This window comes from Arctopsyche grandis, chromosome 2 (genome assembly GCF_051622035.1).
Source record: "Arctopsyche grandis isolate Sample6627 chromosome 2, ASM5162203v2, whole genome shotgun sequence".
Classification (NCBI taxonomy): domain Eukaryota; kingdom Metazoa; phylum Arthropoda; class Insecta; order Trichoptera; family Hydropsychidae; genus Arctopsyche; species Arctopsyche grandis.
This window is the reverse complement of record NC_135356.1, coordinates 25,240,519-25,384,697: the sequence shown is the minus strand read 5'-3', so window position 1 is coordinate 25,384,697 and position 144,179 is coordinate 25,240,519. Positions and strand designations below refer to the sequence as shown.

Here is a 144,179-nt window from a genome sequence, read left to right as displayed (position 1 = left end):
AATCTGCTATGGTTATAAATTCAGAAATTCCGGTGTAAACGAGTCTTTATAAATGTTGACAAATGAATGACATGGATTACACGACCCATGTTCAATGCATTTTATTTCAATGCTCCCTTTAAAGGCTTAGCAGGTTTTTGTACATGATCAAACAACTTTGTACATTACAAAATACAACACCTGTCAGCGTTTTTCAGGCTCGTGGACTTATTGCCAAAACGCCGATCGGCGTTGGTCAGCATTCAAAGGGTTAAAAAAATATTATAATAACAATGAAATTAAACTGACGTTTCAGTGGATTCAATATCGATTACGGAATTCACAAGGCATAATTATATTTTTTCTACAGAAATTACATAATTACGGAATCTGTTTCTGGAAATTAAATTTCACAGACAGCAATAATTTTACTGTAACATGTACATGTAAGTACATACATACATATAACGTATTAGTAGCGTCATATTTCTCGGTTACTTTTTTAATTTCACATTTTTTCTCGCATAATTTTAATCAATCTCGAATCATTTTTAAAAAGAATAAATAAGCTTGTAAAAATATCGTTATATCGTTGTTAAAAATCTCATTTCTCGTATTACTAGTTGTTATTTAGCATATTATTTAAAAAAAGCTTAAACTGCTTGCGTATTTTATTTCTCGAGAAATAAAAATATGTAGGCGTGCATTTTTGCTCAATTACATAGTCAGTAAGAGCTTTTAGCAGTCATATCCCATTCCAACGCTTGTCGTTAAGGTACTAATAATAGATGTGTATATAGACGATATCTATTATTAAATCAAGATATGTACATATGTACTCTATTAATTAATATGTTATTCCAGTTTGAAACAGACCAATATGATAACTAAGCCTTCGGCGCGGCTGTGCTATTTTCCAGGAAATAGGGCAAACTATAAAGCTAGAGAGCACAAAAAAAAGGTTCACAATAAAAATGGACAATGGCGAGCACGCTGGCGCTGAATCTTAGCGCGAAAACACACAGCACGGAACGTGGCATATGGAACGTCGACAAGTTCTCCTACATTTCTTCAAATATGGGATCTTATGTACATACATACATACATATGTAGTTATAAAGTCTCTTTCGAAATTTTATAATAGATTAAAACTGTTAGTTCTATCACTGAAAATTTCTATTCAAACGGAAGTGGGACCTCCCTTTATATGTAGTAAGTGTTCTATTTTAATTTTTGGATTTTTTTAATCTCTGAAACCGCTCAATTTTTAAATAATGGCTATGATAAATTTTAGTTAATGGTATTTTTTTCTTTTGAAAATACAAGAAAATTAACAAAAATCTTATTTGAATGGACGTAATTATTTATTTATTTAAAAAAAAAATTGACCTCTTTTATATATTTTTACACAAACTTGCAAACTGTATAAATTTAAAATACATTTTCTTACAGGAGAATAAATATTGTTTTATCGGCCTTTATATTGTAACATTTTTATGGTGTTTTGATCTTATTTTTCCATTAAGGTTGGATTTGAAATACACAGTTTCAAACTTAACGATCCGTACAAGTTACTGTAACGATAAAGTCAAACAATGATTGTTGATTCGCAAATTATTGATATGAACATTGCGTCAGTTGGAAGTATCCTCCGGAGTGAACGAAAATCTAGACCACCATTTGGTTTTTCATTAACAGTTCAATATTTTTTGTTATTATTAGCCTCAGACGGATAAGAAAACTACATATGTACATACATATATAGGTAAAAACAAAATGGCGATCTGACATTCGTTTTTATCTGTTTTCATAGTTCCAGTTGTATCCTATATTAAACACAACCGTAAGTCATGTGCAGGGGTGGGGGTGAAAAGCGCACCCTTGACGTCTCGGGGGTGACGCCTCCAGGATCGGGTCGCCCCCAATCACCATTTGGATAGCTAGGTAATAAATCAATCTTGTCAGCTCGAAAGTCCCCTAAGAGGACCTATTTTCTGTGATGTGGAAGTGGGAAGGGATACTTGGTGTCATATATTCAAACTTTAAAGCTTTCTATTTAGGAACCGTTTTTATTGCGGGTAGGTTACATAAAAAGGCAGCCATGTTTGTATCTAGTTTTCCGGCTTTCGGATACCAAGTATTTTTGTAGTCCAGAAGTTTGCACCAGTTCTTTGGCTTTAATCATCATCTTGACATGTCAAATTTGAAGGCTTTCTCTTAGAATAATAATAAAGTCGAATTAGTACCAAGTCGACTTTTACCTGATGAAATACTCCGATATATACTGCCTGGTTTGCATATACATAATTTCGAACGGTTGGGCAGAGTACGGAAATATTCCACAAATTGCGAATGAAATATACACGCATTCGTTTGTGGATCAATACAAATTCATCTAAATATGAATCAAAACGGGCACGCGTTGTGCCAAATTGACGCCTCATCTTTCTTTTCACACGCATCCACATATTTTCCAACGAATTATCCTGGTGAACCACTTTTACCGGAATTCGGAATATTTCCGTACGCTGCCCAACCGTCCGAAATTATATGCGAACCAGGCAGTATATATCGGAGTATTTCATCAGGTAAAAGTCGAGTTAATTCAGGGCACGGCAATACTATTGAAATCGCAAGGAGTAATACTATTGAAATCGCAATACTAGCCAATCATAGGAAGGAGCGGGTCGAACGAGCCTCACTTCCGAGCCTAGCGGGTCCGCCTCGTCGAGAATTCCGACCTTTACCATCGCTTGCATGGCCAGTTCGCCATTGTCTATATCTATGGTTGCAGCCATAGATGTATAATACATAGATCCGCCCTCACGCTTTATACTGGTCTCCCTTTTGGCGCATGCAAAATAGATGGCGCATGCACACTTTCTCTCAGTAGATAGTTAGCTTCTTAGTAGGAAAGGTCGATTGCGGAGATCTTGTCGATAGATATGCGGAGATCTTGTCGTCACTAACTGAATGGTGCGGGGGGTTTAACTAGCGGGGAAGTGAAAAAAACTAAAAAAAAAACCTTTTTTTTTCTTAACTTCCCCGCTAGTTAAACCCCCCGCACCCCTCAGTTAGTGACGACAATATCTCCGACCAAAATCAAGCGTCAGGGCCCATCTATGTGTATTATATATCTATGGGTTGCAGCCTATAAAACCATAGCAAAATTTTCGTGGAACACCTATTCATGTTCCGTGGAACATACATAGCTTGGGACACCCTGATCTAATGAAATGCAGTACATATGAACATACATAATAAATACATATAATAACACAATAATATATTTCACTGTATCTATTGGCAACACTCCGGGTTCGTCAAATTATAACGATACTCATCACAATGACTTTCAAAGGGTTCATTTAATGTGCAGTTTTGGGTATTTGAGTCCAACCGTCGAGTAACAGACTAACCACCTTGTTAGTTGCTAAAGGGCGATGAGCACGTACGCTTTGTCTCGTACATAGTACTTCAACACATGCATGAGTGTTCGCATAGCACTCGTTATAGTGGCGTCGGCATGCAATATGTTCCGTTGAATCACAAGGAGCTTTCAAGTTTGAAATTTTCTACCAAGACGGTAGAGATATGCACGTACCTATGTAGGCACTTATTGTGTTCGAGCTGGTGCAAGTGGGTCACAGCGGCCCTCCAGCTAGCCGACCCATTTATGCGACATGATGCGGCAGACGTTTATTCAATATCCTGCTCTGCTGCAGTGCCGCAATTACAACACAACCACATGTAAGTATCGTGTCTGCAGCTAAAACCATTCGAAAACCGTTGCAGTTCATTTCAGTACTGCATTCTGAGTGTGTTCGCTCGTTCATGAAATAGGTAAAAAATTACCCAATTCATGAAAGATACAATCCCGTGGCTTAATTCATGAATTTTCGAGTCTTTAGTTTACAGAATTCTTAAAACCTTTGAGTGCTGACGTCTTTTCTGTTGAAAGCCCGCCACGCTAAATGTTTCGCCAACATGTTTCGCCCGCCAGGCTTTGGTGGCCTGCTTCTTCTTGGGAGCTTGCAATGCAATAAAAATTTCAATTTAATTATGAGTGTATTTGAAAAGCATTCGCTGGAGACAAAACATTTTGAAGCTGGAGCAAAATTACATTGCGATATTTTCACTACAAAAAAATTAAGACGATATATAAAAAACCTAATTAAGAAATCACCAATTCTCTCCGTAAACTTTGATCATGAGTATGGCAAAGTGTTTAATCTGCCATAGCGAGAGGGGGGCGAAAAGGGAAAAAAAACGATGAGAACAGTGTAGATTAGTAGGACAGTGTGGACGACAGATGTCACCGTCAACGATAGACGTCACCGTGAAGGAAGATGCAGTATTTTCAAACGTGTCTAATACAATTTTTCAAATACTGACTGAAAGCGTCTTGCCCGCCGAGGGAAAGAAGTCTGTAATGAATTTCTGGCTACGAAATTTGACGTAGCGAAAGACACTGCGAGAGACGGTTCGGTGATTATTGCCCACAAAGCGCTAAAATCTCTATAACGGGACATCTGGCAGCCGAAAAGTCCATCATACTAACGATAATTATCATACTAACGAGAACTCGATTGCCAAATATTCCGTATTCGCGATTTTTATGACAAAAATTGTCTTCTGGGCGATCGCAGTGTGCGTAATAATCTGCGAGTGACATATCAAGGGAAACTTTAACTAATGCTAAAATATTCGGTAATATTTTGAGTTTTTGAAAGAGTGCTCTTTTGTGAATATTTTATCCCGATCACTCGACTGATTAAACAAAAATCTTATCTGTTGGCAAAATTCTTATCAGTTACTTGTTGCTTAAAAAATGCTGTACCAAAAAAGAAACACTACAAGTCTTTCGCAATCAGAGATTTATCTCAATGAGATTCGATATACATATGTATGTAGTATGTTTGTAGTTACATTATTGTATCTGCTAGAATTTTCATTTTTGGGATAAAATGTGTTAAAGTTAGTATTAAAGGTAGTCGTGGCTAGAAGAATGGACGAAAGGTGGACCAAATAAGTGTTAGAATGGTACCCGAGTGAATGCAAAAGGTTAAAAAGAAGAACGTAAGGATAATGGCTATACGAAATTAGGAAAATGTGTTGGGCGAGATGGGTGAGAGTTGCGCAAAACAGAGACGCGTGGAAGCCTGTTGGAGAGGCTTTCATCCAGTAGTGGTTACGTATATTTATAGCTACAAGTTTGCATTAATTTAAGATGACTTCCCAACTATTTTTAATTTCTTTAAAATCTATCAGAAGACTAAAAATATTTGCTAATTCTATATCGATGGTGGTATTTTGAGCTTGTAAAATGTTATTTCGGCAATCAATAGCTGCCCAAGAATTTGAACCAAACTGTTGCCATCACAAAACATTCGAATGACTCTATGTATGAATACGTACATATATACAATGTATGAATGTGTACATGTACTCGTATGTATTCCGATTACATATACATACATATCTGTTCGGGTGTCTGCAGTAAGATTTAAATCTAGCACCATGTTGATCGACTTCTTTATTGAAGGAAAATTTTGGGCGATTGGTCTCACACTTTCAATTCTAGACGACCTAAGTGTGTTGGATATACAGTAGAACCTCGATTATCCGTACTCATTGGGGATGAAGGTAGTCCGGATACTGAAAAATCCGGATAATCGAAAAAATCACAATTGATAGGGAAAGACGTGTACATACATTCAGTATGAATAATTTTTATCTGTCTATATTTACATGCATGTATAATAAAATGAAGATCAATATCAAATTATTCTTTATTAAGAAACTCAATTATGGATTTTTGCTTAAAGTTAGCTGTTATTTTTGAAGCTGCCAAATCGCGAATACTTTTCATACAATAATGGACCAGATATTGGCTGTCCAGACGATCGTCTTTGAATGAACCACATAAAAATACACTCTTCGACTTCTTCATTTCCCGATTTTTTCATAACCTTACGCTCTGAGATTCCATCTTCCGACATTAAAGAATCAGTAAAGTTAATAATGTTTTCACTTGGTTTCCTTTATAACCGAGATCGTTTAAGTTCCAACACCATATTTATTTGACAAAAAAAATCCAAAGACACCGCTTTTTATGGCATTGATTATGTTAATCTAATGTCTTTTAATGATAATACAAAACGTTTTCTTTTTCATATTGGTAATATAAAAAATAAATATTTAAATCGCGATCAAATTTTCAAGAAACAGATGTCCTTTGAGAATTGAACTGACTCATTTCTCCGTCTTATTTTCGAATTTTTGCGTTATGCATTTCAAAGCCGCAATTCGTAAAATTAGTGTTTGTTTTTAACAATCCGGATAATCGATGTTCTACTGAAGTATAAAGTGTACATTTAGTATTTTCTTTTATGATTTCCCATCTTTGGGGACTACCACTATATATACATATATTATACATTTTTTGCACGACACCAAAAAATCTTATTACATCGAGACAACATTCTGCAGCATGCACACCCCAAAGATTTAAACCAGAGGTTCCCAAAGTGGTCCGTAGGGACCCCCGGGGGTCCGTGAGGACTGCCAGGGGGTCCCTGACAGGAAGAAAAAAAATGGGGGTCCACGAGATGTAAATGGGGGTCCACGGACCGGAATCAATGGAATCAAATTTAATCAAAATAATGCGGGTTTAAATACACAGTACAAGAAGAATTGATTGGATTAAGCACAAACGAAGAACTTGAGGTACGGTTTAGAAAGGGTTACCAGCAGTTCTGGCTGCAGAAAGATATCCCTGTTGCTTATCCTGTATTGTGGGCTATCGCAAGAAAGTTTTTGATAGCATTTCCTTCTTCGTACTACGTGGAAAAAGGTTTTAGCGCAGTTACCAATTTTCTTACGAATAAAAGAAATCGGTTGCAAATCACTGAACGTGGAGATTTACGACTGTACCTTACGAATTTGAACCCAAATATTGACCAATTGATATCGGAGCATCAGGTTCATCCCTCTCATTAACAGAATTTATTATTTTATGTAAGAATTTTATTGTGTTTTGATTTGTTCATTTTCATTAAAAAAAATTTAATAAAGATAAGAATAAAAAATATATATTTTTTTTTTTACAATTGTCTTCTATACAAAAAAAACTATCACAGTGTGTTCATATTTCTATTTTAAAAAATTAGAAAATTTCACTATTAGGCATCCTGGGGGAGGGGGTCCCCGGGGAAAATAAGTTTGGGAACCTATGATTTAAACTATGGCAATCACAAGGAGAATGACCGATTAGCGAAGTAAACCTAAAATAAACCGTGTGTTACGGGGACGAGTAGGAGATGTTATAATTTACAAACAATTTTGATGTTTATATTTTATTTCCCAAAAGAAGCCGTTTGTGTTAGCGAGATATATGCAGACATGTTTTGAGATGCATGATGCACGTCTCGAACACAAATTACTATTTACAGATACAACCTACCAGTTCGGCAGTTTAATTACGTCTTTAATACATAATACTAGTTTACAGTTCAATCACAAGTTACTAGTTACTTATTTAACAGTTCAATAAGTTGCAAGTTACTAGTAAGGCAGTTAAATCGCAAGTGATCTATAATATATTTAACATGAGCATATACTATACAATAAGGTTAAAACTTATGGGTAAAAAAAACAGGGGATTAATTGCCAAAATTCGAGCTTGAACGCCCTTGTATGCTTCACTCATATTGGAGCCATTATCGTTTCTTTGGGCGCGGCAATCACTTATCGGAATGTTATGTCTTTGAAGAGTTTCGAGACTTAAATTTGTGATGTTATTTCCCGTTTTCTTATTGCAATCGACAATTTCAATAAATCTTTCGAAGTTTTCATATTCGTCTGTTTCTTTGTTTGCGATAACATAATGCAAAATTAATGTTGTTTGCTTCACATGGGCGGAATCTGGGGTTGCATCTACATACATACATACAATTATGGAAAAGTATTACCTGAAGATAAATAATGCATCTGCAATATTTTTTTTTCAATTTGTGATTCCTTCACTTTTTTCAAATGCTCGTTAAGAATAGGATCATAATGACATAATCTCTAGCATTCCTAAGAAATTTCCATTTCTTGGATCACCAATAAAGTTGCTACTTCTCCTAAAGCTAACCCACATTTCGAAAGAAACAAAACTACACCGAATAATCGTCGCAATAGGTCTTTCCACACTTGCACTTCAGATTTGCTTCCTTCTGCATCTGTTAAGCTTGATCTAATATGCTTCAACTGATCAGCAGTCAGCGATGTTATTTCTGATAGACAAGAAGTAGAACATAATTAATATAACTTCATCAAATTTGCTTCTTTTACTAAACTCTTATACATTTCACATGGTTTTCGTTTAAGAAGTCATTTTTTATATCTCTTATTGCAATTGTTGAACTTGGTATTGTTGGTATTTGGTATTGCAATTGTTGAGCTTGGATGTAATTTATATTTCCTCTTCGATCGAGATATTCCCAGATTTTTGTTTTGGCAAACGGGGAGAAACGGCAACTCCTAGACTTTGCAGAATTTTTCGTCCTTTAACAGCTTCTTTTTCTTTTGCGATTCGCTCTTTTTTTGTGATCCGGATTTATAGTGATAATTCATTGTTAAAAGTTGAAGAACAATAAGAAGTTAAATGAGTGAGAAGTATCTATGTATATGTGATCAGTGTATGTAGAAATTTCTGTATTATTAGAAATTTCCAATTCAATATATCGGGAAAGAGTAAAAATTTTACATTTCAAAATCGAAAAGTACAATATATGTACATATGTACATACATACATATAACTATGTATATTTAAAACCCATAAAGATAATATGGCACATACACATGACTTTTTCGTTGGCTACGTACTGTCCGAACTTCAAATGGTTTTCACAATCCGAACAAAAGGTACATATTTCATTTTTATTATTTTTAACCGAGGCGGCAGAAAATGTTAGCCGCTACGGGCCCATGGATTTTTAGTACTGTCTTTATTATTCAGGAAAAATGCAGTCCGATAAAACGTGACGAAAGTCGCATTTTTGATCTGCAGCTGCAAAATTTGTTCGGAGAGTTTGTTTTGATACTCGAAAATATACATATATTTATATGCGTCAAACGAATTCTCCGACGTTTGCTCATGACACTTTTTTTGCAGGCTTTTTATTATTTTAAATGTATTATTGTTATGATTTTCAGCCGGACGTCTAGACACGGGGCCCCTCGAGTAACTTGAATCTTGAAACTCTAACCGAACTGGGCGGAACAGCAATGCAACTTTGTAGTGCAAAACTGCACTGGTACAAATGGCAACTCTGACGCGCAGTTTCGCGCCACTCGTAGTGCGTTCTATCTCATAGAATTTCATACAAACTATGTATATTTGGCGGCGCAGTTCACGCCTTTACCCCGGATACCCCCCCCCCTCTCGTTTGCCCTGGCTGTAGATGATGATGATGATGACATACATAAATATATATCTATATATCTGGAAGATCGACATAGCTCGAAAAAGGCGTCAAAAGTCGTACAAAATTTTATAACAATCAATTTATTTGTAAATACATATTCATTCATTTATTTCCAAATTCCTCTCATTAATTTATTTTCAGATTCATATTCATTCATTGATTGTCTAATTCATATTCGTTAATTGATGTTCAGATTCATATTCATTCATATATGTATTTTCCGCATGACAATTCTCTCTGCGAAATCGTGACAAATGAAGACAGGGTTACGTATTGAGTTTAATTTATTTCTGCTTGATAAACAGTTTTGTATTTTATTTTTTATTCAAGTAGTCTTTATCTTTTTATCTAAATTTTATTTTTATTTTAAACTCGTTCTCTCTGTAATAACATATATGAATATTCATATACATATATACATACATATGTATGTATGAACATACTCATATATACAGAACATAATTGCACGATGGATAATTAAACATTTAAAAAAAAACTTATAAAAAAAAAATAGATTTTTTCTGTTGAAAATCCTGTTGAAGTTGGAAAGTCATATTCAATATATGTACATACATATGTATAATAATTTTATAGATATGCATCACTTAATTCAAATATGACTTTCGTTGTCTTCTCGTTTATGAGTTACAAGCGTTTAAAAAATTCACAATTTTTGGCTTTTGCAGTCTTTAACTCGAAATTTGGTATTGCTGTGTCAAAATTGATTATTGGAATTAATAGTTTGATGTTTTTCTATTGATTGTGATTTGTTCTTACTTTAAAGTATGTACATATAATTAATTATCTAGCGAATTCAAAAGGCAAAAATACCCTTTTTTTCTTATATGTACATTTGAAACGAGGTTTTTTATGTTTTTTTTTCGAAATTCTTAGGCGTATTGAACTAAAATTTCATATTTTTTATACTGGTGATCTGACAAAGCCGTGCTGACATTGCCGCGCCGACAAACCCGCGTAAAACAACCTCGCAAATGCCGCGCCGACAATGTCGAGCGTCGTCAATATAATATTTACGATACTTACTGTTATTTTACATAATTGTTTTTAAGAATTTTTATATGTTGGAATTTGGATTTTGCCAACCCTATTGACCAGCTATATCTGGACCGTTGTTATTACAGGTGTATTAGATCACAAGTAGGTAAATACATAAATAGGGCGACAATTTTCTATTTATAGTTACGTTGTTCTATTTTATCCTGCGTAAAGTTGTACACTACTATCACCTTCCATTTCATTATTAGTCAAGGTCCGCTTACACACATATTATATTATACGTATACTATTCTATGTACATATATGTATGTATATGTATGTGGTATTTACATGATGCTATTCAGAGTTGCTCAGAAAATGGGTATGTATTTACATATGTACATATGTATGAATGTATCAATCAGATGTCGACTTAGGTAGAGGTTGAATCACGAAACAGAATTGCATTAAATTGTATTAAATCACACCTCAATAAATTTACATTTTTATAGGTGCGTTGTTCTATTTTATCCTGCGTAAAATTGTACACCACTATCACTTTCCATTTCATTATTAGTCAAGTGAAAGTGCTATGAGTCCACTTACACACATATTCTATTATATGTACATATACTATTCTATATGTATTTATGTATATGTATGTAAGTGGTATTTACATGATGCTATTCAGAGTTGCTCATTTCAGCGGAAACAAAAAACCTAATTAAGCATAAAAGGAATTTAGATAGGGATAATAATAAGCAAGAATACAATCTAGTAAATAAGGAAATTAAGAAGAGAATAGTCAGGGATGTCAGGGATTTTAACAGCAAGCTAATAGAAAATACCATTAAGAATAACCGTAGCCTGAAAAAGTGCAAACAGGATCTTTTCTTAGGCAAAAACCAAATGATCGCAATCAGATCAGAGAGCGGAGTAATAATTAGGAATAGAGAAGAAATCATAGACAGAGTTTACACGTTCTATGCAAAACTATACGAGAACGACAACGGCCAATTCCCCACTCTGGAATCGACACACGGCCAAAGGGTTCCTGCAGTATTGCCTAGCGAAGTAGAGGCCGCGCTAAAAACTGCAAAGAATGGTAAAACCCCAGGGGAAGATAATATTCCCATCGACTTACTAAAATGTGGCGGCCCCCCCCTAATTAATATCTTAGCTAGGCTTTTCAGCAAATGCATCCAGAACCAAGCTATACCAGAAGGATGGAATAACGCAACTATCATTTTAATACACAAAAAAGGCGACAAAAGCGATATCAAGAACTACCGACCCATTAGTCTACTTTCAGCGGTCTACAAGCTCTTCACGAAGGTTATTACAGAAAGGCTGAAGAATATCCTCGACGAGAACCAACCTATAGAGCAGGCAGGGTTTAGGGCAAATTTCAGCACAATGGACCACCTCCAAGTAGTTGGCGAACTAATCGAGCGCGCCAACGAATATCAACGGCCACTGTGCCTAGGTTTCGTCGATTATGAGAAAGCCTTCGATACAGTTAGTCATAATGCAGTACTTAACGCTCTAAAAACACAGGGAGTGCCGGAACCCTATGTGGGACTGTTAGCTACAATATATAAGAATGCCACAGCTTCAGTTAAAATTTTTTCAGGTACAGATAGATTTAGCATAGGAAAAGGAGTAAGACAAGGAGATACAATCTCGCCCAAGTTATTCAATGCGGTGCTTGAGGGAGTTTTCAGGAAATTGGATTGGGATACAGCCGGAGTAAGCATCAATGGTCGCTTTTTGAGTCACCTTCGGTTCGCAGACGATATAGTTTTAGTAGCTCGTGATTCAGCTGACCTACTTATCAGACTAACACAGCTGGACAGGGAAAGTAGAAAAGTAGGATTAAAAATTAACGTAGATAAGACTAAACTAATGTTCAATAGTTATTGCATGCCTGATAGCATCCCCTTAGATGATAAACCAGTAGAAGTAGTAAATAATTATTTATATTTAGGTCAAATAATTGACATGTCTGGTAGTAAAAATGAAGAGATAAAGAGACGTATGAAATTGGGGTGGAGTGCATTTGGACGGATGAATGCTGTTTTTAAATCAAAAATGCCACTCTGCCTGAAGAAAAGGATCTTTGATCAATGCGTTTTGCCAGTGATGACGTATGGATGTGAAACTTGGACACTGAACGCCAAGATGCAAAATAAAATCCAATGCACTCAAAGAAGTATGGAACGCTGTATGCTTGGCATAACGAGGAAAGACAGGAAGCGGAACACGTGGGTGAGAAATATGACAAGGGTAGTGGACATAGTGGATAGAGTGAAGAGATTGAAATGGCAATGGGCGGGTCACGTAGCTAGGAGGATGGACGAAAGGTGGACAAAAGAAGTGCTTGAATGGTACCCGAGAGAAGGCAAAAGAGTAAAAGGAAGACCGCAAGGAAGATGGGTGAACGAAATTAGGAAAATGTGCGGAATGAGATGGATGAGTGTTGCGCAAAACAGAGACGAGTGGAAGCGTGTTGGAGAGGCCTTCATCCAGCAGTGGATGGCGAATGGCTGTAAATGATGATGATGATGATGATGATGATGATGATGATTCAGAGTTGCTCAGGAAATGGGTATGTATTTACATATGTATTTATGTATCTATCAGAAGTCGGGCTAGGTAAAGGTTGAATCACGGAATAGAATTTGGTTTATTCAACACTTACTTGGGATGCAATTCAGATATTCTGCAGTGAAGATATGTATTATGCAGCACTTCCAATTCAAAATCAGCTTGCATTTTTTATGCAAATGTCAACTGTTTCCTAGACAAGCATTTGGTTAATACATATCGACTTGTACATGTTTATTGAGTAGATGCACTTCAGACCGGTCTCCGTGACGAGACAGAATGCTAAATTACAGAAAACGCAAATATCGGAAGGCAAAGACCTTAAGTCGAGAGATACTGTTGTACCCTGCTCGCGTAAATTAAGTGAGTATGTACCGTTTACCATGCACCCTTTTTTTTATCTTTCGACTTAAGATCTTTCGATTTTCGATCTTTGCCTTCCGATATTTGTGTTTTTTGTAATTTAACATTCTGTCTCGCAACGTAGAACCACTTCAGACATACAGTTGTTGGTTCATTATGTACTTTTACGTTTAATATGGAAAGGGCCGCTTACAAAATATGTAATATGTAACTTGGCATGCCTGCAATTCTGATATAAAGCATCTTAGAACTTATTAAACTTGTGGAGGGGTTCCCCCGGGATGACCGATGCAGGTTGGTATGGTGCAATCGAGCTGCATTCCTCAACGTTGATTGCATCACGCGCTCGTTTGCCCCACTTACTATCTGACGTGAACCAGTGCTATACCGCAGCTCGGACAACGGATCATTGTTCCATTCTATACTTGCTCTATTTAGGACTTTCACAAATCAATGTCAATTTAAAAAAAAATCCTCAAAATTCGGCGGATATCCTGGTACATTTACATTCACATTTGGTATGTAATCACCGAACCCTTTTAACCAGCAGCATGGACTAGTGACTAGCATATAGTGCTTTCGAACAAAGTGGTCACGGTTTCGAATCCCACTGGTTGCTGCTGGCTAGACCTTGGATATGTGACTCCAGGTCAATCGGTTCCTATCAGAGTTTGCCAATTTATCTGATTTTCATTGAAACGGTTCCTACAAATTGTAGGTATATTTTTATTTTTTTACATAGATATATGTATACCAGGAAGGCTTGACAGGAAGACCCCAATGTGCCTTCCTGGATAATTAATTACAAACAATGCAGCATTTTTATTACATAAATCACTGTATTTCGAGAAACTTGAGAACACGAAATTAACAATTAATTAATCCATTGAGACATCTATGGATTTTTAGACTTGTACATAATTTTTTACAAATTGTACACACAGAATATAGAAGATTTGTGACAGCAAGTAGGATGATTTTTTTTTTCCAATTTTAAGGAACCGTTTCAACAATGATCAGATAAAATTGGCAAACTCTGATAAGAAACGATCGACTTGGACTCACAAACATCCAAGTATAACCAGCAGTATATTAAAGACTAGCCCGGGAAAGAACCCAATAATCTCTTGGCGTTAAACATAAACGCAGCCACTGAGCTGCATATACTGCTGGCTATGTAAAACGAGTGTGCTTGATTGAATAAAAATAAATTAAAAATATTTTCCATGATACCATTGCGGGCTTTACCCCCGAGCGACATCTATGGTATTAAACTTGTACATATATAAATATTTTTGATTTTTTCTTTCAATTCGTTTATTTTTGCAAGAATACATATACTTGCAGTTTTAAATTCACGATACGTTGTATCATTTGTTTGGTTATGTTAAGTAAACCATTGTCTTTTTCGGGTGACCTGTTATGGCAAATATGAAAAACAATATACATATTTCATTTTACACTAGCTTTCGTCTCATTGAACGAGAGACCGCATTGAATCGAACCATTATTTACTCAACACGTTGTAATAAAATATTTCATATTCGTATATTGCATATCTTTTCCAAAACATCTATTGGAATATCAACGGATACAACACAATTTTTGTATAAAAGTCTTGAATATTACTAATTTTATACAACTCGGAAGATTCACTTTGGCATATTATGTACATACATATGTATATTGAACAACAACGAAGTTCTGTTTTTTTGTCATTCCGAAATTGAATTTTGAGAAAAAAATATCTGTTCAACAAAGCATTCTCAGAAAGTTGAAACATTTGTTTTTCGATGACTTTGTATGAATTTTCGTAACGTCTTAAGTCACGACAAATAACGTAACCATAGATCCGCATGTAATTTGTGTGTGTATTTTTTCGGGTTAACTTTTTGAGAAACCAATATGCAAAGATAATGTGCTAAAGTATAAGCTTTCATCATCGACAAGTATATCGATGAATCATCTACAAGTGTCATTTAGCGATAAAGATTCAAGTATGCAATGAATACCCTATTGACATTGCCAACTCTTAAAATTAATCTTTAACAGACAGTGACCAACTGGATATGAATTGATCCATTTAAACACTATCAATCAGTTCATCATATTTATATTTAAGTGACTTAGATAAGATAATGTTAGTATAAATATAGTGTGATACACGCAGCGCACATGTAATCCAATACTAACATTTACTTAATTCATCATCAGATCTTGTAAGGAATGGTTTAAATGAATCTTTTTCTTTATATTGAAACTGGTCGTTTTATTGGATTCGAAGTTGCAAAAATGGAAAATTGTTTTTATAAAATGGATATACAAATCTTGCTGTACTCGCACTATTATTAAATCTATTCTAAAATCATAATTATGTGTGTAAATCGGTTTAGATCATTAAAGTTTGTCGTAGTATATTAGATTCAGCCCTTATCAGTACCGAGACACGCCCAAATGGTAATATACATATGTATGTATATATTTTGTAGAGAGCTCGTGTTTTTTGAGAAACGTTTGTTTGCCTTTGTGTTTTGTATTGTCTGTTTTTTAAAATTTTGCTTTATTGATACTTATATTCCACCTAACCTGGTACCAACTACCGTTACGGTTGAAGTGTATTTTCAGTTGTAATATATTTAGACTAGTTGGAATATATTCCGTCTAACCCACGTAAATTGATTCATATGGCGAATTACATTCCAAATGGTCAAAATATATTACAACCAGGTTTGATGGAGGGGTTAGGTTTTCGCGAAAACGTCACTCGACTAGTAAATTGATTTGGATAGTCAGATTTTTGCTTTGAGCACATTCTTAGAGTTATTGTAATACGATACTCATTACTTTTATTCGTAAAACCTATTAATAAATATTAACGTATTATTGAATTCTAAAACATTCGTAAAAATATCAAAACTGAACTATTATATTACAACTGGAGTACATTGTTGAAAGTGTTTTTGCGTTTGTACATACATACATATGTATATAATTTACTAGTTGAATTATATTCGATAATGAACTACCTAAAACGTCAGTTTGAATATATTAATTACACTACGACTTTTAACATATATAAATTAAACTTGATATTTTGTGTTTCGTAATTTCAAAAATGTGTGAAAATATAATAAAATTAAACTTTTATCATACTATTCTTATATTTATTATATAAAAAATAAAAAAATGTTGTATGAAGTGAACTCGAGAAACTGAAGAGTGAGTAAGCGAGAAACTGAAGAGTGGGTGTAAAATTGTAAACGGCGTCCGCAGTATTTTTATTTATGCTTACTTAATACCTCTCGAAATGTTTCCTTTTAGATGTTTATTTTACGTATATATTTACATATGTATAAACAAAATCCGTGAAAATCAGAGTCCTTTCAAAGAAAAAAGCCATCGATTGATGTTAAGCTGAGATTTGCCAGTAAACACTCGTTTCAATTTTCATTTGATGTCAAAATTTGAAAAGTCGAGTACTCAAGAAGTCGAGCTGCTATGTATGCGATCCTTCACCGGATGCTTTTGTGTGTGTGTTTGTCGGTTTTTGGATTAGGGAATGATACTCGTGTACCATTTGCACGAGTGGAAATGTGTCGGAGTAGATAGTGCAAGCTGACGATAGGAAATTGTGCAACGAGTCGAGGTGGACGAATCCCTGGATTAGTGGATTCAAATTGGGGCGCGGTGCACTCAGGCTAATTCGTTTACAGGTTGGAGTCCATACTCTTTGTTCCGGGTGCGGCGAGCCCACGTCAGGAGGATGGGGGCTCCGGAGGGCGCAGGCGCGACTTTGGGGCCCCCGGTCGATACTCCGTGACCCAGTTACGGGGTGTCCCCTCCTCTCGAGCCAACTCTATGGGGGTGGGTGGGCAGGCCGAGGGGTGGAAGCTCACCCTCCTCCTTCCAAATGCACAAAGCCTGTGCGTATTAACACTTTCGGCCCGTTGTAGGAGTGAAACCTGCGTAGGGCCCGACCCAGGCCCAATATTGACCCAAAGGCCGGGTCACGCTCCTTGGTGGAATACCACCAGAACAACACAATTGTGCTTATGTATGTATATGAATCAACCCCGTCGCGAGGCTTCATTGAATTCGTCAAAGGAAAAAGCAAATTATATCACGTGGCTGGAAATTCATTTCGGAATATCTGAAGTTCTTCAAAGCGGTGTTGATTCACAATTTTCCATGTGGGCGTGCAATAAGTCGAAAAACATATTATATAAGAATAAAACTTGCATGGGCGAAAAATGGCCGATTTACAACGTGACCCAATTGAGGGAATGGATGGAGAGGATTTTAGGGCACTTTATCGCCGAAACTACGTATATGCATGTATGTACTCACAAAATCGCTCACTTTTAAATGCAGTTTATTCGTTAATTGTATTTTAATTGTAAAAAATAACGAATCTCAAGTATGGTTTCGTTATGTGTATATATGTACATACATCTGAATACAGATTGTTTTGTACGAAAAATTGTTATTGTAGAATATTATGAAAGTATGCTTGTATTAAAAAGGTCAAAAAATAAATGAAATGTTTTTCGACAGAATAAATACTATTTATATAAGAATACTAAATATATCAGCAGGCAAATTACATACACATAACCGACTATTATACCTTTTAGTTTGATATATTTAGTAGTTTCAGGGTGAACAATTTCGATGAAAAAAATGTCCCATTTTCAGTTTACGGAATTTCTTTTTATAGTTGGTATACGGATTATATTATATGTATATATGTAGATACTGATATACGGATTATCATTTAATTTTATCGTTAAGTTATAATATGAATATTTATCTAGATACATACCAATTTTATTTTGTTCTTAAATTTTAATTTTGGAAAAACTTCATGAGTCTGGGTGTGAGAGATTCAAAAGACCGATTCACAATTTTGGGTGACGGAGTATTGATTCCGGAGTGCCCGTAGGCCGTACATGACCGGAACAGAAATACCATTTGTGATGATTTATCACAAATTGATAAGATGGCACTAGAAGAAAGAAGAGAAAAAAAAATGATCGAAACATTCAATTCGACGAGCTGCCACATTTTTTTCAATTACTATTTTCAGTCGGAACATTAATATATGTACATATATTTTAATTTGTTATTGAGCATTTTTGACATGGTTATGAATTATGTACATATAAGGTTTGATCCATATAATGATGTAATTGATTTCCCCGAAATTGATATAAGTAGCCAATTTCAATTAGGTTGTTAGTCAGAGCAGACAGACAGCACAATTTCGACAACGTTTTACGGACAAATTTTCTGATTCACCGAATCTCGAGATCGTATTTCGCAATAGAGGCAGCTAAAATAAAGACAAGAAAAAAATAGATTCGCATACCAACACAATATTGTATGACCTTATTGATAATAAGGTCAGTTTATCTTATTATATAGAAAAACAGGATATAAAACACTCAGTGGCGTAGCTAGGAATTGTGGGCCCTCATGCAAAATTTATTTAAGGCCCTCTCAACCCCCCCCCCCCCTTCACCCTTAATCTTATTTTCAAAAATATGATATGAAATTATTAAAATGGTTTGTTAATACATATTTAAATAGGAATATTAGTATAATAATTCAACAAAAAATAAATTTAACCTGGCTCATCAATTTTAAAAATTCATCTTTCTCGATTTTAGGGTTGTAAAATTTTCTCGAGTCTTATGGATATATGTATTTCCAATTAAGACATTTTAATAATGATATTACGTGATTAATTATACCACTTGAACCCAAATGGCTTTTTATGGTCTGCAACGATACAAGCCCAAATAGATTCCCGGACAATTTACCGTATCCGATTTACCGTGAACAATTAACCGTGCGACCTTTTTACCATGTGGACAATTTACCGTGTGGACGGTTTACTAGTCTGCACCGATAAACCGAGACGATGGCACGACTTGGAAGCCTTCGCCACGTTATTGCCGATATACGGCCCCAGCTGATTGAAAACATGTTTGAAAATTGGACTTCAAGATTGCTTTTTCTTGTTATTGGAACCAGCCGCGGTACCTCTATGCCCGATATCATGTTTAACACTAATGGCATAACATTATTTTTCAATAAAACCAATACCATGACTACTACCACGATTTTTATGTGTTTTATTTTATTTTAAAGTTCTATATCTCTAAAAAAACAACCTTTACGAGTTTTTTAAGTAGGGACAAACTTTATCTCAAAATCTGTGATAAACTTTATCTCAAAATCTTTAAACTATAATAGTTTTCGTTGACATTAAGACAGTATATTGTGAGATCTTTTCACCTTGCGGGCTATTATATTTGCGAAAAAAATTCACTCTTTCATCCACGCTCACTAATTATTGACTTCAATAATACAATAAAGGTGAAGCAAAATAATAAAAAGCATAAAATACATAGCTCTATGCGGACCGAAACTACATATACACATGCTATCCCGTTATTTCCCCGAATTACAGTTCGGGTGTGTTACAAGCTTGCAACAGCAATCCCCAAGTATACAACACAATACAATCTAAATGAATTTTTAAATATAATTTTAGTGAATTATAATGAATTCTTAACCCTTTGACTGCTACAACAACGATAAATCGTTGTTTTGAAATCGGCGAAGATTGCTACGACGATCGTTGTTGACGTCATTAATTGTCGTATTTCAATACTTTCTTTGAGCCACCAGCGCATCAGTGGCACGAAACATTTTTTTTATATACGTATTTATATTTATTTTTCAACCAAGCTTTAAAAATATTAATCAATTTTTTAAATAAAAGCTCTTCAATTTCGGGTTCATCATCAAAATAAATTTCGGGTTTATCATCAAAGTAAAATTCGGGTTCGTTGTCAATGTCATATAAGGAGTTATTACTTGGGAATTGATTATTGTCGATAAATTCATTTTCAGAATCAGTAGAGCTGCTGATTTGTCGAGTTCCTCGGCGAGGAGCTATTATTTCGCTTTCATCACTTTCACTGTCCGATATCATTTTGCAGAGTTAAAATAAATGGCAAAAAACAATAGAAATCCGCTTTCAATTATATAGGTCACGAGACGTCACGAATTCATGCAATCAATCAAATGCAACTGAAATGCATACAAAATGTTTATGATACATGTTGAAAAATTATTTGATTATTAGAAACTTCGCATCCTTGTGTGTCTCGCTCACACGTACACAATTAAAACCAAGAAAGAAAGAGAGAAAGACCGCTACCTGTTTCGAATATATCGCATGTTGTAAGGATACATCGATATCTAAAAATAGATTATTGAAAAGAATAAAGCGTCGGAAAAAAATCGTCAAAACTTATTTAGTGTATATATGTAGGTATCTCTTTCGCACGCACGCATGTAAAAGCAAGACAGAAAGAGAGAGCACGAGTCCACGACTGCTTCTTAAAAACGTATATAAAGTATTATAAAAATTACGAGTGTTCGGCGAAGTAAGTATGTAAAAAAAAATATTATATTTATTTTTTTTCAAAATAATTACAAATGTTAGCATTTTTCGCTTGGACATTGAAAAACCTCGTAGCAGCCAAAGGGTTAAATATAATTATAATATAATGTTTTCGACTCTCATTTCTTTCGTCCGCCTATATATTTCGGCCGCCTGTGTGCGTTGCACACGTTTGTACATATGATAGGCACGGCCCTGCATGCCCGTGCCGTACGATTCTGTGTATCTGCGAGTCATTCCATCCTCTTATACTGATGTGATGTCACATATTTGTAAACACTCATCTAAAGAAGTATCGACGACGAATGAATTTGAGTGTGTACTCCGGTTTTATAGATTCATTTAATTAAATGTGTGTTTAGTCTGTGAGGGCTTTGTTTTTGCAAAGTAATATGTAGAATATGAACGTGTGTTAACTCTATATTGAATAACTGAATTGCGATGAAAACTTCGATTTACGTGTCGAATAATAAATTTTACATTTATACTTGTTCATGGACTAGACATTGTGAATCACTTTGGGACAGCGTAATATATGTACATACATACATACATTGAATTTAAATTTTAGATATATTTAAAAAATGTTCTGCATAAATATGCATCCATACATACATACATATATATACATATATAAATCGTAATATTTGAAATTTCCCATTTTCAGTTCCAAAAACACTATTTCTGTTTGACTTAATTCAGTTATCATTTATTTTAATGTGATATGTCTAGAATTCTGAAATAGCAGAATAAACGTATTACAGGCCACCAGTATTTTTGAATACTGTTAAGCGCAAAACATTTAATGTTTTGCGGGATATTTCGTGAAATGAACAAAAGTGGATTTATGCCACTTTCAATTATAACGGCTCATATATTTATACGCGTGTTTAAGGAATTCTTATGCTATTTTTAAGACAGGTCATTCTGAAAATTGATCGTTAGTGAAAATGTTTGAGAGGTAGTCTTTACTACGAGAGTTACTTTTACCAGATGTGCGGTAATGAGGCTGTGAAATAATGAGCTCATTATGGATTGAGTTTGTACTGAGTATATATGTATGTATGTGTGTATATACATACATACATACATATAAATTTAAAATAAATTTTCATGGATGTATTGATTGATCCGATTACACTTTTAATAAAAATCAATATAAAGTGTGTTTTCATTGTTACAGCTTTCTTTTGGTAAACGGATTATTCCGCAAAAAGCGATCTCGCGCAAGCCGCTAAAATCTCGATCACGGAACATCTGACATTCGAGTTCTCGTTAGTAGAATATTTCGAATGTATAGCTTTCGATTGATGGAGTTTTTGGGTGCCAGATGTTCCATGATCGAGATTTTAACGACTTGCGCAAGATCGATTTTTGCGGAATAATCACCGAACCCTCTCTTTTGTTAAATTTGAGTTCATTTTTTTATTATGTTATTCATTTTTAAATAATGACGAAGATTTTGTTTAACTACATACTAATGAGATTTCAATATATAACGCAAATATTGTTATACTTACATTGTTTAAGTTTCTAATTAACCAAATGTTCTAATGGAAGAGGGTGCGAACCTCGATTATCCGGACTAATTAGAGATGAAGGTAGTCTGGATAATCGAAAAAATCACAATTGACAGAGAAAGACGAGTACATTCAGTATGAATAATTTTTATTTGTCTACATTTACATATAATAACACTATTGGTTTAACCCGGCTTCGCTCGGTATTTTTAAAATAAACCGCTTAAACATCTAATAGTAAAAATTCATTTGTTTTTTATTAAATTTATTTGAATTGAAAAAAAAATAGTATTTAACGACAATCAGAAACGATTTTATTTATATATTAGGAAATCGCAACTGAAATTGGAATCGGGAATCATAACTGAACTCGGAATTGGGACTGGAAACAGAAATCGATATCGTTGTCATCGAAAATTTGATTACAATAACGTCACGGATTCTACGAACCAAAACTTATGTACATATATACAAAGTCTCTTTTGAAATTATATATTAGATTAGATAAAAATCAATATTAAATTATTCTTTATTAAGAAATTTAATTATAGATTTTTGCTTAAAGTTAGTTTAAAAAAATCTTTAAAAATAAAATCGCGATCAAATTTTCAAGAAACAAACCTCCTTGAGTATTGAATTTTGAAGACAACTGACTCATTTTTCTGTCTTATTTTTGAATTTTTATGTTATGCATTTACGACTCGCGCTCTGTTTTATGTTATGCCATAACAGAAAACGGAGCTATGCCATAACATAAAAATTTGGAAATGATTTCAATTTATCACATGCAAAGCAGCAAAATCAAAAATTCGGATAATCGAGGTTCTACTGTAATTGGACGTGTTTCGATATTAAATTGAAATTTTGTATTATTATTTTATGATATAAAGAAGTCAAATCGCTTATCGTTTGATAAAGGAAAGAGAAATTATAGAGTTAAAACTCATTGTTCATTTTTCATTGTTCAAAGGAAATAATAAATAAAGTGCGATGATAGTTTTTGATAGCGATAGACTTTTCTATGGATGGTAGTTTCTATATCATAAAAGCAATCATCTAATATAACAAAACCAAATTGATTATATATGTAATATAAACACGGAGTGCTATAGAAAAAACTTTTTCTATTATTTAAAAGTAACGATCCTAAAAATTTTAATCCTATGAAAAATATATTATATATTTAGAATTAGGCATTAAATTAATTCGAAAAAATCATTAATTTCGCCTCGATAATTTCTTAGCATAACTTATGTTGTCATTTCATTTTATTTCTATATTCATATGCACATGTATTTAAATTTAACTGCATTTAATATTTATTTAATTCTATCAAATACCATATGAATTTTTTTTGGAAAATCAAACTTCATTTCGTATGAGTAACAAAAGAACGAAACAATTTATTGAAAAATAAATACATAAAACAAAAGAATAAAGGAATTAAATTTTTCTATCATTCGTACAAAATAATCATAACGTACCGAAAACATTGCCGAGTAACTTTTGTGGTGAGGTTTTTTCAAATAATTAACATTTAAAAAGATAATCAATGTTTCGGGTTTTCCACACATGTAGTGAAAAATTCGCCTATGTATGTATTTATGCACATGTATTTATTTTCTCGAATGTTAAATATAAGCAAAAAATCTGCTCAATGAACATATATGCACATGTATTATTCAGTTGCAATTGAATACTTTTTAGCGAGTGGGAATCTGACAGTAACACTTTGTTTGCATTCGTCAAAAGTGACGGCAGAACTGGGTATTTTCTTTAGTATCGTTGTTTTTCAAATGAAGTCAATAAAAATATTGTTTTCGCGTAGAAATCATTCCCAATGTCAGCACAATGTCTAGGGGTCACGAATCTGCAAGAAGTTTCCAGTCCTATTGTTTGATTTTAATTCTGAAGTTATTTTAAAGTCATTGTATGCAATGTGTTTCGCATTGGTAACGATTTCAGTATATATATATATATATATATATATATATATATATATATATATATATATATATATATATATATATATATATATGTATATGTACTTACGTATACAGTCCGGTCTTCGGTCGATTTTCCCTTTGTGAGTTTCATCCCGTTGCAAAAATTAGGCCAACCCCTAGGAAAATTTCCGTGACCCAGTTAGCTCGTTACGTACTGATCAGTCTTCTGGGAATCGGCACGGTTATAGTCAATACATTTTTATTCCATGTAATTTGAAAAAAAAAATCTGCCAGGGTGCAAGCCTTGTACTTAGCTTGGACTAAACTTTTCGTACTAGGAGGTTTTGTTGAAAAAAATCAATAATTGAGTTTCTATATTCAAAATTTAGTAAATTGGCGTAGATAGAAATGGTGAATATTAAAATGTTGCAGAAAAACTGATGCATCGAAAAATATTTAAACGAAAGGGTAGATCTAAAAAGGGATATTTTGGATTAAAAATACATGTAATTAAATTAGTGTATATTGTGTGGGGGAGCGAATATGCCGGTGTGACAATGGAAGGGATGTGGTTTAAAGATAATTTGATTGAATCGTATTCGATGGGCTTTTTTGATTTAATTTTTTAGTATAGTTGTATGTATGTACATATGTAATAATAAATAAGTCAGTAAGTGACATCTATTGTTGAAAAAATAGCATAACTATTGTAGAAAATTTATTAATTCTTCATAGATGTCTCAACTTTAAAAAATCTTGAGATCCCAACGAAATTAAGATTAGAACCATAACGTTTTTTTTTTGTAATTTTCGGTTAAATGAAACAATAGATAATTTCATTTCATTTATTTAAAAATAGGTGAACAAAATTTTTAGTAAAAAATATATAAGTAATTTATTTTAGTTGAAATTAACAACTTATTACTTATGCATGCATCTTTTATGCTATACATTTGTTAACCAAATATATATTAATGTAATATTAAACATTCAGATCAGTGAGAAATAATTTTTTTCTCATTATCAAATAGTATTTAGAATTTGGAAATTTTTCAAGAACTGAAAAGACATTTGTTTTGTCATTTCAATAATGAAAAAGTTCAATATCACATATATAGTCTAACATTAATAAATGCACAATCTTGTATATTACAAGAAATAATATACACATACATATATTGGTGTTATTATGAACTTAGTATTAAGTGATGCGATTACAAAGCACAATTATTGTTATAACATGATAAAAATACCTAGAAACGTCAATAAAAAATATTGTTACTAAATATATTTTTGTAGTAAAAAATCATCATTTGAATTAGAGTCCTTAAGAATATGTACACACGTAGAAATATTTTTCTAAGTCTTTGATGTCTTATGATTAAATATTTAATAGATTTTTGTAACGATAAAGGTAAATAAATTTCTCATAAAACAGATTTAATGTAGACATTTAATAGAGCATTCATCATTGCTAAATTTTCTTTAAATTAATTTGTATATGTATGTAATAGAATCAGTGTTACTGAAAAAGTACTTACATATATTAGTAAGTAGTATACACTTCTATGTTTTGTTTATGACACATAAGAGCAACAAAGGAATGATAAAATATAAAATTTTCTAAATAACAATTGTACATTTGTTGAAAATTATGGATTTTTTAATTAAAAAAATGTCTTTTAATATGGTTAAAATCTATCAAGTACTGATATCAAAACAATACCATATTACTGATTGCTTCTAACCACTTGGCCGACACTTAAAAATGCACCCATATGAAGAATATGGTTGCACTTATAATTCATTTTTAGCTTTCAGAGTAGCTGCATTCTTCATATAAGCTACCATCTCTTCTTCGTTTCTGCCTTTGTTGTATTTTTCAATCACGACTCCGCCATCGAACAGAATTATTGTTGGATACGATTCGATTTTATAAATATTTGCCACCGTTTTTTGAACTGTGCAGTCAACGGAGCCCAACATTGCAGGAATATTACTATTCTTGAGTTTTCCAGCAGCCGCTTCGAATGCCGGCTTCATCATTTTACAATGTCCACACCCTGGAATTGAAATTTTCACGAAAATAAATATCATGCAGTAATTGATATAATGATAATAAATAAACAAATTGTTGGATACGCACAAGGTGCATAGAACATTACGAGTATAGGTTTCGAGACTTTTATCTCCTTATCGAAATTGGCATCAGTCAATTGGAGAATGTTGGGATTCATTTCAAAACCATCCTTTTGTGCGGGCGGAGGAGCACTTGGAGTCGCCGATGGATTCTTCAAATATGCTATCATTTCTTTTTCCTGGTTAATGTTAGAATTCATCATTTATTAATCATTTTATTACAAGCTTAAAGTTGGCAAGTTAGTTAGTCGACTTACGAACCTTTGAATGTAAGACAATGATGACTAATATCCATACAAAATATTGAAATATTGGGTAAATTAGATTTATAAAGTAAATATCGATCGAATTGCTAATTTACATGACGTTTCGGTAATAAAATATTTAAACTTAAACTTCTAGATATGAAGTTTCAGTTCAATACACTGAATGGTTTTTGAGAAAAACATAATAAACCTCGAATCTCTAGAGTAAATACTACTTCCAGTAGAGATCAAAATACTTAAAAAATATTAATGAATAAAATTTATCATTTTTATTATATGTATGTAAAAAAGTTTCAGTCTGATCCATTAAACAGGGGGATAACTGAATCAAAAAACTTATAAAATGAGGATACATATAAGGAGAGGTACCACTTCTGGTCAACTGATAAATTTAAAAAATTAACGCCGTAACGATAAGTATTTGAGATAATAAGTTTCAGTTCGATGGAACAAACGGTGTTCAAAAAATCCTCAAAATACACACCGACATTTTTTTTGAATAATGCAAACGTGATTAGTGATCGATTCTGAGCTTTGAACCAGTCACAATCTCAAGTTTGAATTTTCGCATGATTACAAAATTTAATCTATTGTTACTACGTACGTAGATAAAGTAAAAATCTGGAATATTTGACCAATTAATAAGAAGCTTACTGGGATTAGCCAGGATTCTAAAGTTCATCATTTGGCTATTCTAAGAAATTAACAATTTTTTCTAAATATCAACTATTGAACTTGACTTTTAGTTTGATGGAATGAATGCTTATTTACCGTTCTGCCTCCGCTGTATATTAAAGTTACTTTATCATAAAAACTTAAGTATTTAATAGTCGGATAGCCGCTGACTTCTTGTTCTTGACATAAGGCATTTTCTTTAGTGCAGTCTACAGCTCCTATGATTGTCCTAGAATCGTCTTTCAATGCTTCTGCCATACTAACAAATTCCGGCTTGGCTTTTTTGCAGTGGCCACACCCTTGAACAAAATAATTTCATGTTGTTTAGATTTTAAAAACTTCACATTTTCGATGGTATCAATTTGTGCAATTTGTACTAACAAGGTGCATAAAACATGACTAGAGCGTGTTTCTTTTTTTTCAACACACTACGGAAGTTGTTTTGCTGCAGATGAACGACATTTGTAACCTCATCAGTCCATTGTGGCTCAGGCGGCGGTGGAGCTTGAGGATTCTGTCAAATGAACATAGCTTCTAAGATATAGTTTTCAATTATGACAAGGAATTGAATAAATTTGGTATGCCATTTTTGATAGCTTTTATTTCAGTGCTTTTAAAAAATTGTTATTATCGCAGCTAATTTATCATGACGCAATTTTTCATGTAATGTCTTAGGTAGAGACAAGTGGTTTTTCATTACATATTTGTTCAGGTTAAAAAGAAACTGAAGGAAAGGAACAATGATGATGATTTATAGTGTATGGAATCACATTGTATTCATCATGTATGCGATCATACCAATAACACAATCAGCATGCCACATTTTTGTAGGGAATCTGACTAGGGAATCCAATCGTTTTTCGGTACCGTTGAATCCCAGGATTAGTAAATGTAATCCCGAAAAACTCAGGATTGTTAGAAAAGAGCACGGAAAAGAACATTTACTAATATTAGACTGTAAAACTACGTGGAATAGTCTTTATAAAATGCTGGAACGATTTTATTTTTAAAATCAAGTAAAAGAAGAAAAATGCTAATAGAAAAATAGCTGAAATTATATGTTTTGAAATTAGCCGTCGAATTACTCTGCCGACCTGATACCAACTTGTACTCAGCCGACGTAATTTCATTATTGAGTTTCAAGCATTTGACTGAACTTAAATATGCATTGAACAATGATAGGCTAATTTTCTAAAAAAAAAAGTAGAATAAAAACGAAGACAAGCAAATTTCATAAATACACCTCAATATCGATTGAATTCTATTTATCAATGTAAATTCTTGCACTGTTGAAAATAATCACAATCCAGGGATTTAATCCTAGGTTCAAAATTTTGACTCAGGATTGGATTCCCTAATTCTGGCTTATTTTACCTTTTAGACATTGAAAAGGATGATGATTTTGTTGTCAAATTTAATTAAAAAGTTAGTTTCTCAGCCTTTGTGCATATTACTGCGATACGGTACGATTAATTTTAATCGAATACATCAATAAGCTTGATGACAGTTTATTGTTTGGAATGATTGGAAATCGTGGCATTTTCATTCAGGCAAGTATAAATAAAAACTGGTCAAAACATTAAAAATTGAGCTATGCTGTAATGCAATTGTAATAAATTGGTTAAACTATTTCTTGAGGGACAACCTATTAAAAAAGAGGTAAAAAATGCATGTGTAAAAAACAAAATATAATAAAATAGTTATAAATGATATACTTATAAACAAAATTATATCAGCATTTAATTACTGCAGTATTCTCCCCAGGCTATTTAAGTTGAGCGGATCATCTTTTAAATTCGATTTAATGAATATATAGAAAAATGCACGCCAAAATATATTATTCTTATTGGTTAATATACACCAGCATTTTTTTAATAGAACTGGGAAGAACTCTGATTTTTTACACTTAAAGGCTTATTTATGTAAATGAACAATATATAATAAGAAAAAAAAGCAGCAAACCAATAAATTAAACATTAAATCGCTCGCAATGTACAAAATAAATATTTATTCGCCGTTAGAAACACGTTATGTTGATATAAATTTTCGTGAATACGAAATATCAACTTATTACAATATTTGCAATGTCACAAAAATTATTTAATTACATTACACAACTGTTATTCAGCAGCAATTGGATTTACCTTCATGAAGTCAATAATCTTTGACTCGTCCCTGGCGGTAACGTCATACTTGTATTCACCGTTTACAAAGTACTTTAGGGTAGGATAACCCTTAACTCCAAACCTGGACGCAAGGTTGGGTTCTTTCGTAGCGTCGACGGCTGCCAAAATGCTATTCTGCTATATGGAAATTGAAAATTAATTAATTTCAATACACAATATTGAATATAAACAACACGGAGTACACAGTTGCCAAAATGTGTTGCGATCATTTGAACAAGTGCTTTCACAACATGCGACTGTATATGATAATAAAAATAGTGAAAGATGGCACACGTTTTGGTCTTTGAGGGTGGCCGCGGCCCGTTCGTATTCCGGTTTGATACGTTTGCAATGACCGCACCACGGCGCGTAGAACATAACCAGAGCCGATTCCTTATCCGATAAAGTGGTAGCGAAAGTCTCGGCTGAAATGAAATATAAGGGGATATTAAGGAAAACTCTTTATAATGATAAATGTAATGTGAATATGTTTTTTGAATTTACTCGTAAGGTGAGCGATATCACTTTCTGTATCCGACCAACTCTTCTCTTCCGGTGTGTCCTTCAGTTCAGATTTGTGTTGAAGACGAGGGAATCGCATGAATTCAACGATGGCTGGACGTTTAGTGTCGCCTTCATATCTATACTTCATTTGGCCGTTCCTGAAAGTATATTTCATACATTGTAGTTTAGTTTTTATTGGTATTTTATTTATTTTTACATACATCATATGTGCCCAAAGGTGACACATACGGCTAGATTAATTTTTGTACATAAGTAATAACATTTTTTCAAACACAACATTCTACATATGTAGAATACGAATGGACCGAATGAACAGTCAAATTTTTTTGTCATTTTAGTAAATAAAGCATTCCAAAATGACACGTCATATAAATGAATATTCATTCAATACACTTCCAATGTAAACTAATTCAAAATGCAAAGGGTAAATTTTCAAGCATTACTCGAAGAAGAGAAGTGTTGGGAATCCTGTAATGTTATATTGACGTCTGATCCCTGAATTTTCTGGTCTCGCTACGTCGATGGCCGCCAAATACGCCTCGCCCTGAAATTGGTAAACGTTTATAATTTGCACAAAAGGAGTGTAAGCATTTCGTTCTTCTATTGTATGTATGTATGTATGTACTTTCAAATCGGCAGCAGCATTGGAATATTCCGGTTTCATCACTTTACAATATCCACACCAGGGTGCGTAAAACATAATCATAGATGGTTTCATCAAAGTGGGACCCTTTTTAAGAAATCTGTTGATTGACTGAAAAGGTAGGAAAAAAATTACATTAAAATTAGGGTACGATTTAACAGTGCATTTAGTAAAAATAACTTTACTCCTTATAACGAATTATTTGCGCATTAGAATAAGAGAGATTACGCATTAAATAAATATATTTCTATTAAATAAAAACAATGTTTCGATCATTTAACAATTCATAAGTGCGCAGTTAAAAAACATGAAATGATAAATGAAAAAATATGGAGCTTGTTCATTATAACCAGAGATAGGCGGCTAAGTTGTCACCATATAATAACAATAGACCTCTCCATTGTCTGAGAAAGTGGGAGCAAAAAAAAATTGTTGATGGATGCTTTTCGCCCAAAAAATTATTCACTACTGTCGATTTCTTAGAAAAACCATTATTTTTTGTTCTCTTGCATTGAACACGAATGGAGTGGTCTATTGTTATCTGAAAAGCATCTAACGAACACCTATTTTTTTTAAAATTATAATGCTCTAGAGATGTGACAATGTCGCGAGAGTGAATATATGCAAGATGCGCATATAGGATGCGTTAATACGCATTTCCTTCATTTTAGGTTGCTTTATATTTATGCGTTGTAAAAGTAACTTAACAAATGCCCACATTTGATATTAACAGATTTGTAATTTTTCTTTTCTTTTTTTATTTTTTATTTATTAAAGAGTTTTAGTTTTATGGGTCTGGTTCACGGCATCGAAAGTCGAAAGATCGAAAAGTAAATATCGGAAAACAAAGATCGAAAAGAATGTATGCATGGTAAACGGTACTATGTATATATAATATGTATGTATATCAGTGGCGTGTGGTGAAATTCTCTCTTTTTGTCGTATGGCCATGCTTAATGTGCGCGGGTAGGATACGGGAGGAAAAGCCTGTTCCTCTTATATTTTCGATTTTTCGACCGTAATCAATAACCAAAAAATTAAAAACCAAAAATAAAATAACAGCATTGCCAAGTTAAGTAAATCCGGTTTGTATAAAAAAACTACAGAGAACGTATATCGATTGATTTAGCAATTCATTATATGTATATGTCACCGCAGTTTTATTTTTTTAAGTGTACAAATATTATATTAAAGAAACAATTTTTACTTTATCTATGTACGTAGTAACAATAGATGAAGCTTTGTGACCATGCGAAAATTCGAACTCGAGGTTTTAACTGATTTGATCTACAAAAAATGTGTGTATTTTGGGGATTTTTTTAATGTTTTATAATCTAATCATATTTTTCCTTTAATTTATTTGAAAATATTTTTAAACTCACACAAACTTTATGAAATGCTTACGACAAATGCGCATTTAAATTGTCACCTTAAAAAAACAATTCAACAGTCAAACATGTCATAAAGCAGACATGTCAAATATGCAGAATTTTATGGCATCGAGTATTAGATAAACAGGCTAGTGCCCAGGTCTGCTTGGGTTAAAATGTAAGTTTAACATGCACGTATAAATTTATGTGCATGTAAAATGTTCATATGTAAATAGGTATGCCTCATTTCAGTAAGCTGTGACAGTGAGATATTTAAACAAATGGAAATTGAATATTTAGTGTTTCATAGCAAGTTTGTCGATCAATCTAAATCAAGACCCAGACGTTGTTTACTGCCAAGAAAATTTATTTTAAATATGACCCATTCAATTTGAATTCATTTCAACAGTATGCATAATACATATGTACATATGAAGGGCAGATATTTTTTTTCCTATTCAGTATGGAGAACAATGATAAAAAAACTTACATCTGCATTTGCCAAGTGTATTATATCGGTAGCGGTAGGATCTTCGTCCCATGGAAGACTTCCAGTCGGATCTCTCATGAAGTTCACAATCGACGGCGTCGTTTCTCGTCTGTCGTAGTCCTTGTGAAATTCACCGTCTTTATAATGCTTCATCGTAATTGGTTTACTAAGATCGACTTTCAACTTTCGGCACATCTTTTTGGTCGAACTGAAAGTAATAAAAAATCATCAGCAGTGAAGATCGGTGAATTTTATCGACAGTAAGCAAGCAAAAAATGAAATGTACCCGTTGCAATCGACCAGAAGCATTGTTCCGTGGCCTTTGATGACCGCCGCAGCCTCTTTGAACGATTTGATGACGTTTGCATTGTCCGGGCTCGGACTAGATATGAAACACACCATCACGTTCGTTTTCGTCCTCAGTAATTGTTTGAAGTCTTTTATTTCTACGACATCGTCGATAACAGTCGACTTTTGTTTGTTCGAGCTCAGTACGCCGTGCGAATGTATAATGTAAAACAGTAGTAAAATATGCTGAAATTAAATTGACAAGGGTTCATTATCGTTATAATAATAAAAGTTCATATTTACACACATGCTTACGAGATAAAACTTTGAACCAATTCATTATCTTTTGTTTAGGCGTAAATAATAAAAAAAATATTTCATCGTAAAGCGTTATATTATAATTTTAATCACGACTGAAGAGTGAAGGATCTTTCAAATTTCGATTTTATTAAGAAAATAAATATTTTGGCAAATAAAATCAATTTAATTCAGTCTTAGATACATATGTTTGATCAGGCATGTGGTTACGTGTGTAATTATCTTCAGACGTTTTATATTATTGACATAAATACTTAATTTACTTGTATCTCTGGTTGATACGTTTAACTACACTGAGCAACAAAAAAAATTACCAGAGCGGAGACTAACCAATCTTTACTAAATTTGACCCACTGAATTCGAATATGATATTGATTTTTGTTGGTTAGTGATCGTTTACGAGATATGAGCGTTTAAAAAAATGTGCGATGTTTACAGTTTTTTGGCTTTTGCAGTCTTTAACTTAAAATCTAGTATTGCTGTGCTCAAAGTGAGTATTGGAATCAATAGTCAGATGTTTTTCCTATTGATTGTGATATTTCATTGCTTGAAAATACTTCTAATTAATTGTCTAGCTAATTTTAAAAGTCAAAAATATATTTTTTTTACGGATTTTTAATCCGTGCTATTTTGCATTTATTTGGAAAAATATTTATTTCTCCTCGTTTATAAGGATTGTTTTTCTATCTCAATATTTTTTGTTTTTATGTAAACGTACTAACTCGAGCGGTAATTGCAATTTAAATGCTTTCGTCGTGTATACGTTTGAAACGCGGATTGCAAGGTGCAAGCGAGATGGCATGTAATCCATCTCACAGAGTACAGCGGTCGGCCTACATGTCATCTCGTTCAGTTGTGATATTGTTTAAAATGAATTAATTGCAATAGAAATGTGCATTAAAATGTCAGTTCATCTGTCATTTTAATGCACATTTCATCCACTTTTTAAGTAGCAAATATTTTTTTCAATGATCAAAGCAAACTTTCTAATGCAATGTGTATCCGTCATTTAAAAATGCACACAAATTTTTTGTAATGTACAGAAACTTTTTGTAATGTACAATTTTTTTTATAAATTCACATTTATTTTATAAAATGTACGTTTAAATTGTTCTTTAAAAGAAATAGCTAAAATTGAATAGTACATCGCTAAAATGAAACTTGAAAAAATTGATATCTAAGCATTAGTATGTATATATATAAAAAAAATGTATATACAATACACCTCAATTCTAAATTACTTTAATTATTAATTCTAAATTAACTGTTTTCTTCAAATAAATAACGAAGTAGTTTTTATGTAAATTAATTAATTCCAAATTTGGTTATTATATGAATGTGCATACAATAATGTATACTCGAGTAAAGTCAGGTATATTTGGTATGTGCTAATATAAGATTGTTATTGCAACGCTACTGGATATTGCGATTATGCTGTTGGCTTCTTTTTATAACCGACGCACGAATGAAAATAAAATTACCGATAATGAATAAACCATTGTCTACGTTAAGAAAATGTATACTTTGGAGAGCTAAAAAAAGGTAATCGTTTTTTCAATGCTTGGATTGTGTGTAATATATGGAAATGAAATACTATATTTGAACAGTAGGAATTAAATTTAAAAAAAAATAGTCAAACATGTACTCGATTAAATGGAACTCAAGATTACTAAGCCGGATGATGGGTTATCATAATAATACGGACAGTTGAATTGGTCAACAAATTACTGAGTACATACTTATCTAACTTTCAGTGAACATCGGGATGAAATGCTATGTGGAAAATAATATATTTCAGTATAAGGTAAGCCATGCTGAGGAATAATAAAAAGAGTTTAAGCTAAAGCAGAATCAGTTAGTTTTGAAATATTATTGGAGGAAGTTCTTGTATTTTGCACATGAGGTTTTTAAATATTGTTCTACTTTTATATGTATTTGCAGGAATATTATTTACGAAAATCTAGGATTCACGGTACATATACATATATTGTCAGTCATTGAAATGATTTATGATCAAAAGCACACCGTCAAATTCCATCTATAGTAAAATAACAAGCAAAGAAAACTATCATTCAATTAAAATATAAATTTTTGCAACTACCACTACTCAGGGCTGGCTCAAAGGTGCAGCAGACTAGGCACGTGCCCTGGGCGCCATAGACAAGGGGCGCTGCAAGGCATTTTTGCATTTTGCATTTTTCTTTTTTTGATTATTAAATTGAAAAATAAAAAAAAATAATTTGCTTTTCTTTGAAGTTATAAAACATTTTATATTCAATTTAATTTTTCTACTCGAAGTAACGATATTATTGTAAAATATTATAATTTACGAGGAACGCAGGAAGTTGACTGTCGAATATTAACGACTCACGAATAAATCTTGTAAAACAGCAAACTGTCGACGGTACAAATGGTAATTTGGAATTGTGTTTTATGTAAAATACCGCTGAAACTTATGTATGTATATATACATATATATCAGGGATGGATTTGCGTCTGTCACGAATTGCGTAATTAAATATTTTAACCAATCATATTTGAAAATGTCACTCTATAAAATTCTTCAATTCAATGTTTAATATAAATTAATGTCTTCATTTCCGAATTTATACACAGTTATCCGTATTTTACTCATTTTTTATACATAAAATGTGCCAGTTTTGAATAAAAATTTTAAATTTATTTTTCTTCAACATAAAATTTCGAGAACTTTAGTGAAATTTATTGTTTAAAAATTTTAGGGGGCTGGGGCCTGCTACTATTACTACTTGTTTTTTGTGTCTTTTTGAGTATCCCAGTTTTTATTGATTGGATGTGATTTTACCTAAAAATCATCATACATAAGTAATTTTTTAATATTTACAATTTGATGATCTTTTTTGCAGTCTAAAATTAAATGTATAAAACTTAAAACTACAGAAAACAATACCATTCATGTAACTATTATCAAATTTTATGATAAAAAAAAGCATTTAGTGCCCCCCTTTGAGTGCTGACATCTTTTCTGTTTTGCCAACATTATTTAGAAATAATTCTATAATAGAAAGCAGGTATAAAAATTGTGGCTAATCTAAACAAACCCTAGATAACTACCGCCGGGGATTTTGAGTTTTGCAAAGGTGTGTTTAGACTCCCTAATATATCTTGCAACAATATAAAATAAACAAAAGAAATCTATTAATGAATGTGTTTTTCCAAAACTAGTTCCATCTTATTCATTGTTGTTAAAACGTAATGCTCACAATCTGAATGCCAAGCCACAATCTAAAATACTCAGCAGTTAGGGATTTCCATGGGGGAAATTCTGCTATGGTTATAAATTCAGAAATTCCGGTGTAAACCAGTCTTTATAAACATTGGCACGGATTACACGATCCATGTTCAATGCATTTTTTTTTCAATGCTACCTGGAAAGGCTTAGCGGGTAGTATTCTTGTTAACTATGTACATGCTCAAAATACAATGCCTATCAGCGTTTTTCAGGCCCATGGACTTGTTGGCAAAACGTCGATCGACGTTAGTCAACATTCAAAATGTTAAGCGTAAAAATACCATAGTTTTTTTCCAATCGAGAAAGAATTATTTATTTCATCATCGTCACCTGATATTATAATTAGCTTTGTGAAAATCATTGAAATTAATAATAGTAGACTTCATAGATTTTTGGCATAACTTCGATGCAACACATGGATTGACTGCATTTCACCAGGCCGACTAATTATCATTGTAACAAAGGGTCATCCTTGTTCTATTCAACGATATAAGTATTGTCACTATGCTACATATAACCTCGGATTTAATGCAATTTAAAGATATGTTAATATTATATATGGTTCGGATTAGGGGTTCCAAAAAACCGCCCGAAATAAAAAGCCGGTTTTCGGTTTTTTTACAAATAAAAAGTCGGTTGGCCGGCTTTCACCGGTTTTAGAAAAATACGATTTTTTTAAGTTTAAAATTTTTATATCGAAAAAAAAAATGTAAATATGTATATATTTGCATAATATATATTTATATTATGCAAAAAAAATAGTTTTTTATAAATTAAATTAAGTTATAAACATTATGAACTTTCATAAGAGCATTACTTTATATTATTATTACAAATAATAAAATTTGTATTATATGTACATATATCACAGTTGTAAAATGGCAGATCCTAAATACGCACACATAATTAAATGATTTAAATAAGCTAGATATATTATAGATAAAGATATTTCAAAGTTGTTTTTACGCATCTGTTTTAGCTTAAAAAATCCAAAAGCAACCGTTGCAAATTTCGGAAACAAATTCATTTGATCACGAACATTTTAAATCCACAATAAAAGTAGGTATGTGGCCTCAATATTTAAAGGGCAATTCCTTCGAAGAAAAATCAATTATATTTCGGAAATTCCTATGCATTTTGCCATAAATCATTTGACTACTTTTTTTGATGTTTTCAAGTACAAGGATTTGCGATAGATAAGGATGCTTTCTATACCTGAAGTTGGGTAGGCCATTGAAACTACATACTTCCAATAATATTTTATTGGTTTATGACCTGGTCCATTACTAAATCTCAAAGAAACCGCTCAAGAAAGAAAGTAGTGTAGCTTTTTTTTTGTTCAAAGAAATATACGCCTATCACCTAAGATCGTTAATACACATTTATTTTGATCTTTCATAGAAATTTAAAATTCATAATTGTTAATTTTGAGGAAAAAAACATTAATTAAAGAAAACCTTAAAAAGCCGGTTGATCGAGCCAAAAAGCCGGTTTTCGGTATTTTGAAAAATGGTCAAAAAGCCGGCTTTTCGGTTTCGGTTTAAACCGGTTTGGAAGCCCTAGGTTCGGATTGACAAGATTACGTTCAATTATTCATGCCAATGAGAAAATATGTATATAGTGGGCATATATGTATTTTTTTCAGGTTAGGTTAAATTTGACTAGTTGTTTCGAAAAGGAAATATTATACAGTAAAGGGTCAATGGAAGCGGTGCCATTAATAGTAAATTATGCAAGTCGAAGGAGCAGGATATGGTTTCGGTGAAATAAAGAGTTCATTAACCTCCCACGAGTGACTATTTTTGTTGTTGAAAAAACACGGAATGATATTAAAAACCGGCTCCAGTCGGCGAGTCGATTAGAACCGGTGAGGGCGGTTTGAGGGGCGGCTTTATGGGACTTGGAGATTTCGGGCGAGTTTATAGGATTCGGAAATGTGACGTTACTGACCGTGAAGAATAATTTAGGGGGTTCCATGGCGATAGGCCGACGAAAACGTCGAAGGCGCGAGGAAGCGGTGAGATGACTGACGCTGGCCAGACGTCAACCGGCACACGTGAAAACTGACTCGTGTTCAAACGCCTCGTATCACGACCATTAGACCACTTCATAATAACTTGGGTTTCAACATAAGATTCCTCTTTAAATCAACAGCCGCTAATCTTTCAGACACCACGAACCATTCAATTCATTTTTTTTTCAAAAGGTATAAATACAAATTAATAAAGTTATGATCAGGGAGCTTCCATTTTAGGGTCTACCTCCCGGCACCGAAAGTGAAAAGGTCGAAAAAGCAAATATCGGAAGGCAAAGATTGAAAATCGAAAGATCAAAAAAAAGGGTGCATGGTTGTAGAGATATAGCACGACTTGTGATATCACCCATTTCCCTCATCGAACTTAATCTGTACAAATGACATCATCGCGTCCTCTTCTCGTACACGAAAGTTAGCCGTGGCCGAAATACTTCGTCCAGCTTACTACCCATAAAGGTGATTCGACTCGCTCCAGATACGCAATCACGAGTACACGGGAAATCCCAAGGAGCTACGCAACTACGCATCAAACATAGAACACAAAGGAAGACCTTGACCCCGTCGGAATCTTTCAGAACGTGATCTCACCAGCCCAGCTACGCGTTGCTCAAACAACACCTTTATTTATTTATTTATTTAATAGTTTTGGACCATTGTGGCATTACAGGAAGAACCTAATGCGCCACAATGGCCTACATTTGAAAAAGATATAAAAACATGATATAAAAACAAGTAAACTGTAAATAAAGGAAAAAAGCAAAAGCAGAAAACATGGTAAAATAAAATAATAAAAGAAAAAGTAACAAAAGGAAAATAATACATCATTCAGAGAGAAAAAAAAAAATAACAAAAGTGTAAAAATTAAAAATAAAATCCATAAATCCCATTCTTTGTTTACACTGAACAAAATTAAAATAGTATATAAAAATGTACAAAGGAGAAAGAAAAAGTAAAATAAAATAAAACAAAATATGAATAAAAAATAAAATCACAGCGAGGCCCAAATGGAAGAGAGTAGATTAAGATTCCACTCATTCATCACATTCAAATTAAGAAAGTAATGATGAGCGCAGGTTACCAGATAAATATGTTAAGATAATATCCGATAATCTACGCTCCCCAAGGTGGAAAATATCACATTCAGGGACAGCAGCAACGATTTCATTGAGAAGTCGAATAGCTCTTGGAATAGGAGCCATTCGAAAAAGAACTGTACGAGCAACAGGTACAACCATCAAATGACGATGTCTACCACGCACATACATAATTATTAGGGACATAAAGTCCCAACTGTTCCAGCAACAACGGGCATGACGTATTACCACGCAATAGCTGGAGAACGGAACGAATTAACGAGAAGTTTCTCCGAAGTTCAAGGGAATTATACCCAAGCATGCCCAAAAGGAAAGGAGTAGGATAGAGATATGGGTAGTACCCATACTCTTTCTTTATAAACCAGTGCATCGTCTCCATATGCGTGAGCTTCAGGAACTCGACCTAGCTCGTTCCAGTGAATCCTCTACCTACTTCGCTGTACATACAAATACACCTGTATTAATTGAGTAATAAAGATCCCCTTCAAAATTCAACTGAATTTCCATAGGCCGGGAAACGGTCCAAAACCTTCAACCCCCCTATGTGGTAAACGGTACTATGTATATATAATATATATCAGTGGCTTGCGGTGAAATTATCTCTGTTTTTGTCATACAGCCTTGTTTAATGTGCGCGCGCAGGATACTGGAGGAAAAGCCTGTTCCTATTGTTCCTGTTGTATCCTGCTCGCGCAAATTAAGTGAGGGTGTAAGACGGGGGAAGAGTCTTTTACTGCACGCCACTGTATATGCATATGTATATATACTGTTACGTACACTGCGGATTAAGCGAATAGAATCCCAGAGACTGTGTGACCGTTCAAGGATTATCTATTAACGGATTTACTAACTGCTTGCACTTAGAGGCGATAGCGATTATATCTAGACTCTAAGTGCATATAGGCTAAACAATGACCGTTATTAATCCCTTCGCAGAACTGACCCATACCGTGGGAAGACATATCCGAATACGTGAATATACAATAGGTAAACAGATTAGACGTCCTGAGAGATCTACCCTTTATTAGATATCATGTCATTCTGGACTGAGCACTGCCAGTGCGTGTATCTCCTTAATCATCAATAAATGCTGTGAAACGACTAAGGCCTTTTACTTGGATCCTCCACCCACCCCTACGCAACAATACTAACCGTTTTTCATATGTATGCATGGTAAACGAACATTTTCGACTTTTTCACTGTCGACTCTTTTACGGTTACCGGCCCCTTATACTCGTAGGTGTTCTCTTTTCTTTTAAGTTTTTGAATTAAATTATCTCCCAAACCGCTAACTGAATCGGACTGAATTTTTTTTACATGTAATAGAAATTATAAATTTTATAACTTAATATTTTTACCTGAACCCGTGTAGTACTTTAACTCTAGAGAATTGAGGTTTTTTATATTTTTCTCAAAAACCTTTTGGTTTATTGAACTGAAATTTCATATCTAGAAGTTAAAGTTCAATACCCAGTTATGTACAAAATTTAGTAAGCATCCGTGAACCAAAAGTGGCAGTTTATTCTTGTTTGATTTTTCTTCCACTATTTTTTTCGACGCCTTTAACATATGTGCTCTTCACAAAAAAAATCAAGTGATATTCTAGTATCAATGTGATGAAAATAAAAAAAAATTCACTAAATTTAATAAACCGGAAGTGATTTTTTCCTCTTAGAAAGGTCAATAATGTTGTGACCACGATTCTGTCCACATCCCTGAACGTATCAAGCTGAAAATTTTATGTTTGAATTCTTTATGTATTAACTTAGAGCTGATAAGATTATGGTCAAAGTTCATAAACCGGAAGTAGTATTTATAGGACAGGAGGTTATTGTCAATACAGAAAATTCACGGGGAAGTGAGTTGGTTGCCTGCTTCAGGGGAAAGCCTGACTGAACTGCTGTCTGTGGCTGCTGTACTGGTTTATATATGGGCACGGTGATGTCATCTTGTTCTCGGGGATTCCTCCGGGTTCAAGGTTTTCCTTTGTGTGGGTGTGCCACGAGGTTGCTTGATGGGTATTCATCTGGAGCGAGTCGAATCGCCTTTATCGGTGGTCTGGATATGGGTGAGGTGATTTTGAGGTGCCGGTACGCTTGATTTTGCAAAATTTTTTTGTACAATTTTTTTCAATTGAATTCTATAATTTTTCATATTTTGACTGACATGATCAATTATATTTGTTGCACTATAACGCGAATGCAAACTATGGCTAATTTCCAATCCATTTAATTCTTGTAAAAGTAATAGATCAAAACAATCAGAATATGGTCTATCATGTTTAGCTGTAAAATATGCAGTTCTAAAAACTTTACTGGTTGATTCAATTTCCGAGTAATCCATAATATCTAAAATCTTTTCAAAAGGCTGCTCTTTCGAACTTACTATAATTTACATTACAACAAATATAACATCCGATATTATTAAACTTACATATTAACCAGGGATATTTGCGTTTTTTTTCCTTCCCACATCTCCGTCCTCCAATATCGCATCACTATCAATACTATCATTTATTATATTTATACTACTAGATTCTAAATTCATGTTATTTTCTTCATTTGATTTTACAGATGCAACACTGTTTTCAGATTCATTTAATTTATTTCGTTTAGCAAAAAAATTTTGTGTCGAACATTGCTTTCGTTTTAAGCCATTTTTATTTAAGAAAAACTATTTTATAATTTTAAATAAAAATTAAATACGTACATTGTAAATGTAAAATGCAGTAAAAAATCACTATTCAACATATGTTTAAACTACTTGACTAAACATGAATTTTAATTACGACATGAAACTATTTAACACTGTCTCTAAAATATTATTATTATTAACTAGAATTAAATTAACTAATTTAAAACTAGGAATTAACAACTATATTAATTATTTAAAATAAAAAGAAAAATATTATCGCACGTTTATCTTAAAGGATGAGAACGAAATAAAGAAAATACAGTACATTACTAGTCACCGGAGCCTGAGGGGGCCGAGTATTGTTCAAAGGTTGTAAATGCATTGTTAAAGGTTTGCCGAACAATGGATAGCACTGTGACTATCCTACCTCTATACATTACTGCTTAATTTATTGCGTAACTACTCGTGACCATACAAAAAAAATCAGACCCTTTTTTGCATTCTGCAAGAAATGCATCAATGTATCCTCAAAGCAATCTTCGAGCGATGAATGTATCCTTCAGTTCATGACTCAAAGCCGTTTGTTCCGTCGCCGCTTCTGAGAACACTGCCTACTAAAGCTTCCAATCCCGGGATCCCGGTATTTTCTGGTACCGTGAATCCCGGTGCTGAAACTAGTCTGAATACCGGGATTACGGTGCTGGCAGAAATTTCTTAAAAAATATTATTTTTAGAAAAATAATATGGAAAAAAACATAAAACAGCAATATATAATGAACAATGGTGGGATGAGCAATTACAGTCATAGTCCATTTGTTTGCCACCCGTTTCGACGCCGGCTTGCCGTTTCCACGAAATGGTATGAACAGCCTGTATTGTGTCGCAGATATTGTGCTCAACCGCAATGATATTTGAAGCATATTTTAACTGATTCGAACTCAGAATCGACCACTGATCACGTTTTAGTGATATAGAAAAAATGTGTGTGTGACTGTGTTTCTGTGTGAGTGTTTGTATGTTTATTGTGTGTCAGTGTATTTTGGGGAATTTTTGAACACTGGTCGTCCTATCGAACTGAAACTTAGTATTGGTTACCGAAATTTGTATCGATACACCGTAATTTTTTTTTCAAATTTTAAGGTTGACCGGAAATGGTACCTCCCTTTATAGGTATCCTCTTTTTTAACTTTTGAATTAAATTATCTCCCAAACCACTCATCAAATCAAAAGTAAATGTAATTGGAGTTTTTTTATAGTAGGTGGATTGTTTCGACGAATAATTACTGGACGGTCCAAAGTATTTGTAAAAAACGAATCAATGAATCAAAGCGATGTTTTTTACTTTATTTAATTACATTTTCGGATGTGTTTTATTTAATCTTAGAAATTTACGGATGCGAACCGAAAATTTAAAGAATGTTGCCAAACAAAACAAAAAAAAAAAACGCCAATTTATACTATTTTGATTTTTGAAATTTTTATGCCGGGTCGCGACTTGGTGCCGATAAAAGGTAGCGGGACGCCTATTCTACAACCCTGGTGATGTCATCTCGTTCTCGAAGATTCTTCCAGGATCAAGGGTATCCTTTGTGTGGTCGCGTGTATTGTGTTTTATGTGGTAATAGGATTTATGCTATTTCGGTTGTTCCCTTGAACTCGAGGTTTGTTTATCTGGAGCGAACCGAATCGCCTTTATCGGTAAGCTGGACGAAGTATTTCGTTTGTTCCCTTGAACTCAAAGTTTGTTTATCTGGAGCGAGATTGCTTTGGCTTTGCTGAAAGCTCGTACAAACTGTATTGTATTCTTACATATATTTTTTTAAAACATTATTTCATTATTTTATTTTGTTGTGTTCTGTGTTCTGAATGATGTTCTGCATTTGTAAAATTATATTTATTGATATTTTATATTTTGTCTGTCTACCCCTTACTTTGGATGATGCAGTGTTCAAGACAAGGGATGTAACATATTTACGTCTAAATAATTATAGTGACATAAAAACTAAAATGATTCAGTATGTTCATATAAAATTAAATTATACTTAAAATTAAAAAATAAAATAATGACATCGAAGCAATAAATTTCACGGTTGTTTCTTACCCTATTAAAACATTTACCATGTAGTTTTAGGTAATGTACGATGTTTCTTATAGAACATTATTTGGATTTTTAATAGATGTCTCTATAAATGTTTTAGTTTTATATCTTTTCAATGCCAACATGTGTGGATGCATGCATGTGCATACTAGTATTATTATGTATTTGAAAATTTTAATTAAAGCACTGTTGATACAATGTTTTTCTATTCGAACTTTTTATTTTCAATTTTCTATAATGATAACACTGTTCGACACGAAAAATGTTTCAGAGACGAGATATGACTTTTCTTATAGATCTATGCCCAGTGAACACGAATCTGGTAATAAAAAGTGTTGATTGGCTCGAGAATCGGAGATATATGTGTTTTTTAAATCGCGCGATTTTTCTATATCTTGGTGTTGTTCGGTCGATTTCTCAAAATCTGTTAATTTTCTGTTCAAAATGAATATTGGAATCTACAGTCGGGTATTTTATCTTTCATTTGTAGTACTTTTCAGTTTTCAAATCTCTCTAAGTAGTCGTCCAGTTTAAATCAAAAGTCAAAATTACGTATTTTCACTTGGGATTTTTTCCCACTGTTAATGCCATATTATATTGAGTATTTTCTATTGAAACATGTTTATTAAGATAGTGTTCTGGCCACACTATTTTTTGATTTCGTTTAAAAGGGTTAATTGGATGTGTGGTGAACTTTAAATCGGTAAAATTTCGAGCAAAAAGCTCTTACTAGTGTTTACTCGTATTTACACGAATCCGAATTGAATTAATAGGGATAATATATTAAATTATCTTTATATGAGAATTAAATAAAATTCCACTTAGAAAAATCATATTTCGACTATTCTTGTGGATTAATAACAAAAATTCGTTTATTTTATCGAGGTAAGCCAGTTATCAATAGAATTTTTGTTATTTATCCACCAGATTCGTGTTCACTGGGCATATATCTATAAGAAAAGTCATATCTCATCTCTGAAACATTTTAAAAGTCGTCATTTGTCGAACAGTGTAATCAACACGTGATATTTAAAAAAAAAATAACATAAAACATTTTTCATTTGCATACGATGATTCTAAGGAGTCATCTTCCTTTTGAGTATATATACATCAGTGTAAAAATTTCTGTGCTTTACACCTGAAGTACAGTAAAAAGCTTTTAGACACAGACACCGTTTGGAAATAATTGAAAATTATAAATCTGTTATAGATTATTAAGTTTCAAAATAAATTTCCAAGAATTTTAAAAATTCACGTAGTTTTCTAATGCTCAAAAGAATCATAATGTATTACAAATATTTTATTACTTTATCTATGTACTAAATAGTAACAATAGATGAAGTTTTGTGATTATGCGAAAATTCGAATTCGAGATTTTGATTGATTGATCGAACTCAGAATCGATCACTGATCACGTTATCATGATCTAGAAAAAATGTGTGTGTCTGTGTATTTTCCGGATTTTTTGAACACCGTTAGTCCTATCGAACTGAAACTTAGTATCGGTAACTGAAATTCTTATCGATACGATGTACATATTTTTCAAATTTTTAATTTGACCGGAAACGGTACCTCCCCTCATAGGTGTATCTCCCAAACCGCTAACTGAATCAGACGCTTTTGTGAATCAGACAATATGTTTTCGGAAACTTTTCGGCGTATTGAACTGAGATTACATATCTATTATAGAAGTTTAAGCTTAATGCCAAGTTATATATAAAACTTCCTGAACACCCGTCAATCGGAAGTGGCAGTTTACTTTCGTTCGATTTTTCTTCCACTATTTTTTTCGAATTATAAATATTTGTGTTCTTCACGAGAAAATTCAAGTATAATCTTTGTATCAATGTGATGAAAATTTAATAAACCGGAAGTGGGATTTTTTCATCTTAGAAAAGTCAAAAATGTTGTGATCACACCATTTTTTCCCACGTTTGTGTGAACGTGTACATACATATGTATGTTTTATTACACTGAGCAACAAAAAAAATTACCAGAGCGGAAACTAACCAATCTTTACTAAGTTAAACCCACTGAATTTGAATATGATAATGATTTTTGTTAGTTCACGATCGTTTACGAGATATGAGCGTTTAAAAAAATGCGCAATTTTCTGGCTTTTGCGGTCTTTAACTCAAAGTCTAGTATTGCTGTGCTCAAACTGAGTATTATAATCAATAGTCAGATGTTTTTTCTATTGATTGTGATTTTTTATTGTTTTAAAATACTTATAATTATTTGTCTAGAGAATTTTAAAAGTCAAAAAAATATTTTTTTTACGGATTTTTCCTCCGTGCTATTTTGCGTTTATTTGACCAGTTTTTTATTTCACCACGTTTATAAGGATTGATTTTCTATCTTAATATTTTTTTTTATCTAAACGTACTAACTTTTTTTTATTTAATTCTGTTTGGTGGAGGGGAGGGGTCGGGAGTGTTTAAATGTTTATAATACATAATACATAATACAATAGAGTGAATTATAAATTAAACAAGCAAAATGCTTTTAAAATTGTACAATTTGTACAATTTACTATAGAACTTGCCGAAATATTATAAAGTTTTCATATTTGTATGTATGTATGTATATATTTTTGAATAGTGAAAATAAGAACGAGTACCTACTAACTTATGTATGTATGATATTATATGATAGATATGCCGATATGTGTGTACGTGTGTAATAATAATTGTTAAGAGATTTTTTTGTTGTGAACGTTTAGGCCACATTTGAAAAGAGAGGTCTGTTTATTTGTATGGAGAGTGGGTCGGGAGCCAACAAAGATTTGCGCTCGGAAAAATTCACGGGCAAATAACTTAATCCCAACTTTTAGCTCTAAAACCTTTTGTCGACTCCATATACTGCAAATGCACTCTATTAAAAGGGCAGCACAAAAGCGGCCCGAATGATAATAAAATCACAAATAATACACTAGGGAAGCTCATGTTAACCATTGAATACCTCCACCAGATAGTAATTTTGACGTTAATGCAAAGTTAAGCTGATGGAATGCTCCGATGCCGGTCCATAGGCGACGCGTGCTATTCGTTTTATTTTTTATTTACATACCTAAATTGTACATATATTATTTGGAAATTAATTAAGTGTAATATTATTTATATTCAATATTACAAGCAATTTAAATAAAAAAGAGTAAATAAGAAGTGGGGTTGGCTTCATTAAAATTTTATTTATTTTTAATTTAATTATATACAGTATGTCAATGTACTTTTTATTTATTTATTTGTTAATTATTTTATGTATTATACATTGCAATAAATTGTACATAGATATGTAGATAGTGGAAGTCATCGGCGTTATACATATAGTATATCCAAAAATGATAAATGATTTTCACACAGAAGATAAAACTTTGATGTTTGAAATCATTTTAAATACAATTTAAAAATAAAAAAACCTTTAAGGTCTATTCATATTGACATAAGACCATAAGAATGTACTAACGAATACATTTCGTCCTGCTGGTTGCATGCAGTTGCCGGTCTATGCTTTGCCAATATGAACACATAGAACTTAATGCGTATTTTAGCGAAAAAAAACTGAAATACCACTATCTTATCAGGAAACAAAATACTATTGTAACTACTTTCTACAAATTTAAAAAATAATATTTATAGTGAGCTTTTATTCATATTTACCATGGTTTCCCCAATACAACATCTATACCAAAGTTGAACATATGTACATATGTACAATAGAGGAGACAAATAGAAGGTAGAAAAATAAAAATATATGCATATATACACAGAGAAAAATATATTTATAAATAATCATAAAGTACAATAGTATTATAATAAAAGCAGATAAAGTAAAAATATCAAATAATAAAATACAAAGTAGGGAATGTCTTGCATCTACAGCCACCGCCAATATATAAGAACTAGCCGCAAATACAAAACATCCCTGTGAGCCCCAAATGGAAGAGAGAAGTTCGAAATTCCACTCATACATCACATTCAATTATGAAAATAATGATGAGCGCAGGCTACTAGACAAATAAAGTATTTTTTTTATTTCAACAATAATGTGTGTTTCATCCAGTTTGGGGTGAATGTAAAAGCATCATTCGGCTAGTCGTAATCAGAAATTTTATTTTCATATATTAATCGTAAAGCATTCTATAATATAACCTTAAGTTGGTATCTCACTATCATTCAACTATCAAAATTTATAATTTCACTAACAGGGGCCAGTGAATATGTAATTTCCGTATTGGAAATACAACAGTGAATGTGTAATTAGATATGAATTCACCGAATAGGCAGTGTTATTATAATTTCACTGCTGTTATAATTTTACTGTAACATATAATATATGTATGTATGTATAGTATATCATCTTTTAGAAAATTTTCAGTCATGGGACGTCACTGGAATCATCGTGCACCTGGTGACAATAATCCGGGTGTGCGTACATACCCTGCAGATTATCAAGAGTTATTATTCGTCGAAGCCCCATCTCCGACACCGGCCCTGTCATTGTTAACTTTCGACAAATATATCCACTCTCCGGCCCTGCGCTATTGTTCGCTTTCGACTTTTGTGACAAATTGCTGTCCGCAAAATTTCCTTCAAACAGCCCTCCCCCCCGCTGACATTTGTCACTCTAGCATAAGCAGACAAATATTTATCCCCTGGGCAGGAAATCATCAATTGGCGATAAATCAAACTGTCGTCGCCACGCGTCAAAAATGTTTCATTTCAAGTGTATTAAGATTATATAAAACGCTACTAGTGTTGCACCCGATGAAACATCATTAAATTATCATTAATCTATTAACCTATGTTTTACCTGTATGGAATAACGCCTCGAACACTAACCTTTCCAAGCTCCAAGTAATACAAAATAAATCCCTAAAAATGATTTATAATACACCCATATATACTAACTTGAAAAAACTGCATGCCATATATAATATTCCGTTTGTTACAGACATTACTAACAAACTAACTAGTAGATTCTATGACAGAATCACTAATAACCATACTAACACACTTGTGAAGAGTCTCGGTGATTACAACAAAATGTCTATACCCTTCAGGTATAACACACAGATTACCTAAACACAATCTGCTTTAGGTCATCGACCTTAGAGAGTCTTTAATTAATATTATGTATTAGATGTATTATGAGCATTTATAAGAATTGTAAATAGGTTTTTGAGTTCTTTTTCCTATTACGCTGTACATATTAACATTATAATAATATAATACTATGATTAGTAGAGGTAGGATAGTCACAGTGCTATCCATTGTTCGGCAAACCTTTAACAATGCATTTACAACCTTTGAACAATACACGGCCCCCTCAGGCTCCGGTGACTAATGATTAGTAATCATTGATTACTAACAAAATTAATTTAAAATTGTAAAATAGAAAATGATCAGTATATCAGTAGCTATTAAAATAGATATAAGATTTATTGTGAACATAATTTAGTAATAATAAAAAGCATTTAAAAATCAAAATCAAATTATCATTAAATCGTTGGCATATTAAGTTATTAAATTAAAATAAATGTGTCGGTTCTGTGTTCGATCCGCACGCGGTCGATTTTTTTTCAAATACATTTTAAATATATTTAATTTAATCGACTCGTTCCGATAAGTAATTTTCCTAAATTTACTCATTTGTTCTTTTTTTTAATAATAAATTTAAAATTAAATTACCGTAATGATAATTTGTCGGAAAACATTTGAAATTATTCAACTGTTTTGATTTTTATTTTTAATAAATAACTCTTTGTACTGGTATTCTTTTTTATCTTAAGATAGCGGCAGATCATTATATATATATCAGTGGCGTGCGGTCCATGGATGCGGTGGATGCGGCGCATCCCCTATAACTTTAAAAAGCCAAGAGTATTTTTAATAAATATTTGAATTTCGCTTCGATGTATTCTTAGTGATGTACGTGATTATGATGTAGTATATGATATATATTTCACATATCACGTGTTTTTTGTTACATGATGCATTATATAGGATCTTTTGATAATTTTTATTAAGGATTCGCATAGGCCGCATTCGCATAGGCCGGCCACAGGCGAGTGACGCTGGCGAGTAGACGCTGAGTGAAGTGCGCGCGCGTCATGGATTCGGAGTCGCGACCGATCCCATTTGCGCATGCGCACTATGAGGCTGTCATATTCGCGCGGACGCGTTGACACTTGTTTAACCTCTACGGTGGATTCGGTTTCTCTGTTTGCTTATCTATTGAGTTTCACTTGGAAGCCGCTGTTGATCGATATTTCCGCACGCTACGCCCCAAGTTATTTATCAAAAAGCTAGCCGATTCATTTCTTTAGACGAAGTTAATCATTTATACTGTAAGTTGGTTATTTTTTACTTTTGAATTAAGTTTTCATTTAAATTAGTTTCGTCTAACTTTATTTTTAGTTTACTGTTCCACTACTTACGAGTTTTCATTATTGCCTTTAATATGGATATCGAAAATAACAATGAGAGTGGACTTGTCGTCGAGATCAATAATAATTGCAATTGTTTAATTGAAAATGTGCTGAAAAGAAGATTTGCTTCTCTCCCATTTAATGAAAAGGAGATTATTGTTAAGAGCCCCAAACCCACACCAATATTAAATATTCAGTCTAAAACAAAAACATTTAAAAGGTATTTTAACACAGAAACATACGAAAAAATTTCATGGATTTGTGGATGTGCTCACTTAACGAAATTATTCTGTTGGCCATGTATTTTATTTTCTCAAGAAGTGAATGTCTGGAGTAAATTTGGATTTTCTGACCTAAACAATTTAAGTAAATCGCGCAAGAGACATGAATGTTCTCAAGCTCACATATGTTCTTCTGCTCAATTTAAAAAATTTGGAAAGGGACCTCGTATAGAAAATTTTTTAAGTGCTCAATTTAAAGCAAATATTGAAATGCACAACAAAGAAGTTACTGCAAATAGATACATTTTGTCGAAATTAATAAGCGCGATCTGTTTTTTAGCAAAACAAGAACAACCTTTACGAGGACATTTTGAGCACCAGGAATCGGAAAATAGAGGGAATTATATTGAATTGCTGTATCTGTTGAGTGAATCAGACATAAAATTGAAAACTCATTTAGATAACTCTACGGTGTTTACTGGACTATCGAACCATATACAAAATGACTTGGTATCCGCAATATCAAAAGTCTTGCTAGATGAGATTAAAACTGAAATACGTGCATCAAAATTTGTTTCCATAATTGTGGACGAATCTACAGATATCAGTCGCAAAGCTCAGCTATCTACTATTTTTAGATATGTAGATGAAAATAATGAAATTCAGGAGAGATTTGTTGGATTTGTCGATGTTAGTCCCAATAGAACAGCTAATGCTCTTTTTCAGCACATACGTGAGACCTTGGAAGAATTTGGTTGTTTGGACAAATTAATTGCACAAACGTACGATGGAGCGGCTGTAATGTCCGGGGAGCATAATGGAGTGCAACGAAAAATTCGAGATATTTGTCCTAATTCTTTATTTGTCCATTGTTACGCTCACAGATTGAATTTAGTTTTGTCGCAATCTGTTAAACATATATCCGGATGCAAACGTTTTTTCAGCCGTATGTTGTCATTTTCAACTTTTTTTTGTAAGTCTTCAAGAAGAATTTCCCTTCTCGATTGTCAAATAAAAAAACGATTTCCCACTGCTGCCCCTACACGATGGAACTACAATAGCAAAATTTTAAATATGATATTAGAATATCAAACAGAATTAATGGAAATATTTAATCAAATAATTAATGACGAAGACGAATGGGATACTGATGCTGTCATAAATGCTGAAGTCCTTCATCGTTATTTAAAAGAGTTTGAATTCAATTTCAATTTGCATTTATTTTCTGCAATATTTAATTCGGCAGATTTTTTATTTGAAATTTTACAAAAAAAAACCTTTGACATATCGTATTGCGTAAGTGAAATTAAAAAATTTGTAAAATATTTAGATAACAAAAAAGACGATTTTGATTCATTGTGGAACAAAGTAATAACTAAAAATTTTAATAGAAAAAGAAAATATGCTGAATGTGAAGAAGATGTGAAAACAACGTATAAACTTCACTATTCTGAAATTTTAGAAACTCTTTCAGTAAATACAACCAATCGATTTCGAGATATCGAAAATTTAAAATTTCTCGAATTTTTTAACGTCAAAAAATTTAAAGAATATGAAAATAATTTTCCAGATTTCCTATTTAAATCACTCCACCTAACTTATGGAAAATACTTTGATTTTATGAAATTAAAAAGCGAATTAATTTACATGTACTCAACGCAAGATTTTCATTTGAAATCTATAAATGACGTAAAGGAATTAATTGTGAAAGATGATCTAATAGACGTTTTGGAACAAGTATTTAGTTTAATACAATTAATTTGTACGATACCTTCCACGAGCGCATCGGCTGAACGATCATTTTCGACTATGAAAAGAATTAAAACGTTCACCAGAAGTAGTCAAAGTGAAGAAAGACTCTCTGGTCTTGCTTTAATTGCAATCGAAATGAAAATAATGTCAAATTTAAAAAACAATAAAAAATTCTATGATGCGGTTATCGATGAATTTTGTAAAAAGGAACGAAGAATAAAATTAAATTTTAAAAAATAAATTGGTCGGTTTTTTTTTTCAAACAAGGGACAGCATCCCTTGTTTGAAAAGTCACCGCCCGCCACTGATATATATGTATATATATATATATATATATATATATATATATATATATATATATATATATATATATATATATATATATATTTTTTTTAGACAGGTTTTTTGTTATTGCATTTTAATTTTCATTTATTACTTTTTTTTTGTATGTATGTTCAGATCAAAGATCAGATGAAGGTTTAAAAATATCTTTTAACTGCAGACTTTCTTCATCGTAGTTAGTCAGTTGCTTATTTTATTTCGTTATAAAATATTCAGCATGGTTTTTTTTTATTGTACTTACATAATGGAATTGATGTGAAATGAAAGAAAATATTTGTAAAATAATATCACTTTATTATTTCGGTACAGAACAAAACTTATATTTATTACTATGATACAAATTTATTTTATATATGAATGTAAAAAAAAGGTGTTAATTCTTAAAAAAATTAAAGCACATTAAAATTAAGTATGTATTTATAATCTAACTAAGCGGGCATTTCTTTCGGTTTATATTCAAGAAGCATTATATATGTAATATAATAATATATCGTTAGTCTAACTTGTAATCTTCGTAAATAAATTTGTCGTTTAAAATAATATTTTCATTTTATCTTTAAAAATTTTTATAAATTTACCGCTGCGTAAAATTTTAACCCCACAGCTGTAAAAATAAGGTCAAAGTGATAAAGGTTGTATTTACTCTGAATAAAACGTAACTTTGGTTTTACGACGATTAAAAATTAATGTAACGATATGAAGATTTAAATTAATTTAAATATGCAATGATTGAAGATTAATTATACACATTTGCTCTTTGAGCCACATAGGTATATTCAATTTTGTTTTATTGAATTAAATTATATCTTGCAAATGGAATTTGTACAATTTTAGTTAAATTGACATATTGTTATATAAGTTTAAGCTTAACGATTAGAATTTTCTACTTAATTTCGAACGATATTTTAAATTTGTGCATATATGGGGAGATATAATATCATATATTCCAACAGTGCTCTTAAATTAATCTTATAATCTTTTAATCTTATAATCTTTAAATTAATCTTATAATCTTCATTCTTTTCCTTTTCATTTGTTTATTTTGTATTTACCTTTTTCATTTGTTTTATATTTGTAAATTTCAATTTCTTCTTATATTCTATTTTATAACCTTTTCCAAATATTTTAATACTATAGTTTAATTATGCAATGTTCTACATATTTTGTCATGCCTTTATTTTTTACTTTTTAATTTGTTTTCCTTATATTTATCTTTTTCATTTTTGTAAAAATCTATTATTGGACTCGGATGTTACATATATTATTTATTTACTATTTATTTTTTTATACATATCTATGTATGTACATCCTGTCTGTTGATTTTTCAATTAATAAAATAAAATAAAATAATATATAAAAAAAATACCAAAATATGAAAAGAATATCTGTATGTATACTTATTCTAATTGGATATATTTTATGATGATCTAATTTAATGAGGTTAATTATTGATTTAAGCATTAAAATTAAAATTAAGATTCTTTCTCCTCTTTGCGATACATATCGCTGATGATTCTTTCGATGGGAATATCGCCGATTGTTTTCCTGAAAAATAGTTCTTCGATTGATGAGGCAGGAACCAATTTCAACAAAGGCAAAAGCATCATTAGATTTCTCAAACGAAATGGTTTGTCCGGGTATACCATTGTTACGTACTGTGAAAAAGAAAAATTTTATTTACTTACTACTTTTTGACATTATTTAAATTTCTATTGGAACGATATTGGAATTCGAATAAAGTATGATGATAAAAAATAGCATAATAAAATTATATTCTTCAAATTAAATAAAAAAAAAGCTGGATTTACTATTGACTTTTAAATCTTTCCCCATTAATAAAGCAATATTGTTATCAATCACTAAAAATATAATCTTTTCATTAAATTCACGTTAAAATTAGGCACGTCTGTTAAAAAGATATTTTATTTTAGTTGGCTAAAATTATGTCTTTCATAGTTGGGTTGGTTTAAAAAAATCCAGAAGCCATTTTTTTTTTTGATAAAAATAATAATGAATCAACAAGGGTACATACACTGAATATATGTACATATGTATTACTCACTTTGCTGAGCACCGTTTGTGCGTTTTCCTGGAGAGCAGCAACAGCACGAGGATCAGACAGACGATTCCTGGGCTGGAAGAGCACAATGGCACGTAGACAGGCCAGCTCGTGCTCATCAGGAGTGATCATGGCAACACCTTCCACGGCACTCCTGAACCCTCTTGTACCGGGAGCGTTGGTAAGCGAAGTCAGCGGTGGTAGCATTACTGATGCTCCCAGGACGAAGAGTTCTCTCCAAGACTCGACCAGCAGGATCAATCGGTCATAGAGTGACAGGGCGGAGAAGGCACCCACTTGTCGAGCCCACCTCACGTTCATGAAAAGCAATTGGGCAGCTACCTCGCAAGTGACTTCTTCGCTGAGTGGAGGCAGGGGTGCCAGCGAAAGGGGCACAGGCACCTGGTGGGATGACAGTTGGGACGGTGCCCCCATCGATGGGGACTCCTTTAGCATTTGGGCTAATTGACGACGCAGAGTTGAATTACGAGGACCTCGTTCGTGTTGCACGGCTGCAAAATGAAATATTTTTGTACCCATATTTTATCCAGTCTTATCTTGTTGGGTGACTCGACAAAGTCGCGCACGACAATGCCGCGAAAACATTGCATTGCAATAAGAAGTGAATTGAGGAAGTAATTGCATTTGAAGTTGTGAAAATTGTTTTTGTAACTTCAAATGCCGATTATTTCCACTACTAACTATTTATTGTAATTTAATTAGTTTAGAAACATGGGCAATTGACAGGGCGCATTTGACCAGTAAGAAATGACTTTTGGGGGGGGGGGGGGGTGTATAATATCATATATAAAAAATGTATATGAATTTTAATTATTTCTTTTAATCATTTTTTTTATTTCAATATTTTTATCAACAAAATTAATAGTGAAATAATTTTAAAAAATCTATTAAGTGATTTGGGTATAAATGCATATTTATAAAGTACAAAATAATCTCCTGAAAATACATTGAAGGTTTTTTGTAAACTAAAAAATATAGAATTAGCATTAAATAAATGTTGAAAACTATAATGTTATTATTATATACAATATATGATGATGTTGTTTACAATAATGGATATTACAATAATGACATTACAATAATGGATACTGTCTTAATTTTATTGATGCAAATAAATTAATAATACTTTGTCAATGTCGATTTTTTTTTATTCTTCCTCTTGCCATCCTATTACTAGCAAATAGTATTTAATTCATATTAATATTAATATATTAAACAACGTGGATAGACCCGTTCAAATCTAGTCCCTCCCCCAAATGATGCCACTGTTTAGAAATGAGATTAAAACAAATAGTTCTGTTCACAACTGCAGATTGTTTAAGTTTGATTTTACCATATATTTACTGTATTATTACCATATACTATTGAACGATCAAAGTCTTTCAGAACAAATTGACACATCCAAGTACTAACCATCTTTATTCATTCCAGCGCCGAGGCACTTAGCCAAGCGGCACGCTCTGCACTGGTTCCTGTGGGTTTTGTCTACGATGCAAGTGCCACCTCGTTTGCTCTTGCAGGCGTATTGGCGACTTCGTCTCACCGATCTCTTGAAGAATCCTGCGCATCCGTCGCAGGCGAAGATGCCGTAGTGTTTGCCGGAGGAGTGGTCCTGGCACACCTTGCAAGGGATGTCGTACAGGATGCGACCTGGAACAAGGACTTGCTAGAAAAACCGCCCACGCTAGAACACAAATGTACAATTTAATGAGCTGGACTCATGTTCGACATTGTCGCAACGGCAATTTTTGGTAATCCGATATCGCGCAACGAAACAGACTTGTCAATCATCGCCATTCACACGCCGAGATCAGGATTCGGCAGAAGATAACGCCCGTCGTCGCAACAAAAACGCAAACTATATAAAAGCGCACATACGCGGTCATTGTTTGAGAGGCGCATAAAAGCGATGAACGGTCTACATACTAGAAAAAAATGCGTCAATAAAAAGAAGAGAAAGAAAAAAAGTGAACAAGACACCGCACTTCCTGCCCTCTTCATGAGGGAACTTTATTCGTGAACGAAAACATGAGTTTTTATACGTATGTGCACCAGATAAAACGGGCAAAGAATCTGCCTTTGTGCCTTTTTGAGCTGAAGACAAGTGGGCCGTGAAAGAATCATCGACAATGTGGGCTTGAATAAAGGGTCTTGGGAAATGTTGTTAGGCGTCTATCGTCCGTTGCTGTCGACCAAAAATACACAATTATATGAAAGACGAAATCAAAGTATGTACATACATACGTAGTTCATCTTACATCAATATAATATTCCGTTTGTTACAGACTAACTAACTAACAAACTAACCTGTAGATTCTATAACAGAATCACTAATAACCATACTAACACACTTGTGAAGAGTCTCGGTGATTACAACAAAATGTCTATACCCTTCGGGTATAAACACAGATTACCTAAACACAATCTGCTTTAGAGAATCTTTAATTAATATTATGTATTAGATGTATTATGAACATTTATAAGGATTGTAAATAGGTTTTTGAGCTCTTTTTCCTATTATGCTGTAGATTAACATTAGAATAATATATGTAATACTATGATTACTAACCAAATTAAATTAAATTGTAAAATAGAAAATGATCAGTAGATCGGTAGCTAATAAAATAGATATAAGATGTATTGTGAACATAATTTCGTAATAATAAAAAGCATTTAAAAATCAAAAAATAAAAAAAATTTAAATCAATTAAATTAACATAAACCTAAAATCAACGGTCAAGCAAGATTTAATATCGGAAGAGAATTTTTTATGATTTCCGTTATTCTATATGTTGAAAATACATACATACATACATACGAGCCGTTATATTTGAAGTCCAATTTTCAGTTCCAAAAACACTATTTCTGTTTGACTTTATCCACAAATTGTTATCACTTCTTTTAATTCGATATGTCCAGAATATTCAACATTCTAATATAGTCGTCCCCTTTTTAATATTTAAAAAAACAAAAGAATATTTACTATTAGATTCGCCATGTTTAAGCTGTTTACATTACAAATACTGAGCGAAGCCGGGTAAAACAACTAGTATTATATAGGTAAGTATGTATATATTATTACAATACAATATGTAAGTATACATAATATGTATATTCGAATATTTTACCAATATCATATTCCATATTCGAATAATTGATTTTACGAATATTTGGGACCCCCCCTAATTACAGGTAATTTTTCATTTGAGATATTTCTCGAAATGAAAAAAAGTGGACTTATATTCAAATATAATGACTCATATATTGATATGCATTAATATTTAATTTTATCAATAGTGGTACGAGTGTCGTCACAAGGTATGTGGACTATTCATCAAGAACCATTCAACGATAGGACTGTTCATCAGGAGACCATTCATAAAACGGACGACCAATCAACCGTGACGTAGTTAAATCAATTTTTATCATATTCACTTAGCATTTAAAATTTTCTTAATCATTTTATCATCATGATTCAGCTCAGTATAAAAGACACATATCTATATATTTGATAAGAGTATCCATTAGCTAAAAAATATTGTACTTTTTAATACAAATATTGGTTTTTGTAATGTAAACTTACCGTTGCATCAATTGCAAGACAAAAGCACGAAAAACTTCAATGAGATTTTAAACCTCTTTCACGTGTGCCCCTTTTGAGAACCTCTGACTTTAGCATGCACACTTAAGATGCAATTAGTACGTTGATGATGCTGATGTTTGGCACCCCCCCCCCTACCTTTAAACGTACACTACTCACCCTTCTACGTCTCTGTACTGTGCCATTCATACACCCGTCTTAATACACCTGTGAGTAAGTAAGTTTCACCGTCATTGAATCTTCTCGTGTTTCATTGATTTCAATGACTTCCACGCCCATGCATGAAGTTTACCCTCCTCTTTAGGCGAAACAGGGGTGGAGAAATAACATTTCAATTTATAAATGTGCGATTCAATTTTTTTTGTTCGTCCGTCTCTCTTCGCATTCTTTCTGTGGCTTTATCGCCATCATCATCACTACCATTGTTCATTTCCATGCCTTTTGTAGATCACACGAGAGAGAGACAGGCGGAGAGAGGGAGAGATTCCGTGAATGGGGATAGGGAGTAGCCCTTGAAAAAGTCGTTATAAACGAGGATATGAATTATATGTAAGTTATATACATACATATATATATATCGATGTGTTTTTTATTTAATGCCATGTGAGACCGTTTATGGGTAACTATGGGGGTGGTGGTTGTATATTAGCACGATGTCAGCGATCCCATTGTTTCACGGTCGACACAATTGGGGAGATGGCGTGTCATCTCTGATCCGGGGAAACTGCATGGGAATTCATGGGAATACCATCACGTGGATGCAATATCGATCATCGAAATGCAGGGGGTTGTATCGTGGGAATTTTTTAACTCGTTCATTAATTAATGGAGGTGATGAGCATGTAATATTCGATAATGCCAATTTTGCACGGTATCATCTCAAATGAAATTGGAGGAGAGTTCTTTGTGGGATAATTAATTGCATCGATTTTTTTTTAAATTGCGTTCCAATTTTAATCATATAAATAAAAGAGACTTGTTTTTTTTTGACGACTTATGGGAACAAAAAAATATTATGAAATATATTTTTTTAAAACATTATATTTATGCGTACAATATTAGTACTTTGATATATTTTTGAAATAAGAATATAAAAAATAAAATATTATCTTAAGTTAAATGTACATGCTATCGCATTCACGCCCACACAACCCGCGATAGCCAATTACATTTATTATTTCAGTTTTGCATTGAGTTTTGGTCAAGAAATACAACATTGTTCGTGTCTATTTTTTATTAGTTTTGAGTTCGTGTTTTGATTTTTTAAAATATTTACATTAATAAAATTTTAATATAAAATACGTACATAAGTTGTTGATATTATTAATTTATTTATGGAATACGTATGTATATATTTTATATTAATGGAAATTTATTTTTTTTAGACGACAAAAGCAATTGTCTACAGCAAAACTTACAGTAATATTATTAAAGACCTTGTATTGAATTATATTATATAGTTGAATTAGAAATAATTACAAAATATAAAGAAATTATTTTATGTCGGTTCTCGTAATCGACTATAATAATAAAAACTTGAGCTTTAAGTGAAAAAAATTCGAATATACCTAACTACAAATATATCTACAGACGAGATTTGAATTATAACTTTTTTCAAAATATGCATTTTCGTCTTTTGCAGAACACTTTCACATTTTACGAGGAACACAGTTTGGGAAAGCGTAGATATTTGTATGTACATATATGTAGATATGTAAATCGGCAGAAAAGTGGTATCTCAGTAACTTTTTACCATTAGATAAGCTAAGGATTGTAAATAGGTTTTTGAGCTCTTTTTCCTATTATGCTGTAGGTTAACATTGGAATAATATAATACTATGATTAATAACCAAATTAAATTAAATTGCAAAATAGAAAATGATCAGTAGATCAGTAGCTATTAAAATAGATATAAGATGTATTGTGAACATAATTTCGTAATAATAAAAAGCATTTAAAAATAAAAAAAAAACCATTAGATAAGCCAAAACAGAACAAGATACAAATACAAGATTCAAAATATCATTAAACTAATGATTGAAACTTTAAGATTTTTTATACTGCTAATAATTTGTAACGACGAAACAAAAGATTTTTAAAAATCAAATTGAGAGAAAGCTTTTTGCATGTCCGTTGTAGGGTTTGTCCTAGTGCCTCTAGCTATGTATATGTTTAACACAAATTGATTATTAAAATGAGTCCAATTGAATAGATTAGATAACATCAAGTTGCTTAGTCTAAGTCTTATGTATAGGTATGTACTTAAAATGTACAAGTACATTACATATTTCGATTTAATGACGGGCAACTAATATATTAGGAGAACTAAAGATTGGATTCAATTTTTCCAGAACTGAGTGGGCTTTGTGATAAAACTATCTAATATACAAATCAACTGTTGTGAATTATTCATTGGTACATATATATGTATCTGGTAAATAAAAGCAAGACAAGAAGACGAAAAAAACGAAACGATCCTAAGTTCTGATATGATTCTATGAATTATATGATTTAAAAATCAATTGTTCATCTCAACAAAAGACGCATTAACAATATGGTGGTGAAGGGGTCGTACGTAACTGAGGGGCGTTTATGCGTCATTGTGCGCGAATCAATTATTATATTTTTAAATTAAATAAACGTATTGTAAACAATCTGAAACATTTTGAAGCATCGTTGGCGAATATTTTTAGCACCGTTCATATAATATTAAATTAATATTTATATAAGGTAACGGCCTCGCAATTTTTTTGGATCCAATTAAAAATAACGAATTACGGAGTGGGAAGTTGTCCTAATATAACTTTTCACATTATGAAATCATCTCAGCCACCAGAAGAAAATAGCGAAAACAATTAATGTTTACGAAAATCTTGAACGTTTGTTTTTTTTTTTTAATTTTAGCTCAACCGAGAATGTTGTATAATATGTACATGGGGGTTATTTTAGATCTACATTTGTATTATGAAATAAAACTGAACAATATTTACTGCTGGATAAACGATGTTTCTGTCGGTATACAATTTACACGCATTTGTTTTCAGTACATACATTAGATATTTATAGATAACAGTGTGTGAACTAAAAAATGTATAAGTGCATATGTTTTATTATTAACTCATTATGGCCCACTCGAATTATCTGAAAACTCTTATATGTATGAAAGTCAGGGTATTTTTTGCAAAGTAACCGTAAAAGTATTTATTAAACATTACTTCTAAACCGTTACATCTATTAAAATAAAAATTGGAATAAAGCTTCTTTATAGATTTCTTCAAGCGTATGAATTATTATATTAGTATTTCTCAGTAATAGTAATACTGATATAATAACTGTAACTGTAATATCAGTAACTGTGGTGATTGTTGTATTCAATTTTGTATAAAATTATATACATACATTTTAATATACAATGTACACATAATAAACACCTAGTAATATATTACAATGTGTGAATATACATATAGTATTGATATTGATCTTAATTTAGGAAAATCGATAGTAGGAATACGTAAAGAAAGTTATTATGTAAAAAGCTATCGTGATTTTGAATAATGCGAAATAGAAAGGGACATTTTTCGAGATGCGAACGCGACAAAAACGAGTGTGTTTGAAGTTTTCACGGTTCGTGGGACAGGCAGGGGTTGCGTGTTGTCCAATTGGGCTAATAAAACACAACTGATTAGTCGTTTAGGGTGTGCGACCGCTAATGGTATACACCTGTCCGACACCAGGTGTCCATTGCCAATTACGCATCCTCATCGTGATCATCACCAGCTCTGATGTTCGTCATCATCAGCGTGGGAAGCTGAGAGCGGCGATATATGTACATATGTCATTTTACGTATACTAAATTTAATTTATACTAAAATTGCATATGTAATAGTAACATATGTTCGAAGTACGAAGAAAAATCGACTTTTGAATACAATTGGAAAATAGAATGTATTTTTTTTATCTTATATTACATCATATGATGATTTTCGTCTCCGTGACGGGCCCGAATGTGAAACGCCCGAAAACGCAAATATCGGAAGGCAAAGATCGAAAATTGAAAGATCAAAAAAAAAGGTTGCATGGTATACGGTACACATACTTACGTACATACTCACTTAATTTGCGCGAGCAGGATACAACAGGAACAAGAGGAACAGGCTTTTCCTCCTGTATTCCTCCGCGCGCAGAATACGGGAGGAAAAGCCTGTTCCTCTTGTTCCTGTTGTATCCTGTTCGCGCAAATTAAATGAGTATGTACGTGAGTATGTACCGTATACCATGCACCCTTTTTTTTGAACATGAAAAAAATGACGGACTTTCTGAAGAGACCGCTTCGGCCAGACAAATGACCGGCTAGAGCGTGGCGCCCTTTGTAAGGGAGTTTCTGTCCTAACGGTGACTTTTTTTTAAATTTTTGCCAAGGAATTGATTGCAATTGATTGCAAGAAGTTAAAGGCACAGAAAATTGTTTAAAACCGTTGAAATTTTTCATTTAACATTCCCTTGATATGACGAATGATAAGTTTTCCACTAGGTCCATCGTTAGAAATCCAAAATTCGCATTTTTCCCTTTGGTCTAATGTACAAATTAATATGTTATGCGTAAATGTAAATAAATATCAAACGAAATATCTTTTTATAATAATATGTAATATATTTTGAATGTAATACGCTACATGCGAGGTTTCTTCCAAATAACTAAACGTTCAATATTGTATTTTATTAAGACAAAATTTTTTAAACGTATATGAAAAATAAAATAATGTTTACCAATAGTTACGCAGAAATTTTTAAAACAGGCGCAAGTAAATTCATTGTTCGCACGCAATGTGAAAATTCGCTAATATGTGTCGAGTACTCACTTGAGGACGGTGCTGAAGAGGTTGACGATTGAGACATAGTTGATGATATATCACCTGCCATTCTTGTGTCGTAGTTGTATGGGTATAGGACACTCTTCATTCTAATCACAGCTCTATAAAAATAATAACAACACATACATAAGTACACATGATAAGGTAATAATCTGCACTACATAGTACGAATGTGTGAAAAAATAATTGGAAAGTCACGAAGATTCAATGATTTTCATTTGAAAATTGATCGAGAAATGACAATATTTTATTATAAAATAAGGATTTGATAGAAATCATCTAACTGAAATAATTTTTAAGTGTTTAATATTTCGATGGGTTGTAAATATATAGGGAGTATTTTAAATCTGAGAACAGTCGCTAAAGTCAAGGTTCACTTATTATTTCATGTTTAATTAGAATTAGTCACTTCTTTAATTAACGTCTAATTTGAAAATAATTACCTAAGTTACGTTTTATGATAATTCCAAAATGTCATACTTGACCGAATTAACGAGAGTAGAATTAACGAGAATATATTATATATAAATAATTAATCGAAGTTAGTAATTTATTAGATAGACTCATGGATACTTTAACCACTCTATTTGAAAAGTGGGATTTTCTAATTATTTTGTAGTAAATATATTTTTGGAGTTTGATAGTATGACCGCTCAGATGAGTGTTATTTTCAAACGTTAGGAGGTTTATCATAGGACAGTTTTAATGGTTATTTATAATTTTAAATACTTTAATTATATCACCTCTCATTCTTCTCGTCCTCAAAGTGTCATATCATATGAAAGTGATTTGAGTTTGGAAGGCATTTTTGTAATTCTAAACAAAAATGTCTTTTTTATTTTTAATAAGGGTTCCAAATGGAATAAGCAAATTCAAATTTTGCCTAATATATGTTTTATAAATTTTGGCTAAAAGTTTGGCATTGAGACAATTAAATAAACGTTTAATCTAATATATAATTTCGAAAGAGACTTTGTATGTATGTATGTATATATGTATGTATGTAACCTTCGTTCGTAGACGACACATTTGATTTTTTTTTTTCGATTCATAGGAGCCGATTCGATTTTTTTCGATTCAAAGAATTCGAAGTCCCCGGGGGCAAAGGCACCAAGGGTGAAGCCGCCTTCGCGCCGGGGGCGAAGCCCTAGGGGGCGTAGTCGCGGGGGCGCAGGCACCGATTCTGGTATACATATATTTTTTTATAAGAGACTTACTATATATGTTTGAGTATTCAAATAAATTTATATAAAATAAAATTATTCAAATAAATTTATATAAAAAAAAACTATTCAAATAAATTAAAAAAAATGTTTACTTTTAGTTTAGTCATGTTTAAGCGGTTTATATTACAAATCCCGAGCGAAGCCGAGTAATACAGGTAGTAGTATATATAGAAAAGAATAACAATTTTTAATGAGTTGACTATTTTAAATCACAAATGGTAATAATTCAATGAGCAAACTGAACTTTAACTGGAGTAACTAAATTAGAGTCTACGTTTTAAATTATTAATGAAGAATATACATATATGTATGTATGTATATTGGTTCTGGCAATTATGACTTTCCCCGTTTAGAATGCATTTTAGTTACAAAGAAGAAAGCTCAGTTGGTGACATTGTGTCCCATAATGGCGGTGTTTAGACTACCACTCGTTACCCGTTCTCACACTTGAAAACGTTACATTGCTTTGTTGGCCGCGACCACTGTTTCAAGTGACTCTCAAAATTAACAAATTGCAATGGTCGACCAATGGATTTGTAAAACAATGCAATCCTTATTGAAAAATTCACATACGCCATTCATGCAAAATTTCTAACCATTGACGAGAGCCACGGCGAGAACAATATAAACAAGCGTTTTGAAACAACAACCGTTTGCACATTGCAAACGATCAGCCCATTGTTGTCGTTCAAATTCGATAATAACGTTGTTTCGATTTTATTCGATCGAATAGCATTCTGATACACACCGAGTCTGAAGGATCCGAAGCTTTTCAGCGAATGGTGGGAACGATGGGGAAATATTCGCAACGATTGTATCGTATTCCAATACAAACTTTGCATTGGAATTTAATATTGATCGAGTATTTCCAAGTGAACTTTTCGTTCATTTGAAGCATGCAGACGTATTGGATTGGTAAGACGATGATCTTAAAGTTTGATGGTTGGAAGTTTTAAAGATGAAGATCTTAAAGTTTGTTGACGTATTGAATAAGACGATGAAAAAAAAGTCGGCTAATGCTAAGCTAGAAAGGAAAACTCAGACGGAAAATGCAGGTAGACGATTGCAATGCTTTGTCTGTAATAATAACGACATCAAACGACAACGACGAAACCGAAACTTCAATGTTCATATGTGACCAAATGAAAAAAAATTGATAAAAGAAAACGGTCTGCCGTTGTTATTACGGTTAATTTGTTCTGCGAATGCGATGTGTTGCCGTTGCCGGGCAAAAAAAGAGATGAACAAAGATAGCGGCAAATACAGAAGTCGAATTCTGGACTTAATATCCGGATTAGGGCTACCGTAAGAACGAGAAAAGGGACCGAATGGACCTCGTCAACAATGGGTTCTGAAATCATCAACAGACCAAATGGAAAAAAAGTAAGCAAAATGTAGGTAAGACGGATTGACGTGTATGCTTACTGTTTTGCGTATGAGTGAACTCGCTCTTATCTTTTCTTTTTTTTTTGTCTTATAGGTCCTATACATATGTACATAGGTATACGAATGCATACATATTTATCTTTTGTGTACTTAGGTATTAGCTTTTATTGTACGATCTTTAAAAACTTATGAGAAATTGAAATCATTAGCTATAATATACAACCGTTTTTACTTTATCTATGTATGTATGTACGTAGTAATAATGGACGAAGTTTTGTGATCATGCAAAAATTCGAACTCGAGAATATGACAGATTCGAAATCCAGATTTTGACTGATTCGAACTTAATCGATCATTGATAACGTTTTCATGATCTAGAAAAAAATGTGTGTGTTTGTCGGTGTGTCTGTGTGTGTGTGTGTGTATTTTGGGAATTTTTTGAACACCGTTAGTCTTAAACTAAGAACTAAAACTTAGTATCGGTCACTGAAATTCTTATCGATACGACGTAATTTTTTTTCAAATTATTAAGTTGACTGGAAATGGTACCTCCCCTTATAGATGTTCTCTTTTTTTTTTTTAAGTTTTTGAATTCAATTATCTCCCAAACTTATAATCGAATCGGATTGAATGTTTTTTGACGTGTAATAGAAATTATAAATATTAAACGCAATATTTTTCAAATATTTTAATAAACCGAAAGTGGGATTTTTTCCTCTTAGAAAGGTCAAAAATGTTGTGACCACTATTCTGTCCACACCCTTTAACGTATCAAACTGTAAATTTATATTTATATTGTTTATGTATAACTTAGAGCTAATAAGGTTTTGGTCAGAATTCGTAAGCCGGAATATATCATTATTTTATTTTGACTTTTTCATTTATTTTTATTTTCTTGATGTTCAATGTGTATAATACTGATAGTGATTTTAAGTAATAAATCCGCAAACGGAAGTAGAACTTTTGTTTTATGCAAGTTTCCATACATTTGCGCTCAATTTGTATCGAAAGTGGTCATAGCTATTAGTATTTCATAATGCTGTCGGTATGTGTGAATGTGTCTGTACGGTTTAATATCGAATTTTGTTTTGTAACCTTTTTATATTCCTCAAATACATAGATAAAGTCATGGGTTGGTCACATCCAAATTAGTCGTCATTAACCATTAACTGTTGGAATGACAACATAGCGACGTCAGTTTTTTAATTAAAATTGATAGAAGATCTTAGTAAAATCATTGTTGAAAATATTTTAAATTTAATATTAATTAAATAAATTCCTCGTGTAATTGGAATGTATTATTATGAATGAATGTATTATCGAGGTCTAAATATCTCATAAAAATCATTGATACTTGGGTATCCGTAGTATGTATGTACATACATATTTAAAAATAATTTGTAATATACTTAAATAATGTTGTGCGCACCTACATATAATATAAGTGATGTACATATATACCAGAATCATAAATGTGTACAGAATATATTGTGTAATGTATGTACATTGTTGGTGAGCCTTTTTAAATAAAATAAAAATAAATATATAAACACACATAAAATATTCGAATGCCGTCGGGTAGATTAAAATTTGTTATCGTTGATGAATGAATAAATGTGCATACATATATGTATGTACCTATATGTAGATAATAAAAATGAATTATTGTAAATATTCAACAATGATAATTCTTTATTGGTTAGTTATATAAAATATATAATGCTTGATTGACTCATATGAATATATGAGCCGTTGTATATGAAAGTGGCGAGTTCAGTTCAAAAACGTTATTTCTGTTTGACTTAATTTACAAATTGTTATCACTTATTTTAATGCTATATGTCCAGAATCTCGAAATAGAAGAATAAACGTATTGAAGGCCACCAGTAGTTTTAAACGCAAAACATTAAATTTAATGTTTTGCGAAATATATCTCTCGAAATGAAGAAGAGTCCACTTATGTTACTTTCAAATATGTATAACGGCTCATATACTGAAATATATTATATATCATTCTGATACTGAAACACTGAATATATTTCACAAAAATTGCAAAAGTCGACAAGTCTTTTTAAATTCAGTAGTTTTATTGAAAATCGTGAAAAGCTATTTTTTTTATTAAAGTAAATTTATGTGTTTTACTAAATTATTTTTCGCATTTTAATTAGTTGTTTTTTTATTATTTAAATTAATAAAAAGCATTTAGATTTTTTATAATTAAAATTAATTTTTATACACCATTTTTTTCATTGAATATTTAGTGTTAGTCTTTATAAAAAAATAATAAAACAACGAAAGCGAATAAATACAAAAACGAAACAAAATAATAGAAAAAATTACCTTTGATTAAATGAGAAACCATTGTTTGAGAAGAATCACTTGAATTTATTTTATTTAAATTTAAAATAATATGCAAAACAAGCAACACAAAACAATCGCTATGATTGAAATAAAAGTACGAATAAAAATAAGAATAGCGATTGCAAGAGACGGTTGTAGAAAGTACTACCGTCGTATCGTTAACTGTTGGAATGACAACACACCCCGCTGTGAGGGTTGTAACACTTCTACCCACCCATTTAACAACCCAATCAGAAAACCCCCAGCTCCCCACCCCACTGCACATTCCCCCACCACAGCAGATACAGCATCATCTCTCAGTCCCTGTCTTATCTGATCTGATCATGGGGCCCAGATTCGGATGGGGTTATAGTATAATAGGTGCTCACCTGGTGACCATTTCAGTCGAGGACATTTTCTTTTTGGTTATATCCGGTCGACGGAACGTTTCGTTTGTTTTATCGTTAATGTTTCGTTTGTTTTTCGCTTAAAGTTTGCCCAGAGAATGAACTCAAAATTTGATTCAATTTGATTATTTTAAAATAAGGTGACAGTACCATTTGTCGACACGATACTATTTTTTTTAAATTTTATTTAAAGTCGTTTTTAAGCATCAATGGCGACATTTTTATATATAAATTTGAATTTATATATAAAAGTCTGAATTCTCGACAGGGCGGATCCTCTAGGCTTGGAAGCGAGGCTCGGTCGACCCGCTTCTTCCTGTGATTGGCTACTCTTTGCGATGCCAATAGTATTGCCGTGCCCTGAATTAACTCGACTTTTACCTGTTGAAATACTCCGACATATACTGCCTGGTTCGCATATAATTTCGGACGATTGGGCAGCGTATGGAAATATTCCACATATTGCGAATGGAATATACACGCATTCGTTCGTGGTTCAATACAAATTCATCTAAATATAAATCAAAACGGGAACGCGTTCTGCCAAATTGACGCTTCATCTTTATTTTCACACGCATCCACATTTTGCGTATGTATTTTACTATCATTTGGATCCACGAAATTATAACCACTTTTACCGGGATTCGGAATATTTCCGTACGCTGTCCAACCGTCCGAAATTATATGCGAACCAGGCATACTGCCGGAGTAGTAGTATTTCATCTAATGTAGGAGTATTTCATCGGGTAAAGTCGAATTAATTCAGGGCACGGCAATACTATTGGCATCGCAAAGAGTAGCCAATCACAGGAAGAAGCGGGTCGATCGAGCCTCGCTTCCAAGCCTAGAGAATCCGCCCTGTCGAGAATTCAGACTTTTATCTAAATACAACCATACATATGTACAAATATACACACATATTTATATGAAAATTTCAATGGGTGAATTATTAATGGGAAATATAATAGTAAAAAACTCAGAAAGTCATCAAAACATTTAATGAATATATTTTTTTCAAACATCAAAAATGTGTTCCATATAAAAATTGTAATAGTAGTGCTTATTTTTTCAAAATCAATAACATGCTTTGTAAAAAAGACAATGCTCATGGTTTTTTTTCTATTAAAAATAGTTTTATTAATAATTCTTATGTTGATTGTTGTTTTAATTTTAATGAAACAAATCTTATACATCTTATAAATCTCATAAATCTTAGAAATTAATTATACATATGTAATATTTTAGTCTCATGGAAGGGAGCATGTAAAGGAATGAAACGGTCCTGCAGTTTCTTCATAAAAAAAAGAGACTTGAGTTTCTTGACACGGTGAAGCGCCGTAAGATGGAATACTTTGGCCACATTATTCGCGGCCCCAAATATCGCCTTCTACAAACAATCATAAAGGGGAAAATAGAAGGCAAACGGTGGCTTGGGAGAAAGAAGCTCTCTTGGCTCCGGAACATCAGGTCATGGATGGGACTCGGACTCGAAAAGTTATTCGATCATAAACGATGTCTGCCCATGGTAGTTGCCTACGTCCGAATACGGATTCGGCATTAGAATAAGAAGAATATCTTACGAATTACGTTATATACACATTGACTAGTAAAAATAAATTTTAATTTGTATTTTTTATACCTACACACTCCATGTTAATTTATCATGAAGTACATAATATCTAAGAAAATAAAAATTTATATAGAATACGCATCGATTTCAGATGAAACACTTTATATCATAAAGTGCTATTTCATTTAACATTCTTTACATTTGCTATCTATGTGTGTGTATTATAAAAATATGTCAAATGTTGCTCTAAGCATCATTAAAACATACTTTACAAATAAATAAGAAATAATCACAGGATTTGTTTGTCTTAAATTAATTTGTGTTTAAATAAAAAAAATATTAATGTTTTAATTTGCAATCGGTGATGGAAGTGGAGCGTCTTCTTCATACATCATCGCCACATCTACGAACTCTTTCTTTTCGCTTGCTGGCTGATAAGAAAAGAATGAATATGAAATTAAAAAAAAAATACAATACAAATCATTTATAAATATCTTGAGTCTGTTATCTTGCAACTAACCTTAGAACATTCGTCATCTGAATTACTGCTAGTCATCGCTTCATCTAATTTTAGTTCTAATGGTAAATCTTCCATTTCCAATTCTTTGTATAGTTGATCCAACTGCTCGTTAATTAATGACGGCTATAAAAGATAAATATAAAATATGACGTAACAGCGAACAAAATGCTAAATTAACATATTCTTAATTATAATAACCTGATGGATTGAATTTAAAGCATTCTGATCAGCTTTCAATATTTCATCCAAGTTTTTTGCTGTCATTTGATACCGGTACATCAATTCAGGGTCGACACGAACCTGAAATATATATAAAAAAACACTTATTTTCAACAATTTTAGGCTTAGAAGTTTATGATGAACCGTCACTATACCGAATCAAGCCAAGGTGGCTGTGAATTTCTTAAAAGTCGCGATTTTTTATCTGTTGTATCAGATGATAGATTATTGTCCGAAGTAGATGGAGTGTCGTCCTTCTTATCCGTTAGACCTGAGGAAAATGAGGAGTCTTCGTTTTGCTGCGATGATTTATCCCAAGTCTGAAATAAATAAGAGGTGTTAATATTTAAAGTAATAAAATTATACAAAATCATGATTTCAAGCTAGATGAGGGTGGGGGATTTCAGAACTGATAAATGGGTAAAAATAAAAATTTTGGACTCAAATCTATCATATGTGTTCGTTTTATTTTTGTACTGGTTTCTCCATACAAATATGCTAAATTGTGTGGCTGAATTCTCCATACTTTATTTTCAAAATAATAATAAGAACACGAAGAAAATGACGACTTTTTGAAAATAACGCTGCCCCTATACGTATAAACACCCATTACGGGGTGTTTAAATTCTCGTTAATTAGTCAAAACTTACCACAATCGACCCAAATAAACTACAATAGGTGAATATTGAGTGTTTATTTTTTTTTTAATAATAAAAAAAAAATCTAAACTTAAATTACCCTCGAAAAAAACCTACTTTTTCGAAATTTTTAAAGGAGGTAAAGGCCATTGTTTAAAATCAATATTTTTTTTTATTTAACGTTCCCTTGATACGTCGAAAGTTTTCTACTAGGTCTGTCGATGAATATCTAAAATTGGCGTTTTTAATTCTGGCCATTACACATGTGTATAGTAAAAAGTGATTTTTGAAAAAATTTTCGTCTATTTTCGACAATTTTTCTTAAGTCTTAAATAATTAAAAATTTTCTGGGATCTAATCTTTATCAGTATCTTTTTAGATAATTGTTTTAAAATTTATTTTTAATATCAAATTTCCTGATTTATTAAACTATCAATATACTTACATACATACATTGCAATAAGTATTGGGTAATTAAACTATGAATTTGCGAAAATTATGTTCAAAAATCCCAGAAATGTCACGGGAAAAGGATTGAGTCCGCACTAGGGTGTCTGACCCGGGAATTGGATTTAAAAAAATCTTGAAAATATACAACATTTTCACGTCTGATATAATAAATCAAATACACAAAGAATTGTAAAATAATCTCAAAAGGTTTGTTGTTTAGCACTAAGTACAGCGCATTCCCCGAACGTGGAAGTTTTATGAGCATGATGGCCAAAATCGATTCTTATAATTCTATTTTTGGAAAATATCAATACCGAAGGACTTGACCTTACCGATTAATTATTCCGAGAATTGAAAATTAAAATCGAAGAAAGAGTAAGCCTGAAACTGATTATTCTCAAAAGGTTTGTTGTCTAGCACTAAGTACACCGCATTCCCGAACGTGGGAGTTTTATGAGCATGGCCACAATCGTTTCTTATAATTCTATTTTTGGAAAATCTCAATACCGAAGGACTTAACCTTACCGATAAATTATTCCGAGAAAGAGAAAGCCTGAAACTTATTTTTTTAACACAAATTTTAAATAATTCTAGTTTTATACCGAACAAAACATTCTTGAGTGTTGTAATAAAAGCAAATGTGTATCCTAGGGTGAAACTATTATGAAGCGAGTATATCCTTCTTGTATTGACGATTCCACAATGGTAGAAACTCTTTTAGATTCGGATGAAGATGAAACAATTGTGTGTTTGACGATGAATGAAGAATTAAATAAGGAGTTATCAAAGACAAATATACAAAATAACGTAAATAAAAATAACCTCGACTTTAAAAAAGAAATTAAAATATACATACTGATTTTCCCAGAACTATTATATCTTTATTTTATTGTTATAATATAGTATGTAATATGTGTATATATGTATAATATCATACCCTAGAACTGTTGGTAGATTCGCTAGCAGGACCCTTATTGTCAACTGTATCAGATTTGCTGCCAAATTTGTCATTTTCGATCGAAGTTTCACCACCGCGATTTGCGTTCATGCTGTTTGATGATTCCGTTTTGATTATAGACGAATAATACGTGGAGTAACTGGATAAATCTCTGAAGCAGACTTCTTTGGCCGATTCGCTGATGCTATGTGGGCCTGTGATTCTGCTTATATTATCTGCCTTTGTCGCCTTCTAACATTGTAAGATATTATAAATGAATGCATTAAAAATACTACAATTGGACCATTTTAACGGAAAACTTACAGGCTTTTTATGGTTCATAGAATCATGCATGGCAGCCCCAGGCTCTGCTACCAATAAGGTTTTGTGAGAATTACGTGGGGTTCCGCGAGTCAATTTGGTAGATCGACTTTTTGATACTCCACAATTCACTGGGTAACTATTTGTTTTAACTATTGGATTATTGATGCTTCGCAAGCAGGCCTATTAGGAGAGATAAACAATTAAAAAAAAATTGGTTGTATTTTCCGCACGATTTTGTCTATACATATGTATATTTTAGGAATATGAATAATTCAAAAACAAAATTTTATTTAATACACACATGCAAATACCAGTTTGAGAGCGAACACTTACATATATTTACAAAACGTTCATTCCGGTTCGTTCATGAACATACTATTTTGTATATACACAAATTATTGTTTTTAGTTCAAGTGCTTACAGTCAAAAGCTATCTTCAAAAAGTCTAAACTAGGTGGCGCATGAAACATTTAGCTGTCAAAACTTTTCACCTGTCAAAACCTTCGAGATGTCGAAGCGCCAAGGGATTCCTATGGAACCACGTTACAACGTTGCTTTAATTCCCGTTTCCACTACTTAAAATTGCAACATAGAGTAAGCACTAGGGTTTCTGATTTCCCGGACTTTTTAGATTCCCGGGCCATGGGACGGAGCTCGGGATTGGTCCCGGGATTTCAGGGATCCCGGGACATATTATGTCAATTTTTATTGTTTTCAATTTAATTAATTTTTATTAATATTAAATTTATTCAATAGAAAAATTCACAGAAAAAGTAAACACTATACCTATTAACGGGAAAAAATGTAATTATAAAAGTAAATGTATTTGAAATAGCTTCTTAAGAATACTAAAATTTAAATGAGAATCCGAAAGCCTATTTCTAGAATTTGCACAAATATTTCCAGCAATGGATATTATTTTTTTCATTTTCGGTCGAACTTGGTTTTAAAGTTAAAAGGGACGAAAACATTTTTTTTTAATTATTTTAATTTTATCTTAATTATTTTAATTTATTTTTCATACTCAAGGCTATTACGTTATTTTGTAGTTTTGTTTTTGATAACTCTTTATTTAACACTTCATTCATCGTCGAACATACAAATGTATTTTGATTGTAATGACTGGTTTATTATTTAATACAATTTTGAGTCAGCGACGAGCATACCTAGGATCAATCAACCAATTGTATTGTTTTGTGAACAAAAACCTCATGTGCTGGCTGACAAGATGCTAATCTTTAAGAAACCGCTATGACAGACAATTTTTCTGGAGAAAATTTTATTTATGAATGGCCACATTTTTACATTATCTATGTAACAATAGATGAAGTTTTGTGATCATGCGAAAATTCGAACTCGAGATTTTGACTGATTCGAACTCAGAATCGATCACTGATCACGTTTTCATGATCTAGAAAAAATGTGTGTGTGTGTGTGTCTATGTATTTTGGGAATACTTTGAACACCGTTAGTCCTATCGAACTGAAACTATCGGTTACTGAAATTCTTATCGACACGATGTAAACTTTTTTCAAATTTTTAAGTTGACTGGAAATGGTACCTCCCCTTTTAGGTGTCCTCTTCTTTTTAAGTTTTTGAATTCAATTGTCTCCCAAGCCGCTAACTAAATCGAACTGAAATTTTTTTACATGTAATTGAAATAATAATTTTTATAACTTTATATTTTTTAAATATTTTTATCTGAACCGGAAGTAGTACTTTTACTCTAGAGAATCGAGGTTTTTCATGCTTTTCTCAGAAACCTTTTGGTTAATTGAACAGAAATTTCATATCTAGAAGTTTAAGCGCAATACTAAGTTATGTATAAAATTTGGTTGTTGTTCGATTTTTTTTCCACTATTTTTTCCTCTTGTTCGATTTTTCTTCCACTATTTTTTTCGACCCCTTAAACATGTGTGTTTTTCACGAAAAAATTGAAGTATAATTCATGTATCAATGTGATGAAAATAAAAAAAAATCACTAAATTTAATGAACCGCAAGTGGGATTCTTTCCTTTTAGAAAGGTCAAAAATGTTCTCCCCTGGATTCTGTCCACACCTCTGAACCTATTAAGCTGAAATTTTATATTTGTATTCTTTATGTACTTACTTAGTAACCGCAAGTAGTATTTTTTTTTAAAACAATATTTCATTATTTTATTTTGACCTTTTAAATTAGAAGTAGAACTTTTGTCTTGTGCAAGTTTCCATACATTTACGCTCAATTTGTATCGAAAATGCTGTCTTAGCTATTAGTATTTCATAATGCTGCCGGTATATGTGGATGTGTTTGTACAGTTCAATATATTATAGAATTTTGTTTTGTGACTTTCTTATAGGTATATTCCTCAAATATATAGATAATGTCATGGGTTGGTCACATCCGATTATTTTAATTTACCTGCTTGTAATTGTCGAACGGTAAGCCCAGTGGTTTCATTTGAGGTGGAACAGTTGTCGGTAATAAGTGGTTCAAAGCTATTGTTTGACTGAGGGGTTGATAGGCCATGGCCACGTGTGAGTATATGAAGGGTTGTGTTTCGAATACTGTCGGTGGATACATCATGTATCGGACTGTAAACAAAGAACACAATTTTCAATACAGATTTCAATCTTATTAATAGTAACATCCATATGTATGTAAATATTCTACAAAGTAACCGAACGACACCAAATAACAACCCTCTGAAGTTAAACGGCAACACTTTCAGGTAGGTGAGTTATAAATGATTCAATGTAGAATAGCGGTACCGGTTATCTTTACAGTACATAAGTTTAATACATATGTAATTTTTATTATCAGTAAACTCACACAGGCAATCTGTTGGATTTGTAGGTGGAGCACTTTCTTGAGGTACTTCTCTTTGTTGAGTGGGGATTAAATACACAGCGGGATACATGGTCGGATAAGTATTGATGTTGTTTTGATCTGAAATATAATATCATATCATACACGTGTATATAGCGTTTTTTTTTAATATATTTTTGTGTTTGAGAAGATAGCACTCATATGTATGTACATATATATGTATAAACAATAAAACCGAATTTCGAATACAATTGTCGGCGGCAGGGCTCAACCCACACCTCACAAATATATATACATATGTACATAATAATATAAGTATTTGAATGCAGACGCCTACTCGGCTAAGTTATAAGCAGACAGGTTGCATTAACCTTTTATCAAAGGTCATAAGTAGTTTTATCAGTAGCGGTCGATGTATGAAAAAACCACACAGGAGCGGTCTATAGTTATTTGATAAGCATCCTTCCAACGCAGACCTTTGGTCATCAGACATTGTTCAATGTGTGACCTGATTGTCAATATAAACTATTGAAAATCGAGATTGTTTACGTCACCCACTCTTTTATCTAAATATGTACATATGTACATACATATATGTTACAGTCGAAATGTATTTTCAGTTGTGATATATTCTAATTGGCGTCTTAGGTCATTTATATTCGAATAGAATTAATTCAACTTGTAATATATTCCAATTGGCGTTTTAAAACTATTCAACTTGTGAATTATATCTCTACAAGCTCAAATACACTTTCATCAATGTGCCCCAGTTGAAATGTAACAGTTGAGTTTTGACAGCCTGATGTTTGTACGAATGCTTTAGAATTGAATAACGCATTAATATTTGCTAGGTATTACGAATAAAAGCAACGAGTACCGTATTACGATAACTCTAAGAATGTGTAAGAATTAACTAGTCGAGTCACGTTTTCACGAAAGCCTAATAATCTCTTTATCTAAACTGGTACCAACTTATAGTTGAACTGTATTTTCAGTTCTAATATATTTTGACCAGTTGGAATCTAATTCGCCATATAAATCAACTTACGTGGGGTTAGATGGAATATATTCCAACTAGTCAAAATATATTACAACTGGAAAATACACTTCAACTGTAACATACATATATAATAAATATAAATAGCGTAGCGGCAATTTGATTACAAAATTAAGCGGGGATTAAAACCGTTTGACTGATTTTGTGTGATAGATTTTTTTCATATTATTTACTTGATTATGTCTCGAATTTATTATATCGACTGCTATTCAATTAAATATGTACATATATATGTATGTACATATTGAAAATTAAAAAAAAAAAGAAATTTAAACAATACGTGTAAAGGTTCATTTATACTAGCACAATACAGAACGGCAACTGTACGTAAGCTGCAGTACGAAAAATATTCTTTATCATATTCTGTATGTACACGATCTACATATTTACATATATGTATTGTTCAACAGTACATGTCACCGTAGCACATCAAGCAAAATCGGTTTTCTTTGGCTACGGTGCCAATATTCACGCAGGACATGACGTTATAGTGACGAGTGCATCCGACTTAACGAAATGCTGCATATGAATAATTTCAGAAACGTTATATTGCGACAATATTGACTCGACGGTACAATATGCAAGCAATATTGCGCCGTATTGTCGCGCTCTTTGATATACATACATATGTACATATACATATTTGTATGCATATATACATAAGTCGATTTTGCCTTATAACGTGCCGAAGACGGGCGTTTGTAAACAGTATGAATAGAAAGTCTTTTCCGTGCATTGCTGGATAATATAAATATACCTTAATACACTTATGTACATATGTATTTACAAATGTTCATTGATTGATTTTTGCAATACTAACTGGTTGTAGATGCTGTCACTGTTGTTTGAGTTTGTTGAATTGGAGCTATCGTCATAGAAAACGGAAGCCATTGTTTCACATGTTCACCAATACCTATAATATGTATACATTTATGAATTTGGAATGAAGTGATATTATGTATATATATATGTATGTGTGTATATAAAGAAGAAAGTTTATCTTTTGTTTTTTTGTTTATCTTGTAAATCTCTATTGTTTTGCGTACTGTTATATTCAGGTGTGGCTGACTATACGGAGCGCTAAAGCGGTGAACACCCACTCAAATTTAACAAATGTATAAAGGAAAATCACAACACATTATTGAATGAACAAAAATATGTATATCGGTCATTTGTAAGTAGCGTCACGTTTGTTGTGTGTGAAATCATTTATCGACAGTAAAATAGTATATTTAGTTAATTTATTTAGATTGTATTGCTAGCATATTTTTGTAGGTTGTTTGTTATTAAAATGACTGATTCTAAAATCGACAATTGGATGAAATTGAAAGTTAAAAATTTGCAACATTGTTAAAAATCGGACAAAAACTATACACACATACATACATACATTCAGTGGCGGGCTAACAATGCATAGGGTCTCCAAAATAAATAATAATGAATAAATTTTATATTTATATATAATACATTTTTGGATTCTCGTCATTTGGTTCAGTTTTTTTTTTATAATTTTCTTCTAAGATATACATACATATGTATAGGAGCGTCATTTCGGGGCGGGCTGGGGTTGTCAGCCGCCCCCTTAGATTTAAACGGGACTATTTACGTTGTTTAATGTATTATTATTATGAATTTGAATTAAAATACTAAACCAACAAAAATAGAAAATTGAAATTCTTTAGAATACTGCCAGGTATAAAACACGTCGATTTTTTTCTAGAAAAAAATGTTAACTCCCAAATGTATTTTGTTTAGTTGTTTGTCTTGCTTTGAAAGATATTTGTGAAACTCGTTTATCCTTTAAAATTATTTTACTATTAATTTTATTGATAAAAGTATATACATAAATAAAAAAATGATTAAAAGAAATAGCTAAAATTCACACTCATTTTTTTAATATAATATACCCCTCCCTAGTAAGTCATTCCTTACTGGTTAAAATTTTTGCCGATCCCTGAGAAAAGCAGAAATGACGCCCCTGCATATGTAGGTTAAATGGATAAATGGGGTTGCATTGTTTTGTTCTCCTACACGGAAGGGGGGGGGGGGAGCTAGCCATTGTTCTAGTAAAGATATATATATATATATATATATATATATATATATATATATATATATATATATATATATATATATATATATATGTATGTACATACATATATGCATACATAGTTGTATATGTATAAAGATATATATTAAGTATATTTGTACATATTTAAGGATTAAAAAAAAATCACGAATTTTTGTTGTCGGGTAAGAGAAATATTTTTGATAAAATACATGAACTCTAGATTTGTAATTTGAAAAGTTCCTTGGAAAGAGCACAGAAAATGGAAATACTCAAGGATCTCATGAACTCAATAATAAAATTTTTGCCATACTGATAATAATGTATGTATATTCTCGAATAAAAATTTCCCCTGCGGTGCTAATCTCTAAACGTTCGAAAATAACCCAATGAAGTTTATGAATTTTCAATATAAACTTTTGAATTATGTGGTCAAAAGGGTGCTAAAATTCTTGGCCTGAAAATACGCTATAGCATGTACATATATCATGTACATACATATAATATATACAATGAATACCTAACTTCGAAAATAATATTCAATTCTTAAACTATTTACAAGTTCAGTTTAAATTTACTAAAAACAGGAGCTCCAAATATTATGGCGCTTCATCATCATCAGCTACAACCATTCACCATCCACTGCTGGATGAAGCCATGAAGGCCTCTCCAACACGCTTCCACTCGTCTTTGTTTTGCGCAACTCTCATCCAGTTTACCCCATACATTTTCCTAATTTCGTCTACCCATCTACTTTTGCATTCTCTCGGGTACCATTCAAGCACTTATTTTGTTAACCTTTAGTCCAATCTTCTAACCAGGTGGCCCGCCCATTGCCATTTTAATATTTTCACTCTATCCACTATGTCCACTCTTGTCATACTTCTCACCCACGTGTTGCGCTTCCTGTCTTTCCTCGTTATGCCAAGCATACAGCGTTTCATACTTCTTTGAGTGCACACTGCATAATTTGTATGTTATTGAATCAAAGTGCATTGTTGCATGCTAGATGATTCTTCGTCACTAGAAGTTCTTAAACATTTTTTTTAAATATTGAAAAAGTAATTTTAAAGAAGGTTTACTTTAAATTGATTGACAATAATGATTGATTGACGTATTTTAGTAAAGGGGACGTATTTTTTTCCCTCGAAAAAAGTATATATGTAAATCCATTATAGTCTATAAATTTATTTAGAAAAATTGGCTATTATACAGTTTCAATGTACAAGCTTTATTTTCCTATTTATTAAAAACGCGTTCAAATAGAAATTTTAAAATACTTCTTCGTGAAAAATGTGTACATTATTTTGATTAGTGAATTCTCTTTGTCGCTATTCACCAGCACCATTGGTTATATGTACATATATTTCTTCTTATTTTTTTATTAATGGTGGGGGATATTGTTTTTAATTTTAATTTAATCATCATCGATTCTGAGTGTAGCTGCCTTCAATATTCAAAATTACCTTAAGAAAGGTTTTCCAGTGATTTTTCGTTTGCCTTCTGGAGCAAAAGGATTGAAACCGAAAATTGATAATGATTTTGGCTGGGGTGGGTTAAATTTATTGTAGTGCTAATTTTATAGAACCACCCCAACAATTATTGTCACATAAAAACTTGAATATTCTGACAGGAGACGGTCGATCTTAAGTTTTAAATCGCTTTTAGCCCGTTTTCATGTAAAGGCATTGAATCAATCATCATGAATCGATCGATCTTGGCAGCTTTCATTTTATAGCGGTAGTTTTTGTAGTCTGTCTATCATAATATCACGAATTTTTTTCCTAATTCATATCACGAGGACCTCATACCTATAACTGTACATATAATATGTATACATAAATAAGATAAAATTATTTTTATTATGATATAAAATCATTACAGTAACTTTTACAAATTCAATGAATTAATGAATAAATATAAAATTAATTAAAAATAGTATAAATCGATAAAAATACTGCATATGTATACATATACAATATGTAAAAAATGAAATATTATTATTTTTCAATTGATATACATATTGTTTCAATCAAAAAAACAAAAAACAACATGATCAAAAAATTAAAAATGAAGTTTTTTCATAAAAGAGGCAGGTACACACATATGTATGTATATTTAAGAAAAACCTTCATTTTAATGTTTTTTAAGAGGTATTGTATTATATACAGGGCTTCTTTTGTCATGTAATGCGGTGGAACGGCGTTCCGGCACCATTTTTCATGGTATTTTTAATGTTTCAAAAGCAGTTAGACGAAAAAATGTTCGCACGAACATAAAGAAAATCCATATTTATATAATTCATCAAAATGATGGAATATGATATAATGGACCGAATGAAATATGGATGGATTTAAAATATTGGCGTTCTTAATGGCATGGCTTTTCCTAAAAAACTGCTTTAAATTTTGTTTAAATGAAATTTGAATATAATTTTAATAAAAAGCTTGACAAGAAGTGAGTTCCGGCACCTTTTTTTAAGAGCCCTGATAATAAACATATATAATATAAAATTAGTCCATACTAAGTTTAATTATATTATCTCTTTTTTATTTTCCCATGATATCCTTACGGGTTGCCCCCGAGCGACACATACATACATATGAGATAAAAAATATAGATTATATAAATTTATAGATCATAAATTTGAAATAATATTCAAATAGCGGTGGCATAGTGAGTAGGATGGCTTTGCCAATTTGATGAAAAACCGTTTCAACAATGAAATCAGATAAATTGGCAATTCTAACAGGGAAATATCGACTTGGAGTCACAAATAGCCAAGTATTACCAGCATCGCTACAGAAATACTTCCAAATAAATTATTTTCAATTAAGGTCAACCCAGGGCTTGAACTCGGTAACCTCTCGGTGGTTAGCATTAACTCAACCACCGAGCTATACTGCTGGATTTTTTGTTTTAATATCTTGCCAAAATTTAGCGGAATCGTTAACATTATTTATATTTATAATTATTATATTATCAATATTTAATACCATTTAATGAAGAATTTCACAAATATTTTATTTTATTTAATAGTCAACAAATTTGTCACATTTTTACTAGATTTATTTTTAATATTCAAATTTATAAACATACAAACTAGTTCCTCTCCAGCGATTTTTTGATCAATAAAGTTGTTATAATAATTTCTGTCGCGTTAACGGCAAACCGCTTAAAACGTGTACCGCAAATATTGAAAAACGGGGGTATTATCAGAACAGAAATTGACAGAGTAATTCTTACCAGAAACTGGGATGGGATTTATAAATTGATGATTCATATTATTAGCTGCATTGGGTACTTGGGTGGGAAATTGATGATCATTATTGGTTGCATTGGTTTGCCTCAGTCCAGTGGTCGATGTGGTAACTTCGAAGTTTGAAGTTATTAGTAGAGGTTCTGTAAGTTAGAATATTTTTAGATATTACACAATAAGGTTTTCGTTAATTTATGTACATCATGGCTCGAAATGGAAATTTTGAAAACATGATTTAGATTTTTTTATTATACCTTTCATAATACATGATATGTATGCATACATACAAAACATATGTACGTATGAGGTAAAAGGAATAATTTGCGCCCCGATGTAATTTAATTTTTTATTTTCAAAAAGTATTTTTTAATCAAAAATAAAATATTATATTATCCTTATTCAATATGTTCAATTAAAAAAAGCATGCACTGCAGGCGAAAAGTTTTTTCGAAAGTTTGAGAAAGTCTGGTGTAGAATATGAGTTTAATGGGCCACTGTTCGAAGACGAGTACCTTCAAAAGTCTTCATATGTATAATACATATGTTTATATATATATAATGGAAATTTTCACGAATGGGAGCGCTCGATAATTTTCAAAACCTATACCTATACATTATATGCATATGTACTTATAATCCTTAGTGATTAGTCAGGGTTTCTCAAATTAATTATTACTGCTTTATTATCGGAGGGACATGCAAGACTAAACGATTTTTAAATTTACGAAAGAGTACGGAACGTTTCTGGAAGCTCTAAGTTTCTGGATCTGACGAAAGGGAGCGGCGTTCCCATGCACTCCCATCCATTTTGAGCCCTGATGTACGTACATACATACAATGCACGTTGAGTGAATTTCTGTGTTATTTACTAACCTTGCACATTAGTCTGCTGTTGATGAGCATGAGGCGTAGTTGGCTGCTGAATTGTTTGGGGCAAGTGTATCTGCTTGCTAATTTTATGCGATTCACCAGCATTCTCCCAAGTCCACGAGCTAGGACGTTTCAATCCTTGTTCTGTCACCTGTAGCTTGTTTTAGATTTAATCGTCAGTAAAGATGATAAGTACATACATATGTATACATACGTTTGTATGTACCAGTTGATACTGTGAAAAGCATATCAGTGGCGTAGCTAGAAATTATGGGCCCTCATTAAACGAATATTCAAGCCCCCTCCATTTTGATTTTTAAAAATATGAGATTAAATTATTTGTTGACACATATTTACATAGGACTATAAATAAAATAATTTACAAGAAAATAAGTTCAGCTTAACTCACCGATTTTAAAAACTCTTCTTTCTCAATTAAAGGTTTGTACACTAATAAGTTTTTTAAGCTTCATTTTTAATGCTTGTGTCTGCTCGATGGCCAGAATTTTTTTATAATTTAAGCTTACTAAAGGACTTCACAACACTCGCCACAGTTATTGGAAGGGTAAAAAATAGTATAAATACGGTATATACTTCTGAAAATTCACTTTCTAAACAATTATATTATGTAATGAGTAATTTTGAAAATTGTCTTATGCACATATTTTTAATAAAGTCTTTTTAATTTGTTTATGTATGTACGTATGTATGGACGTTGTAACAATAGATGAAGTTAGTAATGATGACGTTATTACTAACTTCATCTATCTAACTTCATCTGAGAAAACTTCTGGATATCTTTTCAAATAATTTTCCAAAATATTTGCTTTTGGCATATTTCAAAAAAACGGGAATAGTTTATCACCAACTCTATTCAAATCAGTGTTTAATTGTAAATTATATTATAAATAATAAAAAGCTTATAAAAACAATAACTGTGAATAGTTGTGCGCAATTGTTGAATTGATAACACTGAGCAACAAAAAATCACGTATTTTCGTACCAGAAAATTTTCTTATTTATCAATCGTTACTAAGTTTGACCCACTTAATTTGAATATAACAATGATTTTTTTTGATTTTTGGCTTTTGTAGTCTTTAACTCAAAATCTAGTATTGCTATGCCAAAAGTAAGTATTGGAATCAATAGTCACATGCTTTTTTCTAGTGATTGTGGTTTTTTATTGCTTTAAAATACGTATAATTAATTATCTAGCGAATTTCACAATCAATAGAAATACTCCTGACTAGATTCCAATACTCACTTTTGGCACTGCAATACTAAATTTTGAGTTGAAGACTGCAAAAGCCAAAAATTTGTAAAAAAATTGCGCAATTTTTAAATGCTCATATCTCATACATGAAAAGAAACCAACAAAAATCATTGTCATATTCGAATTTAATATATATTAATTAGCTCGGGTATTTTTTTTTGTTAATCAGAGCCAACTCATTAGCTTGACGTTCAATGATATTTTGAAGCTCGCTTTCACACTAAACATTTAAACCGCATTTATTTGTCATTGCTGTCACTTGTGATTTTATTTCTTCACATGAATTTTTATTTTAATTTATATGATGTAATATTGTACTTAGTGGCTTCATCCATAATATGTAAGATTTTGTTTCTGCAACGTTTTTGAACGATAGTTTGTTTCACTCATCACTTTAATTGCAAAGCACACACATGAATACAATATTAAAACCAATAATTTATTTTATTTGATTTTGTCAAATGATTTCCTTTGTCTTTTAGTCGATTTTGACGCCTTTATATTTGCTGTCAACACCTTTACAAATAGTAGGGAGAAGTTTTTTTAAGGAAACTTCAGACCATGGAAAATTTGAAAAGAAGATCACACTTTTTGAAGCTGTTTCCAAAAAAATGTATATTAGTTTGAATGGTAGCAAGGAACGACGATATTATCATTGAGAACATAGTTTAAATTATAACTAGAGGTAGGACCGGAAGCGTGCCGTTTGTTGTAAATCCTTTGTAAAAAAGGTTCGGTAAACCTTTAACAATGCATTTACAACATTTGAACAATATACAGCCCCCTCAGGGTCCGGGCTTTAATTATAACTGGCACAATGTATATATGTACAGTCGGAGACATAAAAAATGCCGCAGCTATTGTTGGGCGACATCGCGCAAAACATCTCGCAAAAAATGGATAACTCGAAACAGATGTCGATTGTTTTAAATCAAAAATTATTACGTTATTCGAAGCAAATCTTTCTATACGTGAAATATCTCGTCGAGTGAGATTTGGAGAGAGCTCAGTTCGTCGATTTTTGAAAAAATATGGCGTCAGAAATTTGTCGAAAGATTCCGAGCGGAATGCATTTCTCCGGTCGTTGCGCATTCACCCCAATTAATGGTGTAAGGGTGTATGACTGCATATGGTTTAGGATCCCTGACCATTATTGAGGGAATAGTAAATGCAGAAAAGTACAAAAATGTGCTTTTAAATTTTGTAATTCCAACGATCGAGAAAATAACGCAACATTCAAAATTCCGAATTATCAAGCAATTCTACACCATGTCATCGCACTCGAGTCAGAAGTACAATTTCGATTTTTTTTGTCTAAATCTTTTACTAAATGATTAATAATATCTTTTATCACTTACAGATCACAAAATTTAAGAATATACTGGGCATCAAATCATTAGAATGGCCGCGAAACAATCTAGATCTGAATCTATGGGCTATTTTAAAGAGAAAATTGGCAAAACGACGTACATCAAATATCATAGAATTGCGTAAAAATATAACCGAAACTTGGGAGAATGATATAACGATGGAATGTTTAAATTAACTGTACGAAATCAACGCATATTGGCGATTATTCAAAATCGAGGCGGCAGTACGAAATATTAAAATATAATAAGTATAACATTATCCAAAAGTAGTTTTATTCACAAAAGATCTTTTCAATACCTGACAAGGAATATTAGATTAAGAAATCTAACAACAAAAATGGTGTAAGGATAGTCAGACCTTCATAAATTACATGGGATCGACTTTGGCGCAAGTATCGTTAATGACCGCTTTCTATTTCTGCATCCATTCCAAGAATATCCTGTTAACTATTTCCATTTTTTTTCTTAAATTGAAGTTAACTGATTAAACATTCAAACCCCCATTAAAGAATTCTTTGAAAATTACAATACCGAACATAATTAAAAAAAAATGTAAAAATAGTCGAGTGCGGCATTTTCTATGTCTACGACTGTACTTCGTATTTGATTGAATCCACATTTTAACATCACTCATAACACTGTCTTCGTCATAGCATATGTACATATATTTGTTTTCAGTAATTCTATCACGTTATAAGTCATTTCTTCTGCTGAGTAATCACTCAATTTGTAGAATTCCAAAAACGTTTCACTACTATTTAAGTCTGTGGGTTGTTGATTTTTATCTGGAACATCATTTAACATTTCTTTTAGTGATGTCTTATGTCGTATCGAACATTAGAGCATAAAAGGGTGACGAATTAATCTTAAATATCTACCAATTCACTAGATAGCCTATTTATTGATTATTGTATTACTTCATTCTGTTGGAGTTAAATAATTTGTTGATCCAGGTGGAATATCTTTTATTTTTTTCAAAATATCATTATAATTAAATTCCATCCATTGAGTTTGGCATAAAAAGTTTTTATTGTTATCTTCCTGTGACCTAGTGAATTTTTGGCTAACATTATTGCTATACAAAATATCGTTCCTTTATAGAACGAAGCTTCATATCGCATATTTTCTTCAATATTTTTCAAACCTCGAAACTTATTATAATTTTTTTAGTTTCATTCGAAATATTTTGGTTTAAATAATTACCAAGATCATTATTAACGGTATTCATCATCAGATGCATATTTCTTCGGTGATTTTAACTTCGATTACTTTGTCAAAACATATTTTGATTTTCATATTATGTATTTCGGATTTTTCTTTACATACATAGTTGCAATAGATTCGATTGCCCCTTCTCCTTCTTTGATTTTTTCAATTATGTCCATTGCTTCGTTAAAACTTTTTATTTTTTAGTCCGCCTTTGATTATTTACCTTCATAGATTCGGTTTATGTACTTTTTGTTTTCATATATTTTAAGTTCACCAAGTTTTGGCACTTTTTTCAATTTTAAGTTTTCTTTTTTATGCATCAATCACCACTTTTTTTGAACGTTCCATATTTTTTTTCGTTGACTAAAAATGTATCCTTTAATGAAATACTAAAACTTATTCAAAGAAAATAAAACTCGATTTGTAAAGATTGTTTAAATAAAATATGTTACAGTAAAAATAATACTATAAAACAAGTCACTTAACAAACAAAAAAAAAAAAGCAATTCATAAAATAAAGATTACGCAAATAGTTTTTAGTCTTTGGATGAAATACTCAAACAAATTTAAATATACATACAATATTTGGTCTTTGTTAATTTTTTTGTGTCTCGAATTAAAAAAAAATATGACCAAAAATTGTTCGGAACAGAATAGAACAGTTTTTTTTTTACATTTTCATTGCTGTATGGTGAAGAAAAAGAAGGTGAAGCTGTTGGTGGTGAGGCAAAACAATATTTTGTTTATGTTAGTGTCCGACTCGAGTCATTTTAATTACTTTCGATATTTGTAAGTTGGGTAATGGTAAATGATTGGCCCCTTGTCAAGCTGGGCCCTCATGCTTTGGTAGCTACACCACTGAAGCATATTGCCAGTTCAAAGGTTTTGGTTTTGGACGGAATACGAGTATAGTTTTGACCGCTGTAACTTTGTGAATCTTTTATTGTACAATGTAAAAGCAAATTTATGAAATTTAATAACATTGGGGAACGGTATAGTATCATCCATTATTACTAAATTTCAAAATGTTATTTTAAAGTTGCAGTTGTCAAAACACTGCCAATGTACATACATATATATGTATGTAAATAGGTAGGATCCCTTTTACAAATCCAGTTCTATAAAAATAAAATTCAAATAACCTGTATATCCGATTGTATTTGCAGATGATTGAAGGAAAAATGATTTGTTTTAGCATTTAAATCAACCTTTTTATCCCTCTTTACACGTTCTTCAGCTTTATTGACAGATCGAGCTTCCTTGTACTTTCTAACTAGTAGCTTTTCCATTGTCGAATTGTGTCTGTAGTTTGAAATGTAATAAAAATAAAATTTTTTAATTCACATATAGAGAGTTTTGATAGATTCCATGCCTAGTAGAATAAAAGCAGAAGGAGCCGCAACCAAATATTAATTTCTTTTTTATTAATTTGTTAATAGTTTATATGACTGAAATAAAATGAAAAATGTACATTTAAACTGTTATTTTAATCCCAAATATCATTCTTGAGCGACACCGACACACTGTCGTTAAAACCAATCAGCCATAAAACTTTTCTCGCCCCCTTTCTGCAATATATTTTTAACACTTCTCTTTTTTAAATAGTGCACTATGATATTATCTACTATTTTAACGACTTTGTGTGTTGGTTTTAAACATTTAAAGCTAAAATTTTACGCATAATCTCCTTGTTCCACTTTCCATTTTCGTGACTGTATATATATATATATTTTATATATATTTTTTTTTTCAAAATAATTTTATTAAAAAAATTTGGGAAACTGTTGTTACAAAATTGGGGTGACACCATAGATATATAATAACCATAGATACGCCCTCACGCTCTATGCCGGTCTCCCTGTCGGCACATGTACATACATGGGGCATGCACATTTTCTCTCAGTAGCTAGTGGGCTTCTAAGAAGTAAGGAGTACGCATAGACAGCGGTATGCAATAGCAGTCGACAGCCTCTGCCACAGGTATTATTAAATGTTACTAATGTTTAAATATTGTAATAGTTAATGATGGCTTTATTATAGTAACATACATTTGCAGTTTAATATAGTGTGTATAGCTAAATATTTTTTTCTTAATATGGCTTATGTTTGTAATGCATTCGTTTTCGAAATTTCCAACGGTTCGACAAGCTTTGGGATTTTTAAGCTAAAACAGATGCATAAAAATAACTTTCTAGTAAGATGGAAATATTTCATAATTCATTACGTTTTCGGACATTTTTTCGGCTTTTTTTTTCGGGTGGTTTTTTGGAACCCCTAGTTTGGTTTACTGTCACGCGGAATGTCCAATAAAATAAAGTTTCTAAATAAAATAAACTGTACAAAATTTGGTTGCCGACCACTGCCGACCGCTGCGTCCTTTCACCACTTCCCCGTTAGTTAGACCCCCCGCACCCCTCAGTTAATGGCGACAACATCTCCGACCAAAAATGTCCGTAAGGGCGCATCTATGGTTATTATATATCTATGTGTGACACCACTGATTCTCTCATATAAACAAAAATTAAAATAATGGATACACAAACAATATGTATGTACATAATATATTAAAAAGCTACTGACTTGTTGATAAGGTCTTGTGTAAGATGAGCTGGCTTATAATCTGTTGAGTTATATACTGGTGTGATGATACGTTTTCGTGGAGAAGCCATAGGCATGGACTGTGGCAGCGGCGCAAAGTCACAAAGTTTACCGCCAGTTGTAGCCATGTCGGACATGTAGGCCTTATTGTCCGTGTCGGCTATGTCGGCTATGTCAGCTATATCGGCTATGTCAGCTATGTCGGCTATGTCAGCCGTGTCCACTGTGTTAGCCGTGTTGACCACGTTGGCCATGTTGCTTTCTCCAGAGTTTCCAAGTTCAACCTTCACTGGCGAATATTTTCTGCAATACATGTGTTGTAATGAATTAATCGAAAAATTTAGGTAACACCAAATATGTTATTAGAATGGCTAATATCAAAATACTCGTGATTGTTAATGAAGATTGTGCCCGGTGATGACTGGTTGTTTTTTTCAAAGATGTTGGGTTTTAAATCAAACGATGAGGTTTGAGGTGATGTCCATGGATGACTTTCGAAAAATCTACAGAGGAGAAATGTAATTGAAATTTTATGTAAAAATCTCAAAACTTTTCAATATACATATAATACTAAATATGTACACGTACCGTTGTAAATTTTCATTGTAATTAAGTTGATTGTAACTAGGAGGCGTTTCAATACTAGATTTACTGTCACAATGATCGTGATGTGGAGATATTTCTCCTAACATTACAGAATCGCGTTCCTGTAATTAAATTGAAACATATTATTAGACATTCAAAAGTTTACGATATAAAAATTCATACTATGTAATTTATATAATGTATAAGGAATGAAATCTAAAGTAACCGATAAACTTTTTTCTTTAGGTATTTCAATTCGCAGTTCGTCTTCAGGTTTCCTAGGCTCTTCTGCATATCCCTCCATAAACATGGCCAACTCTTTACATCGCTTACTAATTTGTTGTTTCTCGATTCCCGTCGGTTTAATCAATACCTAAAGGATGTTGAGTGAAGTGTTTGAAGAAGAATTTGAAGAAGAGTTCACCAATTCTATAAAAAATTTTGGAACTGACTAATTTAAATGAAAATACACTGACCTCATTCATGATTTTCAATATATCAGCCTGAATTTTTCTATGCTGTTTTAATACGTCGTCAGAAAATGTTTTATTTAAATCATTTTTACTTATAGATTGAAATACGTCCGTATTTTTTGGACCCTTAAAAAGCAATGAAACAATATATTATTTGTATGCATGTGTGTAAGATCTCACTACTAAGGATTCATATTTGTTTACTGCTTACTTGTATAATGCGATGATGTCCAATGATGAATTCTAATTTATTGGACCAGGGATTTGTAAAGGTAGACCAATCCGTTTCAATTTTTAAAAATTCACCATTTTGAACGCGTAATCTAAAAAATTAATTAGTGTGGTTCAATATACATATTTAATAATAATGTAAATGGTGCAACAGTAATTCCACAGCATCATACTTAACAATTATCAAAACAATGGGATATTATAATTGTAAGTACTTTACATATGTACATACGTACACCCAAAATCATAATTTATACTTGTCAGAAAACATTACATAATATAATATAATAAACAAGCAGAATGCCTTTGTCTTTTTTTATCTATCTAGTCTGCGCAATGTTATTTAGTGTTAAACATATACTATCATATGTTAGAGAAAATAAACCCTGATGTACTGTTTGATCCATTTGTTTTTACTTTTTGTATATTTTTTATTTGACCATTGCTTACTTATGGTGATATTTTTTCAATAAATTGTAATGAATAAAAAGACATTATAATAATAAACGAATTTTTAAATTCTAATTATACACTATGGAAGATTTGAAGAAGTTGCTGATAAAAATAGACGCAAGAGATTATTTTAGATTAAACACGTTTGTATTGCAATAAAAAATTGTCTTTCTGAAAAAAAATCTGATATGAAAAAAAGCCAATATGAAATGTGAAATCCGCCAATTATTTATTGTATTTTCATTATTTTGACTGTTTTTTTTTTTTTTTATGAAAATAGGTTAAAAAAAGAGAAAAAAAGTTTTTTAAAAACATACCTCTTCTATAATTGGTATATAAAATTATTATTTTGAATAAAAACACCAATATTTTTTTTTTACTATCGCCATCTATGTTTAAAATTAATAAGCAATGGAAAAACGTCAAATAGAATGTCGGCGGGCAAATTACAAACGCGTCTTACACGTTATATTTGCACCATTGTAATGGCGGAGGCTCCATTTACTTATATTGATGACCAAAATGAGCAATATGGCAAAGTATGAAAACGATCGGATAAGAGGCAAACTTTTTCCTGAATTGTAATCGTAAGTGAAACGCAAAGGAGGTATAATGTAATAATAATAAAAAACGAGCATACCGGTAAGGCTGATTTTTAACGGAGCTTTCTGGCTTCAGAATAGTTTCGTAAACTTCTTTTAAGTAAATCATATCATCTGGATGATAAAATTCAAATATATTCCTTCCAATTATCTCTTGCGGTAGGTAACCCATGTATTTGACGCCTTCTGCATCAATGTGGTTTAATATTCCCATTGATGTGTGCCTTGTTGTGAACGATCGTGATAAATCTTTGATATCTGCATAAAAAGAAAAAAGTTTTAAATGTGTTGCAATAGCTATATAAATATAATTTTAGTGGTGAATTTACCCAAATACGGGGAAGTGATCGGTACACCGGTGATCATTAGATACATTCCACTGTTTTCAATATCTGTGACATTTTTAAAAGAGATATCCAACTGAAATGGTGTATAGCTAACGTCTCTTTCTCGAACACCAAAGCCAGTGTTGCTGGGACCACCACGCAAACCACGGTACCGTCGCATATGGCAAAAGACAGCAGAAAGTCCCTCTTTCTCTTTGGATGGAAAAATGTACAATTATCATAATTTTGAATTATGAAGTACATAGAATTTCATCCAAACTTTAATATATATATATATATATATATATATATATATATATATATATATATATATATATTTACCTTTGTTGACGATGGATGACTTTGAAAGTGGCATCGCTACAACCGTCGTGATATGCGAGGAAAAGATCAGACGATCCTAAATTAAGTATTCAGAAAGATATTAAACATATTTTCGCCAAGTTATTTCACGTCACGAACATTTTGCCAATTCTATTAAATAGCATTGATTACATAATTTAAATTCACAGCTCACCTTTGGATGAATGAAATCGATGAACGATCGTCCAAGCCACATATCTTTTGGAAAGCCGAGTGCCGTTGTTGTGGAGGAATTTGTGTACAATATAATTCCATCACGCATCGATACGACACATGAAAATCCAGACTAGAAATATCATTTCACTTTTAAAAATTAATTCGATGATTGAAATCATTACGCAATTGCTCAATTAGTAGCGATTGCATTTTTTAAATGAAATTTTATGTAGATTTTCGAACAGAAAGCTTACCAAAGGTACTGGAAAATTATTTGACTGATTCTTTAAGCATGGAGTGTAGTTTTTTGAAATGAAATTAGAATCGTTAGTCGATTTCAAAGGACTATAGGAAACGATTTCATTGTCTGTAACTTTTCCATCGATTGTGTTGGGAGTATTTATAACGTCACCTAATTAGCACATAAAATATATACGGAGAGACATATTTCTTGATATTAAATTATTATTATTATTATTATTATATATATATATATATATATATATATATATATATATATATATATATATATATATATATATATATATATATATATATATATATATATATATATATATATTATTATGTATTTATTGTTGAACACACAAAGCCAACATGGGTTATACAGGGTTCCTTGTATCCTCAAAAATGTAAACTTGAATTATCAAGAACATGAAACACAATATGTAATAAATATCAATTCATATTAAAGCCTATGATGTGTTTCTATTTTATTATTATTATATTATCCAAACATTTAAACGGGCATTTAAAACATGCAGTCAATCGGAAATTAATGTAATATTACAAATCACATATGTATTAATATTTGGCTACAGAGTCAAGTCGAAATTGGTTATATCGATTGTAGATAAAAGTAGATTTTGTCATAATTTTCGGAAAAAGTTTGTATTTTTCAATGTAAATATTAGAACTCGTTATAATCAACTTTTACTGCATAATCTGTATTTGATGTTAATGGAATTATCATGTAATTATTTTATTGATTCAATTGAGTGTAGATATAAAGAGTTTGATGAAAAATGTAATAATAAATAATTAATGTTTTGAACTTGAAAATTGATTTGCAAAATCTTGGGTTCATGATAAAAACCAATAACGTTGCAGGCAGATAGAAATTATAAATAAAATAAAACATCATATTTTGAAACTACATACCATTTTAGCAGCAATAAGTTTGACTTTGTTAACTTGATAATTAATTAATGTGTGTATACGTTGCATGTACTATGAACATTTTTTGCTTACCCGTTGGAGGAATTGGGAACCCCGTTGTAGCAAAATGGAAACATTAGTAATTTGCCATGAAATTATTTTGTACTGAATTTTTTTTAAATAATAGATCCTTGGGTTTTTGAAAATGGTACATTTTTCAGAGATTTACATATACATACATACATACACATATCATTACTCTAATTTGTAAACGTTGTATACCTATTTTTGCTCAAAAACAATAACCTGTGTATTCCATTAGTTAATTTATTTAACAGTGCCACTTCTATAAATTGGGCATTATATGTTTTTTAATAAAAGAAGACACGACTCACCTGCTGATGTACTGGGTGTAACTGAATTAGTATTTGCTAAATCCTCGTTACACAGAGGTGAAATATGTACCTTGTGCAGACTGCGTATTGACCTAGTTGGCAGACAATCTATGAATTTTCAAGAAATAAATATTTGTCTAAGTTAGAAAAGGTTAAATATTAAATAGGATAAAGTATTCATGTAAAATATTAATACCTTTATTCGAATCGTCCTTCAGCTGTTGGGAGGTTGTTGTGACATTGTTTGTTGATAGAGAAGTTTTCGGTGAAGTGACTTCTTCATTGTCTGTTTGTTCTGTATTTGGTGATGTGTTTCGTGAACTAGTATTTCTATCTGTTGTGATATTAGTTTCAGGGCTGCTAGTTACAGTTGATGCATTTTTAGATTTCTTTTTCTTTAGCTCCTTGTGTTTCACTGACGGCTGCGGAGTAGCTTCATTGCTTTGAAATTATAAGTTTATACAAAAGGTAAAAACACATTAATAAGGTTACCCATTGTTTTAAAACAAACAATACTATCGACATTATTATAATAATATAATGCTAGTAGACAACTGTTTATTTGTGAAAATTGGTATTTTAGCTATTGGAGTTGATTAATATTGAGTTAATTTGCTATTGGAGTTGATTTTTTTAACAATTTTGTAACGACGGTTTGTGTATATTTAAAACGATCTTAAGTATTAAAAATGAAAAATAAATAAAAATAGAAAGCATAATAAAGTAACCTGTTTGTTAAGCTGCCAGAAGTCTTTCCTCCGTAATCACTGCTTCCGCTGGAATTGCTGCCACAGTGTCGGGATTTAGAACTACCACTAAAAAATAATGATAAAGTAAAAATGTATAAAAATATATTTTCTTTTGTTATTATGAAAGACACAATATTGTGATATTGTGTCAGATTAAATATAAATTATCATTCCCCAAGTAATATACCATTATTGCATTATGTAAATTATGATATTTTCTTAAATCATGTAACAATCATTACATGAATGTAATAATTACAGTCAAATTAAAGTATGGTTTTACATTATTTCAGTATATGTATATATGTATATATATATATATATATATATATATATATATATATATATATATATATATATATATATATATATATATATATATATATATATATATATATATATATATATATATATATATATATATATATATATATATTATTTCTATGCTCTTCAGGTATAAACACAGATTACCTAAACACAATCTGCTTTAGGTCATCGACTTTAGTGAGTCTTCAATTAAAATTATGTATTAGATGTATTATGAGCATTTAATATTCGTAATAATAAAAAGCATTTAAAAATAAAAATAAATATATATTATTTACATATAAGAAAAATATATTATTTGCATATTTCATATATATTATTTATATATTATATATTTACATATTTAGGAAAAGAGGAAAATAATGCAGAACAATTGAAATAAGACAATTTGAAAATTAAAATTTTGTAGTTATATTTATACCTTCTTTGTGATTGACTATTTCCACAGCTGTTGGAATATCCGGAGTCCGATATTTTTGTTGGAGTTCCTTCAGAACCCTCGGTATTTTCCATTGTGAAACTGCTGAAGAAAAAAGCAATCCGTTTTGTTGTGAAGAATTTTAGTTAATTATATGCAGTTTATATTTGCAATTCAAAATTTAGTTGAATATCAAATCAATTTCGACGCTACAGCAAACCAACAAATGTCATGCATGTAGGAAAAATATAAATCACTTAAAATTAAATATCTATAAGTATTACAAAATAGCTGCATATATAAAATAATTATTCAGAATACGTAAGAAATCGATTACATTGCTAAAAGTCTCGCTGCATTAATATATAAAGTATACCATTTACTATGTACATATGTACATATATACATCCATAAAAATATGTGTCAAGTGCATTATATTCGCTTGATTTCAATTATATCGCATAGCAACATATACAACGAATACAAGTTAATAAATGCGATGGTTAATGTTAGCCAGAGGTTTCGGGAAAGTTGTGAAAGGATGATTTTATGATTCAAAAGTAATAGAGAATACCATTATGTTTTGATTATTCTCTGTGGTTATGTTCATACTGTATATAACTTCATGTTATATTTCGTTTTCTATTCTGAGATACATGTTTTTGACAAGTAAACATCAGTAAGGTTTCTCTTGTAGAAGTACATAGGTTACATATAACAATATTGTATTATACTTCGGTTTATGTACTATGAAAGACCCTACATACATATATACATATGTATGTAGGGCCTTTCAGAGAAAATGCGAGGCCCAGAGCAACCAAAATATTTTTAAAGCATCCTCTCTATTTAAAAATTCAAAATCATGGATAGTTACAAACTTTTAAAAAATATATTACAAAAATGAAAGTAAAAAAAAAAAAATAAAATATTTATTTTCTTGGAAAAAATATTTAACAAAAGCTTTTCGTGCTTTGGCACCTGCAAAATCAGGTATTATTTTAGAATAATCTTTTTAATTTATCTATTTACATACGTAGTAACAATAGATGAAGTTTTGTGATCATATGAAATTTCTAACTCGTGATTACAGAGATATGTTATAATAATAGAAGCACCTTTACCAATACATTGCCTGTTTCATAATAATACGCGTAACGTTTCATTAACGTAACGTTATGTCAAACGTTTCCATAATTACAAATACACGCACGGAATAAAACCGGGGGCATCACATATCCACTACTTCAATTAAATTTTTATTTTGATATACGTACATATGTAAATTTATTTACAATTTGAGCATATGGCGGTGTTGCCAATCCATTCTTTTCTCAATTGGCGGATTATTTTTATCCACTTTTTTTTTGCATTTGTCTGTCTTTGGGAACTCTTAAATTAACGTGTAATGTATAGTTTCAACAAAAATATTTATAATATAAAATGAACGATGTTTATATTAATTAAACTTAAATAATCGGTTATTAATATAATTGAGTATTCGGTGCCACCAAGAGAAATATTTTCACATTTATTTAAAAATAATTTTTAAATTTCTCTGGTGCCACCCCTGAAATTGTATGTAGAATGCATGCATGTACATATATAGTCGCCATGACACGTTTAAAAACTAAATTTTAATTGAATAATATGTTACTTAAATGATTAATTTAAGTAAATGTATATATATTAAAAATGTATCCCGTGTTGTTTATTGTGTGTTTTTGAATCCATTGTGCAATTTTTAACGATGCACGTGCCCATCTTGCGAGTAAAATTAACAAACAATCGGACATAGGTCGAGCACCAAGCATCAAACACGAGTTCCGGGCAAATTATTATGAAAGGTCCACATATGTACCTTTTCCACTTGACAACAATACGAAGCCTAAAGCCACTTCTATTATTATAATATTTCTCTGCGTGATTATGATTAATTGGAACTCAGAACCAATCATTCATCATGTTTTAATGGTTTAGAAAAAATGTGTGTCAGTATGTAAGTTTTATTTGATTTATTTGAACATCGTTAATGCTATCGAAGTGTTACTTAGTATCGAAATGCTTATCGGCTTTTAAGGCTGACTAAAAGTGGTACCTCCCCTTATACTAGATCTCCTCTTTTGTTTAAGTTTTTTAATTAAATTATCTCCCAAGCCGCTTAATGGATTTGATTGAAACTTGATTCAGTCAAAATCTTGGGTTAGAATTTTTGTATGGTCATTGTTGGAACTGCACGCATATCCCTCCGACCTGTATCGCAAGTTAATTATCTCCCAAACCTGAGTCGCAATTGTAATATGCCCAAAGTTTAATATATTTATCTACTGTTTCGTCATACTTCTATAACTGATAAATGGTTTTAATAAAAACACAAAATTACAAAGTACATACATATATTTTCTTTTCGTAATTAAATCTCCTTACAAAATAAATTCAATGAGATCCTTGTGCTTGTTTCGGGGAACATAGTTTTTTAAAATTCGATTCAAATGAAACGAGATATCCCTTTAAGTTTGGAGCTGCATTCAATCTAATTCTATATTTGTCTTTTATATAAATATATGAAGAGAAAGCTCTCTAAACCAGTTCATCCACATGGAAAAGCTTGAAGACCTAGAAGAATATCTATCCAGCATAATCATCGATGAATGTGAAAACGAAAACACAGAAATATACAAAAAAGCAAGGAAAATGCTAGAAACCCTAAGAACACCCGACGGAGAAAAGATTTGCAAATTGAACAAGGCTTTATATGAACTAAACCAGGCCGGACGGGAATGGTTACAAAAAACAAGACAACGCTGTCCAAGAGCTGGGATACAAACATATACACTCGAGGGAAAGGAGTAGAAAAGACAATAATCGTAGTGTATGTACGAGTATGTAGATGATCTAATCATCGGATACAAAGAAGAGTCGGAAGCAAACAATTTGAATAAGCTGCTGACAGAAAGGTTCGAAATGACACGAAAGAACTAAGTCATTGTCTAGGCATTAAGTTTACGTTGAAAGACGGAAAAATAGAAGCAAACCAAGGCGAATACGTAAGTGCAATGTTAAAGAACTTCAAAATGATAGAAACACCGTATCGACGCCGATGGTACCAAACTTGAAATTAGAAAAACTGGAACGAACGAAAAACGGCCCAAAACTACCATACCAGAACCTGATTGGATCCTTGATGTATTTATGTAGTTACGAGTACACGTCTGGACATAAAGTATTTGGTATTATGGCGAGAAATATGAGAATTTTTAATCTATTCAAAGAAAACAACAAAAAAATTGATTCGAGGAAAATATACATATATACATACATAGCTCAATATTTGGTAGCGCAGTGAGAAAACAAGAATGGTTTATTCAAAAGCGTGTATTGGTTATGTGATCACATCAGCAAGCCGAGAAACATAGCACTGAGCGATTATTATGAAGTTTTTTTTCAAAAACGAGACAAATCTCTATTAAAAAATGTGACGACCATGCATACAAATATATGTAAATATGTACATATTATACATATTTCCACATTCTTCAGAAAAAGAAAATTAGGAACTTCTGTTAGATTATCTAGTTAAATTGTGTAAGATAACAATTCTTTGAAACACGGATTTTCCATTTATTTTGGAGAAAAAATGTTTCATTGCTATTTTTAATATTTAAATTAAACTTATAATTTTCATTTGTCAATACAAAATAAATACCATTTTTAAATTGTCGCTGTCCCTCACAGACAGGCCGCAATAAGTGAAACAATAGTTGGAATTGACAATAGAAAACGAATATGTAAGAGGGCACGTTTCAGGCTGCGTGATGGGGTGGTAAGCCACCCCCTAGGCAGATGGAATGGACATGCCAATGTCACACTGTGTTTTCGTTATGATTTACATCTATTAATAGATGACATTTTGTTTTAGGTCAATAATAATTTACACAGGGTTGGGAATAATTCGAAAGCTAGACCGAGCGATTTCCGAAATGATATTGGGTACGCGCGTAACAACATTTTTAATACGTATTGGTACAAAATACAGCATAATTTAATGAAATATATAATTTTAGCTAAAATAAAGTTTTTGAATAATGATTATGACTTAAACAAAATAATAAGTGCATGAAATTTGTTATTGAGATTTTAAAAAGTAAAATTAAACAAAATAAAAAAGTGAACTTAAACAAAAAAGAGTGCTATTGTATGTGTTGTAGTAAGAGTGTAAGGCTCGCTTATGTATACATTGTCTAGTATGTGAATGAATCGTCAAAATCATTTAGTAACAGTGCGCATGGAAGAATTAATGAACACGTTTACTATTAAATTCATACACTTTATATCCGTACAAAAAAAAACGTATACGAAAGGAACAACACGTTGACATTTATGACGGATTAAACTAAAAACATTACATTAGAGAAAAGAGAAAAGACATTACATTACATTGAAGAACATTTTATTGATAAATTAATCTTATAATCAAAATAAACTTAGCCTACCCTAAAATTGTAGGTAATACGGGTGGAGTTGTAAAACTTATACAGTAGATTGAATCTTGTTAATAATTGTCTATTTCGTATTTTTCCAACAATAAATTGATTTTTTGGTTATTATAAACCAGCTTATCAGTTGACAAACTACTCAAATTTCATTGGGGCAAAGAGGCAAGTGTATACCTTGTCTACTAAGGGTATCTGTGAAATCTAGCGTTGTATGCACTTACTAGATAATCTATATATCTGCGAGACTAACCGAGGTTACTGTAATATATGTATAATACATATTTATGTGCTATTTTTTTTATTATCTAACATGTCTGAAAAGCAAAAAAAAATCACCTTTGTTTTATTGAATTAATAAGCAGAATAGAATAAGTGCTAACGGATTTTTATTTATCGAATTTCCAAATATTGTATGTGAGAAATAAGTCTTAGGATAAGAACTAAATTATCACTAGTTTGATTGCACAATTGACGATGTTTCAGTAAAGAAAATGGGATGGACTCGAAATGGGGAGCAAAAATCTTAATCCGCTCAACTTGTTACACTCTTCGGTGACTGAAACAGTTAATTTACTTAGTTTTTATAACGTCAAGAAAAAACAGATTGTATTTGATTGTTAGCCGTTAGTCGAATGGTCTTTGGTTGCGTAATTCAGAAGTTAACCATTTCGTTGCGTATGGTGAAATCAGAAGCTTTGACCTCGTTTGTTAAATTTAATTGCATTCAAATCGAAACGATAGTAAGTGGAAGAGTTTTTTTGTCGAACTGACAGTAGGATATGTACTGATTTTTGTGTGTGACAGAAACATCTATTATTTATTCATGTTGGGTTTCCATGTATGGATGTATGTAGGTACTGTGTAAATGTTTGCTTTGCATACACATTTGAAATAGGTATGTATGTATGTGCGTAAGGATGTTGTTTTTAAATCAAAAATGCTACTGTGTCCAAAGAAAATGATCTTCGATCAATGCGATTTGCCAGTCATGATGAACGCCAAGATTTTACACAAAGTTCAATGTACTCAAAGAAGTATGGAACGCTGTATGCTCTGCATAACGAGTAAAGACAGGAAGCGGAATACGTGGTTGAGAAGTATGACATATGTAGTGGGTAGAGCAAAGAGATTGGCATTGGAAAATGGCAATGGGCGGGCTACGTGGTTAGAAGAATGGACGAAAGGTGGACAAAATAAGTGCTCGAATGGTACCCGAGAGAACGCAAAAGAGTAAAAGGGAGACCGCAGGGAAGATGGGTAGACGAAATTAGGAAAATGTGTGGGATGAGATGGATGAGAGTTGCGAAAAACAGAGACGAGTGGAAGCTCGTTGGAGAGACCTTCATCCAGCAGTGGATGGTGAGCAGATGAAGACGATCATGATTATACCTATACGTATACGCATGTACTAGCAACTAGTGTTGCCCTGTTGCAGAGTTGCATTTCCAGGGAAAGTTCGGGAAAAACCTTCATAGACAACCAACTTGTCCGACCAACTTGCAAAACACGGTCGATTGGCTCTACAATATCTCGAAAACTTAGATATTACTAAATTGACAAACACACTTAATTAAGAAGACACCATTCAAACTTCGACTCCTTCCAAAACTAATGTGCAATGTAAGTTAGAGTACTATCTTAGGTGAATATATAATTTAAAAAAATATGGGGAATTTGAAATATGTGAAATTTGAAGATGCATTAGACAATGTTAAAGAAATCCTATCCTATAAATCCTGCGGATTCTGTAGATGTTGTATAGATGTGACCCATTTTCACAATGGGTATACATATTTTGAGCTTCGCGTTTCAAGGTGTTTATTTTTTGCTTTCTATTATATAACATTTTGGGTGGCACGACAAATCAGCGCAAACCAACTTAGCGCCGACCTTTCGGCGCAGACAACTCAGCGCAACGACAATTCAGCGCATGGACTATTCAGCGCAACGACAATTCAGCGCAAAATCAATTTTTTCAATAGATACAATAGTTTGAAATGCGTTTTGGAAAATAATTACTGTATTGAAATTGTCGGTCATATCTACATGATAATTTCATAAATGCGAATAAATTTATTTGATTTATTTTTACATGATAATTTCATAAATGCGAATAAATTTATTTTAAAGCCGCAAACATTTATTTTTAAGCAGGGTCTCTAAACCGGACAGCAATTTTATTTTCAAATAGTTTTTTAGCTATCCAAACTGTTACGTATGCGGGGTTTCTAAACTAAGGTTCGCAAATCGTCATTATGAACTTTGCTTTTGATAAAAAACGGGATAATCTTTGGTTTTCGATTTTTTCCCCAAAAATTATGTTTTCAAATCAAATGTTTTTTATTTTTGTGTAAACGTTATTTGCAACCAAAAACACACGTTCTTTTGTTAAATATTATCGATGCCAATTATATTTATTTACTCTATAGTAAATTCAAAAATAATAAAAAAATAGTTTAAAACTTGTAAGTATGTTTACATATAAATTATGTCCAAATATAGCCATAGTTTTTAAAAAATAATGTCAGCTGCTAGTTGTGACACTCGCATTCTTTCGAAAAGATTTCTATATTTATTTTGGCTATTGAGTCTCAATGAATTGGATTATTGTTCTCAGAAATATACAGACATATTTATGTAAGTACATGTTACGAATGAACCGGTGGAAGACCTGAGCGACAATGTATGTACATATCTATATTTTTTTGTACAACTGTATTCAATTCAACTTAAAAAATATGCATTTACAATTAATTAACTGGTTAACAGAGCGGATTTCACCGGTTTTCAGTGATGCTAAAAAAGGTGATTTCACCGGTTAACTGGCTTTTGTGTAGTCGGTGTTGAAACCCTTTGTGGTACTTTCTTACAAGTTTCTTAAATCATCATAACAACTCTCGCTTGCAGTTTATTCGTAATTTAAAACAATTTCGAACACATTCTTTGCTCCACGTTTTTCAACGCCACAAAAAACGGAGAAAGTACTAAAAGATATATTGTAATTCTGTTGAAGGGTAGAGGAAAAAGACCTTCCATTAAGATATTACTTACTGAATTTCAGATTATGTTAAATTATTATTAAAAGTAATTCGTTATTTCCCTAGAGATTGAGTTTATTTTAGTACAATCATGAAAAATAGATACAACAAATGAAGATGAAACGAGCTTAACCTTTGAGGAATATGCATGTACATATGTAAATATGGATAACCAATGGAACTGAATTTATTTATATTTTTATTGTCGTGAATATATTATTGTGTAAAATGAATAAAGCCCATGACTGTATCTATGTATTTGGAGCGGTTCTACATCACGGGCCGGAATGCGAAATTACCGAAAACGCAAATATCGGAAAGCAAAAATAGAAAATCGAAAGATCTTAAGTCGAAAGATAAAAAAAAAAGGTGCATGGTAAACGGTACATACTCACTTAATTTGCGCGAGCAGGATATAACAGGAACAAGAGGAAGAGGCTGCAATAAAAAATGATATTAAGTATGTATATAATTTCCGATTAAATTATTATAATCGGAATTTTATTATTGTATCAGTGGCTCGATGGCTTTGAATAAACATTAATTAATAAGGGTTTCGTTCAAAGCTTATACATATTTTTAATGGAATTTATTAAGGAACAAAGATGAGTGATCTCGACAAATTTCTATTATACCTTCTTTTTATGATGGTTTTTATAAGAATTTTTTTTTGCACAATCTATTATATTTACAATTTATTTCAATATAAAACTTAGTTTTCTGAAGCCGGTGAAAACCGTTTAACTGGCTTATGATTTGAAAAAAAACAGAAAACTGGCTTTTTTCGGGCGGTTTTTTGGAATCCCTTCACTATAACTGTATATTTCTCGGAAAGAACATACATATTTAAGCGTCCATAAAAAATAGTAGAAAGACATTCACACTTTAAAGGCAGATACCACATTGGTCGACTTAAATTGAAAAAAAATTACAACTTAACGATAAGCATATTATTTTCGAATTTTCTCACGATCACAAAACTTTATATACATATTTATTCAATGTATGTATATAGATAAATTGAGTATATATATAGAAAATTATAATCGAATTGTTAAAAATAGGTCGGGTGACTTAAATCGGTATGTATGTATGTATGTAAGTTGAATGAGAGAAGCATTATAGCTGCCATGTATGTATTTATATAAGTTCATTTGCATTTATGTACACATGTTCGGTCACGTGGGTACTGTAATATGATATTCCCACAAATATATATGTAATATGTTCAAGGCTTATGTCATGTTAATGAAATAAATCATTCAAATATCTGAAGATGCAAAATAAATAAAAAAAAAACAAAATGACCAATCAAATGAAAAAATGACGAAAGGAAGACATCTTGGACGAATAATTTTTATAAAAATATTTCGTGTGACGAATTAACGATAAAGTATATTTAAAAATTGAACTAAATACTCACTTTCAATATTAACTTTACCGATTTTAAATTCAAGACAGAAAAACGTTACAAATTCCATACAAAACATGCACCTTGCATTACATCTTGAAACTGTTACTTACAAATTTCTGCTCTAATAGGTTTGACTCGTTTTCGAAAACAAAACCCTTTGCTGAAAAATTGCTCAATGTTGTATTAAGTAAATAATGCTGTACTAGAAATGATCATATAATCCGTAGAATCCTGAAATTTCCCATTGCTTATCCAAAAAATGAGTTTCAATCGCCTTGATCACAAACGTGTTTCTTCACGAAAATGATTAGATTTAGAATGAAGATTTTTTTCAGGAACTTTGGGGGTCAAATGATGAACCTCATTTTCTTTGGCAAAGCAAAGTTCTAAAATTTCTAGCTGTGTGGCTTCAATAATCAGGTCCAAAAAGGAAAACTTTTAGCTACTGTAAAAAAATCAGATTTGACCAACTCAAGACTTCATCTATGTATGTACATATGTATATATGTATGTATGTACTTGGAGAATTTAAGAAGTATCAAAAATAGACTTCAGCAATAATAAATACACCCATACCGGATTATGCGAACCCCTAACGTTGGGAAACGCATTTTGGATTTTCATTAAGATAAAAGCTAGAGCTGAAGTAGACTTCAAGTTTGTTGGATAGTATTCATATTATTTTAATTAGTTAATGTTCACATAAAAATAATAGGATTAAATATCAAGAAGATATTTGAACATTTAAAAGGCCAAAATAAAATAATGAAACATTGTTTAATAGAAAATAGCCACTTCTGGATCTCTGAAACTTTGAAATTTCCTTTTTCAACACGAGTTTTCTCGTAATCCGCAGTCCAAGAGCAGACTACGTGAACACGAGAATTCTCGTGGCCCGCCATCAAGCGTTGGGTACTCAAACACGAGAATTCTCGTGACCCGATCACAAAGTGTTAAAATTGTGTGAAATTATTCATACTTACAACATGTAAGAAAGTTTCAGCCCAACTGGCATAGGAATATAATTGAATCTAAAGAAATATATTTATTTATTTTTTATTCTAAACAGACCATTGTGGCATAACAGGAATTCCTAAAGCGCCACAATGGTCAAAAAAAAAATAACACAAAAAAAACAAAATAACAATTAAACATAAATTAATACATATGTATAAAGTAGAAGAACCAAACCACAAACAATTTTTAAAAACCTTGAAAATGTGATCAGTGATTTTTTTCATGGTCACAAAACTTGTTATCATAATAGTACCGTTCAAAAAATTATCTTTAGTGCACTTTAAGTTTGTAAATTAGTTTTGACTTAAATTATCTTGTTTCACATTAAGACGTCTTTTTTATATCTCTCATTATTAAATTGAACGTCACGGACTCTACGAACCAAACAAACATATGTATGTACATACAAAGTCTCTTTTGAAATTATATATTAGATAATGTTTCCAGTTTAACGATATTTTAAAGTACTGGTGGCCTGTAATACTTTTATTCAATTTAATTAAGTCAAACAGAAATAAGGTTTTTGAAAATAACGGCTCATATATTGACAGTACGTACATATATAAATAAAGTAATTAGTTGAAGACCATTAAATAAAATACAAATTTAGGCCAAACGATAAAACCACTCAAAATCAACACACATACAATATTTAAATTAAACTAAAAACAAATTGATTAACCGATATATATACATATGTATGAACGCATAGATTGATTTACGATGGAATTAAGAAATTACGCGACATAACATACAACAACAACAGCAAAGAAATCGCACTCAATAAAAACAAATTAATCTGTCGCACAAAAACATTTTGAAACACAGTTTTGTTTTGACTTGCAAATTTACCTTTAGCAACTGTTTAGTTGCCTTGTGTCATCTGCTTCGAACTTCGAGCTAGACTGTCGTTGTAATCAGAGAACGACATGAATTTTGCGTAGCTCACGTACCCGTACACGTGATGTTCGGTTATAAGCAGGCGCAAGCGCAGACTGAAGTGAATATATAAGAGAATTATACGAACATACATGAATTTATGTACATATATATATAATAAATATATTCAAACAATTGCTGTATCTGTTGAGATGTGCAATGTGTGTGTTTGTGTGGTCGGAGATTAGCGAGCTGTCTTCGATGCAGTTTTGTCGTTGTTTGGATCGACAATAGCATCGAATATAACGTGTTGTTATATATATATATATATATATTATATTTTATATGCTTATGAAATACTTATGTCGTAAGATGTTTTTACTTTATCTGTAGGCATAATATACATATATATCAATGTAAGAATTTCGTGTTCGTGAGAAATTTTGACCTTGGGATGTTGACATGATAGTTTTTTATTCCGCACAAAGCGATCTCGCACATGTCACTAAAATCTCGATTATGGAACATCTGGTACCCGAAATTCTATCCACCGAGAGCTATGTAGGGCGAACACACACTGAATGGTACGTGGTACGTGTTTTTTTTTTTACTTTATCTACATATGTATGTACGTAGTAACAATAGATGAAGTTTTGTGATTATGCGAAAATTTGAACTTAGAATCGATCACTTATCGACACGACGTAAATTTTTAAGTTCACTGGAAATGGTACCTTCCCTGATAGATATTTTTTGAATATTTTTATCTGAACAGGAAGTAGTACTTTTACTCTAGAGAATCGAGGCTTTTTATGTTTTTCTCAGAAACTTTTTGGTTTATTGAACTGATATTTCATATCTAGAAATTTAAGCTTAATACCAAGTTACGTATAAAATTTGGTAAGCATCTGTCAACCGGAAGTGGTAGTTCACTCTTGTTCGATTTTTCTTTCACTATTTTTTTCGACCCCTTAAACATGTGTGCTCTTCACCAAAAATTTCAAACATAATTCTTGTATCAATGTGATGAAAATAAAAAAAAAAAAATCACAAAATTTTTGAAGTGGGATTTTTTCCTCTTAGAAAGGTAAAAAAATGTTGTAGCCACGATTCTGTCCACATCCCTGAACGTATCAAGCTGAAAGTTTATATTTGCATTATTTATGTACTAACTTAGAGCTGATAAGGTTTTGGTCAGAATTTGTATACCGGAAGTAGTATTTTTTTTTAAAACGATATTTCATTATTTTATTTTGACCTTTTAAATTTTTTAAATCTTTTATTGGGTATAATGCTTATAGTGATTTTAAGTAATAAAAAAATTTGAAAAAAATCCGACAAACAGAAGTAGAACTTTTGTCTTGTGCAAGTTTCCATACATTTGTATCGAAAATGCTGTCATAGCTATTAGTATGTGTGAATGTGTCTGTACGGTTCAATAACGAATTTTGTTTTGTGACCTTCTTATATTCCTCAAATACATAGATAAAGTCATGGGTTGGTCGCATCCGAACTTTTAAGGAATTTTTAAACATGCGAAAAAAACGCAGCACACCTATCCCATACACGGTACATAGTCCCAAAATTCACCCCCATCCTTTCTTGATTGTGATCGATAACGGTAAATCGCATATTTGAAGAAATGGATGAGAAACATATGCATGTGTGACTACACCCAACCAAAGGAACCAACGAACCAACGAACGAAAAAAACATATTAAGCACAAAAGGTCAAAGTTCATACATTGTTCATAAGAGTAGTCTGTTTTAATTAAAAAAAATTCGGCGAAATGAAAAGCTGTCAACAACAAAAAGTAGGTTTTATTAAAAAAAAATAATAAATCTAATATATAATTTGGAAATAGACTTTGTATATATGTATGTATCCTTGGTTCGTTCGTTGACGTCATCGAACAAATGATTCGATTATTTTTTCGATTCATAGGCGCCGATTCGATTTTTCGGGCGACGCCCTAAACGGCAATTGCTCATGGGAGCGCAGAGGGCGAAGCCCTAAACGGCAATAACTAAGGGGGGCGCATAGGGGCAAAGCCCTAAACGGCAATTGCTCAGGAGGGCGCAGAGGGGCAAAGGCCTAAACGCCAATTGCTCATGGGGGCACAGAGGGGCGAAGCCCTAAACGGCAATTGCTCATGGGGGCGCAGAGGGGCGAAGCCCTAAACGGCAATAGCTAAGGGGGGCTCAGAGGGGCGAAGTCCAAAACGGCAATTACTCAGGGGGGCGCAGAGGGCAAAGCCCAAAACGGCAATTGCTCATGGGGGCGCATAGAGGCGAAGCCCTAAACGGCAATTGCTCATGGGGGCGCAGAAGGGCGAAGCCCTAAACGGCAATTGCTCATGGGGGCGCAGAGGGGCGAAGCCCTAAACGGCAATAGCTAAGGAGGGCTCAGAGGGGCGAAGTCCAAAACGGCAATTGCTCAGGGGGGCGCAGAGGGGCAAAGCCCTAAACGGCAATTGCTCATGGGGGCGCATACAGGCGAAGCCCTAAACGGCAATTGCTCATGGGGGCGCAGAGGGGCGAAGCCCTAAACGGCAATAGCTAAGGAGGGCGCAGAGGGGCGAAGCCCTAAACGGCAATTGCTCATGGGGGCTCAGAGGGGATAAGCCCTAAACGGCAATAGCTAAGGGGGGCGCAGAGGGGCGAAGTCCAAAACGGCAATTGCTCATGGGGGCTCAGAGGGGATAAGCCCTAAACGGCAATAGCTAAGGGGGGCGCAGAGGGGCGAAGTCCAAAACGGCAATTGCTCATGGGGACGCAGAGTGGCGAAGTCCTAAACGGCAATGGCAATAGCTAATGGGGCGCAGCGGCATGGGGCCCCGAAGGGCGCACAGCTTCATGGGGCGCAGCCGTCAACGAACCAATGATTCGATTTATTTTTTTTCGATTCATAAGCGCCGATTCGACTTATTTTTTAAAGCCCTAAAAGGCAAAGACTCGCAATGGGTGTTTTTATGGGAAAAGCGTTGTTTTCAGAAAATCGACGTTTTTTCAAGTTTTCGTGATTATTTTGAAAATATAAGTCGTTCAAAACTTCCTTGGGTATACCTTTTTGAATTTAAAAAATCATAAATTTTATGAAATGTAAGGAGGTTAATTTTATTTAACCTTCTCTTGATACTACGACAATTTTCCCCTAGGTCAATTCAACGGGCATAACACTAGTATTATATGCAGTGGCGGACTGGCCATACAAGCGAACATGCCCGATGGCATGTGGGCCCCACTATCTGTTGGAAAATATGGGCCCTCAGTAAAATTAAATAACTTTTTATATTTCACGTATGTAATAATTTATAGGACTTTGGGACCTAAAGTTTGGGTATTTCAACAAAATAAATTTCTTACGATATACACAAACAACTAATACCTGCTTTAACAGCCCAAGGATCGGTTAACTTTTTTTATTAGGCTAGAAATGTAAATTGCGAGGGCCCTTTTGTCGGTCCCATTTCCAACCTCAATATTATGTATGTATATACCAATACCTATGTAACAACTACCTACTGAAATAAAAATGGGAATAAACGAATTTCCGTGAATAATATAAACTGAATTGCTTAAAACAATTTCGATAGGAAGATTCATCATCAACCAGCGATTTAAATTTATTTCATACTTTCAAAATAACATTTGATTATGCTTCGACGATATAGTATGATTTAAATACACAATTTTAAACAGTTTCCGAATATAAAATCTATTCCTAATCTAGATACATCCATGTATATAGAAATATATGTAGGATAGGGAGCCCCTCCCCAAAATCCCGATTTTCGATTAACATTAATTGAAAATATTATGCATTGTTTTCAGGGACGTAATTTGGGGGTGGGGGCATAGGGGGGCACTCGCCCCCCTAAATTAAGGAATAGTGTGAATTTAGAAAATATTATGAATTTAATGATTAATAAGATACTATGGATCTATGAATGCTACGTTTATTTCTTATGTATGTTACTTTTGGGTAACTAATAAAATAATCGCTGCTATGTGCTTTGAAAAAAAAAATTATTATTTCGAAGCAAGTATATTTTGGTTTTTCAGTGGTATGCCTTGGGTAAAATTCTTAGAAATTGTTCATCCTATGGAGCGAATCGTTAGAAAAGTCCCCTTTACTTTATTTTGTCTCAAAAACAGATGTGTAACGTTTATTTTTCCGAAAGTTCGTATATTTTTTGTTTTCAAGAAAGGTTTTAAATTAATATTTTACTTAATTGGTTCAATCACAAATGATTTTATTTCTCGAATTTTTATTTTATTTGCAGACGTCCATTCTCTCACAAAACAACGAATGAGATGAATTTAAACTTCATGTGTAACGAATTCGGTCCAAAAAAAGTTTTAGTTATTTAATAAAATTGCTTTCTGACCAAAACTTTATCAAATTTAGTACATAAAGAATACAAATAACATACAAATACAAGAATACAAGAATACAAATACAGTAGACGTGATCAGTGATCGATTCTGAGTTCAAATTTTCGCATGATCACAAAATTTTATCTATTGTTATTACGTACATATGTACATAGATAAAGTGAAAAGACAGTCGGTAGAAATTAAGTTAATTGATAGTTTTTTGGTGACTCAGTTAGATGGTCAATTTTTGTTGACCATGTGAAGACTTTTGGAAAAAAATTTTCGCCTGCGGCGCTTTTTTCTCTTTTTATATATATTATTTTTTCAGAAATAAGCTGATTTTTTTCATATTTTATAACTCAATAAGGTGTATGTAAAGAAAAAAGTATATCCATTTTTATTCTGATATAAGCAAGATTTTTTTAAAATTTTTCAATTTGACCAATATTTGCCTGCCCCCCCCCCCAAGAAAAAGCTGAAATGACGTCCTCAATTGTTTTCTACCGAAAGTAAAAGCCGCTTTTATGCCGCATTCTATAATATTTACCTAGGACAAGGGTTAAAACGAAATATACAATGTAATTTATGGATCTATTTTCCTTTTGCCATTTTTCTTGTAACTAAATTTGTTTATGCCCATTTTTGAAAATTCTATTTATTTTTTACCCTTGATTTTTAGCATGATGGATAGAAGAAAATTTTCTTATATGGGGGGGGGGGGGACAAATTTTTTTAACCCTCTGTGGGCCCCCTTTGACTCCTGGCATGCACTAATTTCAGTCCCAGTCCGCCACTGATTATATGTATATAAAAACGGAAGCGATGTATGTATGTTTATGGATATGTGGCGGACGCATCGACCAGTCATGTCGGGGAAGCGGGTAGCGGGGAGGTGAGGGGGGGGGGGGTGTAGCGTATGATATATGCGACGACAGGCCGAGTGACGGGTGACTTAAGCAACAGGACACATAAACACATTCACGAAGTACACACATACATACATTCACGATGACACACACACATTCATTTATCATTTCGAATGGGTCAACGGGTTGGATCGGTGAGCGTGTAATGCGTATAAATTACCTTACACTATATTTATATATAACAATTCCTTTCGGAAACCATCCGTTGAAATGAACGGGCACAACACTAGTACAGATAAAGTAAGCAAGCACATGTACGTATGCTTGCAACAATCAACGTATGATTTTAGAGGACGGAATTACTTATATAATTATATAGGTTTGTTTAGTTTTTAATCTTTCCTGTTGTAAACTGAGATAAAAGTGAATAAAAAAATCGAACGAATGACGGAAAACGAACGAGTCAGTTTGGAAATCAGTGCAACGTGTGACCTCGATTTGCATTGCAAATGCATGTGGATATGACGCCAACTACTAATAAATAATTTATTGGTCCTCAACTCGCTCGGCTGGGCATTGTTTGCCGTCATCTGTATATTCTCTGACATACCACTCACATAACAACACAACAAAGGCGTATAGAGTAATATGTTGAATTTTCAATTATGTTACGTGAATAGGAATGTAACGTGAATTCTATAGCGTTCAATAGATGTCGTTGTCAATTATTAGTTCACGTGAACATTTGATAAACCTTTGCATTCATATAAAATATATACGAAGAGTGTATCCTATTTAAGTACAAGAATTTTGAAGTAATGTTTTATTTTACTTAGTAATATAATATTTGAAGTAATATAATATTAACGTTTAAGTAAATACGTAAAAAAAAATCGATGAATTTTTATCTCATTTCACACAAATTATACATATGTGAGTACATACAAATTATACGCACATAACTAAAGTTTGATTAAATAGAAAAAAAGATTTGTTTTTAATTTAAATAAAATAAAATAAATCAAGTAAACCATTTGATTGGTGTGCTTATTCGTACTAGCCTGTTTTTACGACTGACTGTTCAGTATTTAAATACGAAAAACATATATTATTCATGTTATGATGTTATCAATATATTTTTTTTATTTATGTACGCAATTTTTTTGTTACGATATAACAAAAATATACAAATATTTTCTTTTGGATGCTGTATTAGCGCGATTCTGTGGATTCACTCTTCTGAATACAATGGCGATTTTTATTTTAAGCAGTGTTATGGCCTTGAAAATGGAAATATTGCATAATAATATTTTTTTCTACCGGATTGAAGACTAATCAATCTATACTAAATTTGACCCACTGAATTCGAATCAGACAATGGTTTTTATTTGCATTTTTTTCGTTTATGAGATATGAGCGTCTAAAAAACTTAAAAATGAGTATCGGAATCAATAGTCAGATGTTTTTTCTATTGATAATGATTTTTTATTGTTTTAAAAAACGCATAATTACTTATTTAGCAAATTTTAAAAGTCAAGAATATATGTTTTTTTCGAGTTATCGTGGATATATTGGGTCAGTTCTACATATGTACATACATAGATATATTTCACTACGTTTAAAAAGATTGGTTATCAATCTAAATATTTTTTTATTTATCAGAACATTCTTATTTGGGTGTTTTGTATGTGATGAGTGATCATCAAGACGATGTTTTAATAAATAATAAAAAAGCACGACAAAGAGAATACGAAAAAAAAATGTTTTTAGGCAAAAACGAACTATTCATGATTTTCAAATCTACATACATATTGCTATTTACATACAGTTTTATTTATCTTTTGTTCAATCATTAAAAAAATTCTTAAAAATGCAGAAAAAATTAAACAAAATATCGTTAGCTACACACATTCATACTTATGTACATATGTATCAGGCACAAGAGCTACTCTTATCTGATAAGGAATACATTTCCAACTATGAAATAAACATTATATCCTGTAAAATATGTACTATGTAACCCATTTTTTTATATTACAAAAATAAAAAAATATAAAAAAAAAATAATGTGATTTTGACTCGTTTGTAATTATGCTAAATTTAATTTCATAGTAAATCTTTTTAGTATACATAGTTAACAGATACGCTTTCGCTTTGCATTTTATATTTATTATCTGTTGATACTATTGAAAGAGGTCTTTGTCATTTTGTAAATGTTGTACAATTATGTATGTATATCAAATATGCAATTGTAGAATGAATGTCGTATCTAACACAAATGTCTGTAAATTGGATTGCGAAACATTTTGATAAATTAATAATGTACATAGTTTCAGTTAATAGTAAAAATGATAATAATACGAAACGAAGTCAGAAGAGATTATGTATTGAAGATAAATAGGTATTGTATCTGTGTATAGACTTAATTTTCTCATTGTTTGAATGATTTTGATTATTCGATTCTTATTTAAACTGATGAATCGAGAGACGGTTGTATAAGTATGCTAAAATATCTACATATTTCGAATGTTTAATATTTAAATTTACTTTCGCATAACGTTTAAAATATTTATGATTCGTTTTTGCTAAACGAAGAATTTTACATCAAGAAACATTTTGTATAGAAACAATAAACGAAAAATTGACGATGGAAATGAAACTGAAAGTAAAAGGGTCGTATTTGCCCCAGGTGGTCTTTTGATTGTCATTATGATCAACACAATAAATATATCATTAAGAACTTTCACAATACCTAATAGACACCATTAAAAGTACTTTCAGTGGTTATATTGATTGTAGTTTCAGATTTTTGTGAATGTGAAAGAAACCTTCATTTTTAAAAGATAAATCGATTGGTTGGAGGCATAGGACATTGTTTAAAATCAATAAAAATTTTTATTTGACGTTCTTTTGATACAACGAAGTTATTCCACTAGGTCCATCGATGAAAATCTATAGTTCGTGTTTTTAGTTCTGGCTTAATGTAAATATGTATGTATGTATGTATGTATGTTCATTAGGCCGGAACGAATATATGTATGTACAAGTAAGTCACTATAAATTTAATACATATAATATTATGCAAGAGATAAATGTGTCATTATTTTTTTAATTAAATAACTACATATGTATGTGATTAAAAATAATGATATTGTTACGTATACTAAAAAGAGCCGCCGAGTAATTGCGATCGGATTAGGCCGGGTAGCGTCCTGAGAGACCGTGTGACCGGTGTAAGTGGTTTTAAGGATTAGCGACAAGCTAAGTGCATGTAGGCTAAAAAATGGCGACCGAGTTGGCTGGTATTGGTCCTTTCGCAGAATTGACCTGTACCGTGTCGTGGGAATGTCGTGGGAAGACATATCCGTACGTGACCATAACAATAGGTAAACAAATTAGACGTCGAAGATGTCCTGAGAGATCTATCTCTTATAAGGCGATACTTAGGCGATATCAGGTCATTCTGGACTGAGCACTGCCAATACGCGTATCTCCTTAATCATCAATAAATGCTGTGAAACGACTGTTGACCTTTTACTTGGATCCTCCACCCACCCCTACGCAACAATATCATTATTGGAAAAATGTTAATAAAGTCTTCATCCATAATAAATTTCTAAACCTTTTTTTGAGTTTTGTGTGTGTAACAATGGTAATAATAATAACTTCGTAGTTCCAGCCGATAGAGAGAATAGTGCAAACCCCAACGTTCAAATAAATAATACATATATCTTATATATAATTTCGAAAGAGACTTGTATGTATATAAGTTTTGGTTCGTAGAATCCGTGACGTTAAATTTAACAATAAAATAAAACAAACTAATATTCAAAGAAATTTAAATAAAACTATTCAAATAAATTTAATAAAATGTTTACTAGATAGATTAGCTATGTGTAAGCGGTTTATATTACATTACAAATACCGAGAGAAGCCGGATAAAACCACTAGTAGATAATTAAAAAGTATGATAATATAAATAAATATAATATAATGATATAATAATGTATGTAAATATGATTATAATATTAAATAAAATAAAATAGTAATAATAATAATGATAACACTGTTCGACACGAAAAATGTTTCAGAAACGAGATATGACTTTTTTATATATCTATGCTCAGTGAACACGAATCTGGTAATAAAAAGTGTTGATTGGCTCGATATTCGGAGATATATGTGTTTTTTAAATCGCGCGATTTTTCTATATCTTGGTGTTGTTCGGTCGATTTTTCAAAATCTGTTAATTTTCTGTTCAAAATGAATATTGGAATCTATAGTCGAGTATTTTATCTTTCATTTGTAGTACTTTTCAGCTTTCAAATCTCTCTAAGTAGTCGTCCAGTTTAAATCAAAAGTCAAAATTACGTATTTTCATTTGGGATTTTTTCCCACTGTTAATACTATATTATATTGAGTATTTTCTATTGAAACATGTTTATTAGGATAATGTTCTGGCCACACTATTTTTTGTTTTCGTTTTAAAGGGTTAATTGGATGTGTGCTGAATTTTAAATCGGTGAAATTGCGTAAATATACGTTTAAAAAAATTAAGTCTATAACTTCGATCTGTAAAATTCTACGGTTTTATCAACACCTTCCAAACTGGAAGACCTATCGAAGGGAATTGAAGTACGATACGAAAGTATAAAAACATAGTGAGTCATCGTACATACTTACAACCAATGAGAGTTTTTTCAACATTTGTGAGAAGTGACTCATTACGCTCGCGCCTTCAGCGTAAACGGTGCGTACAATGTAGTGCACAAAAGACAAATCCGTGCTCTACTAATTCGAATTTTTTGCTCGCAATTTCACCGATTTAAAATTCAGCACACATCCAATTAACCCTTTAAAACGAAAACAAAAAACTGACGATACAAATACACAACGACGAAGGGAGGCCGCTCTCATCCTGAGAATGACCTCAAAGTGAGGCACGTGCCCTTCTACATACAAACATTTGCGATGCGCTGCAGCCCCTTGGTAGCCTAAAAATAGCACGGCAGCAGTTGTTGTATTCTACAATATATTGTACAATGCTTGTATATATTGTTATTCTACAATGCTTGTATATATGTATGTACATTTGTATATCAAATTCGTTGAATTGATCCAATTTGTTAAATTTATCATTTTATAAAATTATCAAAAAAAATCTTAAATCACGAACGGAGCAAGCCCGTTGTTTTTTTCATGAATTGGTCAGTGTACATACTTATAATGAAAACGATCGGATAAGAGATAAAAATGACCACTAACACGAAAGCCATGTGAAACGTAAAGGAGGTATGTAAAAAACCAATAACTGTCATTTAACAATTCGACAAATGAATTTCAAATTTACATACAGATCTTTAGGATAAAAAACGACCATCGTACGAATCGTATCGTACGGTTTATTATTTAAATTAAAATTTGTTTGTCGACGTGCACGTTGTCATATTATTATTTCAGACTTTTTCTACAACGTAAGTTGAAATGTACATGCCTACTTTAAATACACAGATATTTTATATATGAGCCGTTATAATTGAAAGTGGCATAAGTCTTCTTTCCTTATTTCAAGAAATATCTCGCAAAACATTAAATATAATGTTTTGCGCTTTAAAATATTTAAAAATACTTGTGGCCTGTAATACGTTTATGCTGTTTTTCCAAGATTCTGGACATACTAAATAAATATTAGTGATAAAAGTTTGTGAATTAAGTCAAATAGAAAAAGTGTTTTTCGAACTGAAAATTAGACATCCGCCACTTTTAAATATGGTTCAATGATTATTCCGCAAAAAGCGATCTCGTAAACGTCATTAAATTCGATCATGGAACATCTGGCACCTGAAAATTCCATCCATCGAGAGTTATCCACACGAACAATCATACTAACGAGAATTCGAGTTTCAGATTATTCGATTCGCGATTTTCGTAGCTACGATTGTCCGTTTACAACAATCGCTTACCTTCAAATATAACGGCTCATATTGTGAAATGCCGTTTGAGGTAGTTCCAGAAAAAATCACGGGAGGCGCCACTATCTTTGTTCATTTTATGAAATAAGCAAATCAAATTAAATCGGCGGATATTTTTGATAATTTTACTAATTACATAGCCTATGAGTGAAGTAAAAATATGTATGAGAGATAATGAGAACCTATAATGTAAATTTCATAAGATAATAGCTGAACCCGGCTTGCGTATCAATGCCAGAATAAAGGCGCTCTTCCACCGAATTCGTTGACGCGCACGTATCATGTTTGCGCCAAAGTATGCAACTTACGTACGTAGTTTGTAATGGAAGTGCGCACACCTCCACAGTGACGGTGACACATATGTACGCCGCGTTGACGGACTTCTGCAGCAGTCATCACTGATGACTAGTCACCGGACCCAGAAGGTGCCGCGTATTGTCCAAAGGTTGTAAATGCATTGTTAAAGGTTTGCCGAACCTTTTTTACAAAGGATTTACATCAATGGAACAATGGATAGCACTGTGACTATCCTACCTCTACTGATGACTCATCAGTCACGATACATGCGCGCCAACGTATTCGGTGGAAGGGCGCCTTAAGGCATGCAATTCCCGTTCCCGTTGCGTTCCAACCAAGTGATGGTTGGAGCTAACTAACTCAAATAATGTCTCTTCAACGCCGTGTCGTCATAAACCAACTGGTTTCCTTGACTACAAAATGGCGCTTCATACTCTCGCGTCGGTAAAATCGTAATTACGAATATTATTATCAATAGGTTTTTTCCCGTTTTTTATTCACAGTAAGCCTCCCGGACATGCATACAACAAATCCTGAAAGTTCCATCGTAATCGATTTAGTGGTATAGGAGCCTATACGAGACAAACAAACAGACATTCAGACGTCAAAATTGTAGCATTTTTCAAACTTGTCTATTACGATTATTTTTCATCATCGTACTGGCGGATTTGATTTGAATATATGTATGTATACATAAATTGTTGACCAAACCGCGCTTAAGTTTCAAAAAGATCGGAAGAACGTTGGATATCAAATCTAAATGTTATCAAACGAACGAGCGAAGGCAAACATAGAAGAGTCTTGTATATAAAAAAAATAAATGAGCTTGCACCGTTTATAAACTAAACAGTTTTTTCATTCTGAATTATTAGGTGTAATATGCTACGATTTTGGTATGCAAGGTACTTACTTGTACTAGAGAAGCAAGCATGTTTTACGAAAATCCCAATTTCAACGCATGTTCATACAATGGATTTCACCTGGCCGATTAATAAGAATAATAAGTATCTTCAGTTTCATAATTCTATTGATAATTTAAGAAAAATACTTGTAGTTTAGAATCATACGTACATATGTATGTAAGAGGCATTGCATACGGTGTTGACGTTTTAGATAATAGTGGCGCTGACGGTCTTCATCCCCGGGGTCAGGTGTGACCCAGGCGAGCCAGACTATGTATAAGGCCAGGCCAGGGCAGGCCAGGGGGGTCTAGATGGCCTTGGATGTGGGGCCATAGTCCCCTCCATTAGCTCTGGTGAAAGTTTATTGTTTAAGAATGCGGTTCACCTTACGATCGCGAGAAAACTGAACGTGAACGGGTGCCTCGGCGTCACCTCTCGACATCTGAAGCCAAAAATTCTCACGGAACCCACCCAGGATGAAGCAGGTGCTCTGGCCACGTCCATAGGACACAATCAAACGGATTTCAGGGATAGGATCGAAGAGATCTCCTCGGCTAGAGTGAGGACGTTCAAGATTGCCGCAATATGCGGATATGTACGTTCGGCAAGAATCACGTCTCGGTTTTCAAATCGAATCGAAAGCCAGCTTAAATTCCCGGAAAATCTTTGATGGATGGATATTTCTAAATGAGATTCATTGCGGTTGCTGAAATCGGAGATGTTCGAAGATATTTGTTTCCGGTTGAAACAAGTCGCTGCGCAACGGCTACACGCACGATGACAACGTGTCGATGATGCTCACTTTGATATAATATGATTGTTACGTTACGACATTTTTGGAAAAATCAACTGCTATATCGGTTATTAATTGGATACAACTCACTTATATTAGTCGACCGCAATCAAATTACAACAATATGATTGCCGATATTTTGATAAAAACAACTAACACATAAACCTATACATATGTACAGGTATAAATAATTTCGATTTGATAATTTTGTTGAAAACATTCAAGGACTATTCAAAATTATAAAAAAGTGGATTTACATTGCAAAGATATATACCTATGTATCATATTATTATATGAAATTACCATATGTAAGTACAATATATTCAAATTCTTTTCAGACGTAAAAAAGACAAAATTTGATAATGGCAGATGTATTTTATATGTTACTAGTGTTGGGCCCGTTGATATCAACGGGTGGTTTCGAAAAGAAATTGAAACTCGACTACAAATAAAGTTAAAGATATTGAATCGACTGGTTTCGGAAAGAAATTGATGCATGAATTAGAAATTACGAATGACAAATTACGAAGTGAATACGAATTACGAATTACGTTTTGTGCATCGCCGACGCCCCGACGCCTTCGTCCCCAGCGCTTCGGCACCGGGGTCTTCGCCCCCAGCGCCCCCAGCGCCCCCAGCGCCCCCAGCGCCCCCAGCGCCCCCAGCGCCCCCAGCGCCCCCAGCGCCCCCAGCGCCCCCAGCGCCCCCAGCGCCCCCAGCGCCCCCAGCGCCCCCAGCGCCCCCAGCGCCCCCAGCGCCCCCAGCGCCCCCAGCGCCCCCAGCGCCGCCAACGCCTTCGGCGCCTCTGGCGCCCCCAACGCCTTCGGCGCCTCTGGCGCCCCCAGCGCCTTCGGCGCCTCTGGCGCCCCCAGCGCCTTCGGCGCCTCTGGCGCCCCCAGCGCCTTCGGCGCCTCTGGCGCCCCCAGCGCCCCCGATGCCTTCAGCACCCCGGGGGCTTCGCCCCCGGAGCCCCCAGCGGTGCCCCAAGCGCCCCCGATGCCTTCGGCACCGGGGCCTTCGCCCCAGCGGCGCTGGCGCCTCCGGCGCCCCCAGCGCCCCCCAGCGCCCCCAGCGCCGCCAACGCCTCCGGCGCCTCTGGCGCCTCTGGCGCCCCCAGAGCCCCCGATGCCTTCGGCACCCCGGGGGCTTCGCCCCCGGAGCCCCCAGCGTCCCCGGTGCCTCCGGCATCCCGTAGCACAAAAATGAAAAAATATGAAAAAAATGAAAAATATGAAAAATATGAAAAAAATGAAAAAACTGAAAAAATGAAAAAAATAAAAAAAATGAAAAAAATGAAAAAAATGAAAAAAAACGAAAAAACTGAAGAAAAAAAAAATTCACCAGTATTTATATACATATTTATATACATATTTACCGACACATTGTTGTTATATATAGTATATTAGATTGTGATTGCGGCCTTATTATTCCACTTATTTTGTTGAAAATGGTTTCTGATGAATATCAACAAAGTTGTTATTCCATCGTTGATGGCGGGAAACACAATAAATGCTAATGCTATTCATTTCTTCGTAGAAAGGTTAAATCGGCCCATGAGATTCAATTATGTTTAATGATATATGTATATACACACATAATAGCGCTCAGGAAAATTTTGTATTGAAATAAGAAAATCGTTCTCATAAAATATAATACATACAATCACGTCCTCGTTAGAAGTGTGTTATTGTGTTTGAAACGAAATAATTTATATAATCGAGTGTTTACTGAATATTTTATATTAGCTTTGATCCTAATTATTCAGACATGATAAATTATATGGTAATTTTCTAAAAGAAAACTTAACGCTACTTAACGCTAAATTTAACGCTACCCAAATGAAAACAATTCCAAATTATTGAAAGTGAATATATGTACATTTATTTTGTATTTTCTAAACAAAATTACAACAAATTATATACAGTATGATAGAGACAGAGTGTGAAGTATATTATTATATCTGTAAATTCGATTTTCAGTTTCAAAAACACTATTTCTGTTTGATCAAAAAGAAATAGTGACAAATTTTAATTCGATATGTCTAGAATCTCGGAAAACAGAATAAACGTATTACAGGCCACCAGTGTTTTTAAATATTGTTAAACGCAAAATATTATATTTCATGTTTTACGAGATATTTTTGGAAATAAAGAAAAATGGACTTATGCCACTTTCAAATATAACGCTCCTCTATATTTTCAAAGGATTGATAATTTTAGGGTATCATTTTACATACGAATCGTTAAAATATTAGACGATATTCATGTTGCAAATAAAAAATTTGCAATCGCTATCAAACCCATTAGTAAATTTTATTTTTTGTTGTAAGAAATAATTGTGTTTATGTTTTTCATATTTCGATTGTATATTGTATACAAAGTTACATTTGTTAGCAAATATATGAGCCGTTATATTTGAAAGTGGCAAAAGTTCACTTTTCATCATTTCGAGAAATATTTCGCAAAACATTAAAACATTACTTTTTACGTTTAACAATATTTACAAATACTGGTGGCCTGTGATACGTTTATTCTACTTTTTTCGAGATTCTGGATACACCGAATTAAATTAAGTGATAACAATTTTTGAATTAAGTCAAACAGAAAAAATGTTTTTGTAAATAAAAACTGAACTTTTGCCACCATTTTTTTTTCAAATATAACGGCTCATATGTATGTATGTATACTTAATTCACAAATTGTTATCACTTCATTTAATTCGGTGTATCCTGTGTTATAACCTGTGTTTTTTTTAGGAAAAGCGATGTACGTCTTCAGTATTTATAAATATTTTGGTTTCAATCAATATTTTTATTGAAACCAAATTATTATTATTTACTATTTTTTACATAAAGAATAGAGAAAGTTGTGCACGTTTCAGCATTTCTTGAACAACAAATAAATTTAACTAACATTTTGAACTCACGTTAAGAACTAGCCTGAGCATACATATAAATAGGTACACACGTGTACAAAACGTAAATGAAATACATAGCATCACGAGAACATATTTTATTTTATTTTATTTTTATTTTATTAATTGAAAAATCAACAGACAGGATGTACGTACAGAGATAGGTATAAAAAAAACAAAAAGTAAATAAATAATATATGTAACATCCGAGTCCAATAATAGATTTTTACAAAAATGAAAAAGATAAATATAAGGAAAACAAATTAAAAAGTAAAGAATAAAGGCATGACAAAATATGTAGTACATTGCATAGTTAAACTATAGTATTAAAATATTTGGAAAAGGTTATAAGATAGAATATAAGAAGAAATTGAAATTTACAAATATAAAAAACAAATGAAAAAGGTAAATACAAAATAAACAAATGAAAAGGAAAAGAATGAAAGCTATAATATGATTAAATAGCACATTACATAACTAAACTAAAGTATAAAAATAATGGAAATATTGAAAAAATAGAATAGGAGAAAAAATGAATCAATCGGTCAAGATTCTCTTGATGTTAGACCTGAATTGATGTAGGGAAATACCAAACAGATCAACCTCATTCAGCTCTCCGTTAAACATACGATAAACGCGCTGCAGATAAAAATATTTTTGGGAATTAGTATTGAAAGGATCAAGTGAAAAGAGTGCAACGCGTCTAGAGTATTGTAGTACATATTGTAGTGACGTACCTTGAACTTCGCTTGGGGGAGAAGGTTGAACGAATTATCTATATATATAAATCAATATTTGTCTGTCTTTCTCGAATAGGGTCCTAAACCAAAGAACCGATTACGATGGAACTTTCAGGGTTTATTGTATGCATGTCCGAGAAGCTTACTGTGATGATAAATGTGATAAATGTATGTAATGATAAATGTGATAAATGTATGTAATGATAAATGTATATATATATATATATATATATATATATATATATATATATATACATATATATATATATACATATATATATATATATATATATATATATATATATATATATATATATATATATATATATATATATATATATATATATATATATATATATATATATATATATATATATATATATATATATATATATATATATATATATATATATATATATATATATATATATATATATATATATATATATATATATATATATATATATATATATATATATATATATATATATATATATATATATATATATATATATATATATATATATATATATATATATATATATATAGTCGTCGTTGCCACTGGCGTCGTCTTTCTCGTCGTAGATATCATCATCGTAGCGTGGCGTGACGTCATCGGTTTCGTCTTTATGCTCGTACGCGTTCTCGCTGTCATTGCGCGTCCTAACCTCAACTGTCAAAACTCCGCGTCGTCGTCTGACCGCTCCTGGCTGTCACTCGAATGTCTTCAGGCATCCCGGACAAAGCCCCCAAATATAGGATCCGGATGTGAAGGATTCCAAGTGAAACGCAGATTAAGTCAGAACTATGTATTTATTAACACATGTCTTCGGGCCTGTTTTCCAACAAGTGACCATAACAACACGCATCCGGTCTCTCCCATGCATACCACACACACTTTATCCCAGCTTGACCAACCATACCTACGGCTCGTTTAAAAATCATTCCTACATATATATATATATATATATATATATATATATATATATATATATATATATATATATATATATATATACATATATATATATATATATATATATATATATATATATATATATATATATATTTATATACATATATATATATATATATATATATATATATATATATATATATATATATATATATATATACATTTATCATTATTTTGATGTAGGTATATAAATCGTGGTGTATTTGTTTGGTGATTCCAAAACGTTGAAAGTTTTAATAGCACTTGATACTATTTTCAGGCCGAGCGCGGTCGTGTACTTTTTCATGTAAACTAAAAATAAATGAATCAAATTGAAAGTTACTTTCATCGATTTCTTATCACTAACAAGAACGCTTTTGAACGGAATCCACTCGAGTTGTGCTTGTGTTATATTTATGGCTGCCTTAAACTTGACACACATGGCATACGAGTGTAACGCAATTAGTATTATACAAGCATGAAATGTAAATCCAATATGTTTTAGTTCAGCATTTGGCATCGTTGTGGAGGGAGTGAAAGAAGGAATTATTAGAGGCTGGGTAGATGGAAGTTGAAGCAAAGAAGTGCTCGAATGATATCGAAGACATTTTAGAAGAAAGTGAGTAGGTAATGTTGCAAAACTTACAAATCTTACACAAGGAATCCTTCATCTCTGATATATTATGTTCATATACAACTAGTGTTGTACCCGATGATATATATAATCGCATGGGAGTTGGCATATTAAGTTATTAAATAAAAAATAAATAAAAAAAATGTGTCATCGATCATGAGTTCATTCCCACGCGGTTGAATATTTTTCAAAAATCTTTTAAATACATTTAATTTAATATTTATATTTAATTGTTTAATATGAAAAAAAAATATGGTAAAAACTACCTACCTACCTACATATAAACAATATAAAACACCGATAGAAAAATTTATTAATTAATTAATTAAATTTTCAATAGATGGTGATATATTATTTCTAAATCATTTCAGTCTATTTTCCTAGCAGAAACATTTGCATCGAACAGTATATATAGAACTTTTTTTATTTTGTTATTATTCGTATTACATTCGTACGTCATTTTATCTAGCTTACGTACACATGTATGTCGAATCGAAACGACTATTATAGTATGGCGAGCGTTATCTCAGACTAACCGACGGAATAGCGAAATTATATAAATTGTTTTACTTTATCTATGAATGTACGAAGTATCAATAGATGAAGTTATTTATATATACATATAGGTAATTTATTTATGTATATATGTATATAATTTATATAAATTATTTTTTTATTATTTATTTAGTTAGTATGAATTATTTTATTATTCATTTATTTATTATGAATTATTTTATTATTTTTTTATTTATTATCAATTTTTAATTATAATAAATAAATATTTCATTTATTTACAATTATTTAATTTATTTAAGTTATTTATATATAGGTAGGTAGGTAGTTTTTACCTTTTCTTCATATTAAACAATTGAATATAAATATTAAATTAAATACATTTAAAAGTAATTTGAAAAAAATACGACTGCGTCCGGATCGACACATTTCTTTTAATTTTTTTTTTAATTAATAGCTTAATATGCGATGATATTTTATCGTATAGACGTAATAGGTATAGACGTTGACTAGATAGGAATCGGCTATAAGCGATGTACATATGTATATGTATGTATGTAAATACATAAACACTTTACTAAGCCCCCGCGACTGAAAGGATTCCACTCTCGGGAATAGAATAGAGTAATCTTCCGAAATCAGGAATCCTTCCAGGTATTCATGTATAGAATCACTTGCCGAACGTGGGGCAGAACAAATCCCCCTTCCCTTACTTAAATGTCGTTACTCACAAGACGTCATAAAAAAATTCGGTCTTCTTGGTTAGAGTGAAGTACCCATATGAAGTGCTGATACAAAGATGGAAAACAGGTGAAGAAGAAGCCATCGATTGGTCAAGGTTGTGTATATTAGATCTTATGAGTCGGTGAGAATTTTGGGATGCTCGTGTCGTGGCACACCCTGTATGCTTTACAGATCTATCGAGGCTACTCCAATAAGGTCGTCGGGGAAATATATATGTACATACATATACATATATTGGCATAACGGTTAATCATGAGTTATTAAGGCATTGATTTGTAACACTTTCTAGAGGAGCACTTGTCGTAAGGCACAAAAGGCCGTCAAGTTTTGTTCCGACCTCTGACTACGTCACTTTTCGACTTCCTTCCTGATTTTAACGCCACTGGTCACTTTCGGAATTTAGTATATAGCTTGAATATTGCTATATTATATCTTTCAGATAGTATTCGACTTATAGAAATCTTTTCTGGGTGTAATTTTAATGTAAATCGCGTTTTCAGAACACAAAAATGAGGTATCAATATGTATTGAAATCGATTTTAGGAGTAGTTTATGTTTGAAATCGTCATACAACATTACAAAGTCATACAACAAGTAGATTAGATAAATAAAAATGTTAATTATGTATCTATGCTAGTCGACTTCTTAGATGATGCTTTATTTTAATAATAAGCATTCCTAGGACTCGTCTTCAAAGGCTCACTGAACAATTTTTGGAGCTAATGAATGTAAAAGTTTATAGCATTTTGTCTGTTTTTTTGTCAAATTTGTTTGATCAATTCTTTTTGCAAATGGAAAAGACTTTTTCTCAACACAGCACATACCATCTAATTTCATTCTAGACAGTAGGCAAACTCTAAATCTCGAATCCTGTTGATTATAATGTCGTAGCTGACCAACTTGAGAATCTTATTTCTCAAACAGTAAGTTTTACGATTTTTTTTTTATCTAGACAACAGAGTTTAGTTTTTCGTCAAAGAAATTCTTCTCTTTTGTTTCTAGATATATATATGTTTTTCATACAAATTGTCGTAGCGTCTCTAGCTACGACAAAAGTTAACAGATACCCTACGAGAGACCTGTATCTTTATGTGAATTGTAGTTTTAAATATAGCGTAGAAACAATATTTAAATATTAAAAAAAATAATTTTTGAAAGGTTTCAAATATTTGAAAAATATAATAAATTTATGATTGTATCAGAATTTTTTTCTGAATGTGTAGATTTATTTATATATATGAAGGGATACATTTAAATACTGTTTTTAGTTAGTATAAATTTCCGATTGAAATCAATTCTTATTTGTAAATATAATGCAAATAGAATTTTGTATGTCTAATATATGTATGTATGTATGTATGTATGTACGTACATACACATGTTTTTGATATATGTTAAATGTCAATAAAGATGAAACTCGAGAAACTGCATTGTATGTTAAATGTCAATAAAGATGAAACTCGAGAAACTGCATTGTATTGCCGTTGAACTTTAACAGTTATAGACAGTGATATATATTAATGATAAAATCGATTATTATATATGTACATACATATATGTATGTAGAAGGGGAAATCTTGACATTTAAGTTTTTATCGTAATCGTGCTTAGAAGTCATGTAATCCTTTTGTGTAAGTATTGTAACAGTATTTTGTCGAAAGACCTTGCCAGTTTTGATTGTTCATTGTGCGAAACAATAGTTCGCTGTTATATACAAAAGGTGTATGTATTATTTTGTTTACATGAAATTTTTTTCAAGTTAAAAATAACGTAAAAAAATATATTGTATAAAATTTCTTAAAATAAGCCTGACTCCTTAAGAGGGCTGTACACCTGAAGCCTTAATTTTGTTACCGTTCCTTTCTTCGATATATATATTGAGTGTATGTATATATTGAGTGAATGCAACAATATATATCAATATATATATTGAGTGAATGCGACAGTTGCGCTTCGACCAGATAAAACGTATTTTAAATTGACAAAATCGAGGTTTCGTATTCTACTATTTTCTCCTCCAAAACTGGACCAATTTAAAAAAAAAATTCATCGGTATGAGAAAGATACTTTCTGTGCATCTATTGGCGTATTTTTTTTTAAATCAACCGTTAAATAAGCACACTGGACTCGTTGCGTAGGTGTAAAAAAGAGGTGATTTTATAGATGTTTGGCGGCTCCTAGCTCATATAAAAAATAATTAATCAAAAAAATAAAACGATAGGTGCACCCCAATGGTAGATATCCATAGCATATTAAAAAATAATTTCTCTAGTGCCATAATTGAGGAAGGGAGAAGTATAGTACGTTTGTATGGACAAGGCGCTGCTGTCCAGCCCTCTTAAATAACGAGTTGTGGGGGTAAGAAGTTTCAGATTTATGTATTGTGTTTTTATTTTTAAAAAGTAAAAATAATATGAGGGGGCGAATATTGAAACCGACGGGTAATTAATACACAATATTACCAACAAGGTATTATATTACATTAAAAACGTGGCGTAACCACAACATTTCAAATATTTTATTGACTTTAAATCGATTTTGAAGATTATTACATGAACTAACTATGTACATATAAATATGTATGTAATATGAAATGTTTTATAGTTAGACGCCACGTATTTTATTATTTTAGTTATGAATGGTGAAATCGAACCAATTTATGCAACATTTCAGAATTGAAATATGTAAATACACAAATGTTTCGTATAGATAGATGTTGGTTGGTTGGTTAATCAACAGTTAAATACAGTGGCGTAACCGGATTAATATCGTATCCGGACACCGAACTATGTAAGTAAACACAGAAAATTGTACTTACAGTTCGTATGTTAAGATGATTTTAATATGTATAGGTATGTACATACATACACATAAAAACATATATAATGAACCAGACTAACACGGCTGGAAAGGGAAAGTAGGAAAGTAGGATCTAGAAATTAGCGTAGATAAGACTAAATTAAAGTTATAAATACTGCATGCCGGATAGTATTATATCCGGATCCGGATCCAAAATCATAATCAAAAACTTCCAGTTTTTAAATTCAAATTTTATTTATTTTGTTTCACTATACAATTCTCGAAAAATATTATAGAAGGTGATTAAAACCATACAAATACAAATATAATACAGTATATCATAATGCAAAAAAATATAGGCAAAATTACAATAAATATATTTTTTTTATTTTGTTTTCCTAATTTTAATATTATAACACTTTAAAACACTAAAGCATTGAGAGACTTATCCTCCAATGTCGATCTCAGTTTAGTGCAGAGGTATACCAATATTATCAGCACATTTAGAAAATTTGTGATTTTGTGTCCCTTTATTACTATCATTATTATTATAGAATTTTGTAGTTTTCCGAAAAATATAATGAAAACTATATTTATATTTATTATAGTCAAGAATAAAACTGATTTTTTAAAGATAATTACAAGAAATAATTAAAATAAAGTACTTACCGTCAACAAAATCTGGTATGATGGTGATTATAATGTTGAAACGATGTTTACACTCTGAAGTCTAAGTAGTAGTCTAAGTAGTAGTCTAAGTAGTAGTCTAAGTAGTAGTCTAAGTAGTAGTCTAAGTAGTAGTCTAAGTAGTAGTCTAAGTAGTAGTCTAAGTAGTAGTCTAAGTAGTAGTCTAAGTAGTAGTCTAAGTAGTAGTCTAAGTAGTAGTCTAAGTAGTAGTCTAAGTAGTAGTCTAAGTAGTAGTCTAAGTAGTAGTCTAAGTAGTAGTCTAAGTAGTAGTCTAAGTAGTAGTCTAAATAGTAATCTAAGTAGTCTAAGGCGAAATTCTATCGTTTTCGGTATTTACTGAATGTAAATACTGAAAGCTGCGAACAATGGAACGGATTCTTTCCATTGTTCGCAGTTTTTTGAGAACTTACTATATTAGCATAACACTAATTTATTACTAAGTATTATAATAACACATACCTATTTGGATATCTTCAATTCTCGAAATACCACGTTAGTACCCGAAATTTGAAATACCGGGATCCGGGTTTTAAGTCATTATCCGGCCAGGTCGAGTCCGGGTCGAATCGAGTCCAGAAACTCCAACACTAAGGCAGTGTAAGTTGTTAAACATGATTTACATCTAGGTCTAATCTTTGACATGCCCAGTAATAAAGAAGTGGAAATATGTAAGGAGACGTATGAACTTAATGTCGTATTCAAATCTAAAATGTCACTGAGCCTGAAGAAAAAGATCGTCGATCAATGTATTTTACAGGTCTTTTATTTGACGAAGCCTCATAGTGGAAAAAAACACTCTGATACCAATACATACGTATTGCCAACAAATGCGTGCATTTTTTGGTGTGGCGATTGTGTATACCGGCAGAAACATCAGTTTTCAATGGTTCGGTGACTACATATTCCGATACTAATAATTAGAGGTAGGACCGGAAGCGTGCCGTTTATTGTTCAATTGTTGTAAATGCTTTGTAAAAAAGGTTCGGCAAACCTTTAACAATGCATTTACAATATTTGAACAATAAACGGCCCCCTCAGGGTCCGGGCTTTACTAATAATAAACCTTGCTAATGATTTGGGTACCGACGTACATAGATCCGGAGTATATCCTGAGTGATATGGAGATTTTTTATGATTTAATTTAAATTTATATTGTACATTTTATATTAAAATATAAAGTAATTAATGAATTAATTATGGTTTTTTTATGTTATGCCTACAAGTGTACCATGAAATAAAACTGAACAATATTTATTGCTGGCTAGACGATGCACAATTTATACCGGTATACAATTTACACGCATTTGTTTCCAACACACACACAAGTTATTATTAGATAAGACTTCGTGAACTAAAATATATGTATCAGTGGTGTCGTATGAATGCGAAAGTTGGGCATTGAACGCACTCAAATAAGTATAGAACGCTGTATGCTTGGCATAACGAGGAGAGATAGAAGCTCCGCAAATGACCGCAATATACGAAATTATTGATAATTCTAATGATTTTTGAATCATCAACTAATGAAGTTGACGGTGAGATAAATGAATATTTGTAGTATTCACGTGGCTAATGGAAACAATATAGCGAATGGTTCCTTTTATTTTCTTTTCGGCCAAAATACATCAAATATGGCGGATCCGGTGGCGATAATGTATTGATTATATTGAACGTGGATTGCGGCTACGTGGAACCGGTTCTTGGAGTTAGAATCGCTCCACTCGATTTTGAGACCAATTTCTCAATTATTTTGCAATTGTGTGCGCGCATTATTGCAGCAGATCCGTCACAATTTGGAAACCGATGGATGACATCCCGCCAAAATTGAAATTTTTTAAAAATTGTCTGTGCTGAAACTGTTGTAGAATCTGCATATATGTATGTATGTATGAACATACATGTTTGTAGACATTTTATATTACATATTGTAAATCTAAGGTGCTTGGAAGATATACATGCATATATAAATATATTATTATTATATTTATTTGTGTTTACTTAGTGAAAATGTATCCAAAAAAATTGTTGATGCATATAATATATATATATATATATATATATATATATATATATATATATATATATATATATATATATATATATATATAGATATATGTTTGTATGTACATACATATGTACATATGTGCAATGTGGCAATTTAAAATGATAGTATGACGAAATGCAAGTTACAAAATTTTTGTTAAATGGTGAATTAATTAGCACACAACGATCACATTGTCACCCAATGACGTATGTAGTGTGCAAGGATATACAGGTTGTTGTTTAAGTAATGTAATTTTCGTTGTATTAGCAAAAATTGATTCTTATATTCGTATATACATAAATACAAAATAATACAATAGACGTTGTCTAGCTGAGATGTTTTCCTCATTAATAAAAAAATTCGGGTGTGACCAACCCATGACTTTATCTATGTATTTGAGGAATATAAAAGGTTACAAAACAAAATTAGATATTGAACTAATAACTATGATAGCGATACAAATTGAGCGCAAATATATGCAAATCCTTGCACAAGACAAAAGTTCTACTTCCGGTTGTCGGATTTTGTTCAAATTTTTTTTATTATTTAAAATCAGTATAATTATTATACAAATTAAATATCAAGAGGATAAAAATAATTTAAAAGGTCAAAATAAAATAATGAAAAATTGTTTTAAAAAAAAATACTACTTCCGGTTTACGAATTCTGACCAAAACGTTACCAAATCTAAGTTAGTACATAAAGAATACAAATATAATTTTTCAGCTTAATACGTTCAGGGGTGTGGACAGGATCCAGGCGACAACATTTTTGACCTTTCTAAGAGGAGAAAAACCCACTTCCGGTTTATTAAATTTGGTGATTTTTTTTTTATTTTCATCACATTAATACAAAAATTATACTTGAATTTTTTCGTGAAGATCACACATGTTTAAGGAGTCGAAAAAAATAGTGGATGAGTAAACTGCCACTTCCGGTTGAGGTATGCTTACTAAATTTTATCCATAACTTTCTATTACGTTTAAACTTCTAGATATAAAATTTCAGTTCAATAAACCAAAAGGTTTCTGAGAAAAACATAAAAAACCGCGATTCTCTAGAGTAAAACTACTACTTCCGGTTCAGATAAAAATATTAAAAAAATATAAGGTTATAGACATTATTATTTCTATTACATGTAAAAAAATTTAATCCGATTCAGTCAGCGGTTTGGGAGATAATTGAATTCAAAAACTTAAAAAAAAGAGGACACCTATAAGGGGAGGTACCATTTCCGGTCAACTTAAAAATTTGAAAAAAAATTTCGTCATGTCTATAAGAATTTTAGTACCCGATACCAAGTTTTGGTTCGATAGGACTAACGGTGTTCAAAAAATCCCCAAAACACACAGACACACAGACACACATACACACAGACACACACACACACACATTTTTTCTAGATCATGAAAACGTGATCAGTAATCGATTCTGAGTTCGAATCAGTCAAAATCTCGAGTTCGAATTTTCACATGATCACAAAACTTCATCTATTGTTACTACGTACATAGATAAAGTAAAAATATTTTAAGTGTAATAAGGGTATGATTTAACGATGCATAAAAAATGACTTTGCTCCTTAGAACAAATCATTTGCGCATTAGAATAAAATAAATTGCGCATTTAATAAATATATTTCTGTTACATAAAAAATGTTACATTGAGCAATATTTTATTTGCTGTATGTAATACACAAAAAAAAATGTTTCGATCATTTAACAATTTAAAAGTGCGTAGTTATAGGTAGAAAGCTCTCATGAACTACAAGAAATTAGCATTTTAAATCACAATTCTTAACTCGGGAGCTATAATGATGATATGCGAAATCTGTAATGTTCAGCGTTAATGCGCATTTCATTCATTTTGGTTTTCTTTATATTTTTCCTGTCTTGAAAGAAACGTCTTGAAAGAAACGAAAATATATATATATATATATATATATATATATATATATATATATATATATATATATATATATATATATATATATATATATAAATGAAACAAAAAACATATATCGCGATGTGGGATATTTGGGATACTAAGAATAATGATAAAATTAAAGAAAGAAAAGGAACAATAAAAACGATCAATATGAGTGGGAGTATAGTTAAGAGAATATATTCACTATAAGACTTTAACCATGATATTTGCATTAATTGGAAGACAAAAATATCAAAACTTTTCCGCATAGTAGGATCATAGAAATAGAGTTTATTGAATATATCGTTATACAATTTTTTTTATGATTTTGTATATGTGAAATTGTTTTGCATGGGGAAGGGCGTTGTTATTTTTGTAACGAAAACATTAAAAAAAAACATTGTTATTTTCCTATTATATAATATGTACTGTATATAAGAAGCAGTACTAAATTACATATCAGCGTAGTCTCTACAAAATCAAATTTATATTGAAAATGAACAACAGGGAAGGAGCGCTTTGAGGTTATTTCAATTTAACATTTTGTTATTTATGAGAAAAAAAATTGGCGTACGTAAATAAGCATAAAAAATGTATTCTGGGAAAAACTCAGTGATTGTAAGGAGAGCACGTAGTTGAGCGGCGTGACATATGAAAAATTGGTGAGTTTTATGACTTTCTTAATTCTCTGCTTTGGAGCAGCGGTTTTCAACTGTCAGTGTGCACAAAATCAAAGTCCTAGAGGCCCGTGAAAGCTTTCTACCGGACTAAACCTGGGATATATAAGGCTGTAAAGATCGTACAAAAATTAACGTCGTAGTAGAGCTATGAAATTTAGGTCTCACATCTTCATGCAGAATTGAGGTGACTATCGAGAGGAAAGACTTCTTTATGTCTTCTTGAACAAAAAACAGTTTCTGCTGATGAAATTACTTTGACTTAGTAATCTTTATTCGACAAGGAATGGTAGGCTAGGCTATTTATGTAGTACATATACATAAATAGCCTAGCCGTAGGGAAACTCAGACTAGACAAAAGTTCTACATAGTTCCGGTTGTCAGATACTACTTCTAGTTTATGAATTCTAACCAAAACCTTATGAACTCTAAGTTACAACATAAAGAATACAGAAAAATTTTCAGTTCGATACATTCAATAGTGTGGAAAAGATCATTTTCGAATTTTCAAAGTGGAAAAAATCCCGCTCCCAGTTTTCATTGATACAAAGATTATACTTTTAGATAATATAATACTTAAAGAATTTTCTCGTGAAGAGCACACATAGTTATTTAAAGGGTTGAAATAGATAATGGAAGAAAATTCGAACAAAAGTAAACTCATACTTCCAGTTGATGGAAGTAGCAGTTTACTAAATTACTAAATTTTAGATATTACTTACACCGAAAGGTTTTTGAGAAAGACATAAAATATCGACTTTCCAGAGTAAATGTACTACTTTCGGATGAGGTAAAAATATTTTTAAAATATTAGTGCATGAGATTTATTATTACTGTTACATGTATAAAAAGTCAGTCTTTTCTGTTGAGCAGCTCAGGAGATAATTGAATATAAAAACTTAAAAAAGAGGACTCTTATTAGGCAGGGTACTACTTCCGGTCAACTTAAAAATTTTATAAAACTAATCGAAGTCGATATTTTTAATTTTTTCATATATTCTGGCGGTTTTGTCGCCTCACGGTTATGTCGGGGCGGTTACGTCGATACGCTTTTGTACCGAGCGCTTTTGACTGGACACCGTTATTACATACATATGTATGTAATAAAGGTGTATATGTATAAAATAATAATATAACGTACATATGTATAAAATAATAAGTTGGGTATAAGAAGAAGTTATAGAAATGTTCCGATTTTTATATGTTTTTTTGATCTTTGGTGACGTCAACTGGAAAATAAATAAGTAATGGTTTTTATTTCTGGCTTAGTGGTCAGCAAAAATTTCTCTTATTTTTGCTGATTAGCTGGTGCAAAAAAAAAATGTTGAAGGCCACTGTGTTAGAGTTTCACAAGACAAGTAGGAATGAAAGAGAGTTGGAGATGACTTCATCCAGCACTGGATGGTGAAAGGCAAATGATGAGTACATAAAATTCGAATAAATTGTCTATTTTACTGCATATTTGATTTCAAGTATAGTTACTTGTCAAGGTCAAGCTATATCACTGTCTGGCATATCTGTGGAAGGATCTTCCTTATTAATTTCCCTCTACTCTCAAAGATAGATTTTGGTGGGAAGCTTAGTATTATATTTTGGCGGTAAAATTTCGCACATACATAACTGTTAAAAATTATAAAATTAAAATAATAACATGTAAAGCAAATTACTTAAGTATTGAAAACTTGCGGGAATTATAATACGAGTGTGTGCATGAGCTTTGTAATGCTATTTGAAAAAGTTTGGTAGGTTAACGAGTCACGTATACACCGCTATGTTCCGCACAGCTTCAGGCGGCAAATCTTCAATAATCATATTCGATTTATTATAATTAAACCATTTCAAATATATTTTTATAAAGAGTTAATTAGCTATCAAATATATTTTTAGTAGTATGTGTCTGTGCATTTGTGAACGTTCATATGTATGTACATATGTACATATGTACAACTTGGACATTGAACGCCAAATTACAAATCCCAATGCACTCAAAGAAGTATGGAACGTTGTAAGATTGGCATAACGAGGAAAGACAGGAAATAGAATACGTGGGTGAGAAGTATGACAAGGGTTGTGGATATATTGGATAGAGTAAAGAGCCACGTGGCTAGAAGAATGGACGAAAGGTGGACAAAATAAGTGCTAGAATGGTACCCGAGAGAATGTAAAAGGGTAAAAGGAAGATCGCAAAGAAGATGGGTGGACGAAATAAGGAAAATGTGTGGGGTGAGATGGATGAAAGTTGCGCAAAACAGAGACGAGTGGAAGCGTGTTGGAGAGGCCTTCATCCAGCAGTGGATGGCGAATGGAATGATGATGATGATGATATATATGTAGATATTAGTATTACTAGTATGAGAGGCGTATCATTACAAGATTGCAAAAATATCAAACTCGGGTGTATATAAATCTAACGTCGCACATGCATATGTACGATCTTATTGTTTCTTCTACATTTCTTAAAGTATGGGAATCACCGTTATCGATCACTGTCAAACCTATATACGAATATATGTTAATACAAGGATAAAATATCAAATAGTGTTTTCAAACTTAAGAGGGCTGGATACCCGAAACCTTAATTTTGTTGCCGTTCCTTTCCTCGATATATAATATATATTGAGTGAATGCGACAAAATATATGTATATCAATATACATATATATTGAGTGAATGCGACAGTTGCGCCTCAATCAGATAATACCAATTTTAAATCGACAAAATCGAGATTTCGTATTTTCCAGTTTTCTCTTCCGAAACTGGACCAATGTTAAAAAAAATTTTCTTCATCGGTATGAGAAAGATATTTCCTATGTTTTTTGGTCTTCGTATTTTTTTAAAAATCAACCGTTAAATTGGCACGCCATACTCTTTTCGTGGGTGTAAAAACGAGGCTATTTTATAGATTTTTGGTGGATCCTAGCTCCTATAAAAAATAACTAATCAAAAAAATAAAAGTATAGAAACATGCCTATGGTGGATATCCATAGCATATTAAAAAATATTTTTTTTTGTGCTATAATTGAGGAAGGGAGAATTGTAATACGTTTGCATGGACAAGGCTTTAGTGTCCAGCTCTCTTAAGGTGGTAAAGAGGTTTTCACTTTAAGGCGCAAACAAACCGAATCGTATGGCATAGGCACGTTCTTAGCCTCCTGTGGTGAACAAGTATATATATACAGGGGTCTTTTAATTGCTCTGCATATGTACTAACAATATATAAAGTTTTGTGATCATGCGAAAATTTGAACTCGACATTTTGACTAATTTGAACTCAGAATCAATCACTGATCACGTTTTTATGGTTAAGTAAAAAATATGTGTGTGACCGGGTGTGGAACTTCTCCTTATAGGTATCCTCTTTTTTTAAGTTTTTGGATTCAATTATCTCTTAAAATACTCAACTGATTGGACTGAAACTTTTTTACATGTAATAAATACGTAGGTATGATAAATCGCATAATTTAATATGTTTTTGTAAATTTTTACCTCAACCAGAAGTGTTACTTTAGCTCTAGAGAATCGAGGTTTTTTAAGTTTTACTCAAAACTTTTCAGTGTATTTAACTGAAATTTAATGTCTAGAAGTTTTAGCTTAATACTAAGTAATACATATAAAATTTTGTGAAGATCCGTGAACCGGAAGCGCAGTTTACTGTTGTTCAATTTTACTTCTGCAATTTTTTTTTTACCCTTTAAATGTGTGCTCTTCACGAGAAAATTCCAGTATAATTTTGTTTTTGATAAGTTTCGCCAAGTTTCTCTTACATTGCTTTGAATATGGAAATCACTAGCAAACCTATAAATATCCTAAAAAATATTCTAGTTTGCTGAAAAGTTTTCAGAAACAAGGTCGAGAAATTTGCAGTTCGATGAATTACTCGTTCATTTTATTGCGCGAAAAATTGATCCGTGGTAGTCTCCTAACAAGCCAATATTGAAATAAATTAAAAAATTTTAAACTAGCCAAACTAGGTACCGAACTAGCTACCGAATCCACTGCGGTAATTTTTTTCGCGATATTGTGCTTCTATTAATGTGGGAAGGTTCTTCTCTGACCACAAAAATTTCATTAGAAATCGTTAGTGCAATTGGAAAGTGGAGTCGACATCTATACACTTCGAATGCAAATTCAAACTGAAGAAGCACTTGTGAATCTGCTTAATGTGTATGATATTATTTATTTTAATAATCGATGGACGACACGTCACTGGTTTCGATCGAATATATGTACGTAATACATACATATATACGTATGTTCATATATATTGAGTGTGACATGTTTTACGCTCGAAATTCGATCAACAATTGGCATTGCGAGAAAGGTTGTCGCATATCGAGGTCAAGGATTGGGAAAGATTGCCGGTTTTGCCACAGCAATCTGCCTAATTGGTATGGTGCTTCGATGTCACATGATAATTAAACGAAACGCATGTGCATCTGTTAAATGCGCTTTCGAACCGTGTGCATAATCTTCGCTATTTGAAATTCGATGAATTTTTTCTCAGGAAGCGCCGAAGATTGTCCCGAAAATTCGCACAGTACGACCTCGATCTATAGGAAATAACTTTAATAAGCAGTGCGACCTTCGAAATGGCTTGTCATTTAAAATTACTATACGACGCATTTGGTTTTTATATGGATCGTAATGCTATGCTTCTTACTATTTCGGTTTTTTTCGCGATATAGTATTTTTTTTGCAATCAGACTCTTTTCGAGGAAAAAAAAGTCGGCTCGATCTCTTTATATTAAGGTCGTTTGTTAATGGACAACTTTTTCATCGCCACTTCCAAGATTTGAACCCTCATTTATGTTTGTACATGTGTATGTGTAGTAGAATGGTTGAAAAAAAAAGATTTTTTTGGCATTCCAATAAGTACAAGTGTCATGGTAAAATTCACATTCGGCAGAACTCGCTCAACTCGAAAACGGTTAAATCGACATTTACGCTATTTTACCATACAATAATTCAGTTATTTATTTATTATATAATTAGTTCACTATTTGAATATATTAATACATTTATTAAATATATAAAAACAACAGGAAATTCCAATAAAAACAATCCTAATGGTTCAAAAATAAATCTGCCCTCAAAACCTCAGAAGAGACTGCTGTAGATGTTACAGTCGAAGTGTATTTTCAGTAGTGATATATTCTAACTGGCGTTTTACGTCATTCATATTCGAATACAATTCAACTAGTAAATTATATATCTACAAGCTCGAATACACTTTCAACGATGTGCGCCAGTTGGAATATGTAAACAGTCGAGATTTGAGAGCTCTGATAGTTTTAAGAATGCTATAGAATTCAATAATGCGTTAATATTTGACAGGTATTACAAATAACGGTAAAGTATTAAGATAGCTCTAAGAGTGTGTTCGAAAAAAAAAAATGTGACTTTTCAACTCAATTTACTAGTCGAGTGACTTTTTCGTGAAAACCTAACATTTCTATCTAACCAGATACCGACTTGTAGTTGAAGGAAATTTTCAATTGTAATATATTTTGATCATTTAGAATGTGATTCGCCATATGAATCAACTTGTATGGGTTAAACGGAATATATTCCAACTAGTCTACATATATTTTTCCTTTGTAAGGTCTCACCTTGAATTTGCCTCAATTATCTGGTCACCTTTTTATTTATCCCATATTAATTGTATTGAGAAAGTTCAACTTAAATTTATTAAATCCTTACGCTACCTTTTTCCTACCTATACCCATTCTACTGTTTCCGATATTTAAAAAATCCTATCTTTTAACAATCTTTCTGTCAGGCGACGACATACTGATGCTATATTCTTCTTTAAGCTCATAAATGGTTTCCTTGATTGTTCTGATTTACTGAATAAGGTTAATTTCAGAATCTCAGTTCGGTACTCTAGCCACGTTGCACTCTTTTCACTTGATCCTTTCAATACTGATTCCCAGAAATATTCTTATCTGCAGCGCATTTATCGTATGTTTAACGGAGAGCTGAATGAGGTTGATCTATTTGGTATTTCCTTACATCAATTCAGGTCTAACATCAAAAGAATCTTGACCGATTGATTCATTTCTTCTCCTATTCTATTTTATAACCTTTTTCCAATATTTCCAATATTTTTATACTTTAGTTTAGTTATGTAATGTGCTATTTAATCATGTTATAGCTTTCATTATTTTCCTTTTCATTTGTTTATTTTGTATTTACCTTTTTCATTTGTTTTATATTTGTAAATTTCAATTTCTTCCTATATTCTATTTTATAACCTTTTTCCAATATTTTAATACTATAGTTTAATTATGCAATATTCTATTTTGTCATGTTATAGCCTTTATTCTTTTCTTTTTCATTTTTTTTCCTTATATTTATCTTTTTCATTTTTTTTTATAATCTTTGTAAAAATCTGTTATTGGACTCGGATGTTACATATATGTATTATATATTTACTATTTGTTTTTTATACATATCTACATACATCCTGTTGTCTGTTGATTTTTCAATAAATAAAATAAAATAAAAAATAAAAAATATATTACAACTGAAAATACACAACTATAACGGTAGTTAGTACCAGAGTAGATGGAATACATATGTAGTCAAAATATATTACAACTGGATGATACAAGTCAACTGTAACATAGAAACTAATTAAAATAGTGTATGTGCTCATTAAGAAAATGAGGATTATTGAAATTGGAATTTGATGTTATATATCCAGGGTAGAATGAGATGCTATTTTAACGACCAATTTTATTTTTAGGTGTTTATCATGCTTTTGAGATCTTATTTTTACAGCTTATTTTAATATGTATTTGAATTTGGAATAGTTCTAAATGATAATGTGAAAATATTGATTGATATTAAAAATGGATTAATAATATAATATTATATAATATGTATACAGTATAATTTTGACTGCAGTATAACTTTTTTAAGATGTAGAATAAAAATGGAAAAATTTATATTTGAAAGATTCAATTTAGTAATAATTTATATATACATACATATGTATGTAAACGTAAATAGAGTGGTTCTTATTTTGCCGAAAAGTTCTGATTTTTTTGGATTTCCAATGGGTGCAAATCTTTGGCGAAAATCTGATATTTTTATTTTGTGGGTGTTAGTATGTACATATGTACATGTCCATATGCATACATATTTAATAAGTGTTTTTTATTTTATTTATTTATTTATTCTCAAAAGTTTTATCATACATATGCATATTAAATTCCAGAAAAGCTTTTAGGTAAATAAATATTTTATTGGTCATATTATGGCTCATAGTTCGACAAATTTGAATGATTATGATTATATCAGTGTTGATATTGTTACGTACGCCGCGGATTGAGCGAATTGCACTTAGACCAACGGATATCTGTTATCGGGTTAACTAAGTGCATGCACTTACTTCCAAGGATTATATCTGGACTCTAAGTGCATTTAAGCTAAACAATGACCGTTATTAGGCTTTTCTCAGAATCGGTACGGGGAGACCCAATGTCGTGGAAATACATATCCGAATACGTGACTTTACAACAGGTTAACAGATTAAGCGTCCTGAGAGATCTACCCTTTACAAGGCGGTACGTAGGCGATGTCATTCTGGACTGAGCAGTGACAGTGCGTGTATCTCCTTAATCATCAATAAATGCTGTGATACGACTGTTGGCCATTTACTTGGATCCTCCACCCACCCCTACGCAACAATATTATTGGAATTAGATTTTCAACGTTAAACATAAATGCTTTGTAATGTGACGTTTGATTTTTTTTTAGCATTTTTATATAAGTGAATAGCACTTCAATTATACCAGATATAATTATAGCCGATAAAAAATAGACGTGGAATTTTGAAATACATAAAACCTGATTCGGAATGAAATATAGAACGCAAAACTAAATCAATGAAATATATAAATAATTCTACCCGAATTATGTATAAGTCATATGAGATGATCGAAACATATGTATGTAGTCATATTATACATAATAATATGTAAATTAAACTAAATTAAACATCCTTATTCAGCTGTCACTTTGAAACTTGGTTATAATATAACACGCTGTCCAGTTCACGCATTCGGCAAAGAATTTGCCGAATTCCCGAACTGGGCAATGTGTTTGCATTTTTCACGCATTCAGCAATTCTCTTGCCGAATGCGTGTAATAGACAATTCGGTGTAACATATATACATTCATACGAATGTAACAATTATTTATACACCAAATGTATGTATATACATATCATACCAAATATATATGTATACACATATGTATGTATGTATGTACATATACATATGTGCATATACAATATCCTGTTAATATTTAATAGAAGCATTCTGAATATGAGGAAAATTTTATTTTTATTTTTAGATATAAAAATTCGTTAAAATATTATATAATAGAACCAGTTAATGTAAAAAATTGAAAGAAAGTAAGAGTTTCATACATTTTGGAAAACCAATAAAATGAAATACGAAGCGAACAATATTTTGTCATAATTTATTTGCCTAAAAATTTCTTAAGCTGCTTGCTACTTCATTATAACCAGTTAAACAGAACAATTAAGTATTCAATAAGAGTTCAGTCAATTACGAATTCATTTCGAAAATAATAATTACATACTCAATGAGATGTAATTGAAATACATTGTACATACATAAACATTTTGTTTCTTAATAATTAAAATATCCGGAACTCATTTAACGAATGTTGCAAATTGAAATTTATGGGTTGTAAGCAATTCATTATAGTGTTTCATTTATTCACTTGGTATTATATGTATATACGGGCAAAAAGATTCTTATATTTTCACGTTTTAGTTTAATTGTACAAAATATATCTGAAAACTTTTAATAATCGATATAGTGATTTGATTACAATTCAGTGCGAATAAAAAAGTACTAGAAATAAGTTAAAAAATGATTCAATTTTCGATAACGCATTGATTAATAGCTGTCATTAATTTTATCTCTATTGAATTGCACTCTCCAACAAAATATTATATTAGGACAGAATTAATCTTGTTTATCCC

General features: G+C 31.9%; 3 protein-coding genes across 6 annotated transcripts; all 3 read right to left on the bottom strand.

Annotated features, from left to right (window-relative positions):
* Positions 1-25,182: 25,182 nt before the first annotated feature.
* On the bottom strand, positions 25,183-38,616 carry LOC143922449 (protein disulfide-isomerase A5). 4 transcript variants are annotated; one of them, XM_077445682.1, is made up of 12 exons: positions 38,466-38,616; positions 32,925-33,172; positions 32,639-32,846; positions 30,761-30,889; positions 30,579-30,679; positions 30,115-30,272; positions 29,905-30,035; positions 29,590-29,745; positions 27,827-27,959; positions 27,542-27,744; positions 26,512-26,683; positions 25,183-26,428 (listed from the first exon to the last, which is right to left on the bottom strand). In XM_077445682.1, exons 1-12 carry the CDS (start codon positions 38,490-38,492, stop codon positions 26,163-26,165), a joined length of 1,932 nt encoding a protein of 643 aa, XP_077301808.1. In that variant the 5' UTR covers positions 38,493-38,616; the 3' UTR covers positions 25,183-26,162. The 4 variants fall into 4 exon arrangements, with proteins under 4 accessions (XP_077301808.1, XP_077301806.1, XP_077301809.1 ...); XM_077445680.1 differs by having other exon boundaries at positions 29,590-29,748; positions 38,466-38,605; XM_077445683.1 differs by having other exon boundaries at positions 27,617-27,744; positions 29,590-29,748; positions 38,466-38,605.
* Positions 38,617-54,593: 15,977 nt separating this feature from the next.
* Positions 54,594-63,722, bottom strand: tll (nuclear receptor subfamily 2 group E member tailless). Its single transcript, XM_077445549.1, has 4 exons — positions 63,662-63,722; positions 56,615-56,851; positions 55,184-55,692; positions 54,594-54,776 (listed from the first exon to the last, which is right to left on the bottom strand). The coding sequence occupies exons 1-4, from the start codon at positions 63,720-63,722 to the stop codon at positions 54,594-54,596; spliced, it is 990 nt and encodes a 329-aa protein (XP_077301675.1).
* A 6,291-nt stretch (positions 63,723-70,013) lies between these two features.
* Positions 70,014-107,380, bottom strand: per (period circadian regulator). Its single transcript, XM_077446360.1, has 28 exons — positions 107,293-107,380; positions 96,479-96,580; positions 95,710-95,796; positions 95,178-95,422; positions 94,982-95,089; positions 93,665-93,822; positions 93,409-93,540; positions 93,216-93,291; positions 92,877-93,086; positions 92,586-92,805; positions 91,473-91,584; positions 91,265-91,387; positions 91,015-91,161; positions 90,792-90,910; positions 90,590-90,706; positions 90,186-90,506; positions 88,748-88,907; positions 83,757-83,910; positions 82,871-83,026; positions 78,377-78,469; positions 76,503-76,619; positions 76,092-76,264; positions 73,691-73,870; positions 73,367-73,618; positions 71,497-71,661; positions 71,321-71,422; positions 71,123-71,245; positions 70,014-71,033 (listed from the first exon to the last, which is right to left on the bottom strand). The coding sequence occupies exons 2-28, from the start codon at positions 96,568-96,570 to the stop codon at positions 70,950-70,952; spliced, it is 4,026 nt and encodes a 1,341-aa protein (XP_077302486.1). The 5' UTR covers positions 96,571-96,580; positions 107,293-107,380; the 3' UTR covers positions 70,014-70,949.
* Positions 107,381-144,179: the final 36,799 nt, after the last annotated feature.

Coding starts and splice junctions, on each gene's coding strand:
- tll (XM_077445549.1), bottom strand. CDS start 63,722: ATGGCAGGTGATATATCATCAACTATGTCTCAATCGTCAACCTCTTCA. Junction 56,852..63,661: donor CTCTTCAGCACCGTCCTCAA/GTGAGTACTCGA, acceptor TCCTTGTTCCAG/GTCGCATCCTGTACGACATC. Junction 54,777..55,183: donor CACAAACGGTGCTCAGCAAA/GTGAGTAATACA, acceptor TCTTTTTCACAG/TACGTAACAATGGTATACCC.
- LOC143922449 (XM_077445680.1), bottom strand. CDS start 38,492: ATGGAACCCCCTAAATTATTCTTCACG. Junction 30,890..32,638: donor TACACTTGGCAAATGCAGAT/GTAAGTTTTTTT, acceptor CTACCTTTTCAG/TCAATCAACAGATTTCTTAA. Junction 27,960..29,589: donor AGATTATTGACTTCATGAAG/GTAAATCCAATT, acceptor TTCATTTGACAG/AATCCTCAAGCTCCACCGCC.
- per (XM_077446360.1), bottom strand. CDS start 96,570: ATGGAAAATACCGAGGGTTCTGAAGGAACTCCAACAAAAATATCGGAC. Junction 90,507..90,589: donor ATCTTCATTAACAATCACGA/GTATTTTGATAT, acceptor CATGTATTGCAG/AAAATATTCGCCAGTGAAGG. Junction 71,034..71,122: donor CAGATGACGAATGTTCTAAG/GTTAGTTGCAAG, acceptor TTTTCTTATCAG/CCAGCAAGCGAAAAGAAAGA.